General features: G+C 36.3%; 1 protein-coding gene across 10 annotated transcripts; it reads left to right on the top strand.

Annotated features, from left to right (window-relative positions):
* Positions 1 to 26,146: 26,146 nt before the first annotated feature.
* Positions 26,147 to 114,664, top strand: Pum2 (pumilio RNA binding family member 2). 10 transcript variants are annotated; one of them, XM_071601364.1, is made up of 21 exons: positions 26,147 to 26,165; positions 48,444 to 48,512; positions 55,466 to 55,574; positions 58,972 to 59,159; positions 59,675 to 59,844; positions 63,603 to 63,873; positions 64,111 to 64,204; positions 70,766 to 70,891; positions 74,615 to 74,757; positions 76,251 to 76,383; positions 82,428 to 82,571; positions 82,682 to 82,972; positions 87,375 to 87,611; positions 103,411 to 103,678; positions 104,422 to 104,551; positions 105,971 to 106,105; positions 107,628 to 107,765; positions 108,338 to 108,463; positions 108,620 to 108,741; positions 109,733 to 109,925; positions 111,673 to 114,664. In XM_071601364.1, the coding sequence occupies exons 2-21, from the start codon at positions 48,462 to 48,464 to the stop codon at positions 111,802 to 111,804; spliced, it is 3,201 nt and encodes a 1,066-aa protein (XP_071457465.1). In that variant the 5' UTR covers positions 26,147 to 26,165; positions 48,444 to 48,461; the 3' UTR covers positions 111,805 to 114,664. The 10 variants fall into 10 exon arrangements, with proteins under 10 accessions (XP_071457465.1, XP_071457461.1, XP_071457464.1 ...); XM_071601360.1 differs by lacking the exon at positions 26,147 to 26,165 and adding an exon at positions 26,228 to 26,256; XM_071601363.1 differs by lacking the exon at positions 26,147 to 26,165 and adding an exon at positions 26,262 to 26,280.
* The last annotated feature ends 13,260 nt before the right edge of the window (positions 114,665 to 127,924 follow it).

Below are 127,924 nucleotides of genomic sequence, written 5' to 3'. Positions count from 1 at the left end.
GTGAACTATCCTTCGCTGAATTTTTCAAGAATCATCAAAGGCAAAAAAAAAAATTGGTGAATAAGCTGGGCACAGTGGCACATGCCTGTAATCCTAGCGGCTCAGGAGGCTGAGACAGGAAGATCATAAATTCAAAGCCAGCTTCAGCAAAAGCAAGGCACTAAGCAACTCAGTGAGACCCTGTCTCTAAATAAAAATATAAAATAGGGCTGGGATGTGGCTTCAATGTTGAGTGCCCCTGAGTTCAATCTCTGGTACCAAAAAAAAAAGTAAATATACATTTTCGCCTTCATAAACTATGGGAGCTTTGTACTTCTAAAGGAAAAAGATATGCATATATATATCCAAACTTTACAAAGAATACTTGATTTCAAAGGATCCTCAACAAGTTGTGTGCCTTTTGCATTATCCAATGTCATTGCCAAATATTTTACATTTACTCCCATGGACCCTGGTTGCATGTTAAAATTGGGGATTAGGGAGATCTTCCTACAAAAAACAGTGTATTCTTTGATTCTTCTCTTAGAAAAGGCATCCAAACAGATGTCCTTGAAGTCAGTCAGCAACCAGACCAATAGTGTGATCCCATTTGTTCTGCACACACACATACACATACATGCACACACAGAGCTATATGTTTGTGTGGGCTTGGAAGTTTTCTGGAAGGATACAGAAGAAACTGTTAACTATCATTGCCCAAAGGAGTGAGGTTAGGAAGTGAGTGCATCTTCCTGTGGCTGCGGGCGTTTCTGCTGTCAAGCCAGGTTGAGACATTTGTCTTTTCCTTAGATACTGAAGCTGAAATCTCAGCAGCTGGACCTACCTTCTGGGTGCAAAGAGACAGGCGTGTTTTTATGGGCATTGTAGCTGAGGCAGGATGCTGGCTTTCTTGGCAGGCTGCTTCTGTGGAGGTGGGATGGAGGGGCCATTTGTGGAAGTTTAGCCTCTGGTCAGCTCCTCCACCCCTGGTGACCATTTGTAACCTACTACCTCCCTGTATTAAGTCTCTTTCTCCTTCAACTGTTCAGTGTCACTGCCACTATCTGTGACCATACCTCAAATGAACACAAAGGAGTGGGTAGAAAAGAGGCTTACAACTCTCAGCCAAGGAGATCTGCACAGTATGTCACCTCTCCCTTGGAGGTCTAGCGGTGACGCTCTGGTGCTTTCATAGACCTTGCTGATACCATCCTTTGCTTTGTTTTGGTTCTGGGGATTAAACCAGGGGATTATACCACTGAGTTATATTCCTATCCTTGTTTATCTTTTATGTTGAAACAGTGTCTAGATTGCTTAGTTGCTGACGTGGCTTCAAACTTGCGATCCTCCTGTCTCAGCCTCTCTAGTCGCTGGGATTACAGGTATGCACCACTGTAGCCAGTCCCCCTTACTCCACTCCCCATGAACCTGATCCTGGCCTCCGCACAGCTGTGCTCATCCCTTCTTTGCTCTTCTCCTCCATCACCTCTTCAGCAAATCACCTGTTTGTGCAACATATACAGTAATATCGTAGGCATGTAGCAAGGAGGGTCATGGTGAGCCATTCCCTTTCCTTCTCCCTCAATATTCTCTTCCTTTCTTTAATGCAAATTTCTGTTAGCTTTTCTCTTAGGCTGGCTGTGCTCCACAAAAAGGTAATTATGACTGGCAGCTGTTTGCTCACATCACTATTTGTAAGAGGGAGGACAGAGGCTTTCCTCCCCCAATTTCACTTTGAAAACAATCCTGAAGGATAACTCCAGTTGAATTAACTTGGCTTTGTGCTTTGTCCTGGATAAATCACTGTCATGAGAGTGGCTTAGCTTTGTTCAAGCAGGGCCTGCTATAGAAAAAAACATTAAAGGATGCTTAAAATTTTTAAAAAAAGTGAATGACCACTAGGATGTATCCCTTGACTGTTCAATATCTTATGTATATGTGCAATTCTAATCATGATTTTGCTTAAAAACTGTGACTCTCGAAGGCATTGAAGACCACATTCACTTTCATGCATCATTTCCAAAACAGCTGCAATAATTCCTCTTTGTGGGTGGATCCATGTCCTCAGGTAGTCCTGTATTAAGTCTCTTCTCCTTCAATTGTTCAGTGTCACTGCCACTATCTGTGACCATACCTCAAATGAACACAAAGGAGTGGGTAGAAAAGAGGCTTACAACTCTCAGCCAAGGAGATCTGCACAGTATGTCAGATCAAGTATACTGATACATTGGTTCTCTGAAAAGAGAATGAAAAAGCCCTAGTTTAGCACATTTGCCAGTTGCTCTGGTGTAAATATTTTCGCCATAACTAATGTCAAGGTACTAGCTTCTTACCAACCAGCTTGCAAAATTCCTGGAGATTTAACCTTTTTTTTTCAACTCTCATGCCATTGGCCCCTCTCATGCTAGATTGGTGTTTGGTCCCATGTCCGTTTATGTGACAGTAGCAAATTCGGAGCAAGCAGACTTAAAAAGTGCCCACACATTGAATCTTGCTCCACCTGGAGCCCTGATATCTGCTATTTGAATGGGCTAGAAAGTGAGAGACGCATGATTAATTACCCTGGTCACCAAGAGCCAGGAGCCAGAAATGCGAGTGACTGGAGGCCTCAGACACTGGAGCAAGGCCACAGAAGCTTGAGCCAGCCCAGCTAGGACCAGGGAACTGCCTACTGGATCCAGCCCAAACTGCTGACCCACTGAATCATTGACTAGTTAACAATTACTGTCTAAAGCCACTGCCTGTTAAGGTCATTTGTTCTACAGGCAAAGCTCATTGATAGACTTATCCTATTTCCCAAAGGGAAACAACTAAGGATTGTTCCAGCTCCCATATTCAGCTGAGTCCAGGATCTCTAATGGTCTCCATTCTTCTCAGAAAGTTTAGAATACAGTTCATCATCATCATACAGCAACCCACACAATAAATGATAAAGCCCGTCATCTCCAAAATACCCAATAAACAATGTTGGAGGAAAACACAGGATAATAAAATGTCCCTTTCAGAAAAGAGAAAAAGGAAAGCAAAATATCTCATACAATGACACTTGTCATTATTTTTGGCTGCCCAGCATTTGAACTGCCCTTTGCTTTATGAAGCAGAGCCTATATCCCACTGTAGAAACCCAAAAAAGTCCCCAGACTCCCCTGCCGCTTGAGTGTGGGCACATGACCTAGGCTTGACAGTCAGATGTATTTACATCTTAAATCAGAAAATTATTCAGCATACGACATTGACACAGTAGGAAGAGCCAGCTTCCTTACCTTTGTGCCATTAAAAAAAAAAAAAAATCCAAATGCTGGGTACAGTGTGGTGCATGCTGGGATATGGCTCAGTGGTAGAGTACCCTTGGATTCACTCCCCAGTACTGGGGGAAAAAAATCTAAATGGATTATGAAGATCATGAGAAAAACAAAGTTATAAGACAGTTGTAAAGAAAGTATAAAAGAATTAAAAGTCCGAAATATTCTCCTGTTATATATAAATAAGAAATACAAATGCCAGAAGAAAAAAGAAACACTATGTGAGTCCAAACTGGTTTTCTAAGGGATGAAAGAAAGAGGATGAAAGGAGTAGAACTGGGATCTGAAATATTTTGATTTTTGAACAATTGAGTACAACTAAAATTAACTTCTTAAAAGGAGAACAAGAGAACACTATGGAATATTTTTTCAATAACCCTGAAACAACAACAACAAAAATTCCTTGTGTGCTATTATAATCATTAAATAAATTAAATCAGAAGCTAAAGCTTTAAGTAGATTTAAGAAAAAAAAAATAAGACAAAGGAGGAGGAGGAGAAGGAGGAGGAGGAGGAGGAGAAGGAGGAGGAGGAGGAGGAGGAGGAAGAGTGGGTCCAGAAAAATTTTACATGAAAATTTTGCCAAATTTCAAAAAAATAGATAATTCCACTATTTTAAAAATTCTTGGAAAAAATTTAAAAAATGAAATTGTCATCCAAATCATTTTATGAGGCTAGAATACTACCACCAAACAGAATAGAACAAGAAAGAAAAATTAAAATCCCAACCTATTTATGAACATTGAAACCTAATTTCTCAACATAATATTAAAAATTGAATTCAACAGCATATTTTTGAAATGTATCATGAGAGATTGGGTTTTTATCTCACCAATGCAAAGTTATCTAAGTTTCAGAAAATCTATTAACAAACTATTTTCCATATTAACAAATTAAGAGAGAAAAATATGTCTGTAGCTTCAGGAAAAAAAGTATTTGCTAGAATTTGGTATTAATTATGATAAAAATGGAAAGGAACTAAAGAGAACTCTTTTAGCCACATAATGTAAATCTACAAAAAAAAAAAAAAGTACGGTAAACAATATATACAGTGCCAACCTGAAAAAACGAGTCAAAGCACACCAGGTGTGAGAACAAAGAGTTCACTCAAGACAAAATGAGGATGGACACCTGGGGAGAAAACAGGAGTTCTAGTCGCCCAGAATAAGGCATGGTGGCTGGGGCGGTGGGGGGGGGGAGGGGATAGATTTAAAAAAAACAGGAAGGAGATTCCAGCAAATCAGTGGTTACCATTGTAGTGCTAGGCAAGAATAGCACAGGATGTTGACTGGTCACAGGTCACTTATGTTATGCTTTCCAGGTAAGAATTGCAACCAGCAGGAAAAAGCTTTTGCTGGGTGTGTCTGTTATCTTTTGCTGGTGGTATTTATTGTCTTTATGGCATCAGGGAGTCCACAGAAACCTGCTGTGCTAAGTCAAAACAACCTAGGTGACTGGAGTCTCAGGCCTCAGATTCTCTCCCGACTAAAGAATTTTGTGACACCAAATTCACATCTTCATACATGTATTCTGTGAATTTGGTGTCAACATACCTTATATACAAACAGAGATATGATAAATTGTGGTATAAAGGTGTATTAAGAATTGTAATGCAAAAAAAAAAAAAGAGACAGCTCATGTATAATGGCATAATTTGGCGTGAACATACTTTAAATACAGAATTACGAAAAATTGTGCTGTGAATGGATAATTATGAAATAATGCACTCTATTATTGTCATGTATATAAGAAATAAATAAAAAAACTTTGTGACCTCATTCTTGCAGCAGAATGATGACACCCCCCTTTTTAAAGCCATCTGTTCCTCCCTCTGCCCCCCCACAGTTAGAATGGCAGCCTCTGTGACATGAGTCCTTGCCTTTCTCATTTGCTAGAAAATCAATAAAATTTTTTCCTTTTTTTTTCTTTTCAGAACTTTGTTTTTTTGTTTGTTTGTTGTTGTTGTTTTTTTTTTAGAGAAAGAGAGAGAGAATTTTTTAATGTTTATTTTTTAGTTTTCGGCAGACACAACATCTTTATTTTATTTTTTATGTGGTGCTGAGGATCGATCCCAGCGCCAAGCGCATGCCAGGCGAGCGCGCTACCGCTTGAGCCACATCCCCAGCCCCAGAACTTTGTTCTTATTATTGGATCAGCATCAGGAGCAAGGACTGAGCATTCAGTATAAATTTTAGGTGATTCTTGTAGGGAAGGGATTTTAGAGCCTGTGGATGGTCATAGAAGTCTAAATCTAGCTGTTCTGGTTGTTTTAGTTGTTCTAATAGCTCTGTTTGCTCTAGCTTTAAACCCCACCTCTCCAAAAAGGGAATGTATACATCTAAGAATTTCTAAGAAATTCCAGCTGAGATGTATAGGTATAGTTGACAAGTGAAAGATATGAGAGCCTAGATGGAGCTCCACTTGGAACATTATAGGTTGGGAATTGTAAATGGTCATAAAACAATTAGAAACTCTCACCACTTGGCACTGTCAAGAAGAGGATAATTTAAAATAATAGGGGTGAGAACAGAAATTGACTCCAGTCAGTGTCTATTAAAGCCCAGGTTTGTTCCCCACTAACAGATATTCTAGCTCTACGAAGATGCTAATAAGGAAGAAAAGGCAGACCTCCTGCGAATCCTTGGAGCATCCCTAGCACTGGGGCAGGGTAGAGGGGGGCAGAGCTAGACAATAAAATAAAATAAAACAAAAAATTTTGCCATGCTGAGGATTAAACCCAGGGCCTCATGCACACTGGGCAAGTGCTCTACCACTGACCTACATCCCCAACCCTAGAAATTCAGTTTTAAAATAAATTATAAAGAAATCAGTACATGCAGAAGACAGACAATGAAGATCCAACAAGCATGTGAGCAGTCCCCAACATAGAAAAGCAAAACAATAGAAGTGAACAAATAGTGCAAGAAAATGGTCCTGAAATTAAAGGCAATTCGACATACTGTGTACCAGGGCAAACTGACAGAAAACAATCACTGCCAATAATTATACAAGTAAAGTTAGTAGGTGTTAAAAATAAAGGAATCCTTTTTCTTTCTAGTCCTCTTTCTTTTTCCTTTCCCTGCAAATCAGATCAGCCTAAAAGCCATTTGGTGGCACACGCACACACAAAAAGGCACATGTTTAGGGAGGAGTGGGGGATGCTGCGCCCCCAAAAGTAGTGGTGCTGGAGCTTGGGTTTCAGGTGAAGAGTGACCTATCCTGGGATTTCAGAGCCCAGGTAGAGTAAGGGGAGTGTCGTTGCTGGAGGGCAGCCTGGCATGGGGTGTGGAAGCCTGAGCCAGTGAGGACATGTTGGGACAGCTCAGCACAGGGTGGTAGAACCCAACCAGTGTGAGAATGGTCTCAGCACAGTGTGGGAGGCAGTCCAGCCTGAAGTCTTGGAGCCTGCCCACAGCCTGGGGCAGTAAGGAGGAAGGCTAAAGGGAGCCAGCGCACACTCAATGAAACTCAGAGACATGGTAGCAGTTGTGGCTGGCTGGTTATTAGGACCAACACGAAGGTGACAAGAAAGGCAGGCAAGGAGCCAGGGGAATGTAAGGTGTAACTGTAGGGCACCTCCTAGAGAGGAACCAGGTTGTGTGCTAACTCAGCATAGCATACAGGCCCTGACACGGCTGCCCAGACCCTGAGGCTGGCCCTACATCTGTCCATGTGGACAAGAGCAATGCCAGGCATGACACATAACATGAAGGCACCAGAGCTGATGAGAGACACAATAGACATTTTCCAGGTCGATTTCACTCCTCCATAATGCCCCATCACCCAGCCCTTGCCTTGACTCCACACCACTATGTCTTGTTAATTCTCTCCATCCCGGGACTTCAACAGAAGCTGTTTCTAGTTGTGTTACCAGGCAGAGGCTTTCCAGGAAGTTGAAGCAGCATGGAGGCTCCCTTTTACCCTTGCAATCAAGCCAAAAAGATTTCAGACATGTCACTCAGAGTAACAGGCATGAGTTAGAAGAGATAGGAAAGTGGGAAAGGGTATAGACTCAAGGAAAAGAGTAGGTCCTTTTAGAGAGGAGAGAAATGACATGCCTCTCCTGTTCTCCAATTTCATTGGGGGTCCTAGGGAAGTTTCCAGAGAGTTCTACCCAGGTCCACATCTTGACTTTTGACTGACAGCAGGATAACATCAGACTTTCAAGTCTCCAGACCAACTCTAGGTCACTTTGGCCCATGCTGAGTAGTTCTAATTGGAACCTGTTCTTACAGATTTTATGTTTAAAGGAAATTATCCTTATCTTACTTCTGGGATCTGGTCTATGTAAGGGTCACAAAGACCTCCCCTTCAGGATAACTTGTATTCTTAGCATTTGGGGTCTGCATTTCTCCTACAGATAAAAGGTAGTTTGCTGAGGAATATAATATATCCTGTCGATTTAAGCTAAGCAGGGGTGCAGACAAATTGCTTTCTAAAAGTGAAAGCATATGAGAGCCCAGTGTATGGAATTATTCCCTTACCCTCATATTCCCACAGCTTATGTCTATCTGTTCCCCATCAGTTGAGCAGAGGCAGTTGCTCTGCGGGGCCTGTAAGAGCTAGTAACTACAGCTGCCCGAGGCAGTCTGAACTAAAGGACAAGCAGGCTACTCTAAAGACACTGGCTCTGGGGCCCTTGACTTTCTGTCTGGCACTTCACTGACTCAGACTTGTGAAAATGTAGGGCCTCATATTCCCAGGATAACAGCCAAGCTTCAAAAAAAAAAAAAAAGAGAGGTTTTAGTACAAACTCCTAGTACTCACTCCCTAAGCCATAGCAGTAATATATGCTATCTCCTATGTTATCTGTAGGAGAAATGCAGACCCCAAATTCTAAGAGTACAAGTTATCCTGAAGGAGAGGACTTTTATGACCCTTACATAGACCAGATCCCAGAAATAAGATAAGGACAAAAAGCTAGTAGAAGAGAATTCTGTACTGAAAATGTAAATCCCAAGCAATCATAGATGGAAAAACAGAAGTCTTCATAAATGGGTGTATGAGCAAAGATTTCAAGAAGTGACCATTCTAAGCCTGATAGCACGCATGGGCTGAGGGACACGGATGAGAAAGCATCAGGATTATAAACCAGGAAGATGAAGACAGGGCCAGAACAGACATGTTTTCATTAATCACATCTAGATAAGGGTTTCACCAATTCCCTAAGGTGAAGAGACTGAATTAAATGCCAAAGGGAAACCCCCAAACAGAGCCACATACAATGAAACTTCCTGTGATACCAAAAATGTTCTGCAACTGTGCGAATACAATAGCACTAGATATGTGTAGCTCTTGAGCATTTGTAATGATGTTCAAGCAACTGAGAAATCGTGTTTTTAATTTTTCTTCATTTTAATTAATATATTTAGGCACGAGACCAGTGGCTACCGTATTGGACAGTGGAGCTGTATAGAATTTGTGATCATTGTTTAATTGACTAATGTTAGACTGTGTGAGGTATTTTGGTGATTTTCAACTCTCCCAAATAACTGAAAAGATTTTTTTCATGCAATATAAATGAAATTATTTGTGTAAATCAAATTTTCAGGGCTCTAGGGTCTTGTAAAGGCAAGTTAAATGAATTCAATTGCTAATTGTGGTTTAGCTTATGGTGTCTAGAGTTGGCAAAGCAAACAAGAAACTGTCCCAGATAGGCATTATTAGAGCACAATAATGACCAGTTGTTAGCTGGCTATTTGTTGTTCATGTTGTGAAGGGGCTTTATGAATAGGTGAAGTGCCAGTGAATATCCCAGTGGAATAGAATTTCCCAATAATCCACCCCTATCTGAATCTTCCCCACAAAAGCCCAGTAAATAGAAGCTAGATGATGTGGGCTTGTTCTACTCAGATCAGCACTTATAGGGTGTGTTAGTGTACGGGGTGTAACAGCAGGGTCGGGGGGAATATGAGGAGAGAGGAGAGAAGATGGGAAATGGGGGGTAGAATGGAGTCAATGGGAAAAGGAAATTACCTGATGTCTGAGGTAAGAAACCAGCAATTTCCAAGATCCCCCTGGTGAGGATTTATTAATATATAAACAGTCCACACCCACCAGGGGATAGGATTCTTAATTCTTCTATGACCCATTCATCTACAGGAAGATGTAGATATGAGCTAGGCTGACGCCATTGATCAGCAGACCCTGGGCACTTTAAATGCAGGTAGAGAGTAAGGTTGGAGAGTTGGGAGCTGCCAGGAAAAATATGGGGCAAAGGGAAGGAGCCAGTGCTCTGAGGCTCAGCCCAACTTCAGAGCCTTCTTGGTTTGGGAGGAAGAAGGACATTGAGGCTTGCTGGCTGTGACTGTCCTAACCTAGTCCTAACACTGACCTTGTTAAACCCAAGTGGGAGAAGTCACATTTGCACCCATAGGTTAGTTTTGCAATTCTTGCCTGCCTCAGACTCCAGAGCCCTGAAAGTTTCCCTCCAGTATTGCAAGAGGGGTAGATCCCAGGGTTATTTCCTGAGTGCTCACATATCATTCCGTCAGCTATGTGACAGAATCCTGTGTTCCTCCTGCTCCTACTCTTCTTTGTCAATGTCCTTATTCATGATCCTGTAACCAGGGGCACCTTACCTCTTCCTTTAAGGACAATAACCCTAGTGAAAATGAGAGTCTGTACTAAGAATGCTTTTTCCCAAGTTTCCAGAGCTGCTGAGCAGAGGTGCCAGAGATGCTGGACTCCTGGAAGAAATTTCCCTGATTTTGCAAAATATTTTACCACTTCAGCACAGGAGCATTCTTGCTTGTGTCACCCAAATGCCCAGACCTTAGCAACCTGTGATTGCCAAATAAGGTAAAACAAAAAACCCTAACTTTGAATAATAATGAAGTCCCCAGCCACCTCCCACCTTCTTCCTTCTGAAATGAAAGCCCAGATCAGTAGCTCCTCTTTCAGGTATTTTGAGGCCCATGATTTACTCTTCCTTGTCATTCACTAGCTTCTCTACTCAGAATGGTGCTCAATTATGGCCCTGGCAGCCAGACTGCAAATGTCTGGCCAGCCTTGCAACAGGTCTGGGTTCTCTCCAAAGTACTTGGTAGGACTGTGCCCTGAAAAACCAAGGCCCTGCATTCAGAGCTCCCAGTGTTCTTATATAGAAATGGTTTCTCTGAAAGTCTGTAAGATGCATCTTCCTTTGAAAATAGGCACAAACTCCTCCTTTCAGTCTGAGAAGCAGTGTTGGGAGCACCCCTAGAGGTGAAATGAAACAATGCTGACATCACTTCTTTCTCCTGGTGAGGTCAATCCCTGCCCCACTAGGCTGGTCATAACCAGAACTCAAAATGAGGTGGATGGGAAAGGCCAAATTCTGGAAATGAGGTCATGCCAGTTCTTGACAGTTTTAGCCTCACCCAGCTGTTTCAGATGCACACTCAAGTGTTTACAGGTGACTCCACACTCTCCAGTCCCCAGGGAGAAGACAACCATCACTCAAGTCCAGCCAGAATCCTACTGGAAGTCTGAGATGGCCCATGTCTAAGATGGATGGGTTGGGCCAACCCATAAGACCTCAGAGTTGTCATGCCCCTTTGAAGATTCTGTGGATCCCCCACACTCTCCAGGCCTTTGGCACTCAGGGGCACTTCTGTCACTGTCAGAGCTGGCCCTGGGCATTATCACCTAGACTCCAGTGTCAGGTCCTGAGTTCCATTCCAAGCTTTCAACGAGGCTGGCTTATAGTTTGGCCCTCTGATGTCTGTATTGGAGATCTCCTCAACCATAGAACTGGCTGGCACCCCCACCCCAAATACTCTGCCCAAAAGTAACACATCCCACACCATTTTCTGCACTCCTTTTTGGCACAGTCCCCTTTTCCTTGGCTGCAGCAAGCCACGAGCCCTTGCCAGGGACAGGCTCCAGCATGTTAGCAGGTGGAGCTCTGGGGCCAAAGCACAGCGCAACAGGACATAGAGATATCTATCAGTCTTTCAGGGAGTTTGCAGCATTTGGGGGAGGGGACTGAGGGGTCTCCATGATGAGGAGCAGTGGAAAGAACCTCCAGAGGCTGCACAGGCCTTCTTGGGTCACCAGCAGTCTTAGTGGCATAGGAAACACAGCTCTCCACTGTATGCGGAGAGACAGCTATACTCACTGCCTGCAGCTGCCTCCCCCAGGGAGACAAAAGGGAAGTCTGAAAATTTAAGGTGTGTGATCACTCTCGTGGTAGACCAGGAGCCCCTTCCCTGGGCTCCTGTGGCCCATATTCCCAGAAAACTTCAATACCTAGAACAGTCCCTCCAAGACCTCACATGGTGCTTGACACATAGTGCACACTCAGTAAATGTCTGTCAAATGAATGCAGGATTCTGGAAGTAAAGCCTGCTCACCCACAACAGCTGCTTTTATGGAAAACAGGTGCTTTGTGTATTGGGAAGGCACCCAGTTCCCTACAGTATCTCAGCAAGAACGCTCTGCACCTGCCACAACTTCTGCCTCCCCTGAAGGAAAATAGAGTGAGATTTGGGACTCCCCATGAATCTCCAGTCTGGATATAATCCTGACCTCACTCTCATCAGACTGGTTTAGGTGACTTCATTTCATGGCACTTGCACTCCTCCAAACAGCATCCTAAATGCTTCATGGTATCATCTCTGCCATAGTTCGGCCTCTCTATCCTGGGGCAGCTACTGCCTGTGGGGAAGACAGAAGCAGAGCAGATAGCACTATGCAAGGGGCAGAGGCCTTCTGAAGCATGGTGTCACACAGGTTCTGAGGAAATGTGGGCAAAGCTGTTTCCCCTGTGACTCTTAGGCAGGAGGAACAGACACCTTCCTGTGATGAGCTCATCCTTCATTCTCCTTAACCCCTGCTCTAGTGCTGTCCAGGAGCTGGGGAGCCACAGGGAACAGAACCAAGTCCCTGCTCTCGTGGAGCTTATATTGTAGTGCAGGGAGATGACAATAAATGAATAAACAACATTTTAAGGTGATAACAAGTGCTAAGAAGAAAAATCAGAGTAAGCAAGTAGAAAATGGCTGGGGAGGATCTGAATGTGGATGTACTATCTGAGGAAAAGCATTTGAAGAAGGTGGTCTCAGGGAATCTGAGCAGAACCCTGAAGTGAGGAAGCGAGCTGTGTATGGGTCCAGGCAGAGGAACTAAAATCACAAAGACCATGAAGCAAGTGTATCTGGCATGTTTGAGGCTCAGCACCATGTCCAATGTGGCTTGAGTGAAGGTCAGAGAGATTTGAGAGGTAACAGGGAGCTAGATCATGAAGCCATGGTAGAGATTTTGGACTTGTTCCAAGTGACATGAAGGGTTGTGAGTGGAGAAGTGGCATGACCCAACTTACATTATGAAAGGAACACACTGGAAAAAGCCAGACGCAGAAAGAAAAATCTGCATATTCTTATTCACAAGTGAAAGCTGAGAGCTGATCTCATAGAAGTAGAGAGTAAAATAGTGCTTACCAGACACTGGGAAAGGAAGGAAGGCCTAAAGAGAGGTTGGTTGACAGTTACAAAATTACCTTCAGATAGGAGAAGTAAATTCTAGTGTTCCATAGCACTGTGAAGTGGATATAGTTAGCAATGATATATATATATATATATATATATATATATATATATATATATATATATATATATATTTCAAAAGAGGTAGAAGAAAGGGTTTTGAATGTTCTTACAACCAAGAAATGATAAATATCTGAGGTGATAGGTATGCTAATTACCAGGATTTGATCCTTACATATTGGATATGTGTTTAAAATATTATACTGAACCCCATGAATGTGTACAATTATTGTGTCAATTCAAAATAAAATAAAAATAGGGCTGGGGATGTACCCAATTGGTAGATTGCTTGCCTAGCACATATGAAGCCCTGGGTTTGGTCCCCAGTACTACAAATAAATAAATGAAATAAAAATGTTAAAGAAAATCCTTTAGAAAAAAGAAAAAAATCAGAAAAAAAATGCAAAGAAAAGTTAGTATAAAAAAGATGTTGAAAAGTGTGAAAAAAGTCAATTCATGAATTTAAAAATGAAATGCACAAAATACCTTATCTAAAATTATACCTCAGAGTGGTAGTAACAAAAACAGCATGGTATTGACATCAAAATAGACATGAAGACCAATGGAATAGAAGACACAGAGACAAACCTACAAACCTACAGCCATCTGATATTTGACAAGTTGCCAAAAATATATCTTGAAGAAAAGACAGCCCTTTTTAACAAATGGTGCTGGGAAAATTGGATAGCTACATGTAGAAAAATGAAATTAGATCCTTTTCACCCTGCAAAAACCTCAAATCAAAATGGATCAAAGTCTTAGGATTTAGACGAGAAAATTTACAACTATTTACAACTATAAAAAAACATAGGATCAACACTTAATCATATAGGTGGTAGCACTGACTTCCTTAACAAGACCCCAAAGCACATGAAATAAAGCCAACAATCAGTAAGTGGGATGCCATTAAACTAAAAAACTTCTGCACAGCTAAGGAAACAATTAAAAGGGTGACAAGAGAGCCTACAGAATGGGAGAAACTCTTGGCCAGCTACTCCTCCAAGAAGAGATTAGTATACAAAGAACTCAAAAAACTTAGCACCAAAGAACCACAAATAACCCAATCAATAAATGAGCAAAAGAACTAAACAGAAACTTCTCAACAGAAAAAAAAAGGTCAATAAATACATGAAAAAAATGTGCAAGATCTCTAGGAGTCAGGAAAATACAAATCAAAACTACAACTAGATTTCATCTCACTCCAGTCAGAACGGTAATGATCAAGAATACAAACAACAATAAAGGTTGGCAAGGTTGTGGGGAGAAAGATACACTTGTACATTCTTGGTGGGACTGAAGACTACTACAATCACTCTGGAAAACAGTTTGGAGATTCCTCAAAAAACTAGGGATGGAAATGCCATAGAACCCAGCTATATCCCAAAGATCTAAAAAAGGCATACTATAGTGACACAGCCACATCAATGTTTATAGCAGCACAATTCACAATAGCTAAATTAGGGAATCACCCAGATGCCTGTCAATAGGTGAGTGGATTAAGAAATTCTGATATATATATGTGTGTGAGTGTGTGTGTGTGTGTTTTGTGTATGTGTACAATGGAGTTCTTCTCAGCCATTAAAAAGAAAGAAATTATGGCATTTGCTGGTAAATGGGTAGAGAATATCATGCTAAGTAAAATTAGTCAAACTGAGAAACTCAAAGGTTAAGTGTTTTCTCTCATATGTGGAAGCCTCAGTAAAATAAAAAAAGGGGGAGAGAAAGAACCAATCAAATACATATTAATAGATGAGTAAAAGGAAGTCTACTAGAGTAGCAGAAGGAGTGGGGAGAGAATGGGAAGGAAAAGGGGTGATCATGAACTGAAATCGATTTCCACGCATGTCTGAGTTTGTTGGGATGAACCTAACTACCATGTACAGCCATAAAGATCTAATAAAAAAATAAACGGGGATACACTGGTTGTATATGAACTAAGCTAGAATTAGGTGAGTTTGGGAGCAGTGACACAGGGGGCTTTACAGTAATCCAGCTCAGGGATGATGGTGGCTTGGATTAAGGTGGTCATGGTGGAGGTAGTGGGAAATGGACACATTTTAAAGGCAGAGCCAACAGGAATTTCTGGTGGATTGCATGCAAGGCTTTAGAGGAAGATAAAAGTCAAGGATGACTCCAGGGATGAATCAGATCTGAGAAAATAGGAACAACAAAGCTGTAGAGAGGAAATGCTTTCAACCCTGGGATCTTGTATTTTTTGAAAAGAAGATGAAAATCAGGAAGTGAGGAAATGACATGACAAGGACCTAGGCAAAGTGGTCACTAGCTCACTGAAGCTGGTAACACTACAAATATGCATTCTGGTGGACACAGTGAGGATCATACTGCTGATGGTGGGTATGTGGGTGGGTCCAAGTGCACATGAGTGCGTTGCATGCACAGAGGTGCTACTTTGGTGTGCACTGGTATGTGCAAATACCATACAGCACACCCAGAAGAATCCTGGTAAAATAGCAGCCTGAAGGCAATTACTCACCTTGTTTTGACCACTGTATGTTCTAGGCTTTTGACATGAATTATTCAGTAAGAATTCAGCTTCAATATCTTCTATGGCAAAACCTTGAGGTTTTTTGGGGAAACTTGTATATGAAGAATTCTCTCCCTGAATGAGAACCATAATGGGTTTACTCTAAAATCTCATAGATACTAAATTATAAATGCTATACAGAGGGTTTAATCCAGTTTCTCCTCACTCAGAAGGAGATGAAAATCCATAAGTAGTATAGCCAATTGTATAGTTATTTCCTCTCAGGTTTCCTCTCCCTAAGGATTCTTTAAGGTCCTCTGTGGTGGGCACCACACTGAGATAGTCCCACATGGTGGAATTTGCTCTGGGATATTTATTTCTTGCTTCAAACTATTGCTCCCATGGTCAAGGATTCTTCCTTTTTGCTTACATTTATATTCCAAAGAGGCTTGGTTTCTCTCTAATATGCTCTATAAAATGAAAGTTCTACTTTCAACCTGAGAAGGCCACACAGTGGGGTAGTTCTATCTTCCCCGACATACTGGTTTTTTTCTGGATTTAGTCTTCTCTGTGACTTGGGCAATGGAAGGAATATCTTTTCTACCCCCCACTTCCCCGTGGTACTGGGGATATAACCCAGGGCCTTGCACAGGCTACATGAGAGCTCTACCACTGAGCTATATCTCCAGTCTTTTCTTAAAATTTTATTTTGAAACAGTGTCTCACTAAGTTGCCCAGGCTGACTTTGAACTTGCAATTCTCCTGCCTCAGTCTCTTGAGTAGCTGCGATTACAGGCATGTGCCATCACATCCAGCAGAAGGGATATCTTAAATTGCTTCAGCTATTGTTTAGATAGGGTTTGAGTGTGTTCCTAAAAGATCTTATGTTGAGAGGTCGTAGAACCTTTACGAGGTGGAGCTTAGTGCAAGGTAATTAGGTCATTGATGGCACCACTTTGCAAGGGACTGATATTGGTCTCTTGGAGTGAGTTAGTTTCCATGAAAGGATTGTTATAAAAGAGCAAGACTGGCCCTCCCCACTGTCTGGCTTCCTGTTTTGCCATGTGATCTTTCCTTCTTGCACATGCTCTCACCAAGATGCATTCCACTGTGATGTGACATGGTCATGTGATTCCTCACCAAGCACCCGTGCTGTTTTGATTTGCAGCCTACAAAACCACAAGCTAAGTAAACTCAAGCATTTCAATATAGTAATGGAAAACTGACTAATAGACAGATGCATTGGTACACACCTCTGCTCCCAGCAACTCAGGCAGGAGGCTTGCAAGTTTGAGGCAACTTATAAGACCCTCAGCAACTTAGACCCTGTCTCAAAATAAAAAAAAGAAAAAGGACTGAAGCCGGTGTGGTGTTGGTACTTGCCTGTAATTTCAGCAACGCAGGAGGCTGAGGTAGGAGGAGAACAAATTCGAAACCAACCTCAACATCTTAGCAAGACCTTGTCTCAAACAAACAAACCAAAAAAAAAAAGGGCTAGGAATATAGCTCAGTGGTAAAGTGCCACTTAATTCAGTTCTCATGAAAGAAAGAAAGGGGGGGGGAAGAAAGAAAGAAAGGAAGGAAGGAAGGAAGGAAGAGCGAGCAAGCTGAGAAAAGCCATTCTTATATACAGTACAAGGCAATCATGAACACTGAAGCCAAGCCTGCTGCAGAAGCAGGAAGTTTTCAGTATTTTATATATTTTTTCCCTGTAGGAATGTATCTCCAGTTTAATAACAAAACAAACAAAAAACACAAACTACTTCCAAAATGTCCATTCCTAGCAATCTATAAAGTAGAAGGTACAAGTAAGTTTTCCTTGACACCATGGGTTAATGGTGATTTATTTCTTAACTTAAAAGCATAACTTGATTCCCTGACTCACCTTCTCACAAGCTGAGAATCACCTTAATGGTATGCAGGTTGTGCTCTGGGAATTAAGGAAGTGTTGGGTATGAGATAAGTTCTCTGTTAAGTTTTGCTCTTGCCTTAGAGACATTGGATAAGGTCATAGATTTCCATGTCTAAAACCTACAATCTTTATTGTAAGCCAAGAAAAGCCAAGCTTTTTGCTATGCTCAAATGTAAAGAAGAGCCAGGATTTCCCCCTTGAGAAACCATAACAAGTTGGGAAAACCCACCCTATCCAGGCAGGCTTGTACTCAGGGAAATGCCTCTGGCTTTCCCTCTAATATTCGGTTGGTCTCTCCTTGAGAGTCAACAGAACATAGAGGATTATAACAGCACTAGCCTCTGTAAACTAGAAAAAACTGTTCCTAGAACCACAACACAGATATCAGATCCCCATTGTTTTATTATGTCATGGAAGAACAACAGATAGTCCATGTTTGGCCCACAGCAAAAATCTTTATTTGGTGTAGGCTTTGGAACAAAGGATTTAAAGGCTGCACCAATCATGTTGCTCCTTAGAATACCATCAGAATGATAGAAAGACGTGGAAATTGGAAATAAAAGCTTTGGAGAAATCCTCTACTTTAGACTGGAGTTTCACTTGAAGAAGAATAAGGTATTATTCAGTGTTGTGGAAGTTCATCAGACAACGGACACTAAGAAATTTCCTCATAATTTGGAAATGAGAAGTTGATATAAACCAAATGGCGCAGATATACAAATCCTGAAGCAATCAGGCTCTGTCTTGGAAGAAGAAGGAGACTTACGGCAGCTTAGCATTGCCTGGCTCAGCATACTTGCTTTATTTTAGTATTGAGATGGGACTCTAACATACCAGGTTGCTATGGTGGGATAAACCAAGAAGCAAAGCAGATGTCAATCTAGATTGACATCTTCAAGGGTACTCTTAATTGGCAGAACATGCTGAAGCCCATGGGAATGAAATAGACCTGTGACTTGCTGGACTGGGCCTTGGCAAAGAATGTTCCAGAAGAGCTCTACTAAGATCTAGGTCCAGAATCTAGGTTCTCCAGCAAAAATTTAACTTAGTGCTGAGTAAGCTCTCCCCCCTCACCACCACCACAGTTTCCTCAGGACTCAGAGAAGTAGCTGTACCTATACTATACTCAGGACTCAAATTCAAGCTCTGAAGGGAAGATACACTGGCTCCAGATGAACAAAACAACCAACAAAAAGATTTCACTTGTACTAGCTCAAAGGAAAGTGTGTGAGGCCTGTTCCTGCTAACTTTGATTAGCAAGATAAGAACAAAAAACAATGACCCTTCTATTAAGCAAACATACCTTAAGCAGAGTGGGAGGAACATATCACACAAAAGAAAGAACCGCATGTGAAAGAAACCATACTATAAGAACAAAGGCATGCCACACAAAAACCTGTACATGAACAGTCATGGCAGCATGATTTATAATAGGCAAAAGGTAGAAACAACTCTAATGTTCATTAATTGATGAACTAATAGCAAAATGTGTAATAGCCATGTGATGAAATATTATATGGCCATAAGAAGAATAAAGTATTGATACATCCTCCAACATGGATAAATCTTTAAAAGATTATGTTAAGTGAAAGAAGCCAGTCACATAATATCACTTTTTATATTATTCTATTTATATAAAATGTCTGGAATAGGCAAATTATCTATATAGATAAAAAGATTAGTGATTGCTTAGAAATAGGGGTTGGGGAGATAGGGGAGCAATAGCCTAAAGGTATATTATTTGTTGTTTTTTTAGATTTATTTTTTAGTTGTAGATGGATACAATATATTTGTTTATTTATTTTTTTTAATGAGATGCTGAGGATCAGACCCTGTGCCTCACACATGCTAGGTGAACACTCTACCACTGAGCCACAAACCCAGCCCTATTATTTGTTTTTGAAGTGATAAAAAATATTCTAAAATATTTCATGATGGTTGCATTTATCTGTGGACATACTAAAAACCACTGACTAGTACATGTTAAATAGATAAATTATATGGTATATCAATTATATATATCAATAAATCTGTTTCAAAAATAAGCGTTAGCAATGTCATCTAAAATAGGTTCATTTAAACAAACAAAAGATGCAGAAAATTTGATAATAAAGGTGTATGAGCAACTATTTTACCAAAAAAGTCACATTTTCTGTAGATGCTTATTGTAGAAACGAATTTAATAACATGACTTCACATGATATTATATGTGAAGACATGACTTCAATAGAAAAAGTTGGAGAAGATTATGCATTAGTTAAGGTCCAACCAGGAAAGCAGAAATCATACTGAGTATTTTAACAGAGAGCATTTAACACAAGGAACTGGTTACATGGGCATTCAAGAACTGACAAAACAAAAAGGGTCAGTGAAGTAACTGAGTTGATAACTGCAGTAAGAGCTACCACTCCTAGAAAAACAAAGTGCAGGAGTTGGGGGGACAAAGGAAAGAGGTGGATGGTAAACTTGGAGGAGGAGCCCCATGCAGCTGGGACATATACTGCCAAAGAATGGGTGATTTTGTTGCTCCTGATTGCTCAGGAGTTTAGAAAATCAGCTCATGGAATTTGGTCCTAGACTCTCAGGAGGGGTACTTCTCAGCTGCTGCTCAGCCTTCTGAGAGGGTACCATGAACTAGTTCTAGGAGTGTGCAAAAAAGTTAGACATGGTACTCAGCTACTGCAGTGGGGGTGATGTGCTGTTTGGAGGTCATTCTGAGACCTTTTCCCTGCCTTTCAATGTCTCTACGGCTGTCCACTGACAAGGAGCTAGCTGGTAAAGTGTAGTTTGCAGAATCCCAGCTTTAACATTGCCAAGTGTGGAGCTGAGACACAACAGAATGATAATCAGTACAAATGACTTGACAAAACCTCAGAATGAGATGAAAAGGATGACTACAGGACTAGGATAACACTGAAATCAAAACATTACTATGAGTTTGCACCACTGCATAATTTGGCAATGAATCATTATTAATTCACAAACTGAATTAATAACATTGAGAGAAGATTGATTTAATCATTGTAATCTCAGAAGAAAAAAGCAAAGATACTAAAGCAATTAGATGATGATCTATGTGGAGGATGAATATAGTTCAAATAAGAAGAACTGTCGTCCCTGAAGTAGACAATCTATCAAAGATCAAAGAAAATAATATTTGGAAATATTTTATTGGAAAATTTCCCTAAAATGATGTTATTTTTTCAAATATAAGGGTTATATTGTAACACCAGGAAAATCTAGAGAATGATGAATATTGAGACACATTGTGGTTAAATAGGGGAAAAAACCTTACTTAGGTTAAAATCAAACTAGCCTCAACATTTTCATAAGAGCAGTGTTGAAGTTCTGAGGATAATTTTTTTAAAGCAAGACCAAATAATATTTGTTATTTCAATAAAACAGGAAGGCATTTTCAAACATGAAATAAGTTAGTGAGTATGAGACTGTCATGAAAAATTGCAAATGGACACTTTTTTTTTGTAGTTCTTCCAGCAAACAGTAGTCTGTTTCTTTATTTTTTGAATCAGGGCTGGATTTATGCTTTGTTTTGACCAATAAGCTGTAGCAAAAGGTGTGGGAAGCCATTCTCGCACGTGATTGGGCACCTCCCTGACTGGGTGTGAGGCATTCTGGCTAAACTGTGTCAGAACTAATCCCCACCCTTTCTAGGTGCGAGAGCCCATCTGTGTGGGGGTGTGACTGACCATTGACCCTGAGACCAATCACTGACCCTGACCTTGGAATGCTGTCCCCCTCGACCTTCATTGGATGGAATTTTTCCCTGAATTTCTTGTTCCCCAATAAAAGGCCATCCTCTGGTGTGCTCTCTCTCTCTCTCTCCTGATAGTCTCTTGTGTAACCTCGCTGCCCCACCAGGTGGCTCGAGGCAGGAGCCAGAGGGAGAGCTGTCTCAGACCTAGTAATTTGAGTTTATGTGTGTTTATTCTGATCTCACTAGTTGACTTCTATGCTTAGAACCTCTAGTATGAAGCTAGCGTGCTGGGCGCGGCAAAAAGGGACACTGTATGAATTCCAAGCCTAGGTCTTACAACTTCTATTCTCACTTTCTGCTCCCATGTAAACAAGCTGGTGTGGAGGCTGGGGATGTGTAAGGCACCTTCACTGATAGTTAGACCTCAACCATCCAGCCCAGCCAAGCCGCTAGCCAATGGTAACTGTGTAAATGAGCAAGGAGAGATCCACAGAACTTCCCAGTTGAATTCAGCCCAATTCACCAAGCCACAGAATTGTGATCTAATAAATGATTGTTGAGGTAAAGGCTAACTAATATGTAATAAAATCCATCTAACCAAATAAAAATGAAGTAAGAAATAAAGAATCAGTGAAGAGCAAATACAGTAAATATTGAAATTAAGGCAAACCATTAAAGAAATGATGGATAAAATAAAAAATAAATATATAAAGCCTGACAGAGTAAAAAAAAAAATCATATAAGGAAAACTTAGAAGTCTGAGAAAGAGATAGCAGAGAGTGAGAGTGTTAATTATCTTCAGTGGCAGGGAACTCAGTACTAACCAATGTTGAAACATATAGTTTGAAGGTATTCTGTCCTACTAATGATTTTTATAATTTTGTTTAATCGTTGAAAAGTCTTTTATGAATCACTTTTTCCTGTGAAGTAACATGCATCTGAGCAGTTTCTCCAATATTTTTTTTTGCTCAATTTGAGTAAAAATAAATTTGACACTGTATTTTTAAAATAGCATTTGCAGAAGAAGCCTATGAATACTAATGTCACCTCATGTATCTTTTTATCCATCCTTCTATCCATATTTGTATAATAACGCTATTCACCAAACATGGACAATTTAATTTCTGTGATAGTAAAATCGAGATAATTTGAACTTTTCTGTATTTCTGGAACTTTTTATAAAGGATTTATATAATTTTTATAAAGATAACAGTTGTAAAATGAGTTTATAAGAAGTTTCACAAACTGTCTCAGTGGGAAGGAGGCATTTGCTTCAGGAATATTCAAATGGCATTATGCTCTTGGATGTGATCTGTCTAAATTGCTGGTTCTCAATTATGGCTGCACATTATAACCACTGAAGAGCTTTTTAAAAATCCCAATGTCTAGGCTTCAGCCCAGACCCATTAAACAAAAATCTCAGGGGGTTGGGCCTGGGAATTGATAGGTCTTAAATGTTCCCCAGGTGATCTAGATGTGCAACTCTGGCTGAGAATAACTTGACTCAACAGGCCACAGAGACACATTCCCAAGATGTAAGGCTTATGACTGGAAAGCCAGAATACTCCATTCTGTCACTCCTCCACCCCAAAGGAGGATCTGCATCAGGACCAGTTAGTGGTAAGGAAGAAAGAGAGAACAAATAACTACTTAGGTTACTAGTAGTCTCTGCCTCAGCCACAACCTGATTTCTCTTGGATAAGATGCCTGTCAGCAGGAACTGAGGCAACATGTGTTCATGTTTACATCCAGGAGAGAGAGAAAGATGGGCTTTCTTTCCCCAGAGGCTCCAAGTTGGCACCTCTTTGTGCCTCAGTGATTCAAAATGGATATGGCACACCCATTACAGAACTGATTTCTAGCAAGCGTGACGGGACTATTGTAATTGGCTTACTAAAGCTTCTCAAACTTTATTGTGTATAGGTATTGCCTAGGAATCTTGTTAAAATGCAGATTCTGATTCAGTGAGTCTGGCAAGGGGCCAAGATTCCCATTTCTAACAAGCTCCCAGGTGATTAGAATGGCTGTTGAGGTGTCAATTACAATGTCCACCTTAACTACCAAGCACACAGGATATTAATATTAGCCGAGGAGTACATTCTTTCTTTGTAGGTAAATCTAAATAGAAGCCAATTATAATCAGAAGTGCTTAATGAGCATGGCAGATTGCAAAGCATATGTGAAGGCACAGAAGCAAAAAACTGCTTGCAGAGGGAATCATGAGCTACAGAGATAGGGACAAGCAGAGTCAGATCAATAAAGGGCTGGGCTTTAATCTGTGTCCTACAGAAAACAAAACCATGAGATTCTCTGAAAAGGAGTCTTCTAGGGTCAAATTTGGTTGGGAAGTTGCATACTATGTCCTTCACTTGGATATTTAGAAGGCCTATTTTGATTTTAAAGGTGCTAAGAGTCTACCTGCAGTAAAGAAACCTTTCTCAAATAGATAATACTTCATTGGCAGAACAGGCTATTATCAAATTTCAGTGCAAAATGAAAATGAAGGGCTGCTTTTCCAAAAACCATTAAGACTTTGGGGATGTGAAAGAGCATTAAATCAATTATAGAAGGAACCCTTCTAATTGAGGCCTTGTGCAAATACCTATAGCCAGCCTTGCTTTTGGGGATACTGGCAGCATTAAATGACAAGTATCTGCATGCTCTAAGCATCAAATAAATAATAACTATGATGCACAGAATGGCTTTCAGCTAGAACTCTTGGTTGTAGCAGAAACCCACTTTATCAAGCTTTAGCAAAAAAGCAGAATTTGTTATAAGGATCCAGTCATGTTTTCAGATTCCAAATGCAGAGGCAGCCAATCAGGCAGAGGAACAAGTAGAAGTGAAACATTATCAGGACTCTATTATTCTCTCTCAATTCCACTCTTCTCTACAGGTTCTCTACTTATATGGTGGGGCAAGTTAGTCTAAAAGATCCCAGATTCAAGTGACTTCCTAAGTGATATTGGGGGTCTCTTGGTCCCAATTCCATATTCTAAGGGATAGCCTCTGATTGGTCTATGTATTTCCACCCATATTAAACAACTGTATGTAGACTCTTCTGCTTTAGCAGCCCAATGGAAAGGGAAGAAGGCAGTCAAAATGTATATGTCCCAGAACCTCCCACACTCATTTGATGACAGGACAGCTTTTTCTTTTCCATTATTGGGGACTGAACTCAGGGGTGCTCTATCATGGAGCTACACCCCTATCCCTTTTAATTTTTTCTCTTGATAGGGTCTTGCTAAGCTGCAGAAGCTGGCTTTGAATTTGTGGTCCTCTGGTCTCAGTCTCCCGAGACACTGGGGTTACAGTAGTGTGCCATTGTGCCTGGTTGTGGGGCATTTCTTAAAACAACATCTATCACAATGAACAGAGCACACATGGGAAATGTTAGTGCAGATGTTAGGAGATGAAATGCTTGAAGGAGGTAGTGCCATGAAATGGATTTGCATATTTACATGGCAGTGAGCAGATCTGATTGGAGGGAGTGAGACCAGAGACAGGAAGGCTGATTACAGGCCCACTACAGAAATTCAGACCTGGGAAAGAAACTTCTATCAGTGGGAAGACTGAGGAAGACACTGTCTCTACAGAAATATTTAGGAAGTAAAAATCTGCAAGGTTTGGCAAAGTTATTTGTGTGGAGAGTGGGGGAATAAGAGGAAGAAATAAGGCAGGTTCTGAGGAGTGATTTGGGGGATGAGTAGGTGAAGATAGTGCAAGAGTTGGGCTTAAGGGATGGGTGTAACTTTAGTTCTTAATGTGTTTTGTGACAGGAAGAAATGGTTAAATGGAAACATCTAGAAGCCTGAAATTCAGGCTGGAGGTGAAGACTTGAGATGATGTTATGCTTTGCATGGGTCTCCAATTTCGTGTGTTAGAAACTTAATCCCCAAAGCAACAGGGTTGGGGAAGGCCTAATGATAGGTAATCAGGTCATAAGTGCCCTGTCCTCATGAAAGGATTAATGTCATTATCAAGGGTGTGTGTATTATCTAGAGAATGGGTTGTTATAAAAGCAGTTCAGTTCCCATTCTCTCTTGGCCTTTGGTATTCTACCATAGGATGCCACAGCTCGAAGGCCCTTGTCAAATGGCAACAACTTAGTATTGGACTTCCCAGCCTTCAGAATTGTGAGAAATTTTTTTTTTTTTTTTTACAAATTAGTCAGTCTGGCATTCTGTTAAAGCAACACAAAACGAAGACAGATGGATTTTGATGTCAGTCATTTCTTATTAAACAATCTAAGCGGCACTAGGGGACATAACATGGAACAAAATGCACATGGCGTTTGCCCTGGTGGAGCTTAAAGTTGCCTGGTGAAAACTGTACATTAAGCAAGGTAATTACAAGGCCCTGGATATTTATGAAGTACAGAATGTCAGTCGGGAACTGTGCAAACCGTAGAGAACAAGCTCCATACGTGCGTGCCCATGCCCCTGATCTCCCACATTACAGTTGTGACAAGGAGTGAGCACAAGTTGGGTCCAAACCGTTAAGTAATCACTTCTCTGCAGATTCTAAGCCAGAAGGGCTACGCCTCACCAGGGCAGGTTTGGAGTCTCCAACTAGCCCATAAACTGGGAAGGAGAATGCATTCAATCTGTGGTGAATATACAGCTCAAGTAAGAACCAGTGAACAAGCTGGAGACCCCTGTTACCTTTGTACTTAAACTGGTCAAACACATGGGGCCCACAATTTGTTCAGAGATGGATCCGCTTGCTCAGGGAGCAGCCACCAGGAGAGTCACAGTTTACTTACACGGGTGCAATTTTCAACCCACATGCATCTCCAACATCTGGATGGAGGGAGAGGTAAAGGGTCAAAACTAAAGCCTTATATTAACGTCCAGCTTTTGTGGGAACCAGCATCCCCAAGGCGAAATCGCAGTAGCCCCGAGTTGGGGGCGTGAGCGCCGACACCTACGGCAGTTGGGGGAGAACAATGAACTACAGGGGAGGCAGCTGAGGGTGAGCGAATTCGGAAATCCAGGCCCCACGCGAGCAGACAGCGGAACACAGCGTTCCGAAACTCCACGCCTGCACCGTCCGCGTGGCCCCACTGGGAGTCGCGGCTGGGCACAGGAAAGCGCTAGTAGCCAAGGCCCAGACTTAACCGCGAGCCCGCAGGTGGAGGGCGGGGGAGCGCGCGAGCGTGAGCGTGCGCACGCGCAGAGCTGCCGTCGGCCCGCGCCCGGAGCGCGGGAGAAGAGACGCAGACCTCAGAGAGGAGCCGCGCCTCGGTGAGTGCTCCCCCTCCCCTTTCTCCCGGAGTGCCTTGCGCACGCCCGGTGGGCGGGGGGGAGGGAAGGCGGCGGTGGCAGCCATGTTGTTGTGAGTCTCTGTGTCTCACCCTCGGTACTTCGGTGGTTCGGAGGAGGAGGAGGGGGAGGAGAAGGAGGAGGTGGGGTGGGGGGGAGGGAGGTAGGAGGAGAAAGAAGACATTGCCGCCACCGAAGGCGGAGGAGGGGGAGGACGGCCAAGAGCGACGCCGCCGGTGCCCAACGGTCGGTGTTCCCGGCTGAGGCAGCGCGGCCGCAGCAGCCCTGTAAGTCAGCCGGCGCGTGCTTCCTCGCTCGTCCTTCGGCGCCGCGGGGGCTGGCTCCGGGCTTTGTGTGGCGGCCTCGGCGGGAGCAGGTCGCCGGCGGGAGGGCGGACGGGGCCTGCGGGCGCCCGTGCCGACGGCGGCCTGGGCCCGGTCGCACAATGCAGGGGGAGGGGATCCGGAAGGGGGTGTGCGCGGCGCGGCCCTCCCGCCGCCTCCCCCGCGCCTCCGCCGGCCGGGCCCAGGGCCGCCACCGCTTCTCGCTCGGCTCCCGCGCGTCGGGGGCCGGAGACCCAGAGTCTGCCCGCCGCCCGCCCCGGCGCTCGGGGCTCGGAGAGTTGGGGGGAGGCTGGATGAATCGCGAGCAGAGTGCGAGGTGGAAGTGAAGAGGAAGAAGTGGGTTCGTGAAAACAAGTGTGGGGATCCTCGAGGGCCCCGCCGTCCAGGAGGAGCTTGGGGCAGACCGATGTGGGTATGAAAGAAACAGTGACTCGGGTTCGTGTTGTTTAGGTGCCATTCGTAAGGAATGTTCTGTTTTGTTCGAGGAACAGATTTCCATACTCAGAAAAATATGTAAATCAAAACCAAAGGCAAGGTAAGCGGCTTCAGGTACTTGAGCAGTAGTTTTGTGTCTGAATGGGGTCAAATTTGGGGGGAATCCATTGTGAAAAGTTATGGCCACACACGTGCAGGTTGGTTACTTCTGAGAACACAGCGGGAGAAAACCCACTTTTCTTAGCTTTACATTCTAATGTTTAAACTTTTGGGGGAAGGGCATGAGTCGCCGACATGTTAGGTGCAATAAGACAAATCACCTCGAGACTTGGTACTTTGAGCTTTATTACTTAAGAAAACTAGTGGCGGAATTTTTTTGATTAAAAGACTTTAAGGAAAACGCTTAAGAGAAATATAATACCAGTAAAGATATTGTATGTCAAGAAAGCAATTTTAATAATAAAGAACTACCCTTAGAATTTTCAGGGCTTGTTCCTTGCTTAGGTTTGTGTTGCATAGGTGACTCTTCACCATGTGACCAGGAGTGTTAGTGTATGGTTGAAGAAATTGTGGCCAGGAATCCTGTTAAAAATAGAATGATGAATATTTTTAATTGGTTAATAAGTTTTTGTTTTTATTCACTTAGTATCCATTCTGCTTTTTAAAACGATTTACTTCATTAGTAAATAATTGATGGTATTTCCCTCGTGTCAAGACTGTCTTTCAAATTCCAATATTTGATGAAATTAAGTTGTGTAGATCTATCCAGTTTTGTTTTTGGTTTGGTGTTTTTGAGGGCAGTTATTTAATACACCAAAAAAGTTACACTAAAATTAAAGTTATATGTCAGAAACCTTCATAGACTAAGTTCAGGTTTTTTTTCCTTCTAAGTTTTCTTATTATTGGGTTCCTGTATAAGTCTAGCTATTTTTACCTTCCAGGTAGATTTGCCATTAACAAATTTAAATCCCCTAACAATTTTAGTGGTTTAGTTTTAACATAGTCTCCTTAATTTGTCTAGAGTTCACAATTCCCTTAAATATTTCAATGTTCAGTGAGATTTCAAAGTTCTTTTTAAAGAATCCAAAAATTAAATACATTTAAATTGATTTTTACAAGGCTGAATTTTCTTAGGCATTACAAATGTATACAATTCAGTCAACACAGATATTGATATTTGAATTTTGTTTTTCTTAAATTTTCCAAACTTGTTTACAAATCTTTCTGATGGTTAAAGATAATTTATCTCCCTGAATATGCACTTATCCAAGTTAGCAAAAGTATTTATGAGCAGAAATTTGGGCCAGGTGGTGACATTCAGAGCCAATCTTTGTGATCAGACAGACAGCCTCCTTTATGCTTTCCTGGTGCTGGAAATAGAAGGAACCCAGGGCCTTGCACATGCTGGGCCAGAGCTCTTCCACTGAGCTACATCCCAACTCTGCCTCCTTTTTAAAATTAAGAAGTCACTGACAAAGTCTTCATAATTTTAAGTGGAGGTTGGTTCCTATCTGCTGAACTCAGGTTTATGTATTTTGTGGTTTAAAGATTTTGTTGAGTTTCGAGGATATGAAAATATTCTGTATTTTTTCATATTAAAATTAATGAGTACAACTAAGTTAAACAGAATTTTTTAAAAAAAATAATAAACTACAGTATCTGAATATTCAAATCTCACATGGCTTTGTTTGACTTGAATTCACAGCTTGAGGCCATTTTGCTAACAGGTGTGATTAAGATAAAAATTGTACTTCTATCTGGGCAAATTGATTTGTGACCTATTAAATAGGTTTCTTGCTGTTTATAAAAAGGCATAACAAGTCTAACTTGCCTCCTATTATCCTTCCTTTTCATTCTTCCATTTGGTGAATTTTTAAGAGGGAACTGATCCAGTATGATCCAGTATGACTCCCTTTCTTTTTGGGAGCCTGCCCCTGCAGAAAACTTTGTTTTGCCTCTTCCTGTAGCCACAAGGGATAGACTCCCTTTTTTGTAGAGGAGACTACAGTAGTTGTCCAGTGCTACTCATGACTGGATTAGAATAATTAGGGGACATGATGTTAGGAAACCCACTTGGTGTATACCTAATTTAAGCCTTCCATTGTGGCTCTATCTGGAGTAAAGGAGATGCTTGCATTACCCTCAGTCTTTTTGTCTTTTACTCAGTTCTGAATTCTGGTTTGGTAGAAAAAATGTTTCCTCGAATCCTATTATTCAGAAGCTAATATTTTAATAGTGATTTTTATCTCTGACAGTATATAGACAGAAAACAGTTTTCATTAAAAACTTTGTGCTTTGTATGTTGAAAAGTGCATTTATGGAGAGAGATTTTTTCAAGCTTTTACAGTAAATGAAGCACTAGATGAAGGTGTATGATAAATGAATTTTCTTAAGAGTTTTAGATAGCATTATGTTTAGAGACACAGTTAATAGTTTTTAAGTGATTTTTTTGCCCTTCCAATAAGTCAAAAGATCAAACTTCTTTATAAGTGAAAAATTAACATTTGGCATAATTAACAAGTATCACCTAGAGAGTGATTTTAATTCTTAGTGGAATTGTAGATAACATTTATCTTTCATTGACCTTTTTTTTTTTAATGGAAAGTTTTGTTTGATTCTTGGCGGATTCATTTTTATATTTTGCTGTGTTTTAAAGAATTTAAAATGATTGGTCATTCAAGCATGTTGGCAAGAGGATTGTTTTCACTCTGCATATTTAGCTACTGTAATCCTACTGATTTTCAGGTTACATATCTCTGGTTTTCACTTAAATTCTTTATTCTATCACGTGTGGAAGGACATAAGACGTGAGTACTAAGAAACATCCACATATGCACACATTATATCTCCAAATACAAAAAAAGAAAGTAATATGAAATGATAAAGGAAAAGAGGAATAGTTGACAAGTCAGTGTTTTGATTTAATGCAAATAAGACAGGGGTAGAGAAAATCATTATCTATCTACTTGACAGAATATATATTTGAAACGGTAGCCTTGAAAAAAGTTGGTGGGCTTGGCTATACAATGGTACTAAAAACTATCTAGTTAATAATATCTAGGAAAATAGAATGTTAACACTCAGCATCTACAATGTGTGGTGGAATGGGAAAGAAAGGAAGGATTGTGTGTGAGTATATATATATATTCATTCCTGAAAACACCAATAAATATGTAGAGGACTTGGTTTGAGAATAGATCTTTGTGATTTCTATTTTAGTGGTAGACATTTGAAGAATACGAATTCTAGATTTTAATCTGATTTTTTATTTTAGGCATTGTTTCGAAAGACTTATTAGGGATCAATGAGATTGTTTTAACTATGCACAATTTTTTATCCATTTAAATGTTAAAAAAAAAGTAAATGAGCAGTAGAGACCTTTACTAGGCAGTCAAATGAAGCAAATTGTAGGTAGAGAAAATATGGTCTGTTTTGGATTTTGTTAACCACCAGAGAAACTATATACAGAAAAGGAGATAACTTGAATATCTCCATAGTATTTTACCAGAACTGTCTGTGTAATTAAATGGAAAGCATTTAAGTTTTCTGTAATAAAACTCAAAAAAATCTTTAACACCAATTCAACATGAACCAGTTTAGTTTTGACATTAAGAGAGGGATGATGGTTCCAGGTTTTACCTGTTTCTTTTTGTTTTTCTTATTCATCATCTTTTTTTTTTTTTTTTTTTTTTTGTACCAGGGATTGAACCCAGGGGCACTTATCCACAAATCCACATTCCTAGGCTGCCCTCCCACCCGCCCCTTGTTTTTAAATTTTGAGACAGGCCTTTCCTTCCTAGGTTGCTTTAAGACCTTGCTAAGTTACTAAGGCTGGCCTCAGCCTCCCAAGTTACTGGGATTATAGGTGTGGGCCTCCATGCCCAGTTCTTTTAATTTCTAAATTACATGATTTTTACATCAGCAAAAATAGAAGTACTCTAGGCTCTCACTAAAGATACATGGCCATTTTTTAAATTATAATTCTTACGGAGGAAATATTCATGGAGTATTGTTTGAAGAACATTCCAGTATATTTTTTAGTCTGAATATTGTTAAGTTGTATCTCTCCATCGGGACGGACTACCGAAACCTGCACACATTTTTAAGGTTGTAGGCCTATCTTGTGCCAGATTTTCCTTGGGTTTTGGTAATAATATGGTCCTTGACCTTGAGGAATTCACAGTAAAGTGTAGAGAAAGAATTTAGCTTTTAATTATAGTGCAGTACACTACCATTATATCTACACATTATATCTCCAAATACAAAAAAAGAAAGTAATATAAAATGTGAAAGGAAAAGAGGATTAGATTAGGTGACAAGTCAGTGTTTTGATTTAATGTAAATAAAGACGGGGGTAAAGAAAATCATTATCATCTACTTGATAGAATAAATGTTTGAAACACAGTAGCCTTGAAAAAATTTACCACGGAGGTGATGTTACAAAGGTGCTGTTCTCTTTTTTTTTTTTTTTTTTTTTAAAGAGAGTGAGAGAGAATTTCTTTTTTAATATTTATTTTTTAGTTCTCGGCGGACACAACATCTTTGTTTTGTATGTGGTGCTGAGGATCGAACCTGGGCCGCACGCATGCCAGGCTAGTGCGCTACCACTTGAGCCACATCCCCAGCCCCAAAGGTGCTGTTCTTACCTTGGTAGAGAATGCTGGATCAGGAAAAGCTTTTGATAAGGGGTAAAGCTGAATCTTTAAAAAAGTATACAGAAGTTACTTTAGCCAAAAGATGAATGAAATGGTATTCAACCAGAGAGACTAAAATATAAAAGTGATCTTGATGGGGGAATTTGACAAAGAGTTTAAAGTACAGATATATAAGTAGAATTGTCAAAAGGTATAGAGTGATAGGAGCCCATCAGAATGAAGGGCTTCATCTAATATGAACAGTCCTGAAGACTTTGGAAATCAGGATTTAATTTAGGAAGATTTAGATCATATTCTCTTTTAACTCATTACATAATTGACTATGGAATTTCTAGATTATGTTGGGAATTAGGTATATAACTTTCTGGAGGGACTAAGAATAGTTAGATTATGAAACCTTGTATCTGCTATGGGAATGTTGTTGAAAGTATTTTCTATTTACAACTGTATTTTATAATATCCCATATAAAAATTTTGTTTTAATGCTTAATGCTAGGAATAAATTTGCCTTTAGGGAATTGGTCTCATTTCTTTTTGTGGATGAGGTTGTATATAACAGTGTTTTTTTCTTGGATCATCAGAAGTAAGATAGTAAATTTAGAGTTTATGTACTACTTTTGTTATTCAGTATCTGCTTTGTGCCAGATGAGGTGATGCACTCCTATAATTCCAGCAGTTCAGGAAGGTGAGGCAGAGGATCACAAGTTCAAAACTAGCCTCAACAACTTAGTATCTGCTTTGTTATTTTAAACAAGAATTTAGTTTTTGTTTTATTGTGTGTATTTCTTATGAGGTAAGTTGTTGACATTTTTCCATTTAAATGAATAGAGAGTAAATTTTACTTAAATTATACTGAAGAGTCTTTCTACCACAGAAACTTTAAAAAAATATATGAATATGTAGTTTGCTACTTAGTCTTGAAAATAACCTAGATTCATTTGGTTTCTTTTTCAGCCAGTCTGTCTAGTTGTTTGTTGTTTGGTTTTTTGTGGTACTGGGAATTGAACCCAGGACCTTACATGCACTAGGCAGGTGCTTTATCACCAAGCTATATCCTCGGTCCTTTTTGTTTTCTAAGCAACAACTTTCCCTTTTTTAAACTTAAGTGTCTTTAGAAAATTGGTTTGATTTATTGGGAAACAAAGGATTGCAAACTTGGGTTGGGGTTGTGGCTCAGTGGCCCAGTGAGGCATTGGATTCGATCCTCAGCACCACATAAATAAATAAATAAATAAACAAACAAACAAACAAAATATAGATATTGTGTCCATGTATAACTTTAAAAAATTTAAAAAATGATCACAAACTCAAGACTTAGTCTTTGAATACGTGAGGAACTTTAAAAATAAAAATTTGTGCTCAGTGCAGTGGCTCATGCCTGTGATTCTAGCTATTCTTGGCAAGAGAATTCTGTGAGGCCAGCATGGTCAATTTAGCAAGACCCTGTCTCAGAATAAAAAGGGGTGGGCATATAGCTCAGTGGCAGAGCACTTGCCTAGCATGTGTGAGGCCCTGTGTTCACTCTCTAGTGTTGTTTAAAAAAACAAAAACTTTAATTTATACTCATCATCAAAAAGGTTCTTCTTAATTCAAAGATTTGTATAACTTGTATATTCTTAGACTATTCATAAGTCATAGTAAACATTTTAAAGCCTTTAGCTGTCACAAGTTAGGAATTTTATAGACAAAAATTGAATCGCTGTTCTACCTAGCCTACACAAGAAAGTTGAAATACTTAATATAGGTCACATTCGTTTTTCTGTAAGTTGTTTTGGGAATACTACTTAAGTTCTTTTTTTGTGTTGGTATTTACATAAAGAGTTAAGATGATACTGGGTTAAAGTTAAAATTTTAATTGGAGGCCTTCTTAGAACCTTCATTGTGAAACTAACAGTGACTGGGAGGTTGAGCATGTGCTCAGCTTGCCAGAGAGTTAGGGATTCAGGGAAACAGCATATTCTAAAGGTATTGGACAGGGAACTGATTTTTTTTTTTTTTATTGGTTCTCAAAAACATTACAGTGATCTTGACATATCATATATCATACATTTGGTTCAAATAGGGTATGAATTCTTATTTTTACCACATGTACAGATTGCAGAAAAATTAGTTGGTGTTGGTCCCGGGGCATACATCTATAATCCCAGCTGCTTGGGAGGCTGAGGCAGGAGGAACTCAAGTTCAAAGCCAGCCTCAGCAACTTGTATTGTCTTGAAAAAATTTAAAAGGGCTGGAGTTGGGGTTCAGTGGTTAAGTGCCCCTAGTCAATTCCCTGGTACCAAAAAAAAAAAAAAAAAAAAAAAACAACCAAAACAGAGTTAGTGAATAAAGACCATGCTTTGAAAAATTCTAAAGAGAGCATCCTTTTAAAAATGTATTAAAGTGCTAGAGGTTTAGCTCAGTGTAGAGCATTTACCTAGCACAGAACTATCCTAGGTTTGATCGCTAGCATTGCCGGAGGGTGGGGGTGGAGTGTGCTGCTTCAAGTGGTTTTTATTTTGTTCCAGTTATCTCTGACCATCCAAACAGCCTAATTAACATTGCTTAAGTTATTTTTCTGTTTCTGTATTTTAATTGATAATATGTAATTGTTGCAAATTACTAGATAGCCATATGAGACAAGTTTTCACTTGTTAAGCATTCAGCCTGGTACTAATAGGAACTAAAAATTGCACAATATTTCTACTATCACTCTTAGGTGATAAAGCTCAGAAACTATAGTGCATTTAAGCTATGGTTGATATAGGACCTTTTTCAAAAAAAAAAAAAAAGTTGTTTTTTTTTTTCCTAACATTAATGAGCCTTAGAACACAAGAAATACAAAGACCCAGCAGTCTTCTCCTTTACTAAAGTTGAATTATGTATTTATTCGTATTTCCCACAAGAGTCATATATTGTCCCCCTCCCTTTCCTGAATAAAAATGGGGTTCTATATATATCAGCCAACATGGTATTTTTACTTAACACCATGGACTTTTAAAATATTAGTACATATAACTTTTTTTTTTTAAAACCAGGGATTGAACCCAGAGGCACTTAACTACTGAGCCACATCCACAGCTCCTTCCCTCCACCCAACCGCGCCCCTTTAAAAATATTTTATTTAGGGATGGGGTCTCACTAAGTTCTGAGGCTGACTTTGAACTTGTGATCCTTCTGCCTCAGCTTCCCTCCCAAGCCCTGAGATTACTGGCCTGTGCCAAGGCACCTAGCTGAGTATTTGTACATATAATTTTAGTAATAACTTTTAGTGCATGACCTTTTATTGTTTTTAAATCATTTTCCTGTTGTTGAGTTTAGTTTTTTAAACCATGTAAGCTGTGGTGTAGTAAATATTCTTATAATAGTCAATTTTGTTATTTTGACACTGCTGTTTGTGTGAGGTAAACTCCCAGAAGAGAATCTTTTGGGTCAAAAGATTTTTATATTGATTTTAAACAAACAAAAAATGTTCACCTATTGTGGTCAGTCATTAATACTTCAGGAAGCAATATATTACTTCTCTTGGTCTTTGGTAACCTTGTGAGGGAGGTTTTTCTGATAGCAAATCTGGAAATATGATCAGAGGGTTTAAGTAATCCCAGTTCTTTCTGCCAGAGGCAGCCTTGGAACTATAATCTAGATCTTTTGATTCTGGTTTCTTTTATACCATGAGGAAAATTACCAACTTTTTTTTTTTTTTTAAGTTGAAAAACTGCAACGTTGTGTATATTTTCCTTAGCCACGTAATAATATGTAAGGGTTACATCCCTTAGTCACTCCGGCAGATTAAAAAAATTTCTGTGCCTGCCTATCTCCCCACCCAGAGTAATTTATACATGTGCCTTGGGCAGGTGGGATTTCAGCATCTGTAGGGTTTTTTGTTTTGTTTTGTTTTGTTTTGAGCTCATGGACACTCAACCATTGAACCCCATTCCCAGCCCTATTTTGTATTTTGTTTAGAGACAGGGTCTCACTGAGTTGCATAGCACCTCTCCATTGCTGAGGTTTGCTTTGAACTCAAGATCCTCCTGTCTCAGCCTCCCGAGCTGCTGGAATTACAGGCATGCATATACCAGCGCACCTGGCATCTCTGGTTTTTAAAAGCCTAGCAATCTAGATTCTGATGTAATGTGAGGGTTTGAGAACGAGTGATCTTAAAATTGTAGTGTTTATAATTCTTGAGGGGCACATGAAAAGTTTCAAAATGTCTGCATTTGGCTTTCTGGGAATCAATTACAGGTCCTCATCTTGTGTATTAAGAAAGCCGTAATTTTGATCCAGCCCAAATTTACTGTGGTATATTTGACCCCAGATGCTTAAACTTTCTAGGTACCAAAGGTTACCTTTCTTTAGTTATTAATCCTGTCTTATGTGCATTGCTGTGAGAAGTGAAACAGAACAGCAGAACTGGGAGTATTTTGGCCTCCCTTGGTATCTTCCGAATTCATATCAGTGATAGTCATGGGTACTAGGAGTAATGACAACATTTTTAAAATTTGCCTCTTCCTGGTGTGTCTTCAAAGAACAATATCAAAATATTTTCAGAAGTATATGAATCACATATATAATGGCATACTGTCAAATATATTTGAGTTTAAATATATGATTCATTTGATTCCGTATTTTCAGTTTGAGGAGTATAACAAAAGACAAAGGCAGAATTAATTAACATGTAACTATTCCTTAAAATTAGGTGATGGGAGAATACTTAGATCTACAGTGCTGTTTTTGCTTTGTTAAAACCCAATTGTCATGAAGGTATGGCTAGAGATATTTATGATATAATAGGTACTAAGTATACATGTAAATTCTTTTATATTGCCTCTAAAACTGCTGGAAACTTACAAATGAAACTAAATGAGAATATTTTTAAGTGATACTTTTTTATTGAGGAGAGATTTTTCTGTCCTTTATAAGTCATGATACATGGTATGTACAGCAGTATTTATGTTAGGAAAAATATAGTCTTGTTTGCATATGGTAGTAACATACATATTCCTTTGAGAGAAACTTGTTTTTAGTGTTCAGATGTAGCATTTTACTAACTACCCTATGAGGACGTTGATTTTCAAGTTAACATTGCAGTGGAAACTGTGTAAATGTGTTTGGTATATATTTTAAATGTTTTCAAGAACACAAGTAGTCTGGGGGAAATAGGCTAAAATTAAAACACTGTAAAATGTAACAATCATGTCTTAATTCCCAGATGTTACCTCTGTTAATCTTTAAACATCACTCTGATTATTTTTTATGTGTGTACATATGTACGTGCTGTATCCTGTTTTTAGATAGGTGAGTTTTTTTTTTTTTTTACTTTGGTACTGTGGATTGAACCCAGGACCTCATCCATGATAGACAAGCAGTCTACTACTGCACTACATCTCTAGCCTTTTTAAATTTTATTTTTGAGACACAGTCTTAATAAATTGCCCAGGCTAACCTTAAACTTGGGATCCTCCTTCCTGTAGCTGAGATTACACACTTAGGCCGTCAAGCTCAGCTTCCTGAAATATTTTATTGTTTTTCCTACTCTCAGTATCCTTCTTTTTGCCTCCTCATAACTATTTGAGCCAGACTTTGAGGGATTTGTGGGATTTGCATATAAAGAGATAAATAATAAAAAGCCATCCAGGTGATTGGTAAATTAAAGGGAAATAGGGAGAAAGTTCTTACCACCTGTGGCAGTTTGTGCTTGGTATGGGAAAGAGCATGAGCCTTTTGGAGTCTTGATAATATTGAATCCTTTGCCATGTTAGTAGCTTTGTCTGTTAAGGTAGGGAAATAACCACAATTTCTGTATTTGTAAAGTAGGAATACAATACCTACTTTGCTGCATAGTATGAGAATTAGGTAATAAAGTATTTGGTGTGATCTCTTGGCTTAATATTGAGTGCACCATATATTTTGTTTTTGGGGGGGAAATTGCCTGATTACAAATTCATTAAAAAAAAAAAAGTCTGTACTTATTTGGAAATCGGTATGTAGGGGAAAATTTCACATACTAGTCAGAAATATGACTGAGGAAGAAGTAAGTGAAATTAAGTTCTTTAGAACAGCTTGGACCTAAGCCAGTTAACCTGGAGGAGAGTAGTCTCCTCCGCAAGCTGAAGTTATCCATGCTTTGTATTTAAAATAAAAAAGTGAATATTCTCTGAATTATGTACCTATTCTTAAAGGCCCAGCGTAAATACTTCATTCACATGTTCTTCATGATACTTCTGCCACATGTGGTTTTCTTTTGTTGTTGTTGTAAAAATTTTCAAATTTAGAAGTGGATAAAATAGAGTGAACCCCTGAATTATCATCCATATTCAACATTGTGTGAAATTTTTATTTCCATTTTTAAAATTTATATTCATATTTTAAAGGAGTATGCATTTTTCCATATTAAAGGAGTATTTAAAAGCCTAAGTTTTCTTACTAATAGTGAGGACTTATGAAAATACAAGCCTCTGGGCTGGAAAAAGACAGTAGAAAATTGGTCATAGAAAGAGATTTCTGATTTCTAGGAATGTGTATGTTGACGACACTGACTTTTATGCCAAATTGCGTTCAAAACATAAAAGTTGACTTTTCTTTAATACAGTTGAGCTAATAATACTGTCCCCCCAACCCTGTAGTGTTTTTGGTTTGCTAGTGAAATGAGCATATATTCTCTCCCCATGGAATACACAGATAAGTAGAAAATGTAAAAGCTGATGATGGGGTTCTTCCTTTATTCTTCAACTGTATGTTAGTTAACTTTGTGTTAACTAACAAAATACTCAAGATAATCAACTTAAAGGAAGGTTTTGTTTTGGCTCATGGTTTTAAAGATTTCAGTATGGTCAGTTAGCCCTGTTGCATTTGGGAATATGGCAAGGCAGTAGTACATCTTGGCACGAATGTGTGGCAGAGGAAGCTGCTCACCTCATAGCAAGCCAGGAAGTTCACCCTTAGAGCAGCCTAGAAGCAAAGAGAAAGGAAGAAAAGGTACAGGAGTCCCAGAATACACTTCAAGGATATGCCCCCAGGGACCTAAATTCTTCACATTAGGCTTTACCCCTTAAAGGTCTCCTCACTCCCAAAAACCCCACATGGGCTAGGGAATCAGGCCTTTAACACATGGGCCTTTGGGGGAATTTTCCATATCCAAATTGTAGCACTAAGTGACCTATTCAGTGACTCTAGGAAAGTGTGATTCAGTTTTTGCCCTTAGAAAAATCTCAAATTACTAGATGTTGATAATGAGTAACAACTTCGAATGTTAAATCATTTTTATTTTTACTTTTTGAGGCAGGGTCTTGCTAAGTTGCTGATGCTGGCCTCAAACTTGCAATCCTCCTGTTTCAGCCTCCTAAGTATAAGTAGCTGGGATTACAGACATGCCCCACTACACCAGGCTCTGAATGATACATGAGGTTCTGTTATAAATACCTAAATTGGATTTGTCATGTGGATAATGAATTACTAAATAAGTTGATTTTTGTTGGCAGATTTACAAAAATATTTAACATGCTGGGAAGAAAGTTTTCTTTAGGATTTTAGTAATGGATGCCATTGATGCTCAATGGTTAGGTTTATTAAAAACTGTCCAAGGAGGATAACTGCCAGGAATATGTCATAAGCAGCTTAAGTCACTTAATTTACTTCCATTTTTATTCATCAGTTAGGTTTTTATGTAATTTTGTTGTTTTTGTAATTGCTAAAAAAAGTAACTGTAGGCTCTAGGAATAGAGGATCAGTTGGAAAGTAGTGCCAATGGGAAGTTGTACTTATTAGTCATTTGTTTTAGTAAATGTCTTTAGCAGTGCAAAAGATTTGAGGAAGAACATTGTTTATTGTCTTTCTATTAAAGCAAACATTGTCTATTAAATATAGTCATTATCCAGATATGAGTTGGTTTCATGATCTGAATTCACATTTTATAAAGAGCTCATTTTGAGTTTCTTTATATATTGAACATTTAGAAGGCAAGTCCCTTTGACTGCAGAGTTTAATTTCTATCTTGAGTGTAACTAATTATATAAGACTAATGAAAATATGATTAGTGTTATGTGTGTTAATACCTTTTATTGTGGCTTTAAATGCTTTCACCACTTCCTGGCTTATTTATTTATTTATATTTTAGTTTTTGGTGGACACAGCATCTTTATTTATTTATTTTTTTATGTGGTGCTGAGGATCGGACCCAGTGCCCCACGGGGCATGCCAGGTGAGCGTGCTACCGCTTGAGCCACATCCCCAGCCCCCGGCTTATTTTTATAGTAGGCATATGGTGACAAGTTGACAGAAAGATCAGTTTTCTCAGTGATATGATAGATAATATTAATGCACATTCTTGGTTCTTGACAAGTTATTTGTAAACCATTTGGGTTATGTTTTAGTAAGTATGCAAACCATCACAGGACCTAAACAGGTTATTTGAGGTGCTTTATTTTTCTTACATAATCAGTAATAATTTTCCAGCTAAATTAGATAAATTAGCTAATGTTTAGACTGAATGAAATGAGACATTGCCATTTCTTATGTCAAGAAACAATCTAGAATCTCAAAAAACTCTTCAAATTTACCTCAAGATTATGCTGGGTCTTGATCATAGAAAAGTTTCTATGATGGTAAATTCTAGTTGTTCATTAAAAGAAATAATATTGGTGAATTTCAAGCTTTAATGACACAAGAATAAGTTGAAGACAATTTACACTCCTGAATAAATTTTCTTCTAATGAATGGTTAATTCAACATTATGTAACCAATTACTAGAAAGGTTCTATTGCTTGTTAGAAGAATTGTCTCCCTAAGATCAGTCATTCAACTTGTAAAGTCATTAAATTCATGTCCATATTTTAACTTTGTCATTTAATGATACCAACATTTATAGCTTAAAAGACAGAAGATTGACATTTCATTAAAATTTTTTTGAGTACCACTTAATAGCAAATGTGTGATTCCCTTCCCCTTTCAGTTTTATTATTATCAATATGAAGATTATTATAGGAGAATTGAAAAAATGTTTTATTCTTGTCCTACTGACTTGCCCACATTTTCTTCCTCATGATTGAAATACATAGTAACACTTTAAACTGAAAAGCTAAATCTTAAGAGCTGCTGTGTAGGGAAGGCAGAGGTGTTTATTTAAAAATTTTAAAGTCATTTCCCTGTAACTACCCTGGCCATTGAAAAATAATAAAATCACCTCCATTTAGATGAAATCTGAAATTCCCATTCCTTATAAGAAAAAAAAATGGTGGGAGTATTATAAATGAAAAAATTAAAAACCAAGCCCTGATGGTTAACTTTGGCTTGGCACTCCTGTGTGTCTGGATCACATAAAGCCAGCTATCTATGATTATGCCATAGTGAGCTTTGGGTCCTGTGTGAGTCCTAATATGCTCTCCTGTTGTGTAGCATCTAAAACCAAATATTTATTTAAAAAAAAAACTATTGCTCCTAAATTAATTACTCAGAATTCATTTTAGTAGTTGCTCCTCAGGAAGCTGATGGTACTTAGGTGTAGAATAAAAGACAGTTTTGGAATTAGTGACTGAAACTCAGATTCATTGATATCTGAGGTTGGTCTAGCATCATGGTCTGACCCAGCACTTCATTTAATTTAATTTTAGCTGTTGTGGATACCAATATATATATTTATTATTATTATTATTATTATTATTATTATTATTATTATTATTATTATTATTTTGCTTTTATCCTGTTAGTTTGCATTTCCTTAAATTTCTAGTGAGCCAGCTCCCTGGGAGTTCGATCTATCTCTAAATTCCATTGGTAACTCAACCTTTAGTAACCAAGCACAGAATAGCTGTTGCTTCCATACATGGAGCCACCTAGAAATCAAAAGTTTCTCACCCCTCAACCTTTCACCTTTTCTATTCCCAAACCATGTGTTTCTGTAAGCCAGTGTTGTACTTGCACTTCTAACACCAAGGTATAAGCTGTAGGGGAAAAACCATATTTAATTTCCCCTACTGTACTCTCGCAATGCAGAACATTATCAGTGACTCCACATATTTGGGGGACATTACCCCATACATCAAGCAATCAGTTCTGCAGAGGATTCTGAAGTGGGAGTATGTAGGACTGAAAGTTCCAACCCTCTAATCACATGTTGGTCCCCTGGCTACCAGTCCCTGTCCTGAGGCCAAGGGCACCCAGGTACCAGTCAGTCACTTATCCCATCATAGTTTTCCAGAGCAAAAAGCTCAAACTGTATATTTCACAATCCAGTCATGCACTGCATATGGAATGACATTTTGGTCAACCACCGGCCACATATACAATGATGTCTCCTTGAGAAGGGATGAATAGATATTCAGTAGATTAGACAAAGGGGAATTAAGGGAGGGGAGGGGTAGGAAAAGGAAAGACAGTGGAATTAATCCAAAATAATTTTTCTTTGTACATAATGAACACACAACAGTGAATCTCATGGTTATGTACAGCAACAAAAATGGGGTCTTAATTAGAATAAGATTCCGCGCTTACATAATTATATCAAACAGAATTCTACTGCCATGAATAACTAAAAAGAACCAAGATGGGGAGAAAGAAAAAAAACTGTCTCATAAGGGAGAAAAAATATTCCAAGAACATAAAATCAAAGATTAAGTATTAAAGAACTATGGGTGCTTATTGTATTTTCAAGAATTTTTGAAGTGTTTCTTCATTGGAGGGAAGCGAAAAATGTAAGTAAAATAGTTAAGAGTTCTGGGAAATAATAGAACAGGTTATATTATGAAAAATGCTGAAAGTTTAATTCTGAAGGGCAGTGATTTTTTTAACCAGCTATGATTTACCTCCCACTACACCATACCCCTAAAGCATATGGCAAAGTGCAGTGACATTTTTTTTTTGGTTGTCTTACTTAGAGAAAAGGCGTGATTGGCATCTAGTGGGTAGAAGCTAAGGATGCTGCCAAATATCCTACTGTGCAAAGGTCAGCACCATTGTCACCACCACAAACACAACAAAGACTCATCTCTCTGCAGTGCCAATGGTGTACCTTTGAGAAACCTTGCTGTTTAACATTTGTAATAGTATTCGGGCCTCCAGATTTTGCCAAAGGTATAAGGAGGAGTCAGAATTTCAGAACAATAGATTTATGTTTTCAATTGGCCAAAGGGATTCTGTATATTTTTTCCCTAGACAAGCTATTTTAGGTATGTATGTATCTCCTATGATCCTATATGCAAAATTGTTGAGAGAAGTAAAGATGAGAGGTATGAGGAAGTTATAACAAAGAAAAACAACAGTCACTATTTGGGAATTAGTCTAGAAGAAAGCATTCTTACCATAGGAGATAACAACTCTGTGAGTGTTACTGCCCCTTTGACACACCAATGGGACAAGAGGTGGAAGACTCTGGTATTGTAACTGAACCTGGGTTCTTTTACTAACCACTTTGAAAAAGGCCAGTGACTTGATGACAAGTTGTTGGGGCAAGAAAAAAGGCTTTTTAGAAAGCTAGCAAACCAAAGATGGGAAGTTATAACCAATAAAGGCCTTCTTAGGGAACTCTGGGGGCACAAAGGGCTTTTGGGGGGTGGGGGCAATGGGCAGGAAAGCCAAGTACTGAACAGGGTCTAAGTCATCCAGGGCGGCTTGTGTTTTCTCTTCTAGAATATCCTTGTGATAATGATCAGTTTCTGTCTCCTATAATTTTTTAGTACACATGATTGTCCTGCAAAGTTAAAGATGATTTTTTTTTTAAATTTATATATATATATATTTATATATAAATTTATATATTTTAATTAGGTATATATGATAACAGAATGCATTTTGATTCATTGTACACAATTACAGTACAACTTTTCATTTCTGGGCACACGATGTAGTGTTGCACTATATATACAGTGATTTTTTTTTTTCTTTTTAGGGGGATACTGGGGATTGAACTCATGGGCACTTTACCACTGAGACACATCCCCAGCCCTATTTTGTATTTTATTTATAGACAGGGTCTCACTGAGTTGCTTAGTGTCTTGCTTTTGCTGAGGCTAGCTTTGAACTCTAGATCCTCCTGTCTCAGCCTCCTGAGCTGTTGGAATTATAGGTGTGCGCCTGCATACCAACTAAAATGATTTTATTTAAGAAATAAGATTAGCTAATTCTTGGCTCATACTTTGATGTTAAAATCTGAAGACCCTCAGCTGAGCTTGGTGGCTCATGCCTGTAATCATAGTGACTCAGGAGGTTGAAGGAGGAAGAATCTCAATTTTGAGGCCAGTCTCTGCAATTTACACCCTGTCTCAAAATAAAAAAATGGATTTGGGTGTGTATGTAGCTCAATAGTAGAGTGCCCTTGGGTTCAATCCCCAGTACCACAAAAACAAAACTGAAGACCACCAGGTATTTTAAATTCTATAAATCTACAGAAAAGTTGCAGATAAGTAAATTTTATGATTGGTATCATTTAGTTTTTCAAAGAAATACCTAATTTTGCAGTCAGTTGTTTTGGGGAGGAGGTAGCGAAAGGCAACAGATTTAACCTTTCAGGCTGCTCCAGTCAGAGGTGTCATTTACAGTCATCTATGGCCAAGTTAGTGGGAGGCTAATGATATATTACTCAGCTGCATGACCTCCAAAATTAGTGGTTTTTAAAGTCAACTAAAAACAAAGCTTTATTTAGATTTTTCTTCACTAACAGTATTGATCATCCTAGGGTAATGTGTGTTTATGTCATAGTTTTTAATCAAATGTTTAAAATGTTAAAAAGAGAAAGGAAAACTGAAGAAAGCTTATAGAATAGGACATAAATTATTTTTGTACAGCTGTATAATGTTTTTGTTTTAAACTAAATTTTAAAGAGGAAACTTTTATTAGTTATAGTAAGCTTAGTTTAATTTCTTATTGAAGAAAGGAAAGGCCATTTAGTGCAGCCCAAGTTAATTTTGTTTGTAATGTCTCCAATATTGTAAGGCTTCCACATTAACTCACCACTTACCCAGCATCTTTCAGTCCACAAGCTCTCTTTGTAGTTATGTACCTTATATAGATGCATCATTTTTTTTATCTTTGATACCATACTTTTATTATACCTTTCTTATATTTTGGTATGTCTGATACATAGATACTTACCATTGTATCACAGTTGGCTGCATTATTCATTACACTTACATGCTGTACAGGTTTGTAGCCTAAGAGTAGGAGGCTGTACCATTTAGGTTTGTGTATATTCTGTGATCTTCCCACAATGATGAGATCACTCAGCGACTTATTTTTTTCAGAACATATACCCATCATTAAGTGACACATGATTATCACTGTCTTTATTCTTGGAGAATATTTTCACCAGATAGAAAATTCTGGACTTGCATTTTTTTCTTTTCGCACTTTAAAGTTTTGTTCTGTATAATCTAGACCCCATTTTTCTGGTGTGAAGTTAGCTGTCGCTCAAATTATTGTTCCCTTTTATGTAATTATGTTGTTTTCCCTCTGACTGCTTTCAAGATTTTCTGTTCTCTTTGCTTTTTACAGGCATACATGTGCGATTTTTTTCTTTCCTTTTTTTTTTTTTTTTAATTTTGCCAGGAATTCACTGAGTTTCTTGAATTTGTAAATTTACTTCTTAAATTGTTTTTTCAGGGTTTTGTTTTGTTTCTCTTATTCTCTTTTCTTTCTAGAATTCCAGTTACTTGTAAGTTTTATCTTTTAACCTTGTCCAAGTTCACTGACCCTTTCTTATCAATAGTCAGCTAGTAAATTACAGTGACAGTACTAGTAGAAAACTATGGAGATGTTCAAGTTATCTCCTTATCTGTATATAGTTTTTCTGGTGGTTAAGAAAATCAAATACAGCCCACATTTTCTCTACTATTCACTTTCTTTAACATCTGAATGGGTAAAACCAATTGTGCTAAGTTAGGGCCCACTTCCATACCCAGACATGGCCTCAGACAAAAAAAAAAAAGAACAAAACATTAAAAAACAAACAGAAAACCTTGGAGCTGGGGATACAGCTCTGTTGGTAGAGTGCTTGCCTTGCACGCATGAGGCCCTGGGTTTAATCCCCAGCACCACCACCACACAAAAAAAAAAGGCTATAAAAAAACCTTAGTACCCATTCTTTGTTTTAAGTGGACTATCTTCCATTTTCTGTTTTTTAGTACTTGTTTTCCATTGCTTTCTATTGGTTTGTTTTTATTTTGTTTCTAAAATTTATAGTTAGTAGAATGTTTTGGTCTGATGCAAGCTACTTTACCATTACCAGGCAATGTAGGAAACTACATAAACTCTTTCCGAATAGTGATCCTGTTTGAGTTCATTTTCTTCTCTAAGATCTTGCTTGAAAATGCTTGGTGAGGGAGGGGAGGGGAGAGGTGGGGAGGGGGGATGGTGGAGGATGGGAAAGGCAGAGGAGCACAACAGACTCTAGTATGGCAATATGTAAATCAGTGGATGTGTAACTGATGTGATTCTGCAATCTGTGTATGGGGTGAAGGTGGGAGTTCATAACCCACTTGAATCAAAGTGTGGAATATGATATGTCAAGAAATTTGTAATGTTTTGAACAACCAACAATAAAAAATTAAAAAAAAAAAAAAGAAAGTGCTTGGTGAAAGCTTACTAAATAATGGAAGAATGAATGAAATGTTTACTTTGTTAGATCTGTTAAAGAGCTTTTCCAGCAAGTTCATGAGAAAAGAGTAGCTTACTTTCTATCTACATATCTACTTTGTTATTATATCAGTTCTGATCTTTTGCCAATTTTTTGATTCTGTTCTTTCCTCTTTTTTAAAATTTCTTTGTATGTTCTAGACATAAGTCCTTTATTAGATATATAATTTGCAGATATTTTTCTTCTAGGATGTTGTCTTCTTATTTTTAACAGTGTCTTTTGTAGATAGTAGTTTTAATTTTAATGATGTCCAATGTGGTTTTTTATTTATGGACTTTGCTTTTGATATTGATATATTCATTATAATGTCACCCAGCTTTTTCTCTTGTGTGTTTTAGAAGTTTTGTAATTTTAGGCTTTATATTTGGGCATGTGATTCATTTTGACTAATTTTTATGTTAAGGTGTAAGGTAAAAAAAATGGTTTTGTATGTTTATATCTTACTATCCCAACACTGTATGATGAATAGAAGAAAGCTCTTTTTAATAGCTGACTTTTGAATACTTAGGTGCCAGTCAAAATTTTACGTGTTTTGTTATCTACTTAATTGTTAAAGCAAGTCAAGTCTATATGGTGGCTGCTGCTGTTGTCTTCATTAGAGGAAGTTGAGAAAAAAAATTTAGATTACTTGTCCAGAATTGTAGAACTTCCAGGTATCAGAAATACAGTTTGAATCCAGTTCTATCTCTTATAAGCCATAATAAGGAATTTGAGCTTTATCTTTAGTGAAAGATTAAAATATGGGAGTCACTTGTTCAGAGTACAATTTAGAAAGATGACTGATGACATTTTTGGAAATTAGATTGTAGGATGAAAAGATGGGAAGAGGATTTGCATTGATTTAGGTAAAGATTGAGGTCTCAACAACCATACTTGCTAGATAAATTATGGATAGATTTAAGTGAGGTAGGAGTTTGACTTAGCAGAATTTGGTAAATGATTGGACATTAAGTGTAAGAAAGGAAATAATTAAAAATGGGAAGAAAGAATAATAAAATTGAAATTTCCTGTGATATCTAGGGAACGGAAGGAGAATAGATAATTAGAAATTTTGAAGAGAAGAGAGATTTGAGAGATACAAATGGTTAGGGGCTAACATGTAGATAGCTCTCAAAGCATTGGTGGTAAATGAGATATTTCTCAAAGGGTAGAGGAGAGTATCTTAAGCAGAATACTGAGGAACAGTAGCATTTAAAGAGTGAGGAGACAAGTAGGAGTTTGATAAAAAGTAGGAACAGAGAGTAGTACTAATGGAAGGGAGGCGTGCTTTCATATATCAAACACTAGAGTTTTAATTTAAGAGTGAAAGAATTGACTGGGAAAAATTAGAGGATTTTCCCAGTAGAATTTGAAAGCTATAAATTTGTGGTGGTTTAGTCTTCAGTGGTCTTCCCACCCTCAGCATTATTAATGTGGGAGTCAAGGAGCCACTGACTCAACACTATCACATATAAAAGGTAGAAAACACTTTTTAGACTCTCAGGAATGGAAAGATATAGAAAGAGGCTTTAGTTTGAAGATAACGGGAAAGAATTATTCTTAAGTTGTAGTATTCATACTACAACTACTCGCACAATAATTTATATGTTTCGTTTAGAATTAGATCTTAAAGCAACACTTAAAGCAATCTATTGATTGAGTGTATTTTGCTACTTAAATAATGAGTGAACTAATTTTAATATTGGTACAAATAATAAAAAGCAGAGAATTTTTGAAAAATCTTAAAAGGATTAAGTAATACAAAATAATAATATAAAGGAAAACATAAAAATACACCAATTTCAATGTTTGAGCTTGCTTTTTCTTTGTTTCCATCTCTTCAGGGATTGAACTCAGGGATGCTTAACCACTGAACCACACATATCCCCCGCCCCCTTTTTTTTTTGAGACCGGATCTTGATAAGTTGCTATGCCTGGCTTTGAGTTTAGGATCCTCCTACTGTGGCCTCCCAAGCTGCTGGAATTATAGTTGTGCTTCACCACACCCAGATTTCATCTCTTGCTCAAGAATAAAGTTTTCTGTTAGCATGCAGAATAATTCAAGAACTCTTGACCTCATAGTTTTAAAGTAGATTACTCTCATGTACTCTATTTAGGAAAACCTGTCACAGAGAAATCTGTTCTTGCCCATCACATGCTAATATTAGTAATAGCAGCAATATAATGTAAAAACAATTATACTTTGTTAAAAATTTTCTTTCTAATTTTTGGTTTTGTTATTCAACAGGTTTGATCTGTGGATGAAATGAATCATGATTTTCAAGCTCTTGCACTAGAATCTCGGGGAATGGGAGAGGTAAATATTTACTAATACCAAGAACTTATACCTTCCTTTAATTATTTGAGCTGTTAAGACTCATTTTTTTTTTAAACTGTAATCTTGAAAAAATAGTGGTTATATTTTCTAAACTTTATGGGTTTTATTTTATTATTTTAAATCTCTGGTTGTGTGTAATTGTGTAGTTGTGATTTTTCAGCTGCTTTGTTTTTAAACCTATAGCAAGTAATTTTCAGTGATTTATTTAGTGTGATTTGATTCACTTGGATAGATGTATTATATTTTGGTAATGAATCATACATCATTAGCTTTACTCAGAAGAAAAACTTCCTTTATCCTTGTTCTGCCGTTTTATGTATGTATGCTGTGTTTGCTTATTGTTCATTATTCTCCCTTCCCAAAATCTCTCTTGTTCACCAAAACTGTTTGCTTAATAAACTTCTAAATTCTTGACAGGACTCTACTGAAAAGACTTACTATTGTCCCATTGCTATCTATAGTAGAATGAATTATTTTCTCATCTGACTTTCCCTAGATCTTTATAAATACTTTTATTATATTACTGGTTACAGTTTGTTTTATATTTGTCTCTCCTGTAAATTGCTAGCTTTGAATGCCTAGCATAATAGGTACTCCACATTTTAAAATTAATTTTATCATTCCTGTTAATCTGTGATTTTCTTTGAGGCATCAATTTAACCTCACCATTACATATTTTAAGTCAGCTAAAATACTTAGTTTTCCAAACACCTAATGAAATTTTAGAACATTTTGATTATGGAAACTCTTGTGGTCATCTTTATTTTTGTCATGTTCTATACTATACTAACGTAGTGTGGACTTTGGTAATAGAAAATAATAGTAAACAGACCTAAGATGTGTAATTAACTGCTTGCACCTGGAGATTATTTTACTTTGGTAGATTAGAGACCGCCATGAGACTCACTCCATCCAATGCTGTGCTCTTCAGATGCAGAAAAAGAGTCCAGTCACTCCTTTGGGCCACAAGAGGGCACCCTGCAGCTAGCTAACCCTCCCTTTCTTCAGAACAGCGTTTTCCAAAGAGTTTGTCATTTTCAGAGGACTGATTTAAGGGTGAGTTAAGGTGCTTAAGCTTAAGTATTACCAAAATAAATTTGTTAGTCCAGTGCACAAGGTAAAATTCTGGGCCCTAAGATAAATTTGAAAGAGGAAATAAGGGTTTTTTTTTGTTTGTTTAAAAAATCTATACCTTCACTGCAACACAGTGACCTGCTTAGGCATTATTTACATTATGGGAAACAAAAGAGGCAGAAAGGTCTTATATTCTTTCTTTGCCACTTGTTTCTGTGGTCTTTAGAAAAATAGAATGATGTATCTTAAAAGCAGGTTTGAGCAGTGTTTCAGCCTTTTAATCTGTGACAGACTTGAACTTCTTTCTTAAGAGCAAGTAAAGTCACATTCCTACATTAATTCTGATACTTATACTTAACTTACCAAATGTATATTGTTTATGTGTTTACAAATAGATTCTTTTTCCCCCTTTCTAACTAATATTTGATAAATCTAAAGAGCTTTATAATCCCAAAACGTGTCATCATTAGAAACGGTAGTTAAAAGAGTATTTGGGGATGCAAAAAGGTTTTAGAAAAAGAGGAGCTAGTTTGAATGTATGTTATATAAACTTAAATCCAGACTTTATTAATGGACATGTCAGATATGCAGAACAAAAGTGGAGTCACTTAGGTGTAGATTGCTTTTACTACCTGTTGGATAGCAACCAGTCAGTGTATCTGTGACCTTTAGCCAGTAAAAATGTACTCTTAAATAAACTGTTTTTATGAATTTTTTTTTTTTCATAATAGTTTACCAATTACTGTTGTTACCTCTAAAAAATAACTAAGAAACCTCAGATTTCTGTCTCTGGGTTTTCTCCCACAAGCCTTTCTATCTTTCCTCATCTCACAGGCAGCAGGGAACCTTCTGGGATTTCCTTCTTTGCCTGTCTCTCTCTCACCAGTCTTCTCCTTTCCTGACAGGTGAGGTTTTTTTGGTTTTGTTTTATCCCAGAATTCATTCATTGGAATAAATAAAAGCAGCCTTGAGTGTCTGGCTCTTGTGTTTTCTAAAATTGCTTGTTTGGTTTTTTTTTTTTTAATGGTAATACAAAATCCTTTTTTTAATGGATTGTTCTATTCTTTTTATGATAAAGTTTTGCTTACTATATTTTAAGTGTTGTAAATTTCTAATGTACCAAGCACTGCATCTACATATAGGATTCATTTCAAATGTACTGTTTTTTGTAGATCACAGTAGCTTTACAAGTCATCATCAGAAGGACGATCTCTTGATCTCTTGGTTGTTCATCCAGAAATAGAAATAGATTTGTATTCATCTATTCATGCTTGTCCTTTCTTTTTTAAAAGCCTAATAGCAAATTTTGTCTAAAGTTCTGCTGATTTGCATTATGTCACATGGATTAAAAAGAGCAAAGCATGCATAGGAGATATTCAGCATTGTTAATATACGTAGTGCACTTCGGAGGCACATTCCTATTGTCATTTCGAGGCTATTAGACTGGGTACTTGTTTATTTTTTACATAATGGAAAAAAGGACCCTGCCTGAAATTTCTTTAGGGAATCCAGAGTTTAACTTTAAAATCATTGAATTAGTATGTTTAATTTTGAGAATATTTTAATAGCTTAGTATGATAAATAATGCTCTTTCCTTTTTCTGATACAATAATTTTTAAAGTAAAGTTTTGCATCAAGATCCTAGGTATGGTAAAGTGTAAAACATTAGATAGGGTAGTAATGAAACTTCTCTTTTCTCAGATCTCTCACTAGGGCTATGAGCTTGAGTAAGATTGACTTATTTTGAAGCAGAAATAGAAATAATGTGTTGTATGAGTCACATACATCTCTCAAATGTTCTAACTTTGAGCAGTTATGGATAGCTTTTAGGGATAGTGTTTAAAAAGTTGATCATAGTTTATATAAATCCTGTCTCAGTAATTCTATACTGAAAGTTTGTCCATGATAACAGGAAGAATATCACAGTATCTTAAACTGCTTTCATTTTTAACTAGTGGAAATTTTCAGAAATATCAATGAATTAGACTATAATTGAAAAGAACTCTGTGGTAGTTAAATGTAAAGAGAAAGACCTTAGAATTAAACAGATATAGGGTTTCCAATCCAATTGCTGCCATTTACTAATTATATGTATAACCTTGATCAATTTAACTTTTGACTCTTTTTTTCTTATGCAGAATGTAACTATAGCAACTGTCTTTCCTAAATAATAGGGTTTTAACTCCCCCCTAGAATAGTCAAACTGACTCAAGAAAAAAAGAAGGCATACAGCTCTTAGACAAAATCTTTATAATGAATGATATAATTCTTTGAAATAATCAGCCAGTTTAATGTTGCAGACGAGTGGTTGTCTCATGTATAATATTAAAAGATTTCTATTTTGAGGTTTGTAAAAGCTTCTAATATTTATGTAACTGCTGTGTGTTGGTTGTGTTAAGTGGTTTACTTATGTTATTTCATTCTAGTTTTATAACTTTTATGACCAGAGCTTATTATCTTTCCTTTAGAGATAAGGAAACAAGTTCAGAAAGAATAATTAACTGGCCCAAGGCCACACCACATAATAATACCTGAATGCAGTTTGAACTCCTGCCTGTCTTGACTATTTATAATGCTATTTTCCTTTGGAAATGTCTATATTTGTTGTTAGTTGGTTAGTATTAAGGGATATTGGGAATGGAGAAGATGGGGAAGTGATATGAATTGAAAAAATTAAAAATATTAAAATATTATATCCATAAAATAAATGAAATCCAGAAAAGCACCATTCTTAGGTTTTAGGAAATTGCTTTCTGTTTTTTGTTCTCTGTACAACTTGGGTTTTAGCATCTGTTTTTGTCTTTTATGAACTTGTATTTTAAGTAGAGAGACCTTGCATCATGATTTGCCCAGGATAATCCAGTTACATATCTGTTACGATATAATTATTATAATAGCATCCCTTTTTTCAAAAGTGTCCTAGTTTGGATGATGTTATATGAGCACTTAATTTAAAACAATAATGTGGGCATTTAGTTTTAAATTCTTCTAAGTCCTTGGATTATCTTTATTTGGCTGTCTTAGGATTTTATGTAACTGTTTATATTAGAGAACTCTGATGTATAAGTGTAATTCAGTAAATGCTAGAGTGGGAATTTTTTTCTCTTATTAGTGCAGGAATGTGATTTAATTTTATTTTTGATACAATGTGCTGGGGTGCTTTTTTTTTTTTTTTTTTTTTTTTTTTTTTTAGTGGGGAAGGCAAGCCATAAATACTTTTGAAGTAAAGAACATTGTATGTACACTCAGTCGTATCTGAGATGAAGGATAGGTCAGGTTGACAAGAAATACTGAGTATACTGACCTTACTTTAGAGTTTCTGTGAATTAGGGAATAAATAAAAAGTGGTAGTGAATAATGTATTTTACAGATATTTAAGGATTTTAAGCCTTGTTTTCTATATTTCTACTATAGTAAAGAAAAATCTCTGGGGGCAAATTTACATCAATTTATTGTTTAACCTCTAAAAACTTTTTTAACTGATCTTTTTTTCTGAATTGTTGCCTGCTCTTAGATTTAGTCCATTTTAACCTGTTCCTGGTCAGAAGATAGTGGTTTCTCGAAAAGTATTTGAATCACTGTCTAAATTGCCACAGAAAGCAAGTTCTAGAATGTTTAGATCTTTGGTAGAAGTATTAAGTTTAACTACTAAATTTGTTTCCTATGCACGATAAATTGTGTTAACAAGAGAGTCGTAGTATAGTGCTTTGCAAAAATATTCACACTTGGTAAGTGTTAACAGATTTTTCCCCCATGTTTCTGTTTTTTATACCTATTTTGGATTCCTTATTTGTTATTCTTGTTTTGACACTGAAATGTTTTTCTTCATGAAGTATGGGCAAAACAATTCTTTATTTCGGGGATAGTTTTCATCCTTCTGAAATGACTTGCTTATGCAATGTTTTTAAGAGATTAATTTGGGTTTTCCTATGAATAAATGTTTATTTAAATATATCAAATGATGCTGTAATATTAGTATTATCAGCTTTTTATTTTGTTTGAATATTTACGTGAATCTTTTATAGTGATTTTTTTTTTAATTGAAGGAATGGAGCTATTGTAGTTTAGTTACTGTGAACTTTGGTAAGAGTAGATGATTGTGTAAAATATCTATAATTATTCATAGCCAAGAAGATCCTAAATGCAAAAACTTTTCTATTTTAAAAAACAGAATTTTGTTTCCTTTAAAAATTTGCTTATTTAGCAAAAGATCTGTGAAATGGGAACAAGGCTAAATTGATATTATTCCCCTATCTTCAGAGCTGCTTCTCCTGATCTACTCCAAACATCACCACAAACTCCTCCACCCCCCTAACTTTAGTAAATGACACCTATCATTATCTTTTTAATCCAACTACTAAGGTTGTATCCCTTTTATACACCTTTTCCCATTATCCATATTCAGGTCCAAATTTGACTGTCTAGAATGCTTCTCAGATCCATTTTATTTTCTCAGTTCTTTCTGTTAGTAGTACCCTATTTCAGTTCTTGCTGCTTTGACTCTATTGTAATTTTCCTAAACTGGTCTCTTTGTCTCCAGTCTTTCCCCTTCTATCTCTTATTCCTTACAACTTGAGTTGTTTTTCAAAACGGCTATCTTGCCAACCTGTCTTGATTTCTCTTGTTACTTAAGTATAACATCCAATTTACTTAACATGTCTCCTAAGAGTCCTCATAATTGACCTGGTTAGCTTTACCAGTATTAAGTCTTGGCCTTCCAACATCTGTTTCTCTTATATGCTGTTCTCCACATGTTACATTTTCTAAAGTTTTGCCTTTGTTTGTGCTTGACTGTATTTTATTTATGCTTTTTTTCCTTACCTTGCCTTCCCACTTTCAACCTCTAGCGCGCCCCCCCCCCCCCAGTATATTCTCTCTCAGACCTCAATTCAAGTATTAGTTATATTTTATCATAGCCTATATGTTTATGAGCTCTGAAGATGAGATGAGCATGCCCTTAAAGAGGCACACATAGGCAATTTAGTATGATATGTATTTTACTAGAAGTATATACAGGTTTGATTATTAGCACTGAAGGACTGGGCACCTAATTATGGGCTGAGAGTGTCTTATTTATGAATGCTTATTTAAAATATCAAATGTATGTCTCAGAAAGATTGTATATTCAAACAGATATGCCAAGCTGTCTCCTGAGCATCAGGTATAGTAGCAAGGAAAGACCTGAATGGATATTAAGGAATAGCTAGGAATTATACATTTTGATTAATCAGTGAATGGTTTATCAACTCAATTTTTACATGGTGTGTATGTCACCATGTAGACTATCTAGCATAGGGCCTTAAGATTGTTATTTCAAAAGTATCTGTAGGTTTTTTTCTGTGTGTGTTTTCTATCTATAGCTTTCTGATTTGGAATTGGTGGATTCATAGTATTCAGGAGCTAGTAAGAATTGTGAAATTCACTGTCATTGAATGACTGAAGTAAGAAAGAAAAAATATTCTCTATCCTGGATGTTGTAGGATAGGAGGTTGTCCAAAGGCAGTTCTTGAAAGTAAAAGAAAAATGTTAATCATTCTTTTAATGATCTCTTTTTGAGTAAGAAGTTTAATAGGCATTTTGAAGAAATTTACATATAAAGAAAACCACATAAGAAAAATGTTTGAAAAACAGTAGTCAGAAGTGGACTTTGATTTATTGTTTAGATTCAGAATTATTAGAACCAGTACATAAACATAAACAGGGAGTTATTTTACTGTTAATAGAAAATTTAGAAAACATCATTCTCATTTTTGTTAGCATCAAAAACTAATGTGTACTATTAGTGATATGTTTGTTATTCCCTTTGTATTCTTTGTAATTAGAATAAAATTTAAATGTAAATTTTTCCTCCCAAATAGCTTTTGCCTACCAAAAAGTTTTGGGAACCTGATGATTCAACAAAAGATGGACAAAAAGGCATATTTCTTGGGGATGATGAATGGAGAGAGACTGCATGGGGAACTTCTCGTAAGTTATTGTTGTATGCATGAGAATTATGAATAAACTCAATGTTTGTTTTGTTTTTTTCCAGTCCCCACCCTGGCCCTGGCCCTAGGGTGTCACTTGCCTTTCCCCCACAGCCCTCTACCTCAGTGTTTTTTGTTGTTTTTTAAAGCCTTGCCTATCCCTAAATAGTATTCAGAGAAAAATAGGATCTTGTAAGTCATTATAATTCACATTTTCTTGTGGCAGTTAACCCTTGTCTGTGGCATACTTACTTGATTAGTACAGTTAATTGATTAGATGTGTTTATCACATTAAGGCCTTCTTAAGGTTTTTGTTGGTTTGTTTTTTTTTAATTCACTCTGATTATAAAATTCTGAGTTACCACTAAAATAGAGGACCTATTTGTTGAACCATAAGAAGTTTTACTTTTAAATGGTCTTGTATGACAATGACTACTGATTTATCTAGTTGTTGCTCAGTTAAGCTTTATTAGACATTGGCCACATCCAGAAAGGAAGTTAATTGTCTTAGTGACATAAAACTCCTAGAAAAGAGCAGATGAATGTTTTTGATTTCCAAAAGGAGTGAGGAGACAGTTTGATCTAAGAAACTCTTAAGGAGAAAAGGTACTGGCATGTAAGGAATATAACTTGTAGGAGTGTCAGTATTTATTGGTAAATTGAAAAACACAGTTGTAAACCATTATATTTTGGAAATGTTTTTGATTAGTAAAATTTGAGAGTTGTACAGACAGAACTGTTAACATAAATTTTACAAATAAGTTTTCTCTTTTTATTGCTGAGTTTAATGCAGCTTGCTTTACCTATGCAAAATGCCCAAAGTAATAAAAAACCAAATTCCCCAATAAAACTATTGCCTAAAAGCTAAAACTCAAAGGTTAGGGAGATCTAAAAGAAGTTTTAATTTCATTTTCAATCAAATAGATCAAAAACTTTTGGTAATAGCTAATTTAGGCTGGTATTTCCTTAAAATATTGGAAATTTTCTTTCAGTTTAGTGATAACAAACAGGTAATATGCCAGGTTTGGGGAACAGAAACATATTAGACCCATAAAGTATTCACATGCAAAGCATCCTGAGCAGAACATGGAAATGAAAAATTATTTTCAGGATGGAAGATAGAAGAAATATCAAATTTATCACTTTAGTCAGTTCTTCTATCACTTCTCCCAAGTTTTAGTTGCATAGATTAAAATTTTGATGATGAATATTAGTCTTTTACCAAAAAACATGAGAAAACTAGAAATGAATGGAATTTTATTTACTTAACAAACATTTATTAGATTTCAAGCACATACAAATATGAATAATACATTCCTTGTTCTAAAGGATTTGTCATTCTAAGATTTTCCATGGGTGCAGGAGACCTACTCGTATACCATACTCATTGTTTGCTATTTTAATCAGCTGATTCTCTGCTGCAACTAAAGAACCTGACCAGAACAACTTTAGAGGAGGAAAGGTTTATTTGGAGGCTTATAGTTTTTCAGAGGCTCCATTCCTTGGGGGCTGCAGGTGAGGTAGAACATCATGGTGAAAGAATGTGGCAAGGGAAACAGATCACATGGTGATCAGAAAGCAGAGGTCTCCACTTTCCAGATAAAAATATAAACCCCATAACCACACCCCACCTGCCTCCAGTTATCACTCAGTGAATCCCATCAGGGAGTAATTCACTGATTAGGTTAAGGTTGTAGACCAATCATTTCTCCTTTGAACTTTGTTTCATTGCCTCACATGTGAACTTTTGGGGGACGCCTTACATCCAAACCATAACATCAGCTAAATCAATATACTTGTGATTATCAGTTTCAGTGTGTCCTCCTGGTACTTTCAGGCCTTTGAAAAGTGGATTTCTGTAACTGGATTGCTCTCACTTTCCCCCACACTTTAAACTCTTTACCCTTCATATTTGGCTTAAATATAACTTCCTTTGGGATTCACTCAAAGACTGGGAAGAATCAAAGCTCCATCTTTTCTATTGCCATAATATCCTAGATTATTTTTATTGAAGCACTTTTATCCTATTATGATTGCTTTCTATTAAATCTGTGCTCTTTGAGGACAGAGATTATCTTGTTTGTTGAATTTTCCAAATGTAGCATAATGCTTAGCGTACAAGGGGCAGTAAATCAGTATTTTAAACTGTGGATGAATGTTTGAATGAAAGGATATAATGGCTAATCTCTCCTGTATATACATGGTGAAATAGAAATGTTTTAATATAGTTCAACAAAAGTAGCAATCATTCAAAGTTATGAATTATAGTTAAATGAAATGATAATTGAATACCACAGTGATGCTCAACGTGGATAGTTGAAGGGCAAAACATAACATCTAGTATTTTACCTGTTTGTGAGTGAACCAGAAGTAACTAGTAACTTACTGGTTCCTTTCAAAAGATTTCAGCAAAAACTATTTGAATGTTGCCTCCCATGTGTTAATTTTATTTGTATTTTATTTTATTTTCCTTTCATTATAAAAATATGTAAAAATAGAATTTGTATCAGGTGAATAATTTTGTTTTGAGAATTACCAGGGAATGACCGAGGAGTGTTTTGTTGCTGAGACTGGCCTCAAATTAGTGATTCTCCTGCCCCTGCCTCCCATCAGTGAGATTATAGGCATCTGCCCCTGCGCCCAGCTAGAAAAGATTTTTTTATCTTTTTTATTTTGGGGGTGGGTTGGGGGTATCTGAGCTTGAACTCAGGGGCTCTCAACCACTGAGCCACATCCCCAGCCCTATTTCAGGGTCTTACTGAGTTGCTTTAGCGCCTGCTGAGGCTGGCTTTGAACTCTTGATTCTCCTGCCTCAGCCTCCCAAGCTGCTGGGATTATAGGCTTCCCCAAGCCCTGACTGTCAAAAGAGGTGTTTTTTAAATAAAAGCTTAAGGTGGTATTTAGCCTTTTCACCAAGGAAATACTGTGGTATTATTGGTTTTTCCCAACTCATTCATGTTTCTAATGTGACAGCAGTATGAACTATGAAAATACTGCCAGTTTGGAAGGTGTTTTCTGTTTTTTCCCTTAAAAACAAACAAACAAAAAACTGATTTCATAGGACTCACCAAAAGAATATTAACTTTTTGACATAGTGCTTATAAGCAACTTTGCTTTCAGATTAATATTTCTACTTCCATTAACCTTTTTGGTTTGATTTTTCTTTCTATAGGCTTTTCCTATTTTTTTCTAAATTGTTCTTTTCATTTGTATTTTCAAGAGGTGTGCCCCAGCCACTGACTCTTAACAGAATGAAAAGCTGTTTACAAGATTATAATAATAATAATCTTCAAAATAAAATGAAGTGCTGATTTTTCTTTCTTTAGTATACTTGTGAAACTCTGTTTTGTTTAACTTGAAAGTACAAATATATAATTCTAATCTTTATTCCAAAACAGATCATTCAATGTCCCAGCCTATTATGGTACAGAGAAGATCTGGACAGGGTTTTCATGGAAACAGTGAAGTAAATGCAATATTGTCTCCGCGATCAGAAAGTGGAGGCCTTGGCGTGAGCATGGTAGAATATGTACTAAGTTCTTCTCCTGCTGATAAATTGGATTCTCGTTTCAGGAAAGGAACTTTTGTAAGTATTTTGAATAAAGACTTTTTTTTAATATTTGTTTGTTATTTGGTTATATTTTATTTTTAAGTCAGTTTATTTTTCCCTACCTTCTTAAAGTTAAAGGAAATTTTATTAGCTGTTTGGACCCTTGTTTTCTTCACTTGTCTACTTCATGAATCTTAACCATTTTACAAAAATCACGTTAATTTTAAAACATTTTGCACAAATTAAAACTTATTTCTTGATCTGGAAGTAACTAATAATATTGCCTATCCATTAAATATTTTAATCTAGTTTGTGGTGTTACTGCTTTTCTAGCACCGCTATAGTTAAGGTTGCCTTAGCCCTTCTGTTATAAATCACTAGTTGTACTCAAATTTTTTGCGTTTGCTAAAATAATTGACTATGAACTTAAAATAAGTTTCAATGCTTTCTCTTGTTTACATGCACGATAGTGTAGTTTTAGGTCACCAAATGGTGCCTTTTTTTGTGTGTTCTATTAAGTATTCAGAATCAAACAGATTCTTTTTCCTCAGGGCACTAGAGATGCTGAAACAGATGGACCTGAGAAAGGAGATCAAAAAGGCAAGGCTTCTCCATTTGAGGAGGACCAAAACAGAGATCTTAAACAAGGAGATGATGATGATTCTAAAATAAATGGCAGAGGTTTGCCAAATGGAATGGATGCCGATTGCAAAGATTTTAAGTAAGATTTTAACTTTTTTGAGAAGAAAGGGTTATCTCTTTTTAAGGATTATTACAATTAGTTGATGTGACTGATTTTGATATTTTTCCAACTTCTGTTGATTTCCTTTGTACCTGGTGTTAATCTGGACAATTATTTTTTCATAAGAAAAAATAGTTAATGATTATGAACAATTAAAAATACATCTTCAAAACATGATCTAAAGCAGTATATTCTATTGAAGGATTAGTATCAGAAGCTGCTGTTAATTTTCTGCTGATATAGTCTAAATTTGAATTTTTTCCTCTGTTAGAATTTAGTGAGACTTGAGAGACTTCAAAAGTTAGCTCTGGGCTGGGGTTGTGGCTCAGTAGTAGAGTGCTTGCCTAGCACATGTGAGGCACTGGGATTGATTCTCAACACTGCATTTATATATAATGTATATTTATGTATATAAATTCTATATGTATATACATATATTTTTATGTGTATATATACACATAAAGTTGTTATATCTATCTACAATATTAAAAAATATTTTTTAAAGTTAGCTTCAAACTCAGAATTCTTAACACTTTTTTAGTGTTCGTTCTCTCTCTCTCTCTCTCTCTCTGTCTCTGTCTCTCTCTCTCTCTCTCGTGCATGGTACTAAGGGTTGAACCCAGGGCCAAATGCTAGGCAAGTGCTCTATCACTGAGCTACATTCCCACCCCTTTTTAAAATTTTGCTTTTGAGACAGGATTTTGCGTATATGCCAAGATTGGCCTTGAACTTGTGATCCTCCTGCCTCAGTTTCCCTACTAGCTGGGATATTATAGGCATGTGCCACCATATCCAGCTGTAGTTGTCTTTAGGCATTTAGTACTTCTTTAACCTTTGACACTAAATTAGACAGTATATCTTTATATCTTAGAGAATTGTTACTTCATACTGATTTCATATACTTTTACACTATAGTAATCAGATATTTTGAAGACTTTACCTGAAAATGAACAGTTCCTTTGTGATCTTGTGAACCATAGAATGCTAGATAACAAGCGTTTAGGTGCACGGTGGGTTGCATTTATTACCTTAAATTACCAAAGCAGAATAACATTACTTCTTAAAAGCAGCAGTGTTTCTATCTGTTCAGAGTGCAAAAAAGCATCCAAAGCCTATAAACCTCTTTAATGCGAAATTTTGTGCTGTTTAAAACCTTTTCATTTTCTGATTTTGCTCTTTTCCTAAGTTGTAGTAAACAGTGTGCACTTAATATTCAGTTAATTATAAACCCTTCAGACTAAACATTTATAATTGAAGTGTTAATACACCACTAACTATAGCAAGAGCACCACTGATAGTACAATGATTTTTTTTTTTTTTTAAATGCCCTCTGCTTTTGGTATTTGAGTTATTTTGTGTGGAAGTTTTTACTTTTCCCCTTAAAATATTAATACCAAATTTATAAGCATTCAAATTTTATTTTGGATATGTGTTTAAAACCATTAATTAATTTAAATACAATATTAATCATTACTTGGCAATATAAAAAATGTTTCAAAAAATAGCTGTGGCCATCACGATCACTATGTCAGCATGTCATGAATCTGTATGTTAAGTGACATATCGATGTACACATTCCTATAGTAGAACTGAAATGAATGAAAGACCCAAGGAAACTTGTTTTGTTTTGTTTTTTAATTGGCTGGTTTTAAACAAAATCCTTTCTTTTTTTTTTTTTTTTCTGGTATGGTCCAAATGAAAAAACGAAACTTTGAAATTTTCCCATGCAAGTGGATATGGCTAAAGAGGAAAGGAGTTTAAAATCATCTAATATTGCAAGGACAATGCCTGATTATTAAATAAAATGTATATTCAGTTAACTATCTGGAGAAGAGTTCTTATAGTTGGGTATTGGCTTTGCAAACTGCTCTCTGCATGCTAGCATATTTACGTCATTGTGGAGCACCTGAATTTAGGGACAGAGTTAGATGGACATAACAACTCGCATTAAAAGCCAGGTAAAATACTTATTGCCATTAACTTAATTATATTTATGTTTGAACATACCATGAATGCATGGTTCTCAGAACAGTAAACTGATTCTTTTTTGTAAGTGAAAGGGTTCCTTATAAATATTTATGAAGAAAATACAGACTATAAATGAGGATTAGAAAAAGGTAAGAATAGAATTGAGACTGTGAAGAGTGTTTTTGCAAAGAAACTGATGTTTAATTTGTTTCTAACTTGAATTTCTTGGAGAAAATTAAAGAGGCCATAGTATAGTAGAGAAAGGTTTTGTATTTTTATTTTAAATTTTTTTTGTATGATAGGGTTTGAACCCATAGTTTTCTAGCATTAAGCTATATATCCAGCCCTTTTTTGAAACTCAGATTGACTTTGAACTTTCAGACCTCCTGCCACAGCCTCCAGAGTTGCTGGGGTTAACAGGTGTGTACCACCATGCCCAGCAAAAGAGTTTGTAGGGGGATAATGAGGGTTGAACCCAGGGGGCCTTCCAACACTGAGCTACAGCCCCAGTGGTGTTTTTTAGTTTTTTGTTTTTGTCTTTTTTTTTTTTTTTAATTTTGAGACAGTGTCTTGATAAGTTGCTGTGATCTTGAACTTGGAATCCTCCTGCCTCAGACTTCTGAGTCTGTGGGATTATAGGCATGTTCTACTGTGTGCCCTGCCTTAATTTTTGATACATATGTTATACATTTACATTTCTTTCTCGTGATTTAGACTGAAACAATTTGGTATGATAAAGATGGTCTCTGGATACCTGTCATAGAGGACTTTCATAAACAGTTTCTTTTATTCTTGTTATTTGGAACCACCAGGTCCATTATTTATCATCATTTCTCATCATCTTTTTTTGATAGAGAAATGGACTTGAGATATGAAATGATTTACTCAAAAGTCATATTTAAAAGAGTCAAGAGTCAGCCTTTTTGGTCTTCATTTGGTTTCATTTTCTGTTGTCTAGCAAGTTTCACCCTCTTAAGTCATGAAGACCATAATGATCTATGGCCAATTTTTTTTCCTCTAAATAATAGTAAGCAAGATGTTATGACAAAATTACATGCTGGTGGGCAGGATAGCAGAATGATGGATGGATTTTGATTTTGAATTTTCCCACATTTGCTACATAATAGTTTGATTTTCATACCTACCATTCATTTTGTCTGTGATTTGAGGCAAAGGTTTCAGATTGTATTAGCCTAGATCGTAATTCTATGTAGTTTTTCCTACCAGTAAAATTGAGTTGGTCATTAGAATATTGAAATTGAGGAGAGTGATTATTAATAATATAAAAACTACTAAAACCATGTCATCTTTTTTTGGGTGGTGGGCAGTGGGAATAGAACTTTGGGGTGCTCTTATGACTGAGTTACATCCCTAGCCCTCTTTATTTTTTGAAACAAGGTCTTACTACCTTGCTCATGCTGACCTTGAATTTGTGATTCTCTTGCCTTAGCCTCCCAAATAGCTGGGATTATAGAAAATCTCACCATACCTGGCTGAAACCATGTCACCTCAAGTTATATTAGGGGGAAAATGGGAAAGAGTAGAATGTTAGTTGTTAGTTGGAACCACCAGGTCCTTTATTTATCATCATTCCTTATCATCTTTCCTCGATAAGGAAGTGGACCTGAGATATGAAATGATTAGTGACTCAGAATGGCTTATTTGCTTTCATATTTTATAACTATTTGTTTTTCATTATTTTCATTACTTTCTCATTTTACCTTTTGACTTATATTTACACATAATGCTTTTCTTCTTCTTTTTTCCAGTCGTACTCCTGGAAGTCGTCAAGCCTCTCCAACTGAAGTAGTTGAGCGCCTCGGCCCCAATACTAATCCCCCAGAAGGATTGGGTCCTCTTCCTAATCCTACAGCTAATAAGCCACTTGTTGAGGAATTTTCAAATCCTGAAACTCAGAATCTGGATGCCATGGAACAAGTTGGTCTGGATTCCTTACAGTTTGACTATCCTGGTAACCAGGTACCCATGGACTCTTCAGGAGCTACTGTAGGCCTCTTTGAGTACAATTCCCAGCAGCAGGTAAATCATACACCTTCTTTAAGAAAGTCCTTGTAACTGTATACTGGTATATAACCAATGTAGTATGAGGCATTGATATGAATGGTGGAGTTTCTTGAACATTTAATGTTTTATTGATTAAAATGTCCTTGCATTTCAGTGCTTCTGATACGTGTTTAAAATATTTTATTCACAGCGTTCTAATTAGATGTGAAATATTTTGAAATTAATATTTGTATTAAATATTTTTCCTAATAGCTCTTTCAGAGAACTAATGCACTAACAGTTCAGCAGTTAACTGCAGCTCAACAGCAGCAATATGCATTAGCAGCAGCTCAGCAGCCACATATAGGTGAGTCTGTAAATTGCTTTTTTTGACTACAGTGTTAGAAAAATCTTGTTTAAAGTTATTAGACTGTTACTCTTTATTTTCCCATTTAACAATTGGTGCTATTTTGTTTATTTTTGAAACATCCCATCATCCTGTTGAGATCAACAGTAATAGATTATATGGCAAGAGTATTAATTAGAGGAAGAATTATTTCTAGTTTGTTTTTGTTTGGCATTACCATGGATTGAACCCCTGGTGCTCTACCACTGAGCTACATCCCAGCCCTTTTTATTTTATTTTGAGACAGGGTCTCACTAAGTTGCATAGAGCCTTAATAAGTTGCTGATGCTGGCCTTGAACTTGTGATCCTCCTGTCTTAGCCTCTTGAGCTGCTGGAATTATAGGTGCATACCACTGTACCTGGCTTATTTTTAATTTTGAGACAGTACTGAGTTACCCATGCTGGCCTGAAACTTGTGATCTTCCTGCCTCAGACTCCCAAGTATGTGGAATTACCAGTGTGCATCCCCAAGCCCTACTCTGATTATTTTCATCATTGGTTAAATAAAGATCTCAAACTTGATAAAAGTTATCAGTGCTTAAGTGTTGTGTTGTCCTCCTACCCCCACTCCCCATGTGAAGGCTAGAGTTAAATGTGTGGACATTCAAGTGTGGTTATTTGTATTCAGTTTCATGTAAAAGTGTTCATTTTAAAAATTGTTTAGAAATCGGAATTCCAAGAAAATTTCTCAAAATATTTTCTTTCATTAAGTTATATGATCTCTGACCTTTAGATTTGTGAATTATTTATTTGCAACCTACTAGAGTTCAAGCTTGGCACATATTATTGTTTATATTGGGTTTTTTGTTGTTCTCCTTACTCCATCCTCCCATCAAGTACAAATCTTTATTGCTTATTAATACATATAAATGTTGTAACTGCATATAAACCTTGCTAGTAGGGGATTTTCCTTTTTATTTTTAAATAGTTATAAATTCACAGGGAATTTACAAAGAGAGTGCAAAGGATCCCATACTCCTTTGTTTAGTTTCCCTTAATGGTTACATCTTAATTACAGCACAGTATCAAAACCAGTAATGTGACACTGGTACTGTATATAATTTAGTCATTTTATTACATGTGTAGATGTTGTGGAACCATATTTATTTTATCTGACTTTAACTAAACTTCAGTTATTTTCTAGTTAAAGAACTTGTGAATACTCTATCAGAATCTGTGGAAGGAAGGGTAAATAATGCTAAGTTTGTTCTCTTCCCTTAATTTCTTATTGTTTTGTATCAGTGCAATAAGGTTTCCTAGGTCCCACATTTCACTTTTGTTTTTAATCAAAGGTGTCCACATTTGTAGTTGACCTTTAATAGCAGCATCCACCCAGGCCTTGTTTTCTTTTGTCTTTTTTCCTAAATTCCTTTTATCCATGTACTTAATCCTTTCTTCTCGTAATGTTAAAAATGTACTGGTTGCTGTATGTTCATGCAACACACAGTTTATATTACTTGAGGCTTTATGATATGTTTTAATGTTGCTCTTTGGAATCTTAAAACTTTTTTTCATCATTTGCCAATTTACCATTGTGGGTTTTTTTCCCCCCCATAACAACTTCAGAATCAACTTATCTACTTATAGAAGATCAGATTAAGTTTTTTTTAAATTAACTTATGGAAAATTAGTATCCTTATATTAAGTATTCTTATCCAGGGCATAATGTCTCTTTACTTGATTATGCAGGTCTGCTTTGGTGTTCATGAGTGCTTTAAAGTTTGTCATATAAGTTTAAATATTCTTAATATTTTATTTTGCCATCAAATAACCTCCTGTCATTCATTAAACATGCATGAAAGATCTTGAATATCATATTAGATTTAATGAATGGTATTTTCTAAAATTAAATCATGCTTTCATTAAAATAAAAATGACTTGTATGCATTCATTTGTTGTTTTAACTTTCTTTTTCAATTTCTAATATTTTATTTAAGATTTTTGCATCATTTGTTTTATTTTTTTTAGTTTTAGTTTTAGGTGAACACAATATCTTTTATTTTATTTTTATGTGGTGCTGAGAATCGAACCCAATGCTTCACGCATGCTAGGCGAGCACGTTACCACTTGAGCCACATCCTCAGCCCCTTTTGCATCATTATTAAAGTGACTTTAGTCTCTATTTTTGCTGGGTTTTTTTAAAGTTTTTGAATCAAAATACTGCTTCATAAAAAGAATTTCTAGAGATATTCTATTTTTTAAAATCATGTAATACATTAAGTAATATTAGACTTACATGACCTTCAAAGATGTGGCAAAAGAACTCTGAAACCATATAGATAATTCAAATGAATTTGAAAACCTGACTGAGATAGAATTATTCTAAGAAAGCATAACTTATCTAAGATGACCACCACATCTTAGTTCCACTGTTAAAAAGGACTGATTGTAAAAATTAATACATTTTATCAAAGTTTGCTCAGTCATGTCTTGGCTGGCTAATGGCTCATTTAGCATTATCCAATAGAAATATAATATGTAGTTTTAGTTATTTAGTAGTCAGATTTTAAAGTCTAAAAATACATAAAATTAATATGAGTTGTTTGTTACTAATGGATTATTTTAACCCATTATATCTATTATCATTTCAAAAAATAATCAGTAGAAAGCTTATAAATGAGAAATTTTGTTTTCTTCATATTAAGTGTTTGAAATCAGGTATGCATTATCCTACTTAGAGCTAATCTCAAGTTACACTACACTTGAAATGCCCAGGGATTATATGGGCTAGTAACTGCCACATTTGTCAGTGCAACTGTAAAGATTATGCTAGGATGGGGGTTGATAAAACTTTTTCATATATTAAGGGGTTGGTAACTATTTTTAGCTCTGTAGGCAATATGATTTCAGTCACAAACTACTACATTGTGCTATTGTAGCATGAAAGTGGCCATAAATGTTTCATGAATGAGTATCATTTATTGGCACTAAAATTCGAATTTCATATACTTTCCTTTTAGCGATTTTTTTCCTCAACCATTTAAATATGTTCAGACTGTTCTTAGCTAATTTGTAAAAGAAGGAAAAAATTAAGGGATTAACAGGGCGCACTTAGCCCATAGAGTGGGCCAAAAGGTGATAATAGATGCAATATATTTTTAAAACAGACATTGACACCCTGCTCATCTGCTTGTGAGCTCAAAGAAAAAGATAAGGTTTTGTAGACAGCTGGGAATTTTTACAACACAGGACATTGAATGAAAACTGATAGCAGTAATTGGCAATAAAGCCTGTGAAGACCTACAAGAGAAATAAACTACCAGGATTAGAGTTTGAGTAATGCTAATTATATAAATTAAGAATCCCAAACTATTAATAGAATGCTTGATTTGGAGGTTAGTTTCTAGGATGTAGTTGAGGCTCTTTTGATACCAAATATGGACAGGTGAATGCAGGAAAAATTCACAAAAGATAGTGTTTCAAACAAAATAATAATAAAAATAAGGAAGGTCGCCTACAACAGTCATGCAACAGAGTTCACACTCGAGGTATAAAAATAAAGGGACTTTAAGTTTTAAAAAGAACTTTGAAAACATTCAGAACATTAAAAAATAAAAGCCTTAAGCTGTCAAACATCCTTAGAGGTCTTCACATCAGAAAATGATGCAAAATGAACCATTTCTGGATCTTGGAAGTAAAAACTATTGGAAAAAAATAGTTCTATGTAGACTGCATAACTGCCTGGCTGTTATTATTTAAGACAAAATGAACTAGGAAGTAAAATTTTAAAAATCTTCCAGAACACTGAATCATTGCATAGTAATAAGGATATGAAAATAACAAGCTATAGAGTGAAATAGGGAATAACTAAAGATACATAAGGCATTTGTAAGGAAAACTACAAACTTTTCTAGAACTCTTGAAAAAATGGAGACACAGGCTTTTTGGGGAAAACTCAGCATCATCATTGTAAAAATGTCACGTCTCCCAAAATTGACTCTTATTTTTATTTATTCTAATTTGTTATATATGACAGCAGAATGCAATTCAATTCATATTATACAAATAGAGCACAGTTTTTCATCTCTCTGGTTGTACATTTAATGAATGCTTAGTCAGAATTCCAACAGGATATTTTGTTTGTTTGTTTGAAACTTAGAAATTTGATGTTTGTGTTAGAAAATTAATGGAAAGCTAAAATTTAGGAGCAGGACTTGCTTATTGTTATTTACCGTGATTAAAACAATGTATTAGCCTAAGAATATACAAGTAGTTTAGTGAACAAAAACAATCTTGATTTTGTGTGTATGTGTATATGTGGGTGTGGGTGTTTGTGTGTGTAGAGTATCGTGGTGGCATGAATTTTAATCTGATTTGACATTTCAAATCAATAAATAAAGAATGTTTATTTGGAAAATAGCGTGGTAGGATAATTGAGCCTCATTCCTTTTGGATTGGAAATTTAAATGAGAAAAAAATATTAAAAAAACTTTATTGAGAATCAGAACCACAAATTAAGACAAAATGGTTGCTTTTGTTTATTTTAATGTTTTACTTTACGTATCAGGTTGGAAATTGTTTAAAAAGTTTATTTTGGTCTTATTTTGGCAAGAGTGTGAATGGCATCCTCCAATATTCTTAATAGAAATGTAAATTTGGTACAATTTCCTGGAGGATAGTCTGGAAATGGATTAAGAATTTATGTGTTTTTGCCCATTTAAATGAATTTTCATAAGACTATGATACTATAGAGACCCACATAGTTTAAAAAAAAAACTATTTATAGTAAGAGATTATGAACCATCAAAATGTATTTTTGTAGTAGACTATGTTTCTTCTATACAATAGCATAAATACTTTGTGGCCATTAAATAAATGAGCTAGATATGGTCTATGACTTAAAGATCTATGATTATTTGGCAAGTGGAAAAAGCATATTAAAATATTATAGTCTACAATATCAAATGTTAAAAATTGAGAAGGGTATAAGCCAATTATTTTCTAATTGATAGATTCCAATAGTAATTTTAATGTTTTAAAATAATGTTTTTTTATGGTAAACCATAGAATATTTTTCCATCAAGGATGGCCTAGCTTGTAGAATTTTTTTTAGTATTAGTTTTTACTAATATAGAATTCTCTATTCTTATGATAAAGAAATTCCTGACAGATGAGAATAAGAATATGACTGAGCAAATGAAGGGGATTTTACTGAGCCCACACTATAATTTTTAATTCCTTTATAAAACAGATCTTGAAAATGGCTGTTTGTACTTGTACATGAAGTCACTATTGTGGGTTGTGGCCTATATTTTTAAAAAAATCAAACAGATAATGTGGAAAGTAATAAATTAAGAGCTGCACAATATAGAGTATTGGAATTGCAAAAGGTAATTTTTGTGGGTGTTGGGAATTGTACCCTCGGCCTTCCGTGTGCTAGGCAAGCAAGCACTTTACCGCTGAGTCTCATCTTCAATCCCAGTAAAATCTTTTCTGCTGGACTTGTTTGTGGCATTATTCGCTATGTATAAGTTGATCTTAAATGTATTTTGTATTGTGGATCATAGTCGGACACTTTGAAAGCTAATAAGGTTTTAAAGTAGTTTCAGAATCTTGATTTTTTTTTTTTTTTAAGGCCTAGATAAGATATATTTTACATTTTTTTCCCCTTTGGGTAAAATTAGTTTACATTCATCTACTTATACCTATAATCCCCCATTATCTTTTAAACTTGAACAAACTTGATCTCCTTAAGCTTTAAATACATCCTTATTCACTATTCCCTTACTATTCACTTATCTCAGTTACTTTCCAGAAGAGAAAACCCTGACAACACATTTTCAAAGAATTTAAAAGTTCTGTAGGGTAGTAGGACATAGTAAGTGTTTAAAGCTAAAACTACTACTGTTCAGTAGTAGTTTCTCATTCAGTCTTTAGTAAGCTATACTATGGCTTAGGAATTCAACACAAGGAAGGAGGATTCGATCTGTCCTGACAAAGCACTCTATCCATCAATAAAAGTCAATTACCAATTAGAAAACAGTATAGAAAGTCCTATGGACATAGAGAGGAGGGATATTAAATTTGGGAAAGGGTTGATGGGATGAATGAGCTGTAGAATAAAATGAAATAAAACTGGTGTTATAACCAGAATGAAGTCTGCCAAACTTCCTGATTCATACTAAGTGGTTTTGACTTTGTCCTCAAGTTAATAGGGAAATAAAGAAGAGTTTTTTTTTTTTTTTTTTAAGTGACTTTAAGTTCACTTTTATATTTAGTAAAGGCTAAAAACAAACAAGCAAAAAAATGTGAACATACACTTGTAGTACTCCTGGGTATTCCAAGGAGTGGAATTAATTCTCACAAAAAATCATACAGGGTAACTGAAGGTATACCGGCATCTTAAACAAAAAACTTTAGAATCAGTTACTGTTACATACCCAGGGTCACTTAGTAAAAAATTGAACCATTATATTGCTGCTTTGCTTCCCCCTCCCAGATTCAGAATAGAAATGTTTTTACTTAATGAAGAGAATATACTTTGCATTTTTATTCATTATTTCTCCTCCTTTTAAATGTAGCTGGTGTGTTCTCAGCAGGCCTTGCTCCAGCTGCATTTGTGCCAAATCCATATATTATTAGTGCTGCTCCTCCGGGGACCGATCCATATACTGCAGCAGGATTGGCTGCAGCAGCAACATTAGCAGGTAATTTATTGTTCATCTTTGTTGTTTGTTATGAATTTAGTTTTAATTTTGGATTAAGCTTTATTTTTATCTATTTTGGCAATTTGCAATTCCTAAGAAAAACTGAAACATCCAGAATGGATTGAAATTTTCAGTGAGTTTTTTGTTTTTGTTTTTAATTTTTTTATATATATATGTTGATGGACCTTTATTTTTTTTATTCATTTATTTGTATGCTGTGCTGAGAATCGAACCCAGTGCCTCTCACATGCTAGGCGAGCTCTCTACCACTGAGCCACAGCTTCAGCCCCTCTGGGAGTTTATTTTTATTCAATTGTAATGTCATGGAAAGTCCTAAGCAATAACCCTTTTATTTTTCTTTCCTTTATGTAGTTGTTTTGCATTTTCATTTTTTAATTTTAGAAATCTTCCATTGTTGATTGTGCATCTCCATTTTAATACCTACAGAGACAATGGAAAGTAACGTTTTAGAGGTAGGTAGTGTGAATATCCGAGTCAGGGGTAGTATAAGATCTTTAGAAGTCTTGAAAGAATATAGATCTTAAAGTTTCTTGAGTAATGTTAAAATGTGCAAGCCAGCTGGGAAAAAAGTGTCGGACAGAGCTGGGAGCTGTGGCGCACAACTGTAATTCCAACAACTTGGCAAGACCCTATCTTAAAATTTTAAAAAAAATCTTTTTTAAAGGTTGGGGGTATAGCTTGATGGTAAAGCACCTCTCTGGGTTCAGTTCCCAGTACCAGAAGGAAGGGGAAAAGGTAGGATGGAGTTGAAAAGAACTTCCTGAAAATTTTCAAAGCCCAAGATTACCACTCAAAATCTGACATAAATTTATTGATTGACTGTATATCTTCTGAGAAGTGTCTGTTCAGTTCCTTGGCCCATTTATTGATTGGGTCATTTGTTGTTTTGGTGTTAAAATTTTTGAGTTCTTTATTCTAGAGATTATTTATTCTAGAGATTAGTGCTCTGTCTGACATGCGTGTGGTAAGAATTTGTTCCCAATTAGTAGGCTGATTGTTGCTTTTGCTGGGAAGAAGCTTTTTAGTTTAAATCCATCCCATTTATTGATTCTTGTTATTAATTCTTGTGCTGTAAAAGTTTTATTAATGAATTTGGGGACTAATCCGACATGATGGAGATTTGGGCCTACTTTTTCTTCTAATAGACGCAGTGTCTCTGGTTTAATTTCTAGGTCCTTGTTCCACTTAAGTTTTATGCATGGTGAGAGATAGGGGTTTAATTTAATTACCCTAAGTACATGTATAAAGACACGAAGGATGTGACTCTACTTTGTGTACAACCAGAGATATGAAAAATTGTGCTCTATGCGTAATGTAAAATTGTAGTGCATTCTGTTGTCATATATAACAAATTAAAATTTAAAAAATTTTAAAAACCTGACATGAAAACTAGTGTACTGAGGATGGGGATACAATTGGTAGAGTGCTTGCCTCACGTGCACAAGGGCCCTGGGTTCAATCCTTAGCGCACGCACATACACACACGCACACACACATACACACCCCTAATGTATTTGTTGCTTATTTCAGTGAGGAAGAGTTGTGAGGTGCTCAGACACAGTCTTAGTGAGCAGTGCTATTTGTGATTTTAAGTAAGGTTGTTGGGAAATGTTTGTTTTAGGTTAAAATGACTACAAAGACAGAAATGAGTTAGGCATGGTTTACGTTGTTTTTAAAGGCAAGAATGGGTTGCTGTTGGCCTTAGAAATGTGTTTGTTGGAATGAGTTTGCTGATGGGCTATATTCTAAAACTTGAGACTGGGGCTATTTTTTTTTTTTTTTTTTTTTTTTTTTGGCTTTCAAAGATATCATCTCTGAAGTGATTATCACTTATCAACCTGATGTTTTTAATATAATACCAGGTATTTATTTATTTGTTATCATGCCTGTTGAACAGTCTACTTTTCCTGGGATGTTGAACTTTCAAACTCAAGATCTTTTTTAAAAAGTGAGCGAAATATATTAATTTCAAAATCTTGCTCGATACTTAACTAGTAGACTAAAACTTCTCGTAGTCAGTGACTTTGGTGTAGAAATATATATCAGTTCAATAATGTGAGCAGTTCAATAATGTGAGCTTTTCTAGTGCCGTTTAACTGGATGTTAGTACATAAAGTGCTGGTATAATGCCATACAGAAAACCATTTACTTATGGAACTGAAAGTAACAACTTTAAGAGGTCATTTAGTTTGGGAATAGGCATACTACACATTCTGGACTCAGGCAGCAGTGCTATACAATGAAATGCAGTGTAAGCCAGAAAATGAACTTTAAAATTTTCTGGTAGCCACACTGTAAAAGTACAGAATAGGTGAAATTTATCTCAGTAATACATTTGATTTAGGTCAATAGATCTGAGATATATTTGAGCATATAATGAATATTTTTTAATAATAGATTTTTTTTCATGCTGTCTTCAAAATCCTGTGTAAGTTTATACTCTTAAAGCTCATCTTAGTTGGTCTTTTCTGTCTTTAAAATGTTCAGTACCCACAAGTGGCTTCTGGCCATGTTAGCGAGTGAGGATCTAGGTAGATGTGTGACTCTATTGTTTTTACAATGTGTACTTTTTTTTCTTAGGAGTTTGAGGATTTTGAAACTTAAGATTTTTTTTTTTTTTTTAATGTTTTAATACTCCATGCTATAGGTTGTGTTCTTTAGAAATACTTTTTGCATTTAAGTTTACATAATTTTTCATTTTAGTTATTTGGTCAGTACTATTTGGCTTCATTTTCTTCTATAACAAAGGGAAACTGAGAGTTTGACTTTTTAATATATACAAAGCAAATGTTCTAAATTTTGACTAATAAAATTTTAGAGTGTTGTATAAATTAGAAATCATGATATTTTATTCATTTTAATGATATCTTTGAAAGCCCAAAAAATTCATTATTATGCATATAATTAATTCTGTTCGCTCTTCACAAATCAAATATCTTGAACAAAGTACTAGAACAGGAACAATTTCTTTTGTATTTTCTAATTTGCTTTCTTACCTCAGGTTTTCTCTGAGCTTGTATCTAGTTTTTGTCTTGACTCACTAGTCTCATTTTTCTAACTACATAAACACGGATGTCTCATTTGTTTTCACATAATTTGCTATTGCTTTGTGAGAATTTTGGCTAATTCTGTTTCAAATATGAAAATATTTTAAATTGAATGCTTGCAATTCAGATACTTTTGTAGCAAGCTTGGTACCCAAATATACCCTAGTTTTATGTTATATTTGGAAAAGCAAAAGGCGGGGGAATGTAATTCATTTCAGTTATCAGAAAGTATTCTTTTTCAGAGAAGTAACAAATTGACCATAAGAAATTCTAACAAGTTTTGTTGTCCAATGTTCCCTGAATGTGTTATCTGTGTTCGTCTGTATCAGGCCATAATGGCAGTATGTATATGTTGAATATAAGACTAAGTGTCCTGTCAGTTTATTGGTAGTATTTAGCTGTGCTTCACATATCTCCATTAAAACCATAGCTGTCATTCTTGAATACTTTCCTCTCTTAATAATCCGAACCTGAATGATATTTGCTTCTTAATAGAATCAGAAAAAAGAGAAAGGATATAGCTCATGTAAGTGGGTAGAAGAGTCTAAGGACATGTTCTGCTCTTAAGTTTTATACCTGTCCCCTTTTATAATCCGGTGGTAATATAAAATCTAGTTGTTGGGTTTTTTTGTTGTTTTGTTTGGATGGGGTTTAGGTCCAGCCGTGGTTCCACCTCAGTATTATGGTGTTCCATGGGGGGTGTATCCAGCCAACTTATTTCAGCAACAAGCTGCAGCTGCAGCAAACAATACAGCCAATCAGCAAGCAGCCTCACAAGCTCAGCCTGGACAGCAACAGGTAAGCCTTCCTTCATTAAATAATATCTGAGAATTCTTTGGTGTTAAAGGTGTTTTTTCCTCTCTCTCTCTTTTTTCCTCTGTGAAACATAGTAGCTGTCGTATAGTTGGTATACAACTATTTATTGCATATTTTTCTGATTAGTATTATATGAATTCAAAGAGTTGGTTATATTTTATTTCTGTTATTAAAATAGCAATTTTTAAGTTTCATCACTTAAAAGTGCAGTAATAATGTTACTATCAAAATAATTACACCTTCATTTTTATCCAGGTATTTAAATTACAAGTTTAAATATTAGTATGTTTCCAATGTAAAATTAGATTATTAGGTACATTATTATTATTTTCCCCCCACCATACCGGGGATTGAACCCATGGATGTTCTACCACTATATCCTTAGCCCTTTTTTTTTTTCTTTTGTAGTTGTAGATGGACAGAATGAATGCCTTTATTTTATTTGTAAATAGCAAGCCCTTTGCCACTGAGCTATAGCCCCAGCCCCTCCTATCCCTTTTTATTGTGAGATAGTTTTGCTAATAAGTATCACTGGCTGGCCTCAAATTGCTATCTTTCTGCCTCATCCTTAATTTCTTAAAACAGAAAGAAAATGTTTATCATGAGGTTTTTTTATATCATCCCCTTTCTTAGATAAATGCAAACAAACTATTTGGTAAATATCACAATTCTGACTGTTAACATTCATCATATTTGTATCAAAGAAGCAACTTAATACAATGGCATTGCTTACTTGACTGTTAGTTTTTTATTCGGAATTTTCTTTACTATATTTTAATACTGTATTGATGCTCTGTTGGGTTAGTCCTTGTACATCATATCACAGCATTATTTAATACATTATTTTTAACCTGTCATTACTTATTAACACACCTGTGTGTATTGCTGACGAATGTGGTAAATTTACAGTGAATCTACTTATCTACTCCGTCCTGAATTGTTTGTGAACTTTATGATTAAGCTCATCATGCTTGTATATCAGCACTAAAACAGCTGTGCGCAGCAAAGTAGTAAAACTTGACCTGCCTCCAGAACTTTTCACTTTGTTTTGATGTTATCTTGGTGGGTTTTTTTTTTTTTTCCACTTAAGTTTTAACTTATGTTTAAAAAGCAGCTGTTAGTTTTTTGTTTTGTTTTGTTTGTGAATTTTGAAAACTTGATTTGAATTTTTTGCTCTGTATCATAATCTCATAACAGATCATCAGAGTTTCAAATATCCATATCTCCCCCCCACCACCACCTTGGTAAGAATATTGATATTAGAAACAATTTTTACCCTCAGACTTTCTAGAACCTCCGTGTTGCTTTATTGATTGTTAAAGTTGTCAAGAGCCAGTGATATTTTTTATGTGAAGTATTGTGTAATTTTCATGCTAAATATAAATTTCATTGTATGAAATGTGTTCGCATAATTTGTCTATGGTAAATTTTTACTATATGATAATGCTTTAAAGAAAGCCATCTGTCCTTTATAGGTTCTTCGTGCTGGAGCAGGCCAGCGTCCTCTTACTCCCAATCAGGGTCAGCAAGGGCAGCAAGCAGAATCACTTGCAGCAGCTGCAAATCCAGCTTTGGCATTTGGTCAGGGTCTTGCTACAGGCATGCCAGGTATATAATTGGTTAATTGTAGTTTTTTGTTTTTTTGTTTTGTTTTTTTTGTTTGTTTTTTTGCAGGGTGCTGGAATTTGTAGATATTTGAATAGATTTAAAATAATATTTGTGGTCTGTCCATCCTGAAGAGTGAATAAATCAGAAGTGTCTTTGAAGTCTTACCTACCTTCTAAAAGATTATTTAGAACTCACATGCTAATAGTTGAAATCAATACTGAGGTCATGAGACTCAGTGACTTGAATAGCAGATATGTATATCAAATTCTTTTTCTCTGTAACATGAACCACAGCATCTTTTCAACTGAACCTAGCCCAGAATTTTTGGTATAATGCTTAGAAATTAAAACCAGTTGGTTAGAGTTGGCATATGAGACAAAAAATCTATTTGCCATTCCTACCTTGTGGGAATAGTCATTTAATTGGTCAATATTGAAAAGTTTGCAACTAATATTTCTAATTTCAGCATTGTCCGATCATGTTTAACCTATTTATACCCATTTAAACTATTGTTATTTATAATCTGATAGCAACATTGTCTCTAATATGCTTATGAAGACCTAATGTATAGAAAATCACACTATAAAATTTCTGTCTATTGCCGCTGTACAACTTTTCTAAAAGGGCAATTAGAGTGGTTTGTTTTTGATTTGTTTTTGGTGAAACTAGATAGATAGATTACTGTAATAATAGTGGAGGAAGGAAATGTTTTCTTTAGACCAAAATGCATAATCAGGATGTTTTGTTAATACTGTGGTTAATTTTGGGGGGGGGGATCCTGGGGATTGTACCCCTTGTTTTATTGGGGGGGTTGTTTGTTTTTTAGTTGCTACAGGTCAGGGGCTCATTCACTATTATTAAGGTACATCTCCAACCCTATTATTAGTTGTAAAGGTAAAATTTAAAGCCCACATTTGAATATCAGTAAGTGTGCTAATTTTCACTTTTGACATATGAGTGGTTACTTCTGTGTTAGGGATTACTTATTAATGAAATGTGGATTCCAATTTCCATTAATTGTAAGATTATGACATTTTCTATTCAGATCATTTAGAAAATGTGTTCAGTGTGTTGGAAAAGATCTTTAATAACATCAAAAGTTTCTTTTATGCAGACACATATTTCTATGTGTTATTTTAAGGATGTATATAGTAATTTGCATTTATTCTGTTCTCTAATTCTAAGGTCTGAGTCTAACATCTCGTCTAGTTCTCTGGATAAAAGATAGTTTCATACTTTTATCCCTGAAGTACCAATAATAGTAGACTAGGGGGTATTCTTGAATTTTATTCTTTTACCACAGCTATACATATTTCCTTCCTGGGAAGCTACTGTTGTGGAGCCGTTGTAGATTAGAAACCTTGGCATAAGCAACCTATTGGGAAATGGACTGTGAAGCTGACATTATTATAGGCATCTGGAGTCAGGGCTTAAAAGAAGTGAGTCAGGAGTTTTTGAAAGCTATTAAAACTAAGACTACTATGGTTCTTCTTAGATTTTAACTACCCATAGATAGGGGAGTCATGGAGAACAATAGAGCTTCCTGTCTAACTAGGTTCTCAGTGGATCCTGGAATTCAGAACATGCTTCTGTCCTATGTATATTTGCTGCTGCCTGTAAACTATTACTAATCATTCTAGGTTCTTGATGCTGGTCCTATATTTATTTCTTATAAATGTCTTTGTTCTTTTTTCTTCATATTCAGCTAGCTGATAGTCTTTATTTCTTTTCTTTTTTTAAAATTTTTATTAGTTATTGATGGATCTTTATTTGTATACATATGGTGCTGAGAATCGAACCAAGTGCCTCACACATGCTAGGCAAGCTCTTTACCCCTGAGCCATAACCCCAGCTCCAATCTTATTTCTTCTCTTATTTATTTATTTATCTTATTATTTCTTATTTACTTATTATTTCTGTTATATTTTATCAACTTTAATCTTAGAATTTATTTTTATATTCACTTTTATTCTTTCTATTCTATGAGAAACCTCTTTATTGTTAACTTTTCTTTTGGTAGTGTGAGGATCAAACCCAGTGTTTCATTCATGCTGGACAAAAGCTATATTCTCAGCCTCTGCTTTATTTTTTGTTTTTGTTTTGTTTTGTTCCACAGTGAACTCTGTTGTAATTCTAGAAGAAAACATTCTTTTAATACTGTTATCTTTTTGGAGTAGTGATAAAAGTTGGTAAAACTTGTAGGATATGTCTTTACAGTAAATTATTTTACTTAACCTTTTGGCCTACCACATTTAGCCTTTTTAGAAATAAGAATATAAAAGTCATGAGAAACCTTACTAGATTTAGTGTTTGTATGTCTCAGTACCTTATGGGCTGTTCACATGATTCCCACACTCAAAGCCTTTCTTTAATGCCTTCTATATTTCCATTCTGCATGAAGTATCTCCAGCTTTCCATATTCATCTACACAGTATAAAGCTATTAAAAAGAGCTCACTTGAGAAAATTGATATTTCTTCAAGTCTTATTCTTAACTCTTCTACCTTCTATCTTTTGCATTTATCTTTCACATTCTGATCATTGTCTTCTATTTAATCTTTCTGCTTAATTGTTTGTGCCATCTGTATTATCCCTCTTTGATCTCTTCTTCCCTTTCCTTACCACTCATACAATCACAGTTACAAAAGGATAATACAATGGAAATTAGAAACTTTTGAACTGAATTACAGTAAATTATTAAAATTTAAACTTGTGGAGTGCAACTGAAACTACATAAAAGGGAAATGTCTAGATTTAAAGCATATGTCAGACTAGAAATCAGTGAACTGTGTATCCATTAGAAAACTAAAAAGAGGAGAATAAAGCCAAAGAACATAAAGAAGAGCATAATAAAGAGATGCTGATGTGAATGAAATAGCACACATGCAATCAAAAGGATCAATTATCTCAAAACTATTTCTTTCAAAAGACTCAGAGTTGTAAGCCTCTGAACGGCTCATCAAAAAGAAGGCTTGGGGATATAGTTCAGTTGTGGACTGAGCTATATCTTACAGGGAGCTGCTGGGTTCAGTCTTCAGTACTTGGGTAAGGGGGCGGTGGGATGACAGAAGCCATAAGTAACTAGTGTCAGGAAGATTAAATAATCATAAGATACTAGGCAGAATCTCATTAATAAATTACAAAAATGTAGACTGGGTAAATGCCTTGTGTTTCCCATCTCCACTGCATAGTAAATAGCAACTCCATTGTTTTAAAACTTAGGCCAAACATAGGAAGAACAGTTCATTCCTTTTTTTCCTAACACTGCAAGTCTAGTCTCATATCTAGCTGCTGGGTCTCACAATCTAACTCTTCCCTCTTCTCTAATCTGGTCACCATTACATCTCTCACCTGGATTAGCTTTCTGTCCAGGTTCTCCTATTTCATATTGTCCCCTGATCAGTCATTTTGATTAATCATCTTCTATCACTCTGTTTCAGCCATACTGGCTTATTTTCTCTCTTCTCCAATTTTTCTTCATAAATAATTTTGTTATAGAGGTTCTTCTTTACCCCCAGTTTAAAATTATCAGAACTTCTATGACTACTCAGTACTTCGTTTCCACTCTCCCTATCTGATTTTCTGTAATACTTAACATACTCTTTTGACTTTTTTTTTTTGGTCTGTTTGCAGTAGAAAGTAATATCAAGAGTAAAGACATTTCTCTTTATTGTTCCTTGCTATATCCCAATACTCAGAAGACTCCCTGGCATTTGGTAGCTACTTGATAAATATTTTGCAAGTGAATGGATGTATAAACAATAAATTAAGCTAAGTTGGGAATGGGAGAGGGAAAGACAACATCTTAAAGTCATTATATAGCGATACTTATATACTCATGATCATAGCCGCACAGTTCACAGTAGCCAAACTGTGGAGTCAGCCTAGGTCTCCACGATCAACAGATGAATGGATAAAGAAAATGTTACCGGTATATGTACACAGTGGAGTCTTATTCAGCCATAAAGAAAAATGAAATTTTCATTTGCAGGAAAATGGATGCAACTGTAGAACATTGTGTTAAGCAAAATAAGCCAGACTCAGAAGGTCGAGGGGCATATTGTTTTCTCTCATTTGGAAGCTAGATAGGGAAAAGGGGGAAGAAAAAAGGTGGGGGCAGGGTGTCATGAAAATCGAAGGAAAATCAGTAGAGGAAAGGGAACAGGGAGAGGGAGAAGAGGGAAAGTACTAGGGAATGATATTGGCCAGATTATATTGTTATAACATAACATCAGATCCCACCATTATTTTCAACTCTAAAGCACCAATTAAAAATATGGGGGGGGGGCGATCACTCTGGAGAATGGGGGATAGAATTGGGGCAAAAGAGCATGAATAGACCACATAGATCTAGTTGTATAGAGTAGTGGCAATTAGGAGAATGAATGGGTTTGAGAAAGATTGAGGAGGTCAAATAAACTGTCTTAGGGACTACAGGCAAATTCCTTTGTTTGGGAATTTATACTACCTTGTTAAGTATGATTTATATGCTGTTTAATTTTTCAGTAGATTATTTGCAGTCAAATGTTCGTATGGATTAACTTTTATTTTTTAATTAGGATTTAATAAACAATGATATTTTTGAACAGAAGTTATTTTCTGTATGTCGTGAATTTAGGACTAGGACACGTGTACCCCTTAAAACTATCAATTGGCATCTACAGTGTGAGATTACTAGTAATGTGGATATTTTATTAGCATTGTGCTAATGCTTTATACTTGGTCAGAATTGCTGTATTTACTTAAAATGCATATGAAAATGTCAACCTTAGTGCAGTGTTTATCCCAGCACAGTTTATTATTATTGAATTGAATTTATCCCACTGTGTTTGAATACATTTTCATACTGCCTTATAACTATAATTTTACAGTGACTTGCTTCAGCATAGTGTTCACAAAATAAAATTCAAGAATTGGTGTTAGAGTATAATTGAGTATATTCTGTTTTTGAAAACTTTTATTAGAAATTGCCAATACATTCTCACAAATACTTGTCAGACAGGTGTGAATTATTATTACTGTGTAAGGCGCCCTTTTTCAACCTGAATTCCAGGAGAGAAATAAGCTTTATTCCCCATAAAGTAGCCATCATTATTTATAGCTCCTCTAGAGCTCTACTTGTAGTGTACTTACAAAATAGTTACTTGAATAATCTTGGGTTCAGAGGAGGGATTTCTGTGAGAAGGGCTGCTAGGAGGTAAAATTGACTCTCCTGTAGTTCTGAATAATAATTGTTACCTGCCTTGTGCTCAAGCCTACAACAGAACTAATACATGTATGATTTTATTCAAACTTCAGTTGAGAACCTTTACATATAGACTTATGATGAGGGGGTACTGGGGATTGAACTCTGGGGCACTCGACCACTGAGCCATGTCCCCAGCCCTATTTTGTGTTTTATTTAGAGACGGTCTCACTGAGTCGCTTAGTGCCTCGTTTTTTTCCTGAGATTGGCTTGAACTTGCAATACTCCTGCCTCAGCCTCCCAAGCTGCTGGGATTACAGGTGTGCACCACTGTGCCCGCTAACAATTACGATTTTTAAGGTATCTTGTCAGTTTGTATTTTAGGTTTTTGGAGAGATGCTTACAAATGAAAATCTAAGGGAATGTTCGCAGTGAGGAACTTAGTTTAGAACTTTTCTGAAATTTCATAATAAACATTTTTATAGTGTTCCTCTACTCTTCCTACCTATGCTATCACAAGTGACTAAATGGTTATATTTTTCTACTGTCAACCCTTGATAGCCTATAGTTTCTGTATTAAGGAAAATAATTCTTTTTGTGGTTCATAAGTGAAAGGCATTTTTGCTGAAGGTAGCTCTTAAAAATTTAGAGAAAAAAGGTTTAATTACATTCTAGTAATTTTCTTTAGTAACACCTTCTTAAATGTGTTGTTTTTCGTATGGTAGGTATTTAAGGGTTTTATACTGATAATACAAAATAGCTGTTGTGGTTGACAAAAAAACAGAAATGCAGGGGAAAATAAACGTATGTTTTCTATAGTAAGTGTTTTTATTAGTAAACATTTACTTTATGTTATCTAGGTTATCAAGTACTAGCTCCAACTGCCTATTATGATCAGACCGGTGCCTTAGTGGTTGGCCCTGGAGCAAGAACTGGCCTTGGAGCTCCAGTTCGATTAATGGCTCCAACACCTGTTTTAATTAGTTCAGCAGCAGCACAGGCTGGTAAGTATAACTAACATCTTGAAGGATAATCGTTTTCTGGTTGTTTGAGATATGATTTTTTAAAATAAAGAATGATTTTCTAAGTAGTTTTTTGGAAATTTGTTTTACAGCAGCAGCAGCAGCAGCAGCTGGAGGAACTGCAAACAGTCTTACAGGCAGTACAAATGGTCTGTTTCGGCCAATTGGCACACAGCCACCTCAGCAGCAGCAGCAGCAGCAGCCAAGCACTAATCTGCAGTCTAATTCATTTTACGGGAGCAGTTCTTTGACTAATAGCTCCCAGAGCAGTTCTTTGTTTTCTCATGGACCTGGTCAACCTGGAAGTACATCTCTTGGATTTGGAAGTGGTAGTTCTTTGGGTGCTGCTATAGGCTCAGCTCTCAGTGGATTTGGTTCATCAGGTAAGTTTGTAAGTTGAGTTTGCTCTGCTAAGTAGACATGAGGTATTTGTGTTTTTAATATTAAGATAAGCAATAATAGCATATAGTATAGGAAGGACACAAAGTATTTGATTATTGATTTGATTTTATAAAAGAAAAATGTCTGCTGCACGGCTTTTAAATGCCATGAGTGTTTAGCTCATTTCTAGCAGCACATCCTTCATTCAAATATAATACATTTCCTTTTCCCACAGCTTTAAGAATTTATTAGTGTATTTTTCATTTTAGTAAGGTTTGTTTCAAATGGTGTTACATGCTAATTATTACTCTTCCTTATTCTCCATGTAATGTTAATATTTGAGGAAATACTTTACCATCTTAAAATTTGAGTTATAAAAATAATAATTGTGTGTTTATGAAATGATTCCTTCTAAATGCTTGAGATTCATGTGGTTTACTTTATTTGGCATAATGCCTAAAATATATTTGATATAGTGAAACATTCTAAATAAGCCCCTAGAAAGTTAACAGTGAGCTGGGCATGGTGGTACACATTTGTAATCCCAGCTACTTGGGAGACGGAGGCCAGCCTAAGCAACTTTGGGAGACCCTATCTCAAATTTTTGCAAAAGGAATGGGGATGTAGCTCAGGGATATATGCCCCACTTCTGCAAAAGAAAAGAATCAAGCAAACTACCAGTGTACTTACCTTTATTTTAAATTAAAAGTTAGCATTTGTCACTAAATATTTATTTATTTAAAACTGTATCTTTTGGCTTTAAATAACGCTCAAGAAATTATAATTTTAAATGTCTTCACATAAGGAAAAAACAGTTTACCCTTAAAATTGACAGCCTTCACAAGGCAGAGAGATTAAATTTGGACCTTCAGGGGCTGGGGATGTGGCTCAAGTGGTAGCGCGCTCGCCTGGCATGCGTGCGGCCCGGGTTCGATCCTCAGCACCACATACAAACAAAGATGTTGTGTCCACCGAAAAATAAATAAATAAATATTTAAAAAAAAATAAATTTGGACCTTCAAAGATTTTCTATTTCTGTAACATCATGTCGTAGAATTTTTTTATTTTTTTTGTACTGAGGATTGAACCCAGGTAAAGGGGCACTTTACCACTGGGCTACATTCCAAGCTCCCCTCCCCTTTTAAAAATACCTTTATTTATTTATTTTTATGTGGTGCTGAGAATTGAACCTAGTGCCCCACTTATGCTAGGCAAGCGCTCTACTGCTGAGCTACAACCACATGTCCTAGAATCTTTAATATCTATTTCTTATCTGTATTCCTACCACATCAAATTTACATTGTTCTCTGGTGTGGAAAATGACAAACTATAATGTCAGTCATCAGATGCTTGAGGAAGTGTCTTCTGAGCTCTTTTATCTTTCATATTTACAGGAGAGGTGGCCTAGAACATCTGTAAACTTATAGGTACAGAATGCTTACTCTCTAATAATAAAACATTAAGGAAATATGGTCATACTTGGCCTGACAAAAAAATTTCTAAAGAATGGGCATAAGAACTTGGAGGCTCATTGTTCTTTTAATTTTTCTACTTTTTTGTTCCTTTTGGAGTTTAGCAGTACAGCTTGAACATTCCTATAAAACTCATTGTAACACAATTGATATGTTTTCCCCAAAGAATTCTAAATATTCTGATGAAAACGGAAAGAACATATAACTTCAATAAATAAATAAATAAACTTTGTGGAAATAACTATTTCCTAAACTTGAGTTTGTTGAACCAAAATAGTCCAGGGGGTAAAGCGCTGTTAAAAGCTCTGTTCCCTTTCTTATTAGTATGTCACTGATGGTCTGGTATAGGTTTGAAGGTCCCCCTATTCAATTTTTCCTCTATGTTTTGGAACTGTTTGGCATGAACATTTTGTCCCCTTCAGTTGCCTCTTTTCCAAAAACTTAACTTTCATGCCTTCCTTATTTGTAAGCATTGCTTACTCAGTTCCAGTGTCCAGGTCCCGAAAGATGCATTGTATCTTGTTTGAAGAGGGCTTAAGCAGTTGCCACCCCTAACAGTCACTTAGTATGCTGTGTATCATCTTCTCCTTTCTCTTGGATTTTTTTCTGAGAGTTCATTTAAGTGCTGCACATATGTCCCCTTATGATAAGTCCACTGCCATTTCACATTGCAGCAATTGTAAATTTACTTTTTGAAAGCTAAAATATAATAAAGTTGTGTGCATATGTACACACACAATCATTTTTTTACCTATATGATGAAATATTGTTGAACAGTGTTCCCAAGTTTGTAATATAATTGACCAGGAAGCTTAGCCATTCTAATATATGAATTAAAGCATCATCCTGTGACCTTTATTTTTAAATTACTATTAATAATCAAAAGTTTGTAATTTAATGTCTTATACATAGTTAATGAATGATTAAAATTTCCATCATCTGTCTAACCTTAGATATTTTAGGTAGATTTTGTTTCTTATGTAATGAAGTTGCAGATATTTTAGACATAATAAAACCTGAAGAGCCAATTTTTTAATGTTTAAAGTAATTTTCAAATTATTTTTTGAATGCTTGGCTTGACTTTTCCCTTCTGGAAGAAAGAAATACTGCACATGTCAAACTGGTTTCTTTCGTTAGTTGCCAGAGGAATGATAATGCTGATGCTCTCATTAGAGAGCTGATATCTTTTTCCTCATCAGTTAAATTATTTTTTGAAATAAATAGGAATTTAAAATATAGTATTTAATACAAATGTTTTTGAAAAATTGCTTTGACAGTGTCCTTTTAAATTAGCATAGTTAATGTATCATACATTGCCAATTTTGTCAAAACCAACTCCAGAAAAGCTATATTAAAGCACGATCTGTTTTGCAGAGACTGCATTAGCTGATATAAAAGGTTGAATAGCATTATATTCTTGTGCCTAATATGGTAGGTAGCACAAGCCTGGTTTTTTGTTGTTGTTGTTTTGGGTTTTGTTTTTTTGTTTTGTTTTGTTTTTTCCTTTGTCCATTGTAGAATTTTAAATTTGGCAAAACCAATGTAATTTTGGTTCCTATCTATGTTATAAACTTTAACTTGGTTTACCCATCATGTACTCGGCTAATTGTTTTCTTTAATTCATAGTCTGAATGACATATATGACTTGTGATTAGAAATCCAAGATTTAATAGAAACTTACAATTCCTTGAAAAGAATTGCCATATTGGTCCGAATATAGAGCTTGTCCTTCAGAACCTTATTTGGCAGGTTAAGAAGTATAATAAGAAATTCTTTAGATGTAAAAGACATTGAGTTAAAAGAAGCGAGTGCATAGAAAGAGGAAGGAAGGTATACTTAAATAATGGACTCTAAAGAGAACTTGAAAATTGGAAGTTTGGAACAGCCCTCAAACACACCTGCTAAAGAAATTGACTATCAAATATATGTTGATTAACAGTCAGATTTGGGGTTGATCTTCTGAGTGTGCATAGCTTACCAACCGCCTATGTGGTAGGGTGATTTGTGGTTCTATTGTGTTTTTTTTTTTTTTTGGTGGAATGGAAAAAGGAAGAAAATTAGGTTAATAGAAGTAAAAGAATTTGGCATGTAATGTAATAAGGAATATGAGATACAATAAATTGTATTTCATCTTATTAAAAAAAAAAAAGAAAAAACACGAAAAAAAGCAGAATTTTTTGAGTAAGGGACTCAAAGAGGCCAGTACTAGGTAGACCCTTAGGAATGATGAGTCCTGGAAGTGAAAGCATGTCTTTGGTTTGGTGACAGTCATGAGAATTGTTAATTTCCCAAGTGAATGTTCAGCAGTTTCATATATATACTGTAATATTAGTTGTTGAAGAATATGGAGAATGTATAGTATGAATAGTACTCAGGAGTTAGCTCCCATCTGTATTACACACTGACTAATATTCGGGCCAATATGGGCTTATAAAGAGCTATGTTTTGAACGCAGCAGCCAAATCAAATGTAAATGGTGAAGGAAATGTATTAATATTCCTTTTGTTAGCATAATCTTTTCTTGGCATTGAGTTAAAGTGTAAGAACCAGGTTCCATAGATTAGGATAATACCAAAAGTTAAACCTTATTTGAGTTTATTCTTTAGTGTGTCCTAAAGCAAACAACTTGCAATTTCAGGGTTTATAAATCATACCAGGGTATTAAAGCACAGTAATCGTACATGTCAGTGCTGAATGTGTGAAATAATGAAACATTACTGCTCTGTTAAGTATTTGGTTACTTTATTGGGGTGCATTTATACCCTTTTATGATTAATAACTTAGCATATCGTTATCACAGTAATTATCTTCTCCAGAATGTTTCTAAAAATAATTATTGTGATCACATCTGTTATTGCCCAGCAAGAGTTGGGGATAGGTTTTATTCAGTTAACACTGTATGTAATTAGGGTTTTTTTTATTTCTTCTTCAGTTGGCAGTTCTGCAAGTAGTAGTGCCACAAGGAGAGAGTCTCTATCTACTAGCTCTGACTTGTACAAAAGATCTAGTAGCAGCCTAGCACCCATAGGGCAACCATTTTACAATAGTCTGGGATTTTCCTCCTCTCCAAGTCCAATAGGCATGCCTCTGCCAAGCCAAACTCCAGGACATTCACTTACGCCACCGCCATCACTTTCATCACATGGATCCTCATCCAGTTTGCATTTAGGTAAAAAAAAAACCAAAACCCTTTTTATTTGTATGTATACATGTATGTGTGTTTGTGTGTGTGTTTATAATATATGTGAAATATTTGATGTTGGATAAAACATGCCAAATTGCTTTTGCTTTTAGATATTAGCCTTTTGAAAAAGTTCTACTTTCCTGAAAATCCAAAATGAGGGTCTAATGTACAGTAAGGTAAAGACCCCCTGTTGTATCTTATGTTCCTTTTACAGAGTACAATGGTGTGGTTTTTTTTTTTTTTTTTTTTTTTCCCTTGTCTGTGCTTTTGATTTGTGTGTTTTAGAGCATCTGAGGAGTTGTTTCTACATTATAGTGAAAGAGAAATTTCACTATCAAAGGTTTTGCACACCATAAGAAAAGTAGTAATTGAACTACTTCACACAGAAATTAAACTTAAATAATTTAGTTTAGTGCAGTGGTTTTTGCTTTGTCCCTTAAATGCTCAACCATTTTTCTAAAGAGTTACATCAAGGGATTTGATTTTAGTATGTTTGTTTGTTAGAGAAGTTGATGGACCTGGGCCATGTACTTCTCTTACTTTCAGTATGTTAAAGGAAAAAAAAAAAAAAGTTTTAGGCTTGTTATACCCCTGAAACTGGAATATATAGAACTTTCTATTTTTAAATTGTCCTCACTCCCAGATTATCAAGTTTACGGTTACCTTTTATCCCTCTTTGGGAAGTGTTTATCTGTTTAGATAACAATGTATTTTGAAGGGTTTTTGGACATGAGAGGCTCTGTATGAATCTCTCCCTCATGAAAAAAAAATTAGATTTTAAATTCTTTTTTTTAACTCTAATTACCTCAACTGAAACTGAAAGATTCTGTTGCTGAGTTTTATGTGCTTTGAAAGATTTAAATTAGCTTATGGTTTCAGAAATAATGTTGCTGTTTTAAGCAGATAGAATCTAAGTTAGAAAGTCAGTCGAACCCGCCACTCCCAATCATATGGGTATAACTTTTTTTTTTTCCTTAAGCTCTTAATGCAGTAAATGTCCATATAATAAAGTTATATGTTACCATAATCATCATTTAAATTTATATTATTGCACAGTGAGATAGGTTCATTCGGTCCTTGCTTTCTTCTTTCCTTTTTTCTTTTTTTAGGCTATGGTTCTTCTTTCCCAATTTTGGATCTTTGTTCTTTTGGAGATATTGAATATATACAATGAATTAATTTATTGAGATGGAGTCCTAAATCATCATTGCTATACTATTTATATGGACTTAACCAAATATGACTGGTTTTTAGCCTAATATCTTATCATCTGTTCTTCTTAGTCACTGGAGTTGCTCAGTCTCTGCTCCTATTATTACTACTGAGACACTCCTACTCATCCCATAATACATGCCTTTAAAATGGACCAAAAATTTGGAGCACAGGAAATCTAAGAATAGATCTTCATACTAGTTTTGTGTTTTATTGTTAAGATTATATTTGTCATGTCCTGTCATCTTTTCATAGATAGGTTTCAGATCAGATTCCCATTCGACTGTTAATGCTTATGTTGTGCTTCAGAGCCTCTGTAAATGGCGTTGTTCTATATAGCGAGCTTGGAAATTGGATATAAATTATTTTTTAGATACCTCGTTAGATCAAGCTGAATCTAGATAAGTGCTTCTCTCCTTTTCTCTAAAGAATCTAGCCTACTATTTGCATAGAAAGGAATTCTAGTTAGTTTGGGGAAATAATCACTTGAACCATCAGTTCTTTATTACAGATTAGTACTTTTTATATCCATAGTTAAACTCCTTAGTTTACCTTCATCTTGAAATTCAGTATTCAAACACACAGCTCTGATTCAAATAATAATTATCTGTATTATTTATTTTCCTTTGTAATCTTCTAATTTTCCTTTGCTTTAGTTGTAATACAGCTGGCAATGTTATTAACAAAGAATAGTTTGTCAATTTAAAAATAATTCAGATTTCATAAATTTTCTCTTTTCATACTGTTCATGATAGAAGGCGTCCACACTCCCTAATCTAAAAAATATCTATTTAAATTTTATATCCTTGAAAGGGATTTCTTTTTGAGACAAGTCTTAAAATTCTGATGACTTTTTGAGTCAAGTCTTCAAAAATTCTGAGACATAAAATTATACTAGAAATGAATTCACATTCATTTTTGTAAATCATTTTACTCAGCCTACATATGTATGACATGCATACAATATAGATAAGTTATCTGTCTCATTAGAATTGGTTGGAATTCTAGTACTTTCTCTTATGAGATTTTATTTTAAGAGATGAACATTATAATCATTATAATTATCAGTAGGCCTTGAGATCTGTATTCCCAAAGTATATAATGAAACTTTTTTTTTAACCCAGCCCTCCCTTTGATTGTCAGTTTTTTGAAATTCATAGAAATTTCTAATAGCAACATTCTGTCTGACTTTACAAAATAGATGATTCATTTTTTTCCCAAAGCGTAGGTATTTTCAACATATGTTATTTGCGGGAAGACTAGTAGTCATTTTTTGATTGAGGAACAATTATTTAGCTTATAAGTTTTGAGTGTTGATTTTTTATAATAACCTAGAACATTTCTGTTGAGATTTGCAACCCTGTTTTTTTTTTTCAATTCTAATTTGTTATATATGGCAGCAGAATGCATTACAATTCATATTACATGTACAGAGTACAATTTTTTATATCTGTGGTTATACATAAAGTATACTCACACCATTGGTGTCTTCATACATGTACTTAGGGTAATGATATTGCACTCCACCATCTTTTTTACCCCCATGCCTTCTCTCTTTCCCTCCCACCCCTTTGCCCTATCTAGAGTTCAACTAATCCTCCCGTGCTCCTCCTCTCAACCCCACTATTGATCAGCCTCCTTATATCAGAGAAAACATTCAGCATTTGGCAACCCTGTTTTCTAATGTATTGAAGTATTAAAAAATAATTCTAGTCTTCTACTTTAAAAAAATATACCTTTTAAAATTAATTTCTCATTAACTCTCTGATTTTCCTAATTTACTATCTGATTTTCCTAATTTACTTAAATGTATTTTTTTCTACAGTTGTTTTGTTTGCATCAGAGTCCAAATAAAGTATATACATTGCATTTATTTGATTTTTTTTTTTTAATCTGCAATTGTTTCTCCTTTTTTCTTTCCATTTATTTATTAGGGAAAAAAATTAAAAACTTTGTCCTGTTGAGTTTCCCACATTTTTGAGTTTGATGACTGCTTCCCACTGATGGTGTTTAACATGTGCCTGTCGGTCTATTTTTTCTGCAAGTGAGATTTGATCTAGAGACTTGGTAACATGGTTGGTTGGTTTATTTTGGCAAGATGTGGTTCTGTGTGCGTTCTCTCTTACACATTTGTTTGTGTCCATTGTAAAATTGCCAGCCAAATCTTCTGATCATTTTAGCAACTTCTGATCATTCCCTAAATATTTCTTCAGAGCTTGCAAATTGGTTGTACTCTTAATTTTGTATTTCTTTTGCACTTAGTATCTGCAAATTTTGAAAAATTAAAAAATTTTCTTATTAATTATGAGCTTAACCTGAAAGACAATTCATACAGGACTGAGGATAATGTTTGATTCTTTTCCCTTATTTTCTAACTTTCAGAATAATAGTCGATGTTCTGGCAGTCTCTAAAGATGACTCATGGGTGTTTATCCTTATTGTTACCTACAGATTAATAGTTTTGGAGGAAATTGTTTTAGTCCATTGTGTTCTGAGAGACACCCTAAAATTATACCATCTTTGGCCACTTGAGCCCCTTCTGAATGATTCCCATGTTGACTACTTTTTAAAAAACAGCACTTAACTTACTGGAGGTCAGGAAAGAAGCATAAAGAAACAGAACTTCAGTGATTTAACCTGAAATGCACAAGGCAATGTAAAATTGTGGGCTTTAGGTTTAACATTCAACATTAAATGAATTGTTTTCTTCTCGTGTTATATTGAACACAAGAGATTGAGAAATTTTCTGCCTGAAGTTGTTTTATTAGTCATCTTCTAGCGGTACAAAAGTGTGCCTACCCATACTTCCATTCTGTTTTTTGCTTTCAGTATATACATGAGATATTCAATACTTTATTATGAAGTCAGCTTTATGTTAGTTGATATTGCCCAAATGTAGGCCAGTGTAAGTGTTCTGAGTACATTTAGCATGAGCGAGGCTAAGCTAGGGTGTTCACATAACCTGTGTGTTCAAATGCATTATGGACTTAGTATTTTCAGTTTATGATCGGTTTGTTGGGATGTAACTGCATTATAAGTCAAGGAACATCTGTACTTTTTATGAAGAATATTGAGTATTTCCAGTATTTTTTAAAAATTCTATCTGTAACTAGCCAGCTTTTTCTTATTTATGTAATTGATGATTTCTGATTTGCCCTGATTTTTGTTCTCATAGTAATTAGATTGATATGGAACTTTTTAGATACAAAGTAGCATTCTGAACTTAGGTTTTGGCTTTTTCCTCTAATACACATTTTTCAACTGGCTTTTTTTCTTAAGAAAAAGATGTATAAAAGTGTAATGTGAGTTTTGAACTCAATGAGATTCATTTATTGAAAGGTCACTGTCAGTTCAGAAGATAATGTCATACATACAGTAAATAAATAGTGTGTTTAAATTTGCTATAGATTGGAAAATTTTGTAACCCGTTTTTAATCCTAATCAGAATATTTTATATTAAAAATAGAATGTTAAATCTTAGTATCACTTTTTCTGTTAAAAAATTTTGTTATTTGTTAAAATGCTGGCCTTGTGACCAACTTGGTTATAAGGCCATGTGCTGTTTTTTTCTGTTCTATGTATGTTTGTTAATGAAAGCAAAGAACAATATAAATTATTTTGAAGTTATCACTGAAAATGCTGTTGTCCTTCAGGTCAGATTTCCTATAACTCCCGAGCACATGGTAGTTTTCTGAAATACCTTCGTATTCATTTCATCCTAGTTGTGGACATAGATTGTCTCAGTGATGGGATCAAAAATCAGAGCCTAAGGGACTTGCTCAGACAAAATTGAGGGTAGCTTGCATTTCTGGCTCCTGATATTATCTTCACTTTTTCTATTATGCTATTCTATAAGGAATTGAACAATTTTACCAAGCACATAAGTAATATATTCTAACCAGCCTTTCAGAAACCATTTATTTTCTTGTAGCCTAAGTTATTCTTTTATTTATTAAAGTATATATATAATTGCTAGGCTACTATGTCTATTTTTAAATTTAATTCTAGAGATTTATGTAAAAGTTCTTATCTGAGCACCTTTGAAGTCCAAATATTTGTTCATCTGAAATGGGCAGCTCAGAGATTGGCACATCCACATCTTAACAGATTATTGTTTATAGGTTTCCACAAATTAAAACCCTACTGCAATTCTTTGATAGATCTAACAGTCATTTATTTACTGATTAGTAGGAAATATGTTATGAAGAAATTGAATTATTACTTGAATGGAGGAATTTTTGATGATTGGTTTTCTGCCAGTGATTAACAGTGATTACTTTTTACCCTTGTGGGTTTTTTGTTGTTGTTGTTGTCCTTTAATCTCATTATCTGACTCTGTGGTTCAGTGTCTAAGAATGTTGTCACCAGTAATTTAGTTAAGGTAATCACAAACTTAAAGACTAGAAAATACTTGGGCTAACCCTGTAGTTTGGCATCAGAGTCATGTTTTGAGCACGGAAGTGACACTCAAAAATTCTCTAATATTGGAGTATTTCATTCAAGTTTTCAGATTTGGGATGATCAAACAGTAAATTCCATACAGATATTCCAAAATATAAAAACTCAGAAATCTGAAACATTTCTAGTCCTAGGCATTTAGGGTGAGGGGATATTCTTTTATATAGATATCAAAAGGAAGTGAACCGTTTGTAATTGTGTAGCAATAGCTTTTGCTTGTCATAGTGATTTTGTGCATTTTGTTGGAATGAAATGCCCACCTAAAGCTACACTTTTCATAATACAGGAAAAAAAAAGATTGTCACATGAAAAGATACCAAATGAAAAAAAATCATAATTTACATACAACTTGACTCCAGTGTCTGACTTGCTGTTTAGCCTGAAAGTTCAGAATCCCATGTATTTTATATGAGTCTCTGACTTTGTTCTCCAACATCTCCCTAATGTTTTTTCTTTCTTCCTTCCTGCCTTCCATTAACATGAAATCTGTGTACTACTGCATATTTTAAATAGGGACAGGGTGTAGTTTATGCGATGAAAGGTAGAAAATTTAAAAAGTGCAACCTCCTTTTATGTGTGCTTTGAAATGTTGCCTCCAATATATATTTTGCAAATTGGAACTTTTTCTTAAATTTTGCTGACCTCAGTTCTATACCATTAACTGTCATTTTATTGTTTACATTTGCATTTCATCTTCTCAACTTTTTATACTTTCACTAAGCTGTGAAGTAAATCTATATATCTTACATGGAAAATTTTAACTTTGTGATTTACCATTTTTTATCAATTTTTGCAAAATTTTACATTTTGTAACATACCTTAGGTACAAACTATAAATTTGATTATATGAGTCTTTTCAAAAATGTGATTCTTACATACAGGTTTATGTTAAAAATTTATGACTTCTAAGAACTGATTTTTTTTTTTAATCTACCAACAATTCACAGACCAGTTTATATCATTGCTCTGTACTTAATGTACACCAAGCAAACATAGGACCAAAAAGTAACTCCATTTTAAAAAAAGTGGGTTTGCTTCATAAGGGATTTGTAGCCTCAGCAAGTAACTTTTTAAAATGAAAACAGCATGTGTCCTGAGATGACATTGAAAATTGTATCTTATTTGTAGAGAATATATTCACATAAGATTGTTTCTTTGTGATGTACCTAGGAATACATCCCGTTGAAGAAGGGCAAATTCTTTACACTGTAAACTTTAAGAAGATTTAAATGGAAGGACTCTCCATATGTATGGGTTGAAAGACTAGTGTTATAAAGATTCCAGATTTCTTCTAGTCAATATATATATACTATATATATACTATATATATTATATATATATATATAGTATTTCCTCAAAATTTTTTCAGATATTAAAAAGAAAAACTAACAAGCCGATTTTTAAAAATATAAGTGGAAGTTGGGCGTTGTAACTAACATATGCCTGTAATCCCACCTACTTCAGAGACTGAGGCAGGAGGAATGCAAGTTCAAGAATAGCCTTGACAAGTTATCAAAGACCCTGTCTCAAAATAAAAAATTTAATGGGCTGGAGATTGCAGGGATTGTAGCTGAGAGTTTGAGCACACCAGGGTTCAATCCCTAATACCATTTAACAAAAATAATTAAAAGATGTAAATGGAAAAGCTAAACCAAGAATAATCAAGAAAATCTTGAATGTTCAACTTAGGGAAGTTAATATTGGCAAATACCAAAGCCTATGAAACTATGGTAACTAAGATTATGGTATTGATTCAAGGATAGATAAATAGACCAGAGGAACAAAAAGAGGATCTAGAAATAGATCTGCTCATTTAATTACCTGTTTTGTAACCCAGGTCCCACTCCAGTGTATATGAAAAATGTGGTCTGAAAAGCACGTTGGGCTGGAGCAGTTGGTGTCCAGATGAGAGAAAATGAACCTTGGCTTCTGTTTCTCACTACAAACTATCACATACATACACAGAGTTCATTCTTAAAGGAAGTGACTTGCTTATTATGATCATGAAATTATTGAGAGGCAAAACAAAAATTGTGAGCCCAAGCCAATCTTCCTTATTCCAGGTGCCTTTCTGTTTCTTGAAGGATGGTTTTGTTTCAGTCTAATATCTGTCTGAATGAATTAAAATAATCTTATTTCCTAATTTTAGAATCTTTCTGAACTTTTTATAACATTGTAGTAAAATATAATTTAACCTCTTGTGACCTGATGCAAGAAGTGAGTTTGAATGTTGGTGTGTTGTCTTCTTGTTTTTTTACTTGCTAATAATTAACCCTTAATCCAGAATATATATAAATGGGTTTTTTTAACCTTAAAGAGCTCTTAAAATACTTTTTAAGTATAATTTTTAAATTATTTTGGATTTCAGATTTCAAATTTTTCTTAAAGATGATGACCTTTATGTGATTTTTTAAAAATATTGTTAAATAGAATCTAAATAGCAAGTTTTATTCATAATTACTGAGACTCATTGCTGTTTAATGTATTCATCTTTTATGTGGTTTATTGCCTACCTTTTTAAAACTTTTATGTATGATCAAAGTTTTTACTTATTAATTCAACCAATATCAAATGCCTGCATGCCAACCTCTCTGCTTGACTAGAAAGAGAAAGCACTATTCTTATGTATTATGATCAAGTTTGTAATTTGGTAGCATATACAAAAACAACAGCTACAGTATAGTATATAAAGTATACTTTAATATCAGTAATTCTTTCCATAAAATTATTGTCTTTCATGGTTTTTGTAGCAAATTTACTGCCAATTGAATTACATTAGAATTGTTCTAGATTTATTTTTTTTGCCAGGTTTGAAACCAGAAGTCCCAGACCTTTCTCTGCAACTTCAAGAGTAGTCAGATCTTAATGAATATTCAGGTAGTTGAATTCAGGTGGTTTTGTTTCATTGTTTTATTAACACATCTGTTTTTTATCAAAAACAATGGCTACTTTTGTTTTACATTAATGGATTATTGGTTCTCAATCAATATACTTTCTCTCAAAATATGTCAGACCATATTCTTCAGATAACATTCTTGATTTTTTTTTTTTTTCTTTCAGATTTTAGCATATTTACTTAGACATAGTGAAAGATCTTGGGGATGGAATCTATGTACCTTTTGTATGCTTTTTGACGATACTTTTATATATTATTTTTAGTGTCTGCATTTTAACTGAGACCCTTCATATGCAGTCCCAAGTGGAAATACAAAAATTTTCCACTTGTGGCATGATTTTGGCACTGTTTTGGACTTCAGATTTCTGGTTTTTTATTAGGGATATTGAACTGTTGCACTTAAGAAAATGAAGTTTTGTGACAGTGGTGGAAGTGTGTGTGTCTGTGTTTGTAGTGTGTTTCTTGGTTTTTAAGATTTTTCATAGTATCTTCCCAGTTCAACCCTCTTCCCATCATAACAACCCTATCAAGAAATAAATGTGCCAGTGTTTGTCTAGGATCTAAATTATTCTTCCCAGTAGTCCTAATTTATGAAGGGAACTTTAATTAAAATGGCTGAAGTCCTTATTAGTCATGATTTAAGAGAAAACTCCCAGCTTTTACAATTTTCTTATTCCCCAACCAGGAAAGGCAGTCTCAGTAGCAGTATTTAAAAGAAAATACAGATAAAATTTAATGGTTTATTAACTATTACCCAGTGTTTTAACCAAAGAAAAGTCCAGTGAATTTGAAAGGCTGAAATAACTTTTATCCATGTGCCCATATTAGGCAGCTAGTAGAAGCTACCCAGTACTTACTCTTTTGTCAAGTGGTGAGGTTAGGTTTTTAAAGTGTTCTCATGTTCATCAGTCACAAAAATTATAAAATCCAGACAATTTTTAAAACCATAGAAAACTCTACCCCTTTTGACAGAATAATGGAAATTGGCAAGGAAAGTTATTGATGGAAATGATATAGTACTAGACTGAAGACTATATTGTTTTTATATTAAAACTGGATCTGTTAAACATGATCTTTGATGAATGAGGGAAGAGTATATTAAGTATCTTCTGTGATGACGATCACCCTTTACCTTTGTTTTTGTGCTTAAGTTCAACTATTTGAGACTGTAAGGTAAGGTTTCTTAATTGTTTTTAGAAGAGAATCATAATAAGAATAGAAGCAATAGATTTTTATTTTGAACTCTGGTTTATAGTTTATATCTTATGTTTGCTTATATATTGTCATTAAGTTTGTATCTTAATGACATGTTTATGCTTTTAATAGTAGCCTATTAAAATGATATGAAAGATTATACTTTGCACGAGGATTACTTTGTTTTTTGAAGGCTGTACCTTCAGCCTTTCCCTGAATAAAATTTTGGTTTCTTGACAGGAACAGTGGTGCACACCTATACTACCTACAACTCAAGAGGCTGAGGCAGGAGGATCACAAGTTTGAGGCCAGCCTCAGCAATTTATCAAGGCCCTAAGCAACTTAGGAGACTCTTCTCAAAATAAAAGTAAATAGAAAGGGCTAAGGTTATAACTCAGTGGTTAAACACCTAAGTTCAATCTGCAGTACCAAAACCAAAATTTTGGTTTCTATGTGGAAAATATCTAGGTAACAATATTTAAAATATATCTCTAAGCATTTTCCAGGGGTGGCATATGACATTAAATATTTTTCATTAAATACAGCAGAGTGAATCATTCAGACATTTAAAAATTGTTAGTGTAGTCCAGGTATGATAGGGCCTGCCTGAAATCCCAGCTATTTGGGAGGCTGAGGTAGGAGGATTACACACGTTCAAGGGCAACCTGGGTGACTTTAATAAGAACCTGTCTCAAAATGAAAAGGGCTGGAATTTTAGCTCAGTGATGGAGAACCCTTGGGTTCAATCCCCAGTACTTCAAAAAAGGAAAGTAAATAATTTTCAATCTACTACATAATGCTTCCTTGAATGAGTTATTCAGCTTAAGTATGTTGTCACACATGTAAAATGGAGATACATTTGTCTCAGGTTTATTAGGAGAATGACATTCTTGTATAGCAGTGTTACCTTAAAGTATCATAAAATAATATTACCAATACTTGCCAGTTTAGAGAAACATAAAAATAATTTTATACTTTTAAATGCAATACATAAAATTTTTTTTTGAATGTTGAAAAATGGGGGGGACCATATGCTTGAGTCATTTGTATATTAATCTGGAAAGAAATACTATCTTTGTTTTAACTTTAATCAATCATAATGACTTCAGTATCTTCATTTAAGCATTTGTATTGTATTATAAATATTCTTAACATTAAGTATTCAAGCTAATACATGATTTTTTTTAATTGAAAAAAAATGGCATTTGTATTACTTTTATAGGGCTATTGTGACAAATACTATAATTGGGTGGCTTCAAATAGCAGAAATTTATTTCACAATTCCGAAGTCTAGAAGTCTAAAATCAATGATAGGTATAACCATGCTCTAAAAGGCTCTGGAGAATAAATCTTTTCTTGCCTTTCTCCAGCTTTTGGTGGTTACTGGCAATTCTCTTTTCTATGGTTTGTAGATAAATCACTTCCCCTCCATTAGCACATAGTATTCTCTCTCTATGTCTCTGTTTTGTAAGAACACCAGTCATTGGATAGAACCCATATTAGTCAAGTATAACCTCATTTTAACTTGGTAACACCTGCAAAGACCTTGTTTCCAAATAATATCTCATTTACAGGTATAAGGGATTCGAACTTAAACGAACATATTTTAGAGGAGGGACAAAACAACACTATGGAGTTGGCCCTCTATTCCACCAACAAACTCTTAGCCAGCTGGGTAATGGATAGAAGGTAGAAGAACTTGGAAGTTTACTGTAGAACAAATTGTCACAACTGAGTGGCTTAAACATTTTTAAAAATGACTTTGGAGAACACAACACAGTATAGCATTTTATTCCAAATTTGTCTATCACAGTCTTATAGAGAATATTAAGTAAGTGGTAGCTGCCTCTTTAAAACAATTATGTACAGAAGGATAAAAAGGCCATGTATAATGTCCAGAGAGTATATTGAATTATACTCTAAATAGTTTTTTTCCACAACAAAGTAATAATTTTTTCTTTCTCAACAAAGTAATAAATTACTATATGCTTTGGGCCCAAGGTCTACTTTATACTATAAACTATGAGTATTTAGAAATATGTTACCATGATCCCAAAGTCATTTGTGTGCATATTGAGAAATACTGCTATGGAGTCTTTTTTTCCCCCACTCCTCAACTTTGAGTTTTACCACTAAAACCAAGCAACATGCAGACAGATAGATGTAGCAGAAAGTCAGATTATCCATGGTTGTTGAAGTCTACTTTAAATGTTTCAAATGCTTCTTTTGAAAATTGATTAGAGAAAAAATACTGAACTAAAAGCCCTAAATGGACCTCTACAGGCTAGGCATGAAGTTAATGCCATAAAGTAGACTACTTTTAGGGTTTTTTTCCCCCAGCTATCCATTTTGTGTCATTGATTCTTTGCTTATCGCAACTAAACTAGTTATGTTGCATTATTATCTTTTTATTTATGAAGAATTCCAGAGCCTTGCCTTATGAAACATACTCTCCCTTTTGGCCTATATGGAGTTGTGCCTTGTGCAGGACTCCAAATCTACTTGAATAGCCATTTTTATTTCAAATTAGTAGTAAAACATGTTGTAAAATTAGCCTTTAAATAAATTATTTTGATCTAATTCATTGTTCTTCAGATTCTTCTATCAGAATAGCCATCAGGTAGATTTCTTTTTAAACTAAGAAAGGTAATTCTAAGACTCAGAAGTCTGTTTTCCTATTTATCATCAATTGGTTGTTAAAAAGAATATAATGATTTGTCGCACAGATTGAGGACCTGCCTTTGCAATCCCAAGAGGTTAGAATACAAAGGCTAATCAAATTCTTTTTGTTTCCCAGTTGTTGCATTGCTTTTCTCCCATGTTTTTCCCTATATTTTTAAATATTTTTGGCTTCTGGTGTTTAATAGGGAAAGATTCTAAAACAGTAGATCTCTCAAAGAAATTAATGAAAAACTACGTCTTATTATTTCTACTAGTAAAAATGTAAAGTGTTTACTGTCAACAAATTATCATGAGTGAACTTGAAAGATACCTATGTAAATGGTATGTAATGGGCAGCACACTATTGTGCGATGAGTGCTCACCTGGAAGTCTTAGCTGACTAGCTGCATGTCTTGTTACTTTTGCACCCTAGTGATCTCATCTTTGTAGTACTGTTCTTTGTGTCCTGTACACTCTTACTCACATAGTGATCAAGAAGTAGTAAGTAGTGGCAGAGACTAAATGATGAAAGGACCTGTTATCCCTCTAGCACATCTGGTACAGAACATAACCTTCTTTTAGACTACGAACATCAGAAGTATAAATATGGGTGACCGGTTTGTGTGTTTTTAATTTGGGGATAATTTCAGCATCATGGGAAAAGTACACAACTTGTGTTTTAAAAATCCCAGGATATCCTTCATTCATATTCTCCAAAAGTTATCATGTTACCATGTTCATTTTATCATCATCTCCCTATCCCTTCCACACAAAACACAAATTGTATTTTTCTGATTCTTTGAAGATGCAGACATAAAGTTCTGTATTTATAAATTCATCAGTATATATTTCCTGAAAATGAGGATAGTCTTTCGTGTAACCACAGTTATCACAGTCTGGAGATTGATGTGAACAGTACTACTATCAAATCAGCCAGTTTTAATGCAGTGTTGCCAGTGCATTACCAATGTCTGTTATAAAGAGAGGGAGGGAGATTGATTTGGGAGCCTGTTATCCAATCAACCAAAATCCCTAAGTGATTTTGTATTACATTTATTTTTCATGGTTCTCCAATCTTGAACTGTTTTAGTCTTTTATACCTTCCCCCTTTTTTTTTTTTTTTTGAAGAACATGGTATAGTCCATTGTTTTGTTAGAATGTTCCTTAACCCCAAGGTTTTAGATGACCTTTTTTCAATGCTTAAACTACCATATTTAAAATGTTTAATGAATATTATAAATTGGGTTTTAAATGCTGAGTAAAAATTAACGTAAGGCAGGTATCCTACTGGGTAAAATAATTTTTCTTATTTTATAATTGAGGCTAATTTTTCTAGACCTGAAAGTCTAAGGTTTTTAAAACTCAAGGCAGCTTTAGCTTTATTAAACAATCGCCTTGTAAAGATTACATCAGGAGTTAGGTGTTAGGAGCTGATAGAACAGAATTAAAGAAATATAGATATGGGAGACATTCCTGGTAGATATTTGAAAGATACCAAATAAAATTGGTTTGGTCATTTCTTGGGGTAAGTATGCATTTCTTAATTTGGTATTGAAAATCTTAGTAAAGAATAAGGTATGCCAGGCACACACCTGTAATCCTAATGGCTCAGGAGGCTGAGGCAGGAGGATTGTGAGTTCAAAGCCAGCCTCAGCAACTTAACAAAGCCCTAAGCAACTCAGTGAGACCTTGTCTCTAAAAAAAAGTACAGAAAGGGCTGAGGATGTGGCTCGGGCAGTTAAGTGCCTCCGAGTTCAATACCCAGTGGGGTTGGGGGGGCGGGGTGAAAGTGAACAGTTAGTGTACAACAAGGAAATAGTGTATTACAAGGAAATTTGTATGAGAAATAGGTTTGAAATAGATTTGAAAACTTGATTTGAGGATATATTCAACAGGATGCTGTAGATTTTTTACCATATCTTCAAAATAGCCTTTGAAAGAGAAATAAAATTGATGTGTGTAAAAACATTGGAAAGTAAACTACTCTTCCCTACAAAAAGGGCCAGGATGCTAGAGCAAACCCGGTGACATGGGATGTGATAAAGACCAGATTAAAGTAGGGTTTTTAAATGTCATGCTAATTGCATCGTTAAATGATCAGGTGGGCTAGTTATTATTTATTGTTACGAACATTTCATGAAATTATGTAAGCAAGTAATGGGGACTAGAAGAGTCGGAAGTAGTGATAAAATTGATAATATTCAAACACTGAACTCTTAGTTGCATATTTCATCTGGTTACTGAGGCTAGCATGTAGAAGAAAGAAAAAACAAAACAAGAATTTGTTATTTAATGATGTTGTATAAGATGAACTGTTCATTACACACATTTTAAACAAGATATGCTACAATGAAACCTTAGGCAGTCCATGCTACATAAAATATTTATGCTTCTAGTTGTCATTCAGGAAATATTTTGCACCCACTTGCTATATGTTAGACATTGTTCTACGTGCCAGGTTATATAACCTGTTGATCGATGTAATTTGACGCCACTTAACATTGGAGGAGTTGATTCTAATAAACAAATGTATAATATGCTGTAGAAAAAATTAAAGCTAGGGCAGTAAGAACAGAGAGTCAAATAAGAGTACTCTAACCCTATTTGTTCTCGAGGATTTAAATTCCTATTTGCTCCCTACCTTCATAATTCCTTTGGCCTTTAATGTTTCTGTATGGCTTTGCACTGACAGTGTGTCCTTAGGAACATCTTTTCCCCATGGTTCCAACTGACTGACTATATGGCTGTACTCTAAACAGAGTTGGTATATAATAACAGGTGATGGTGGATTTGATTTTTCTGAACTACTAAAATCTGCATTTTGCAATGGCCTTTGCATTTTCATTTTTAAAAGGACACTGTCAAGTACTTATAAATTGTTTATAATAAAAATAATTTCCCTCTTGTATTTGTTTTTGTTTCTATTGACTGCCTTTTAATTTTATTATGTTGACTAGGACATCAGTTACCAGCTTTTTTATTCATCATAAGTGATTAAAGCTCTGGGATAACTGCTGTTTTTTTACTACTATTTGTCTGCAAAAGAATAGTATTTTATGGAGAGTATATTTAAATTAAAATGTAATAATCTCTTAAAATTGTGTATACTTTGAATCATTACTTAATATTGTGTGGCTTTTTTTTTTTAAGCTCCAAACATTGAGTTAACAAAAGGTGTTTTGTCTTTACTAGAAGTATATATGACAATGTATTTTTAATGTTTTCTCAAAGAGTACAGACTTAACAGTGTTATTCCGTTAATACTTCAATACTTTAATCTGTTTGCTAGCTTATTACAAAAGTAACTTTTATTTGAGAAATAACTTTGTCAAAAATATCTGCTGACCAGCTGCTTTGTTGTAGGAGGTCTGACAAATGGTAGTGGACGATATATCTCTGCAGCACCTGGAGCAGAAGCAAAATATCGAAGTGCTTCAAGCACTTCCAGTCTATTTAGCTCCAGCAGCCAGCTCTTTCCTCCTTCTCGGCTTCGGTATAATAGGTCTGATATTATGCCTTCTGGCCGCAGTAGATTATTGGAAGATTTCAGAAACAACCGCTTCCCAAACCTTCAACTTAGAGACTTGATTGGACATATAGTTGAGTTTTCTCAAGACCAGCATGGTTCTAGGTAGGTATTTATAATTTGTGATACTTCCTGCTTTATTTTTGCTTTGAAAATTACTATCTTATAAAAGTGTAAATTTTTCTTGTCTTGGCTTAGCTAACCTGCATTGACAATGGAAGCTCTTAAAACCAACATGGATTATATTTTTTCTTTTCACATTAGGATAAACTATAAAAATATATATGTAGTTAAATACTTTTGTTGCTTTTTGTTTGTTCTCTTTAATTTTTTTGTAGTTGTAGATGGACAGAATGGCTTTATTTTATTTTTATGTGGTGCTGAGGATCGAACCCAGTGCCTCAGGCATGCCAGGCAAACATTCTGTTGCTGAGCCGCTGCCCCAGCCCTTAAACAAGTAATTTTAGATAGTTGCATACAAATTTTATCTCCCCGTAACTGAAAGTTCTTAAGTTACAAGGTTCACCTACAGTGACTAACTTAGTAATTCATTTGTGTTTGAATTTTATTTCTAAGGTTTTCTTTATATTCTAAAATATATGTTACTATAAAAAAACTAAACAAAAGATTATTTTAAGTTCATTTTTTATTAATCTAATAGTTTTTTTAAGATGTTATAAAGAGACACTTCATAATATTTATATTTTGTTACAAGCTAAGCTATATACATATAAAGTGTGTTGATATTTCTGAAAATGATTGGAGGGAAGTATAATACTCAAGAAATAGATTTTGCTGAGCTTATTTTCAATTCATTGTCGTGATGTTTAAAATTTTTCCCAACATAGGTTCATACAGCAGAAGTTAGAGAGAGCTACTCCAGCCGAGCGACAGATGGTATTTAATGAAATTTTACAAGCAGCCTATCAATTAATGACAGATGTTTTTGGCAACTATGTTATACAGAAATTTTTTGAGGTAAGCCTGCATACATATTTGTACTCAATTATAATCCACATACTTAAAGCTGAGAAAAGCTCTGAACATAGATAACAGTCACTTTTATACAATAATATTTGCAAGTCATATATTTAATAATGATTTTATATCTAAATATAATATAAAGAAGTCCTACAAAAAGGACAACCCAGTTGAAAAATGAATAAAGGACTTGAATAGACATTTCTCCACAGAAAATACCAATAGCCATTAACCCATGAAAAGATGCCTAAACATTCTTAATTACTAGGGATATGTACATCAAAACCACAATGTGATGCTACTTTATACCTACTAAAATGGCTATAATTTTTTTAAAAAGAAAGGAAAATATCAAGTATGGGTAAGGATGTAGAGAAGTAACACTCATACATTGTTGATAGGAATATAAAATGATGCAATAAATTGAAAACAGGAACTTGAACAGTAGTGTTCGTTGTACCATTATTTACAGTAGCCCAAAGTTAGGAAATGATCCACTATCCATCAGCAAGATAAATGGATAAACAAAATGTTATATACAAAACAACAGAATAGTATTCATCCATAAAAAGGAAAGAACTTCTGGTACATGGTACAGCATGGAAGAACCTTGAAAGCGTTAAGCTAAAAATAAACCAGACAAAAGGACAAACATAGGGTTCCACCTACATGAAAATCTACAAAAGCACATTCATAGGAACATATAGTAGATGAGGGTTGGGAGGAAAGGGAAATATGGAAAGTTATTGTTGAATGGGTAAGGCAGTTCCATTTGAAGATATTCAAAAGATTTGGACAGAATGATTGATGGTTGTACAACAGAGTGAGTATAATTAATACCACTGAATTATACACATTAAAATGGTGTACTTTATGGGCTGGGTGTAGATGTGTGTGTATGTGTTAGTTTTTTTAATTTTATACATTTGGACCTACTTTAAAGTTTGTTAATTCCTAGGATTGTAAAATCTTAGGAATAAGTCTTAGGTGAACCAGTTAGTGAATACCACTGTATTCTTTATTTGAATTTGTGTGTTCTATTTGGTAATTTACCTAAAACATCTGTTGTAGAACAGCTTAACAGGTTTTTCTCTTCAATTGTATCAGAATACTATTTGAAAATTACCTGGATAAGAAAATTTTAGCGGTCTGAATGAATGGCTCCAAAGTTCATGTATTAAAGATGTTGGGGGTATGTTAGAAATGAAGATGCGTAACTTTAATAAAGACTATTAAAGACTAATAAAGACTTTAAACAGTAGTTAATGTGATAGTATCAAGAAAATTGTAAATAATGCAACTTAATAAAAAACAGGTATATTTTAAAAACAGATTGAACAGATTTCAAAGCATCTTATTCAGGTTTAATAAATTAATATGGTCACTTTATATTAATGATACTTTCTTTTCTGTCAGTTTGGAAATTTGGATCAAAAACTAGCCTTGGCTACTCGAATTCGTGGTCATGTTCTGCCTTTAGCCTTACAGATGTATGGCTGCCGTGTTATTCAAAAAGCATTAGAGTCTATTTCTTCTGACCAGCAGGTAATTGTAAGTTAAGAAAAAAATTTTGTAATATTTTATTCAATTTTTAGATATTTCTAAAATTAGACTAAATTTTTTTGATAAGTCTAAAATAACTCCTTACTCTCTAAAAGTTACAGAGCAGATCTTTGGTCTCTCCATCCATTCCCTTCTATATCTTTCCATCTTTCATTGAAGGTATTTGAGTGCTTACTATGTACAAGAATAATGTTAAATGACGCATGTTTTTTTGCTTGTCATAGTTGCTACTTATGATTGAACCCAGGGCCTTCCGTGTTCTAGGCAAACACTCTATCACTGAACTACAGTGCCTGCCCATGATATGTTAAAACACATATAAATTAAATGAGGAAATGGGTGGAAAATGTAAATAAGTGTTAATGCAAGTCTAGTCACATACTCCTGGTACTTTTATTGTAAACATCAAAATAATGTTTAAAAATTATTTGAAATAGACAAGAATATTGAAAGTAGGGAAATAAGGATAAATGCTGATTCTCCGAATTTTAAACTACGTACTGTGAAAGGAGGAGGAAAAGGAAAGGGGGGTACTGGGGGACAAAACTGACCAAATTATATTGTTATGTGCATGTAGAGGAATATGTAAGTGAATCCCACTATTATGTATAATTATGATGCACCAGTAACAAAATTTTAAGTATGTGTGTATTTGTACATATATGCATGTGTACCCTATGAAGTGACCCTGAGTGGGATTCTTATGAGATTAAACATACTTTTACTATGACATTAATTGTCACAAACACTCTTATGTATAAATGATTTCTATATTACAGTGAAAACATAGTCAAGGAAATTTTTTTCTTAGAAGGTAATGTTAGTAAGTTTAGAAAATAATTTTTGTGTCATGTAATAAAAATAAATTTTAGAATCAAAAATAATATGGATAAATGGGTGTGTGTGAGTATGTGTACACAAATACCAACATTGAAAATATATAAGAAAGCCAGGTTTGGTAGATCACACCTGTAATCCCAGGTACTTGGGAGAATGAGGCAAGGGGATATAAAGTTCAAGACTAGCCTGGGCAATAAGTTGCTAAGGCAAGACCTGTCTCAAAAAGGACTGAGAATGTAGCTCCATGTAAAGTGTCCCTGGGTTCATCTCCAGTACCACCACAAACAATAATAATAATTCCTTTTTGAGGACTGCAGAGAGGCTAAGTAGGACAGAACTTTAGAATTCTAAAAGTGTGTTTTTACCAGCTAAGAAAGATTAGTGGAAGGTGTATACAGTGAAGATAGTAGTTTGTCTACCATGCAAGTTCAGCATCATTAGGTTATATTTCAACATGTATCATCAGCATTACAGTCCTCCAGTATGTTTTAATAATTCTCAGTTTCAATGGTTTCTTCTAATTATACTTCAGGGAATATTTTTTATTTTTCATATATTAAAAAAATTAACAAACAGGAAATATTTTGAGTATAATGTTTTACTCACCTAAGTATTTCTAATCTTGTTATGTTGTTTGATTAGTTAATTTTAAATGGCATCATCTTTGCAGAGTGAAATGGTAAAGGAGCTAGATGGTCATGTACTCAAATGTGTGAAAGATCAGAACGGAAACCACGTTGTACAAAAATGTATTGAATGTGTTCAGCCACAGTCACTGCAGTTCATCATTGATGCTTTCAAAGGACAAGTAAGATTGCTTTTGGCTTCTAATTTGTTAGTGGGGCATTATTTTAGATTTTGAATATTAACATTTTTTTCTTGAGTCTCAAGATATTACCAGCATGTGCATATAAAAATAAAGAGACAAGACAGTAGATGTACATTAATTTCTGCCTCTTTTGTAGTCATTAGATAGTGTTTCTCGCTGCCCCCCACACACACAAATTGAAAAACTTAGTAGTTTGGTAGTATTATTTTAAGAAGTTAAGATAGTCACTATTAAAATTATAAAGCACGATGTTTTCCAAATTTCCTGGGGAGAGGGAGTTAAGGAGAAGTCTCAATGGTTTTAAAAAGAAGGTACACCCTCAGCTCTAAACTACCCTTCCTCCATTCTTCAACAATATCACATACCCTCAATCTTCTGGTTAAGTTCCTTTCAGTCAGAATATCTTTATCTATAAATTCAGTACTCTCCCACAACCTCCCAGTCTTTGCTGTCATGGTGGAGGTTGTAGTAAACGTGAATCAGAAATCTGTCTACCTTTTAAAACAGTTAAAAAATATCAGAAGTTTAATTTTTAGTTATTTTGTTTTAAGGTATTTGTGCTTTCAACCCATCCTTATGGCTGCAGAGTAATTCAACGTATTCTAGAGCATTGTACTGCAGAACAGACCTTACCCATCTTGGAAGAACTTCACCAACATACAGAGCAGTTAGTACAGGTATGAATTCTTTAATAATTTGAAGTGTGTGTATGTTCTTGAAAATTTTTTTAAGAAATATAATTTATTATTAAATAGTAAAATGAATTTATTGTGTTCTTGATCCTCTAGATTTGGGGGCAAATGTTTAACATATTTTTAAATATCTGTCTGTAGGATCAGTATGGCAATTATGTTATTCAGCATGTACTAGAACATGGTCGGCCTGAAGACAAGAGCAAAATTGTTTCTGAAATCAGAGGAAAGGTGTTAGCTCTGAGTCAACACAAATTTGCCAGGTATTGTATTATTTTCTAATTTCAGTTTTTTCAACAGGAATGCATAAAGTATATATCATTGAAGGATCATCTCTTGGTGACTTTTAAAAGAACATAAAGGCAGGCATGGTGGCATATACCTATAGACAAAGTTGCTCAGAATGTTGGAACAGGACAGTGGATAGAACTCTCATAAGCTTGAAACTAGCCTTGGCAACATAGCAAGATACAAGTCTCAAAAGAAAACGTACATACAGAACATTCTTTTTTTTTCTCTCTTTCTCACCCCTTCTTAAACACACATAACTAATTGCTTTTATCCACATTTATTCCACTTTTGAATCTGTATTTAGAAAATATTGATCCCCAAGACCAGTAAGAAAATGCAGATGTATTCAGTGCATGTTTTTGAAAGTCAGACTTTATTATCAATGTGGTTTTCTTTTTTGGATTATAATTTTAACACTCATAATTAAATTTGCAAATGTCAAAAGGTGGGTTATTCTATGGTGCCATTTTCTTGATGGTAGCAAAGGGGTGGGGTGTTTTGGGTTTTGGTGCCCAGGATCAAACCCAGGACCTCATGATGTCAGGCAAGTGCTCTACTCTGAGCTACATTTCAGCCTTTTTTTTTTTTTTTTTAAATTATGTTTTTAAAAATATTTTTAGTTGTAGATGGACACAATACCTATATTTTATTTACTTATTTTTACATGGTGCTAAGGATCAAACCCATTGCCTCACGTGTGCTAGTTTGTACTTTATTTTGTTTTGGGATAGGGTCTTGCTGTGTTGCCCAGGCTGGCCTGGAGCTTGTGGCCATGCTTCAGCCTAAAATAGGTGTGCACCACATGGCCCAGCCCAAATTCCTGTTTTTAAAGTAATTGTAAAACAAGAAAACCCCATCTTAATGCCTCTTCTGTTTTCTAATATGTTGGAGCAAATTCTTTGAAAAGTCATAGACATCTTGCTATAAAGAAAAAAAAAAATAACAAGGTCATTGTGTTTCTAGCAATGTCGTAGAAAAGTGTGTTACTCACGCCTCCCGTGCTGAGAGAGCTTTACTGATTGATGAAGTTTGCTGCCAGAACGATGGTCCTCACAGTGCCTTATACACCATGATGAAGGATCAGTATGCCAATTATGTGGTTCAGAAGATGATTGACATGGCTGAACCTGCTCAGAGAAAGATAATCATGCACAAGGTAATACATAGTTTGTGTGACTTTGGCTACATGTTTAAACTTGCCTAGGTATAATTTCTTTGTATGTGCTATAACTGGACAGGGAAAAAAAAACCATGGATAACCTTCCACAGTTGATTTTCTTTTTATTAAATTCTTAAGGTAACCTGTTCAGTAAAATCCACATGAATGCTGTTAACCCTAACCCTATGTTTAACATTATTCTTTTCCTCCCCTTTCTTATTTAGTTCATAGTCATGAACTGAACATTGATCTTTAAAAATGTAATTAGGTTTTCCTACTAACTGGTCAAGTCTTTCCAAAGAGAATTTTGGGTTAATATGATTTTTCACCTCATGTAGTAATACCTCCTAATACTTTCTGAGGTTGTTTTCTCCCTAGAATCTAATGACTGTTTAAGAAATTGTTAATGGCTATAGGAAAACTTAACTTTTAAAAAAAGAAGAAGAAATAATAATTCAATGCTCTGGAACTTTTTCTAAATTTATTTCTTTAGGAAACAGAAGCAAATTTTATATCCTCTTTGGATTTCATCATATAGAGGGGAAATGATCTCTTAACCCATTTTGTTCCATTATCTCAGATGCAGAGCACCTATAAAAACCTTAATTGAGCAACAAACATACTGCCGTGATAACTTTGAAATGATTATTATGTTCATGGAATTGAAAACTTGGGACTTAAAGGCTTTAGATCCCTTCCTGCCATAAAAGTGTTTGGGGATCAATTACTAGCTAATATACAATAATTACTGTTAATTATAGTGCCAGTTTTTAAAAACTATCCTTTAACTTCTACTAAAGTTCCTGTTTTTTTACTTCAGTGTTTCTGCTTAAAATTATACAAATAAAATTTTGATCTTTTTTTTTCTTTTTCCTGCATTTCTTTTTGATCTTATTTTTAACAGCTACATAATTTATTAAGCTAACATCATATTTAAAAACTCAGATTATTTATTATAAGTATGTATTTATTTATTTTTGTCTCTTTTTTGCATAATTTTTATTGGTGCTTTATAAGCCAACATCATGTTTAAAAACTCAGATTATATAAGTATTTATATAAAAAACTTGCATAATTAAATGTTTGGGTATTGTAGATTTCTGGATATGGAGTGATTAGGTCAAAGCATGTAAACATTTTACATTTTAATAGATAATGCCAAGTTGCACTCAAAAAATCTCATGCAAGTTATGTGTCTGCCTATCTAGTATGTGAGAAGAGTGCCTATTTTACTATACTATGCTCATTAATCCAGGTATTATATTTATTTTTAGCCTTGCCAATCTGGAAGGAAAGATAAGAGATAGGGATTTTAAAGAATGTTAGTACTCCCTCACGATACTTTCCCACTGTATTGTGTATTTCTCTATTTGCATGTGACATCGTTTTAAAAAGTAGTGGTTTGTTTATTATTATTATTATTTTGAGAGCAGATATTTGGAGAAATTGAATGGATCAGAACTGCTTTGAATTTAAAATTATAAATTGTGATTATTTCTCTGAATTACCCAAATTTGAGGTTGTGGCTCGGTGGTAGAACACTTGCCTACCACATGCGAGTCACTGGGTTTCAATCCTCAACACCACATAAAAACAAATAAAGATATTGTGTCCAACTACAACTATATATATATATTTTTTAATATATATATTTATTATATATATGTATATTTTTTTTAAAGAACAACAACAACTAAGAACCTAAAATAACTTAGATTTCCTAAGCAGATATTTTGTTTTTCAGATTCGACCTCACATTACTACTTTGCGCAAATACACATATGGGAAGCATATACTGGCCAAGTTGGAAAAATATTATTTGAAAAATAGCCCAGATCTAGGGCCTATTGGAGGACCACCAAATGGAATGCTGTAAAAGGAAAAAAGAAAGAAGATGATTTAACTATGTGAGAAGAATATTTCTTTTGTGAATTATCAAAACACAACTATGAATCTTCAATTTTTTTTAATGCAAAACTATTTATTGACTTTATTCATCCATTTGTAAATTTTTTAAGGTTCTTGTGTATATTTGGGGGGTGGGGGTGGTGAATTATAAATTATATTCAGCCCTGAATGGAGACCTATCAGATTGGATTGCTGGCAAAGCACAGAATGCCTGTATATGATGTAACTGTATCAAAAAAAAAAAAAAGTTGTCACATATTTTGTAAATTTTTACCTTGTAAAGTCACAAAAATAGTTTTTAAAGGAAAAAGTACAGTATTCTTTTAAAAAACTGGCTTGCAGTCTGGTAGGTCTACAACCCCATAGCACAACAGGTTTATAGAGATGTATATAGAATTATAGTCCTTTTTTTTTTTTCCTTTGCGTGAAGCCTTTTATAACAGATAAATCAATCAACTGCATAAATATTATTAATATTTTAAAAAGAGAAAGTTAAGTTGTATTTTGATAATTCACAAACTATCATGCAAATAAAAACTCAGCAAGTAAGACAAGAATAAAATGATTTGAGATAAAAGGAACTTAACATTATTTACGGTTGATGTGCTTTTTAATACAAATACTGCCCTATAATGTCTCTGGCAATGTACAGAAGTATTGTATATACTTACATATGTAATTGTTGTAAGAGTTAGGAAACAGAGGAGAAAAAAAAAAATCATGGTGACACTTCCATCCAGTTAAGTGCACTAAATGAGAAGTTTCACATTAACTTTTCAGTTTGGTTTGCAATGAGAAAGAGTGGAAATTTGTATTTTGTTTTGCTTATAGAATTACAGACATGTTGAGGACGTGTTGAGCTTTATTTTGCTTTTTCCTAGTAGATGCAGAAAGTAGGAAACAGAGGTGAAAAGGGGCCACTGAAAAGTGAATTTGATAGCTCAACATTTAAGCATGATTACATATTCAGATAGCTTTTTTTGCTTCCTATAAATATATGCATTGTGTGTGTAGTAATAGATGTAAGTTTACACTTTAAAAGCAAATCTTGTTTCAATGTTTATTATAAAAGCCTTGCTAATTTAGTAGTGACACTTTCCTTGGTTGTACAGGTGTACATTTGTAAACCTTCATGCTGTAAATGGAATTTGTTTTATCTCTTTGGGAAACATTTGCATTTTAGTGTACATTTATGTCCCTGCCCTCTTTGACCTGGCAATATAGTGTTGTATAATGTAAATTTATTTCTCCAAATTGAGAGTGATTTTTTAAAAATTTTTTATCTTTATATGGTTTCAGATGTATGAACCACCTTTCTTTTTATTATTGTGAGAAACATTTTGTTTTATAACATAGTTGTTGACTCTGTTAATACGGACATGCTAGGATTTGGATCATTTTCAATTGAAGTCAGGGTATTGTGCATAATAGAAAGTATTGGACTGAGATATTTGCTTACCAAGGAAGCCAATGCTTTTTCCATCTTATTAAAATGTGATGTGATTTTTTTTCTTTGTACAGAAGAGTACTGTATTTTTGAATAGCCTACTCCCAAGTAAGAGCAAATCTGTATGATAACGTTTTTTTCTCTGGACATAAGACATTATAACAGTAACATGATGTACATTTACAAGCGGCCTTATGTACATTTCCCAACAATCTTTTTAAGGCAAAATTGTGACCATATGTGTATAATTAAAATCGTTTTTAATCCTTTGCCTATGAAAATATTTTGGAAAAAAACTTGCTTTGTATATTCAGTTTCTGAAAGATAAAGAAAGTGCTTTGTATTTTGTTGAAGTCAGTATTTTGTATAAACATTTATGTTGACCCATTTATGTTTAATGCTGAAAACTAAAATGAACATGCTATCTCTGTCATGAGTTGAACATGGAAAGGATTTTTTTACTAGAGGTCTGCAGAAGAAAAGCAATCTTCTGAGCACAATATTATTGAATTTAAAGATTTTATCACTTAGCCATTCATATCTTGAACCTTAAAATAATAGCATAAACATTGGGGTGCCAGGAATACCTTTTATGTTGGATGTTGTTATTCTAGTTTTCTAACCCGACATTCCTTGGTGAGGCCATTAAATCCAACCACTTGTTATTCACTGTTCCTTCTCAGTCACACTGGCTCATCAGCATGTCCTTTTCATAGTTATCAGTATTACCCAGTCCCTTAAAAAGCTGCTCTCTCCATCCTTTCCTAATTTTGTTTTGCCAGCCTCAAGAGTCTCAACCCCGTGTCAAACCTTTCTTTCCACTTTCAGTCCCTGGTCTCAGGATCAAAGCTTTCCTTGTTGGAGATTGGTACTGACTTTCCTGTATTAATACAGTTATTCCTAGTTTGCCTTTATCCTTACCATACTCTGTTGGCACAGGCAGTTATTGCTGCAGTTTTAAAAAATTCCAAGTCCTAGAGAATGTTACATTGGGAAACAACCCTCCTCTAGGGGTCCTGTTGTTTCCATGTTTCCCAGTGCTAACAACTCAACCCTCCCAATACTTAAGTATATTCTAGAAAAATTCCTGTTCTTGTGGAAATTTTATGGTCTGCCATTTTTGCTGCCCACCCCAATTCCCTGTTCTACCTTTTACTATGTTGGCATGGAATTTTAGTAAAGTCTGACATTTCAGAATAAAGAAATTAACTGGGCAGAACCACAACTCTTTGAGTGTCTCCTTTTGATATAGGTTGTTTCTGGACCAGTTTGTCTAAGTCCTGGCTCTTATTGGTTCATTTGAAATGTTATCTTCACTTCTTTGTATATTATGTATAAATTAGAAAATGAAAAATGTGTGAATAACATTGTATGAAATAAACCTGGTCTTGTGTTTTTCTCTAGACAAAATAACCCTCTGCATCTCAGTTATAATTAAGATTGCCCATTCAAGTTTATTCCGACTTAAAGAAAACAATATTTTTATCCAGTGGATGGTGTTCTGGGGTCACATCCTTCTGATGGTGTTAATCCCATCTTTTGATTAATATATTAGACCTGACTATAATTGCATGCAATAATTAGTTACATTCTTCATAGGATGAAACAGAGCCTGTTTCCTGATTAGGGAAATGATACATCTTAAAGCCTATTTTGAAAATTAAATCCCATACTTCCACACACAGGTATGTGCTTCCTTTCCCCATGAACCTGGGGCAGAGGTTAAAGAAAATACAAGTTGGGTTCTTCCCAAGTTTAGTTTTATCTTGATTGGGGTTTATTCTTAACTACCCCTTCTTTCTACCCTAGCTTACCGACCTAAGAAAGATACTGTCCATTTTCCTAGTGTCCTAGGTAGTTGAAGATACTGTCCACTTTCCTAGTGTCCTAGGTAGGTAGGTGAGTCAGGACGTTTTCTGTCATGCTGAGGAAGAGCCTGGAGCCTGACTGCTGTGCACAGACCTCAGAGCTGGCGAGGACTCGACCCTGGGGAACCCAGTGCTGGTGTGTGGTAGTGAACTTGAGTACCTCCATAGGGCATTTCTCCAGTTCCTTGGTTAACATTGCAGCATAAATTTTATGTTCACCAAGGAAGCCTTTCATTCAAATCAGCGTTTCCTGAGTGTGAAGAGCTATCTCTGATGATTCATTAATGTGTTTGCAGAGTTGAGCCACAGGTTTATAGCTAAGTGAAGAACAACCTTCAGTGTGTGAAGTAAAGGACAATAACAATGCTCAAAAAAGTTATGCTAATTTGACTTCTAGGCAAAACAAGCACTGAATTGGGAAAGATCTGCCTAAGCCATTCCTTCTCAGCATCTGCCTGAACAAAGTGAAGATGTACTTAAAAATCACAGGTGTCACCTTCTGAGTCAGAAGATATTAAAGAATGTTGCCTACTAATTCCTTAGGGCCCAACCATCAGTGACTTATATGGCAAGTCAAGGGTTTCTTGAGGTGATTTGCTCACACATGTTACAGGAGTGGCCTGGGTCCCCAGCAGTGACTGGAAAGCTGCTGAAAATCTGGGTAGGGCCTTGCCTTCACTGTAGGCAGTGCAGCTCAGGGTGAAAGCTAGGTGGAGCTATAGAAATCAACTAGGATGAGACAACCGGGAGGCTGGGGTAGGTTTATTGAGCACTTACTTTGTGTCAGGTGGTATTCTAGATGCTTTGATACAGCTCCAGAGCATGCAGCATGCAGCTCTGGGGAAGAAACAGAATGAAGTTCTGGAATATAAGCAAGTCTGTAGTTGGCAATAGGGAGGCATCCCAGGTTCTTGAGCAGGGGAGTGAAGGGTGCAGTGCTGCAAAGAACCCACCAACAGGGTGGACAAAGCAACAGAATTTGGAAGAAGGGGATGACCGCATAGTTGGCACTGTGAATCACCCGTGCAGGCCTCTTAGGGGAGGAAGCCTTGAAAAGCACCTGCTGGGCCTCTCCTACACCAGGGACTGGGTCCTCCTGGAGAAGGAAGGGATGTTTGAGAGCGGCTCTGTTCCACGCCTTTCAAAATGGTTCTGGTCTGGGGTTGGGAGTGGGGTGTGGAGGGTACCTGAGATCTGAGGAGGAAGAGGGTCGCCACCTGGAATGGGAGGATGACTTTATGCCAATTCCACTCCCTTTCCGGGTAGGGTGCAGAACAAAGAAGGGACCTGGAGGTCCAAGCTGTCAGGAAAGGGCTGTCTCCAGGTGACCCAGAATCCCGCTCCCCCACAGCCGGGTGCAAGTCGCCTTAGACACCCTCAACCCTTGGGATTTCAGTTTACTCATCAGGCCTGACTCGGCAGGTCTGCCCAAGTGGAGGCGCCCCCTGCCGGCCGGGCCTGAGCTGCGTGCGTTGCCCTCCCACCATCCTGCTGCGGGTTGGCGGGGGGCCTTCCCAAAGTCGAGTTGCCCTGCACCTTGGGTAGTCTCTCAAGCTCCAGAAGTGTTCTTCCTTTAATTACTTGTAGCCGATCGCTCCTGGGCACTACACACGTGCCCTACCTCCCTGCACAAGGAAAGAATCCCCACCCACCAACTCGGTGGCTTCAACAGTAATTTCATGACTGCCCCCAACGCCATCTTATATCCTAGCAGTCATACCTTAGCCAACCCAAATCTCTTTCCTAGGACCCAGAACCTGAAGTCTTAAAAATCCAACATCTCCAACTTCATCTTCCCCAAGTATGTCCCAAACTGAACCCATCTTCTTAACCCTCTTTTCCTCATCCTCTTTCCTTCCTGGATTAATTGGCACCTAAAGCCATAGGTGGACAACTAATTTTATTATTATAAGTATCTCCTCAATATTACATGGGATATAGTAATACTAAAAAATGTACCTGTAATTTAACTGTGTGTCCGTGCCTTCATTTGCTAATCTGGAACCCTACTGCCTCTCTCTCTCTCTCTGATGAGCCAATTTGCCCCACTCTTCTAGATCATCCCTGGAAGTCCCTGGAGACTTCTTTAGACAGATACAGGGGATCATGACTTCAGGTAAAATGTGTTGATTCTCTGATTGCTAAATACTGCAATCCCTTGTTTTTGTGGGTTTCTCCAGCCAGATTGAACCTCTGGAAATCCAGACTAGATGCTTTTCTGTCTGCCTGAACCCTGATGTTAGGTACTTAGGAAATGCTCCCAAAAAGAAAGAGCCAAAGAATGCCAGGTTTAAGTGGTCTGTCTCAATCAAGGGCTATTATGGGATTCATCAGCTGCTCTGCTCAATGGTCTACACTGGGCTGGGGGTGTGACTCAATGATAGAGCATTTGCCTAGCATGCATAAGGCCCTAGGCTTCATCCCCGGCACTAAAAAAAAAAAAAAAAAAAAAAAAAAAATGTGTTATGCTTGAATGAATTCTTATGGTTAAAAAAATTCAATCAAAACCACACAAAGTACAAAAAACCCTCCCCTTACCTCCACTACCCTTCAGTTCCACTCCCCCACTCACTGCTAACAGCTGCTAACAATGTAACTTCCAAGTCTTTTTCAGTGTATTTATTAGGCCATAATGAAAAGGCTAATAAATTCCAAAAAGTTGAAATCATACAGAACACATTCACTGAGTAGAATACAGTAGAATTAAGGGGATCAAAACTATATTATAGAGAGAGAACTGTATCTATTAGAAAAGTCTATATTTTAGAATGAATTAGAAAAATAGCTTAGAAATTTTTAAAATAGCCTTCTTAATAACTCATAAATTAAAGAACTCATCTAATCTGGAATAAATATAATTTCAAAATTAATAACAGCGAGAGTCTTATATATCAAAACCTGAAGGATTCAGGCCAAAAGCTATTCAGAGAAAAACGTTTAGCCAAGGAAGTCTGAAGAAATCTGAAGATAAATGAACTCAATAAAGCAGGACGATGGCAAGTTTTCAAAGCCAGCCTGGACAACTTACCCAGATCCTGCCTCAAAAGAAAAAGAGCTGGGGGGTGTGTAGCTCAGTGGTAGAGTGTCCCTGGGTTCAATCCCTAGGACCATCGAAACAAATGAACACACACTCACACACAAAGTGGCTAGAATCATCTGACAGCTCACCATCATATGTCCAGCATTTGATGTTGACTATCAGGTGGGACTTAAGTGAGAGCTGTCAGTCAGAATGGCCTCTCTATGTAACCTGGGGTTTCCCAATTCATGGGACCTAGGTTCTAAAGGTGGAGGGAACAAGATAGGTGGAGGGGGCAAAGACTAAGCAGAAACTGAATTGACTGTTTTGGCTTAGTCTCCAAAGTCACACAGCCTCAGTAGGGAGAGTCACTAAAGTGCACTAAAAGGGGAGGGAATATAGACTGCACCTCTGGATGGAGGGTTGGCAATTACATGTTGTTAGAAAAGCAAGTGGAATAGGATATATTCGTATATCCAACTTTGGAAAATTTCAACTATTAAGAACTCTGTGGGTCATGTCAAAAGAACCCAGAATATAAACTGACCAAAACTAGGAACTTTTGGCCACTGTTAAGATTATTAATCACCAAATAATCACTGCAAATAGATTGAAACACATCAAAAGTCCATGAGTTCATCAAGATTTTTGTTTTAATGGATCATTTTTAGAGATGCTTGAGAACCAATTAATTACTTGTAAAATAATTAAATAAGGAAAGAGCAAACATTTAGACCAGACTTTCTAGTATAAACTGTAACTCAAAGAAACCAAAGAGTTGATAAGTTCTCTTTATAGAAGTATTCCAAATAATGAGTGAAGAAGGAATAATAGTATCCTCTCATGATAATAGTAAATGTGATTCATGGTGTGTTGGGTTGAATTTTGGGTGCCTCTGCCCCACAACTGATGTTCACTTTGAACCTGTAAATCATATCTTATTTAGAAGTAGGATTTTTTTTTTTTTTGGACCGGGGGTTGAACTCAGGGGCACTTGACCACTGAGCCACATCCCCAGCCCTATTTTATATTTTATTTAGAGACAGGGTCTCACTGAGTTGCTTAGCACTTCACTGTTGCTGAGGCTGGCTTTGAACTCAAGATCCTCCTGCCTCAGCCTCCGGAGCCACTGGGATTGCATGCATGTGCCACAGTGCCCAGCCCTTTGGAAACAGGATTTTTGTAGTGAGATCACACTGTATTAGGGTGGTCCCTAAATCCAATACAACTAATGTTCTTATAAGAGGAAATTTGAACACAAAGACAAACATGCACAGAAAGCCATGTGAAGACAGGGCTAAATATTAATAAATATTTGTTGAGTGAGTGAGTGAATGAATGAGTGGTCTGGATGAGATAAAACTTGTCCTTAATTTCCAGTTATTGGTCAAAGGACAAATGTACATTATCACCTAATAAGTGACGGGCCCCTCTCAGTCCATTCCTTCATTGTCTCTATTCGTTCGTCAGTGCCCTCCCTGCATGGTATAGGGGCCCAGGGTCAGGCCTGGGTTCTGGCCAGCACAGCCTGGGGAGTGAGGGAAAACCTCTCACCCACCTTTCAGGCTATTACTTTTCCCTGATGTCTCTCAGGGTCTTCTGAGGGGTCAGCATTCCTGGGTTGGGTTGGAGAGATGTCAGACTAAAAGGCATCCCTCTCAGCCACACAGGTGACAGCAGGTCAGGCTCCTAACTCATCCCAACAACAGGGTACAAGTTAAAAAGGAGGATTTTTGTAGTGAGACTCGTTTTACATCTCCCCAACTCTGACCACTGACCACCATTCTAACTGGGTTTTAAACCGACTTGCCTGGTGTCCACAGGCTTCATTTAAATAAGTCATTTCACCTCCCAATTTATTGACTTAGATCATGTGGGAAAGATATACTGACCAGCGCCTGGACCACCATCGTGGGACAGTCAGGCCCCAGGTAGGATGTTACTTTAGGCCAGGGCTGGCTCTCCTGAGCCCTCTGCCCTCAGCCTCTCCCTGTGTCCCCAATATGCTCAGCTCTGCACTCAGCCTATGTCCTGCATACCCTTGAGCTGTGTCTCCTCCATCTCCTCTGCCTGAGGGTTCCACTCCTGAGAGCCACCAGGCAAGGTCCCCTCAAACCTGAATCTCCTATCCAGGGCTCTCTGCCGAGAGCACACACCTTACCCACAGACATGTCTCAGAGTGAGGTGTTACTTCCAGAAGTCAATGCAACCCCAAAGCTGAGGTTCCCTGTCTATGTACTTCCTCTATCTCACCTGGTCCCCCCACACACACCTGTGGTCAGGTAAGCATTTTGAATCTCCCTTCCAAGGACTTGGAAGGCAGGTAGTTGTTCCCCATCTTCCTGGTGTGGAGCCTGAAGGAAGTAACTTATATTTCCAGGTCATACATTTTCCTTGTAAAATATGGTTAGTATGAGATTGGGGGTGGGGCCAAGGCAGTAGTTCCACTGTTGGACCTTTTACAATGCAAATGCATTCACATATTATGAAATGAAAAGGGGATCGTACCATGTGACCCCATAATTCTGCTTCTTGGTATTCATCCAAATAAACTGAAAATTTGTAGCCATGTAAAAATGACATATACTGTTTATAGCAGCTGCCATAGTTTGACCATACCCTCAAACAGTCCAGGCAACACAGCAAGATCCCATCCCCCCACAAAAGGAGAAACTGTGTTAGGGGAGAGGTTAGGGGACACTCACTGTACCTTCAGTTCAATATTTCTAAAAACTTAAAAGTGTTCTTTTAAAAATTAGCCTATTAATTAAGGAAGGAAGGAAGGAAGGAAGGAAGAGAGAAAGGGAGGAGTACCCCTCCTCAAACAGGGCCAAGTTCCTGGTGGGCACTTGCCCGGTATGAGTTCCTGACACCACCCACCAGCACCTACCCTCTCTCCACCCCACTCCTGGTTCAGACTTCCTCAACTGAATATGAGCAGCCATTGTCTCTAACAGCCTGCTACAGTGACATTCACAGGTGACAATGCCTTAGCTTGGCATTGAAGGCCCTTTACCACATCAATCTCACTCTCTGCTGTGCCACTCTCCCTGGCCTTAAGCATTAGGGGGACACTGTGACTCAGCAGTGAGTGGATGGTCCTGGCCCTTGCAGGGCCCTGGATAGCTGACCCTCGTCCACCTGGCACGTCCTTTCCCACTTGCTCCTCTGCCTGGCCAGTTGCTCCTCTGCAGTCAGGTTTCTACCTGGATATTGGTTCCTCCCAGAAGCCTTCCCTGAGCTCCCTCCTCCCCCAGTGTTGGGCCCCACCTCCTGAATCCCCCTACATCACCTGGTGACCTCTCTTCTCAGCCACGAGCCCTTCCAGGCAGGGCTCTGCTTGAGTCATGGTGCACCTCCGGGACCTGGCTCAGAACAGGCACTTGGAACAATTTAAAAGCACAGCCTTTTGAGAGAGCATTAGCCGAGTTCTCAGAATCTCCTCCAATGCAACCTGTCTATTTTGCCCTAAAACGTTTTGTTCGCCGTAGGCAGGAGCTCACATGAGAATGTTTTGCAGCATTGTTTTGATACCAAAACATTTAAAAATGATGGGGCAGGGGTGGGAAGATGGAGGCAGTGCTGGGAGGGTTGGGTCCATTCTGGATATAATGAGGAGGCGGGGAAGCTGGCCTAGGGGGTCATTAACAACTGGACACCCTGTGTGGGAGTAAGTAAGCAGATACACGTGTAAGAAGAGAGGAGGTTCAAAATCCTCCAAATATGAGATCTCATCCCAGAAGAGGCCTAGAATCAAAGCCAGGAGCAACTAGCGCCTCTAGTACCAGATTATGATCTTGATAAACAATTTCCTACTTAAAAGATAGTCTGGGAGAAATGGCTGATGGCAGATCTTGAGTAGAAAACCTACAAGATGGGTAATGAACATCTGGTCATACCAGAAAGCAAGGAAGCTTTCAGAGGACCTGGGTCATGTAAAAACCACCCTGTGGATGCCCCCAGAGGCCCAAGATGAAACAATCCCAGCATTCATAAGGATAATGACTGCAGAGGGTGAAACACATCAAATATGTTTAAAGGCATGAGATCAGAATGAAACTTACAGGGGGGAGGGGAACCACAGCGATTAGTTACCATTAGAAGATACAAGTAAGACAGTTTGTTATTTTGTAAATGAGTGAATGAAGAAAAAGAATCATGTTTATCCTCATTTCTATACAAATTGTATCACTGAGTGGTTAAGTAATAGGTGAAAGGAAGTTAGATTTCTATGAAGTTGATACTGAAAATATAGCCTAATTATAAAAGCATTAGTTTGTAATCCTTAATAAATTAATGGATAATGGAGGCATGTACCTCCTGATAGAAAAACACCAGGAATCATCCAGGAAACAGTGCTTCCCACAAAAAAAAAAAAAAAGAAGTTGAATTGATCACATGCCTAGATTTAATACAGGAAATGCAGAGAAAAAGGAACATGCTAGATCATATGTTAGAGATACGCTCAGCAAGATCCAAGGCGTGGAAAACTGTACAGGACAAACAACCCATTGTGTCTAGCAAATAAATTACATGGGGGGAAAAAGACTCGAAAAGACTATAGATTAAGAGACAAGAAAAATGTCAACTGGTTTCCATGTGTGGATGGTTATAATTTTAAAAGTGTGACAGTATGAAGCGACTGGAAATTTAAACACCTACTGGGCATTTTATTCTTGTTAATGAGATACTTAGTGACCTATTTTATGGATAAAATCATACAGTCAAGGGGATTCACTCCAAAATACGATGAGGAAGAGTAAAAACTATATATAGATAAGGTTGACCATGAATAATTGTTGATGTGAGTGGTGGATATATGGAGAATCATCATATCATCTACTTTTGTGTATTCCTAGGTGCATGGAAATAAAAAGTTCACACACACACACAGAGAGAGAGACTTCCATCAGAAGGGAAAGGCTAAATAAATCAAGAAACAGCCCAAATAGCCCAAACTCCCAAGCAGCCATTAACATATTTAGCTCTGGCCTATAGATGACAGATGTTTCTAAGACATATTACTAAGTCAAAAACACAAATTGCAGAAGACACTAAAACACACACAACAGTACATTCACATTGGTACCATTGATATATATATATAAATGCAGAGAAAAAAGTCTAAATAAACCTCCACCAATAGGACACAGTGGCACATGCCTGTAATTCCAGTGACTCAGGAGGCTGAGGCAGGAGGATTGCAAATTCAGAGCCAGACTCAGAAACTTAGTGAGGCCCTAAGCAACTTAGAAAGGCCTTGTCTCTAAAAATATATATTTTTAAAAAAGGGCTGGGGGTGTGGCTCAGTGATTAAGTATCTCTGGGTTCAATCCCAGTACCCCCCCCCCCAAAAAAAAAAAGGAGGAGGAGGAGGAAGGAGAGGAAGAGGAAGGAGAAGGAGAAGAAAAGAAGAGGAAAAGGAAAAAGAAGAAAGCAATTTGGAAAGCCTCAAATAACCTGACAGCAGTGGTCACCCTGAGGAGTGAACTTGGGGGAAAGGAACTTTCAAGTTTTATTTTATATACTTTGGTACTGTTTGGATTTATGATAAGCAAATGTTAATCTTGTTCTTAAAACAATGGGCCTATTTTCTAAAGAAAGTTTTGAGGACTGAGTGAGTGAACGGGCGGATGAATGAGATGGAGATGAGGAGACCTTTCTGCAGGGGCTCTGGCTCTCCCCCTGCCCTTCTCCCCAGACAGGAGAGTTTGTCTAGAGGAGTGGAAGGCGGCTGGGCCACCCCAGCTCAGTCAGGAGACCATCACTGTCCTTCTCCCTACTGCCTATGGGAGTGGTCCCCACCCAGAGATGGCCTTTACAGCCCTGTGTGACCCCAGCTCACGCCACCTTCCCAGAAGGGGTCCAACAACAGGTGGCCAGTGAAGCATGCCTGCTGCCAGCCTCCCTGTGCTGCTCATGCTGTGCCCTCTGCCCAGAGTGCCCTTCCTTCTCTGTTCTACTGGACAAGTCATCGGAGTCTCCCCACTTCTTGAAGGTCCCCTCTGAACTCACCTGGCCTGATTGCTGGCACCAATTGGGCCCAGTATCTTGAATGAGGTTCTGTCTGCCTAAGCAGCGTGTCTCACATAGAAGGTGGAGGGCAGAGGCTATCTCCTGGTCCAGCATCCCTGCAGCTGAGTCATCACACCCAAAGCAATTCCCTTCAAGCTTCACCAACATTCCATGCCACAGGATTCCAAAAGGAGGATGGGAAGATGACCAAGTCTGGTGCCCATAAGAGCTCACAGGGGCTCTGTGTCAGCGATGGCACTGCTCCCCATCGGGCCTGCGAGCATGGGTGCGTTGGTGGTCAGCATCCAGCCAAGGGGAGACATCAGGACCCAGGAGAGACTTCCAGCACCCACTGTGGTCTTCAGGGATTATCAGCCAACAGAGGAAGACCTGGGGGAGGACAAGCTGAGCCAGCTGAGGAAGGTTCCCTGCACCCTTCAATATAAGAGCAAAAATAAACAAGATAAAATAATAATAAATTCAGATAGAATAAATATATAGAATACGTCATAAGTGCAGACACTGAGTACTGTTCCTATTCAATCCTGTTCACCCTGGCTGTGCTTTGACTGTGTCCCCACAGTTCTTATGCTGGAGACTTGATCCATGGCGTGAAGGCATTGGGAGGTACGACCTTTGTAGGTGCAAAGGTCATCGGGGTACCGTACTCACGCATGGGATAAAGTCTTTTATCTCTTTATAAAAGGACAAGCTGGGTCCTCTCTTCTCTCTCTCCCCTCTTGCCTTCTACTATGGAGGACACAGCAAGATGCTTACTAGATGTTACCCCTCCATCTTGGACTTCCCAGCCTCCAGAACCATGAACCAAATAAATTTCTGTTCTTTATAAATTATTGAGCCTGTGGTGTTCTGTCATAGTAGCAAAAAATGGACTCAGACCACTCCTATTACAACTCTGTGAGTCATGTGATATTATTATGCCCATTTTACAGAAGAAGAGACTGATCTTTAACAAGGTTGTATGACTCGATGGCAGGGCCAGCACACTTAACTGTGGTTCCAGGCTCTGGGACTCATCCCTGAGGGCCCAGGAAGTAGTGATGAGCTAATGACTGGTGACTTCAGCTCATCCTTGCCATGGTAAGATGTGGTCCAGTGTGCTAGTTCTCCTGATTCTGCTAGACAACAGTTAGAAGTCTGGATTCTTTTTTTTTTTTGTACTGGGGATTGAATCCAGGGCCTCATACATGCTAGGCAAGCACTCTATCACTGAGCTACATCCCCTTTTACATTTTATTTTGAGACAAGGTCTCTTTAAATTGTCTCACAAACCTCTATCTTATGATGTTCTGCTTCAACTTCTTAGTAACTGGAATTATAGGCCTGCACCACCATGACTAGCAGAAGTCTGGATTTTCATGTGCAATTCCTATATGGAAATACGCCCCCCACGTCACCTTCTATTTTTTATCACTGTAAGGGAAAAACACTCCTATAGACAAATGTAGCTTTGAGAGCTGTCACTTTGAAACCTCTGCCCCCTATGGTCTCATCAATGAAATATACAGTCACCTTAGGTTGGAGGATCTCAGTCACTTATGTGTTATGTAAATTTGTATGTGCATCCTGGGGCTGGAGGTGAGGCACACCTGATGTATAAGTAAAGATGTGCACACCTGTGCTACAAACAGGTACATGCACCAAAAAAACACTAGAACTTATACAACCCAGCTGGTGAGCCCAGGAATCCTTTTAGAACCCACTTCATATCCCCTGACCCCTGACAGGGGCTTTAGAACACTTCTCTCTGTTATTTCTAGGTCCCACCTTATGCGGGGTACAATGCAAAGCAATTTCCATGCATGATGCAGAATGCATTCAGATGCTTCAGGAACTTGCTCAAGGTCACAGGGAGAAAGGGCAGTGTGGCTGAGATGCACACACCCCCACCTCCCACTGTGGATAGCTACTACCTCCTTAGCCGGTGTGCCTCACCCACTCCTCAAATCTCTGAGGGTGGTACTAACCCTTCCCCTATTCAGAGGGTCAAATTAAATTGCAAAGGAGTTGTACTTACCCAAAGGAAATTACATACATGCAGGGACTTCGTAAAGCTCACCCCTAGCTCTGAGGGTGGGCAGGACAGATACCCCTGCTCCCCTTCTCTCCTCCCCTGGCATCTTCCCACCAGGGTGCTGAGTCAGAGAGAGCCTGGGCCTCTCACACACCTGTCATTGATGACACCTCAGCCTGTGGGGAGGCCTGGTGGGGGGTGGGGGCCAGTGGCCTTACCTCAGGAAGTGGCTCAGGGTGACGGGGCCTGGTGCACCTGGGAGGGTGTGGCTGCCCTGGCACACCTACCTTTCAGAGAGTTTCCGTCCACGCCTCCAATGAAAGCGACTCCTTGAGGCAACCTAGACTGAGTCACGAGCCTTGGGTGGTGTCCACCCCCTGACTTCAGTACCCAGCGCTGCCCCAGCCTGGAGGCCTCTTCACATGCTCGCTAGGGCCCCTCTGGAGCTAGCCAGTTGCACAAGCCGGATGCCCAGCACCTCCGAGCCGCACAGCGTCCTTTACCTCACGTTATTCTGACTCTCCTGCTCCACTCCACTTCATTGTCACCGTCTGTGTCCCTCTGGTCTTCCCGAGCTCCCTCCTCCAGTCTCCCACCCTGCAGAGCTCTACACAGTGGCCAGAGGATCTTTCCAAAATGCCACCTGGGCCTGTCTCTCCATCACTGGAGAGGTTAGTGGCTCTTCTTGCCTGGGCATGGCCTGTTAGTGGATCATTAGTGTTAGCAGCACCGCTCTTGCCAGGTAACCTGTGCCTGGGTCCAGGCCATTGCAGACTCCCTCCAGGTCTATAGCTGTGCCTTGCTTTCCTGCCTACCTTTTGCTCGGTTACCCGCAGGCATGGCCTATGCCTGCTCTACCTGCCTAAGGTAGACTGCATCTCAGCCCTTAGAAGGTAGCTACATCATGATTCTATAACCTGGGTGTGTGTTACCAAATAGGACAAAAAGAAAAGAGAAAGAAAGTAAAAAAAGCGAGGAGAAGGGTATTTTTACAGAATTGTCAGACGTGATTAAGTGTGTGTGTGTGTGTGTGTGTGTGTGTGTGTTTTTACCGGAAATTGACCCCAGGGCACCCTACCACTGAACTACATTCCCCAGCCCTTATTTTATTTCATTTTTCAAATTGTTCTTAATTTCAATTTGTTATATATGACAACAAAATACATTACAATTCATATTACACATATAGAGCACAATTTTTCATATCTCTGGTTGTACATTTTATTTCATTTTTAATTCTTTAAGACAGGGCCTTGCTAAGTTGCCCAAACTGACCTTGAATCTGGGATTCTCCTGCCTCAGTTTCCCAAATCACTGGGATTACAAATCACTGTGCCTGGTTTACGTTAAGCATTTTGAGATGGGACAGTTATCCTGGATTATTTGGGTGTAACCTAAATGCAATCACCTGGGTGTTTTTTGGTTTTTTGTTTTGTTTTGTTTTCTTTTGCCCACCAGTTCTACTCCTGGGGATTGAACTCAAGGGTATGGTACCACTGAGCCACATCCCCAGCCCTTTTTATTTTGAGACCTGGTCTTGCTAAATTGCCCAGGCTGGTCTTGAACATGTGATCCCTCTGCCTCAGCCTTCCCATTCCCTGGGATTACAGGGCTGCACCACGGAGCCCAGCCCTCTATGCATGTAAGAGAAGGAGGCACACAGACGAGAAGGCAATGTAAAGACAGAGCCAAGGGAACCAGAGA

This window comes from Marmota flaviventris, chromosome 14 (genome assembly GCF_047511675.1).
Source record: "Marmota flaviventris isolate mMarFla1 chromosome 14, mMarFla1.hap1, whole genome shotgun sequence".
Lineage (NCBI taxonomy): Eukaryota > Metazoa > Chordata > Mammalia > Rodentia > Sciuridae > Marmota > Marmota flaviventris.
The sequence above is the reverse complement of the archived record's forward strand: the minus strand, read 5'-3'. Positions and strand labels throughout refer to the sequence as shown.

What these genes read in the sequence shown, in the direction of transcription:
- Pum2 (XM_071601364.1), top strand. Translation starts at nt 48,462, where the DNA reads ATGAATCATGATTTTCAAGCTCTTGCACTAGAATCTCGGGGAATGGGA. An exon ending in GCCGATTGCAAAGATTTTAA is followed by an intron (nt 59,845 to 63,602) that starts GTAAGATTTTAA and finishes TCTTTTTTCCAG; the next exon opens with TCGTACTCCTGGAAGTCGTC. An exon ending in ATACAGAGCAGTTAGTACAG is followed by an intron (nt 108,464 to 108,619) that starts GTATGAATTCTT and finishes ATCTGTCTGTAG; the next exon opens with GATCAGTATGGCAATTATGT.